Genomic DNA, 134,122 nt, shown 5'->3' with positions numbered 1-134,122 from the left:
AAGGAGAGAATACTGTCAGGTTGGAGACTACCAAGATGAAATATGAGATATTGGCCCTCCAACCTGCATCTGAACTCATTTGGGCAGTTGAAGAGGCTATAGGCAGACATTTCTGAGAAGGAATGGGAAGTGGAATTGAAATGGGTGGCCACTGGGAGATGCTAGCTGTTGTGGCGAATAGACTGAGGGTGCTAATCAATGTGCTCCCCCCCCCCATCTGCGTAGGCTCCCACTGGTGTAGGGGAGGCCACATTGTGAGCACCAGATACAATAAGTGACCCTGACGGACTCATTGGTGAAGTGCCACCTCACCTGGAGGGACTGTCTGGAGCTATGAATAGTGATGAGGGAGGTGGTGTAGAGGCAGGTATCACTGCAACCATGCTAAGTGCTATAAGTTCCAGGAGAAAGATCTATGCAGAAAGACAAGCGGACAAGGAAGATGCAGAGAGAGTGAGCCCTGCGTAAGGCTGGGGAAGAGGTAGAAGGAAAGATGTGTCTGTTGGTGGGACCCCATTGGAGATGGTGGGAGTTGCAGAGAATGATGTGCTGGACCTCAAGTGTAGTAATCTCTGGATTGCTGCTTGTGCCACATGCCATTGTGGGTTCAAATAGAAGTTATCCAACAATGCTGGGCAGATAATGTCTCCAAAAACACAGAGTCTATTCACAACTCAGACTCAGATGCAATTCCATCACTGTTTCCCCCCACCACCATTAACTAGAAACTCACCTGTACTAGCTGCATAGGTACGGCAAGTAGTGTAAAATTATATTGATTGGTTCAAACTTTATAGCTGCAAAATAGTAACAACTCTAAGCTTTGAGATTATAAATAATGAAGAAAGGGTTTGAATAAAAAACTAAACTGCAGACACATAGGTGTAGACATCATAAGTTATACATTCTGCCATCTTTATTTATTGAGATACAGCACGGAACTGGATGTGGTGGGTGAGACACGGGACACCTAGGGCAGAAGGTGTGCCAGGTATGTAGTAAATGGACACAATGAGATTGAGAAAGGGGAGAGAGGTGTCAGAGATGGACCAAGTAAATTTGAGTATGGGTTGGAAATTGGGTGCAAAGTTGATGAATTCAATGAGTAGCAATGTAGTCATTAATTTAGTGGAGAAAGAATTGGGAAGTGTTACTGGAGTATGCTTGGAACGGAGTTACATGTAGCCAATGAAAAGACAGGCAGAGCTGGGATCCATATGAGTCCCCATCTTTAGATTGGAGAATGGGGGGTGGGGGGAACTGAAAGAGAAAGTGTTGAGGATAAGTACTTCTCTTATCAGATTCCTTCTTCTTCAGTCCTTTACCTTTTCTATGTATCATCTAGATCTTCACATCATTCCTTTTCATCTCCCCGCACCCACCCACCTACCTTCTCCCTCACATTAACTCACCTATAATCTGCCAGCTTGTATCCCATTCCCTCTCTCTATCTTTTTATTCTGGCTTCTGCCCTCTTTATCTCCAGTCCTGATGAAGGGTCAATGCCCAGAGTGTTGACTGTTCATTTATTTCCATAGAGTTGCCTGATCTGCTAAGTTCCTCCAGCATTTTGTGTGTTGCAGTAATGCAGGGGGTAGTACTGCTGCACCATGGCTGGTTTGGATCCTTTCCTTGGCCGATGTCAATGTAGAGTTTATGTGCTCTTCCTCTGACTCTGTGGGTTTCATCCCACACCCCAAAGATGCAAAGCATGGCAATTTCATTAGCTACTGTAAAGTGCATAGGTGGATAAGTAAGTGAGAGAATAGGTTACAGTAAAGGGACTGTTGGGAATGCCCTGGAAGCCAGCGAAAACTTGATGGGTCAAATAGTCTTTTATATTTGTAAGAAATTATTATTACAATGTTGATTGATGCACATTTTTCACTCTGTATCACTGACAACAGAACAATTGCATAGCAGTTGTTGAGAACTTGGTTTTAAAGGGTCATGGTTTTGATGTCATGTATTGTAATAATAAATTGAATAAATTTTTGCAGATTTGCAACACTTTGATTTTTATTTTCTTGCATTTTCATGGTTCTGTCCAATATCAGTTCAAAAAGTTCGAAGTATATTTATTATTAAAGTAAAATTAAATTAAAGGCATCCATTAGTCTTGCGAGACCATGGATCTGCACCTGGAAAGTCTTCACTCTCCATGGCGCAGGCCTGGGCAAGGTTGTATGGAAGACCAGCAGTTGCCCATGCTGCAGGTCTCCCTTCTCCACAACACCAATGTTGTCCAAGGGAAGGGCATTAGGACCCATACAGCTTGGCACCAGTGTTGTTGCAGAGCAATGTGTGATTAAGTGCCTTGCTCAAGGACACAACACATTCCCTCGGCTGGGGTTCGAACTCACGACCTTTAGGTCGCTAGTCCAATGCCTTAACCACTTGGCCACATGCCCACTATTATTATTATTATTAAAGTATTTTTAAATTATACCATGTTGAGATTTATCTCCTTGCAGTCAAGGGCTGATTGAAATATTTCACATTTTTTTGCATGAATTGGATGAATTGAATAATAATTTTGGAATCAAAAAAACTACAACAAATTTTACCTTCTACCCTCACTATCCCTGTCATTCCCTATTTATCACTTGTGGATGTAATTTCACCTCACTGCTGCCTCATCTATTCTCTTGATTCCAGAGCTTTCTTACCTGTCAATTAGTTGATTCATGGTACTAATCTGACACGGTTTTAAGACTTCATTACCATATGTTTCACTTTGATATTGAACTGGGGATATAAAGTTAAAACACAGCTTTCTTGGCATTTCAATATCCCAGTGCCAAGTCCTCAAATTCTCAAACAAATCGTTCACATTGATGCAGCAATTAGTTCTGAGGCCCTAAGTCTGATCCTGACCTCCCTGCACCTGTGTAGATTTCCTCCCACATTCCATTGATGTGCTGGTAAGTTAATGGACTATTGTATAGGCAATTAGTGTAGGCAAATGGCAAAAAAACTCAAAAGGGAAGTTGTTGGGTTGTGAGTGTTACAGGCTACATGGAATTAAGACAAGAGGAGATGAGACTGATGGAATTGCTGGTACCAGCATGGTCTTGACGGTTCAATTACTTCCTTCCATGCATCATAATAAGTATGTAGAAACCAGGAGAGAAAAGTCTCAAATAATAAATTTCTGAATACTGATTAGATATGCTGGTGGTAAATGTTAACAGTTCCACAGCAAATTGCTGGTGTCTACCCTTGTAAGCTCAGGATGAAAGGTGGTGGGTGCATATCTGGACATAGAAGTCACTAGTGGCATCTGGGCTCTAGCAAAGGACCACAGGTATCCAGTAATGTTTGCAGATCTGCTGTGGGATCTAGTTCCACCGCATTTCACTGAAGATTTTATTGGCTAAGAATAAAGTAAGTTATGAATAAGCTAAGTTGCATTGTAATTATTTGTGTTTGCTACTAAGCTTTGGTTGAAGTTTTAAAACTATTGACTTCATTTTTAATATATTTTATGCTTCCTAATCTGAAAGCCATTCTGAAGTATTTCTGCATGGTGCACTGAGCTGCAGCTCGTTCGAGACCACGTTAGGGAACTGGAGTTGCAGCTGGATAATCTTCAGTTCGTATGGGAAAATAAGGAGGTGATAGATGGGAGCTACAGGGAGGTAGTTGCCCCCAAGTTGCAGGAGGCAGGTACCTGGGTGACTGTCAGGAGAGGGAAAGGGAATTGGCAGCCAGTGCAGAGTACCCCTGTGGCCATTCCCCTCAATACTACCACTTTGAATACTGTTGGGGGCATGGCCTACCAGGGAGAAGCCACAGTGACCAGGTCTCTGGCTCTGTGATCAGAAGGGTTGTGGGGTGGAGAAGAGGAGTGCAGTAGTGATAGGGGATTCCATAATTAGAGAAGCAGAAAGCAGATTCCGTGGACATGAAAGCGACACCCAGGATGGTGTGTTGCCTCCCAGATGATAGGGTCAGTGATGTCTCAAATCAGGTCCATGACATTCTAAAGGGGAGGGTGAACAGCCAGGTGTTGTGGTACGTATCTGTACCAATGACATAGGTAAGAAAAGGAAGGAGGTCCTGAAGGGAGAATATAGGAAGTTAGGCAGAAAGTTGAAAAGCAGGGCCTTCAGGTTAGTAATCTCTGGATTGTTCAGTGCAGGTAAGAACAGGATGATTTGGTAGATGAATATGTGGCTGAAAAATTGGAGCATGGAGGCATGGTTTCAGAGTTTTGGATCATTGGGATTTCTTTTGGGGAAGGTAAGACCTGTACAAAAAGGATGTACAAAAAAGAAATGCTGCAGTACTGTTTGCCAGACAGAAGCAGCTGAAACAGTTGGTGGTTGGGATGGCTAGTCCCCAGTGATCCTCTGGGCTCTCTTTACACACTTGCTGCTGTAAATGTCCAGAATAGAGCAAAGTTCACATCCGCAGGTTCGTTGGGCTGTCTGCACCACTCTCTGCAGTACCCTGCAATTGAAGGCAGTATAGTTCCTGTACCAGGCGGAGACACAACCAGTCAGGATGCTCCTGATTCTGCCCCTGTAGAAAGTTCTGAGGATCTGGGGACTCATGCCAAACTTCTTCAGCCATCTGAGATGAAAGAGGTGCTGTTGTGCGTTTTTCATCACACAGCCCGTATGTACAGTCCAGGTGAGATCCTCGGTGATGTGCATACCAAGGAACTTGAAACTACTCACCCTCTGAACTACAGTCCCATTGATGTCAATAGGCCTGTCTCTTAGAACTATGGGGGAGGGTTTAAACTAATTTGGCAGGGGAATGGAAACCAGAGTGATAGGTCTGAGAGTGGGGCAGTGTGCAGTGAGATTGTGAGGAAGGATAGGCAGATGATAGGGCAAAATTACAGTCAGTGGGATGAGTTCAAGGGGGCCGAAATCAAAACTGATGCTGAATACAGGAAGGAAAGAGTTATATTTGAATGCACGCAGTATACAGAATAAGGTAGATGATCTTCTAGCACAGTTAGATTGGCAAGTACGATGTGGGCATCTCTGAGTTGTGGCTGAAGGAAGATCATAGTCGGAAGCTTAACATAGAAACATAGAAAATAGGTGCAGGAGTAGGCCATTCGGCCCTTCGAGCCTGCACTGCCATTCAGTATGATCATGGCTGATCATCCAACTCAGAACCCTGTACCAGCCTTCCCTCCATACCCCCTGATCCCTTTAGCCACAAGGGCCATATCTAACTCCCTCTTAAATATAGCCAATAAACTGGCCTCAACTGTTTCCTGTGGCAGAGAATTCCACAGATTCACCACTCTCTGTGTGAAGAAGTTTTTCCTCATCTCGGTCCTAAAAGGGTTCCCCTGTATCCTCAGACTGTGACCCCTCGTCCTGGACTTCCCCAACATCGGGAACAATCTTTCTGCATCTAGCCTGTCCAATCCCTTTAGGATTTTATACGTTTCAATCAGATCCCCCCTCAATCTTCTAAATTTCAACGAATATAAGCCTAGTTCATCCGGTCTTTCATCATATGAAAGTCCTGCCATCCCAGGAATCAATCTGGTGAACCTTCTTTGTACTCCCTCTATGGAGTCTTTCCTCAGATTAGGGAACCAAAACTGCACACAATACTCCAAGTGTGGTCTCACCAAGGCCTTGTACAACTGCAGTAGTACCTCCCTGCTCCTGTACTCGAATCCTCTTGTTATAAATGCCAGCGTACTATTCGCCTTTTTCACTGCCTGCTGTACCTGCATGCCCACTTTCAATGACTGGTGTATAATGACACCCAGGTCTCATTGCACCTCCCCTTTTCCTAATCGGCCACCATTCAGATAATAATCTGTTTTCCTGTTTTTGCCACCAAAGTGGATAACTTCGCATTTATCCACATTAAATTGCATCTGCCATGAATTTGCCCACTCACCTAACCTATCCAAGTCACCCTGCATCCTCTCAGCATCCTCCTCACAGCTAACACTGCCGACCAGCTTCGTGTCATCCGCAAATCTGGAGATGCTGCATTTAATTCCCTCATCCAAGTCATTAGTATATATTGTAAACAACTGGGGTCCCAGCCCTGAGCCTTGCGGTACCCCACTAGTCACTGCCTGCCATTCTGAAAAGGTCCCATTTATTCCCACTCTTTGCTTCCTGTCTGCCAACCAATTCTCTATCCACATCAATACCTTACCCCCAGTACCGTGTGCTTTAAGTTTGCACACTAATCTCCTGTGTGGGGCCTTGTCAAAAGCCTTTTGAAAATCCAGATATACCACATACACTGCTTCTCCCCTATCCACTCTACTAGTTACATCCTCAAAAAATTCTATGAGATTCGTCAGACATGATTTTCCTTTCACAAATCCATGCTGACTTTGTCCGATGATTTCACCACTTTCTAAATGTGCTGTTATCACATCTTTGATAACTGACTCTAGCAGTTTCCCCACCACCGATGTTAGGCTAACCGGTCTATAGTTCCCTGGTTTCTCTCTCCCTCCTTTTTTGAAAAGTGGAGTTACATTAGCCACCCTCCAATGCTCAAGAACTGGTCCAGAATCTAAAGAGTTTTGAAAAATTATCACTAATGCCTCCACTATTTCTTGGGCTACTTCCTTAAGCACTCTGGGATGCAGACCATCTGGCCCTGGGGATTTATCTGCCTTTAATCCCTTCAATTTACCTAACACCACTTCCCTACTAACATGTATTTCCTTCAGTTCCTCCATCTCACTGGACCCTCTGTCCCCTACTATTTCCGGAAGATTATTTATGTCCTCCTTAGTGAAGACAGAACCAAAGTAATTATTCAATTGGTCTGCCATGTCCTTGCTCACCATAATCAATTCACCTGTTTCTGTCTGTAGGGGACCTACATTTGTCTTAACCAATCTTTTTCTTTTCACATATCTATAAAAGCTTTTACTGTCAGTTTTTATGTTCCCTGCCAGTTTTCTCTCATAATCTCTTTTCCCCTTCCTAATTATGCCCTTTGTCCTCCTCTGCTGAACTCTGAATTTCTCCCAGTCCTCAGGTGAGCCACTTTTTCTGGCTAATTTGTATGCTTCTTCTTTGGAATTGATACTATCCCTAATTTCCCTTGTCAGCCACGGGTGCACTACCTTCCTTGATTTATTCTTTTGCCAAACTGGGATGAACAATTGTTGTAGTTCATCCATGCGATCTTTAAATGCTTGCCATTGCATATCCACCGTCAACCCTTTAAGTGTCATTTGCCAGTCCATCTTAGCTAATTCACGTCTCATACCTTCAAAGTTACCCCTCTTTAAGTTCAGAACCTTTGTTTCTGAATTAACTATGTCACTCTCCATCTTAATGAAGAATTCCACCATATTATGGTCACTCTTACCCAAGGGGCCTCTCACAACAAGATTGCTAATTAACCCTTCCTCATTGCTCATACCCAGTCCAGAATAGCCTGCTCTCTAGTTGGTTCCTCGACATGTTGGTTCAAAAAACCATCCTGCATACATTCCAAGAAATCCTCTTCCTCAGCACCCTTACCAATTTGGTTCACCCAATCTACATGTAGATTGAAGTCACCCATTATAACTGCTGTTCCTTTATCGCACACATTTCTAATTTCCTGTTTAATACCATCCCCAACCTCACTACTACTGTTAGGTGGCCTGTACACAACTCCCACCAGTGTTTTCTGCCCCTTAGTGTTATGCAGCTCTACCCATATCGATTCCACATCTTCCCGGCTTATGTCCTTCCTTTCTATTGCGTTAATCCCCTCTCTAACCAGCAACGCCACCCCACCTCCTTTTCTTTCATGTCTATCCCTCCTGAATATTGAATATTCCTGAATGTTGAGCTCCCATCCTTGGTCACCCTGGAGCCACGTCTCTGTGATCCCAACTATATCATATTCATTAATAACAATCTGCACTTTTAATTCATCCACCTTGTTACGAATGCTCCTTGCATTGACACACAAAGCCTTCAGGCGCGCTTTTACAACTTTCTTAGCCCTTATACAATTATGTTGAAAAGTGGCCCTTTTTGATGCTTGCCCTGGATCTGTCGGCCTGCCACTTTTACTTTTCACCTTACTACTTTTTGCTTCTACCCTCATTTTACACCCCTCTGTCTCTCTGCACTGGTTCCCATCCCCCTGTTGTGAACATCAAAGGATACTCATTGTATCAAAAGGACAGGTAGGTAGCCAAAGGCGTTAGGGTGGCTCTGTTGGGGAAAAAAATGAAATCAGATCTTTAGAGAGAGGTGACATAGGATCAGAAGATATAGAATATATTATAGAATCCTTGTGGATAATTTAAGAAACTGCAAGGATAAGAAGACCCTGATAGGAGTTATTTACAGGTCTCCAAACAGCAGCCAAGATGTGGTCAAGTAATTACAGCAGGAGATAGAAAAAGCATGTCTAAAAGGAAATGTTACATCAATTATAGGGGATTTCAATGTGCAGATAGATTGGGAAAATCAGGTTGGTGCAGGATCCCAAGAGTGGGAATTTGTAGAATGTCTATGAGGTGGTTTTTTAGAGTAGCTTGTATTTAAGCCCACTAGGGGAACTGCAGCTTTGGATTGTGTCTTATGTAATAACCCAGATTTGAATGGGGAGTTTAAGGTAAAGGAACCCTAAGGGGAAAGTCATCGTAATATGATAGAATTCACCCTGCAATTTGAGAAGGAGAAGCTAAAATAGATGTATCAGTGTCACAATGTAGTAAAGGGAATTACAAAGGCATGAGAGAAGAGCTGGTCAAGGTTGATTGGAAATGGACACCAGCAGAGACGGCAGCAGAACAGCAAAGGCTGGTATTTCTACAGGAGCTTCAGAAGGCACGGGAAAGATACATTCCAAAGATGAAGAAGTATTCTAAAGTGAGGATGAGGCAACCATGGCTGACAAGGGAAATCAAGGACAGCATTAAAGCAAAAGAGAAGTCATAAAATATTGTAAAAATTAGTGCGAAGTTAGAGGATGGGGAAGCTTCTAAAAACGAACAGAAGGCAGCTAAAAAGCCATAAAGACAGATAAGATGAAATATTAAGGTAAGCTATCCAGTAATATAAAAGAGGATACACAAGTTTTTTCTGATATGAGGTGAGTTGAGAGTGATATCCCTTGATGTCAAGGCATCATTTGACTGAGTATGGCATCAAGGTGCCCAAGCTAAAATGGAGTCAATAGGAATTAAGGGAAAAATCTCTGCTGCTTGGAATCACACCTGACACAAAGGAAGATGGTTGTGGTGGTTGGAGATCAATCATCTCATCCTCAGGACATCACTGCAGGAGTTCCTCAGGGAAGCATCCTAGGACCAACCATCTTCAGCTGCTTCATCAGTGACCTTCCTTCCATCATAAGGTCAGAAGTGGGGATGTTCGCACCATTCGTGACTCCTCAGATAGTGAAGCGGTTCATACCTAAATGCAGCAGGACCTGTACAATATCCAGGCTTGGGCTGGCAAGTGGCAAGTAACATTTGAGACATGCAGGTGCCAGGCAATGACTATTTCCAACAAGAGAGGCTCTAACCATTGTCTCTTGACATTCAGTGGCATCACCATCACTGAATCCCCTACTATCAACATCCTGGGGGTTACCATTGACAGGAAACTGAAATGGTCTAGCCATATAGGACTGTGGCTACCAGAGCAGGTCAAAGGCTAGGCATCCTGCAGAGTATAACTCACCTCCTGACCCCCAGAACCTGTTCACCATCTACAAGGCTCAGGTCATGAATGCAATAGAATACTCACCATTCACCTGAATGAGTGCAGCTCTATCAACACTCATGAAGCTTGACACCATCCAGTACAAGGCAGCCCACTTGATTGGTACCCCTTACACAAGCATCCAATCCCTCCACCATCGATGAACAGTTGCAGCAGTGTGTACTATCTACAAGATGCACTGTAGCAACACACCAAAGTTCATAAGGCAGCACCTTCCAGACCCATGACCACTACCATCCAGAATGACGAGGACAGCAGATACCTGAGAACACCACCACTTGGAAATTCCACTTCAAGTCACTCACTATCCTGACTTGGAAACATATCACCATTCCTTCATTGTTGCTGGGTCAAGATCATGGAATTCCCTTCCTAACAGCACTATGGGTGTACCTACACCTCAGGGACTGCAGCGGTTCAAGAAGGCAGTTGTGGAGAGGAACATGAATTGTAGTGAATGCTGTGTAAATACTGCTGCATGGAAAGTTAATATTTGCCAGAAAATTAACAGATTGTACACCAGCATAAATTTGCAAAAGAAATGTAATTATCAAATTTTCAACTTCAAAATTTACAGAAAGAGAAGAAAATTAGATGGGCCCATTACAATTAAGCCAGTCTAAATGTGCACACTAACATTGGAGCTCATTTCTGGAGTAGTCAGGTGTATTGCTTTACTCATGCGCTGAACCCACTGTCTGCATGAAGACACCTGCCACAGTCCGAGTTTCCTTCAAAGACTGTCTCAAATGTACTGTGTCTCTCATGAGTACTGGCCCTTCCTCCTTGCAGCCATTCATCTGCACAAAACAATTCTTACAACAGGAACTCTCTTGAACAGCATTCTGTGGTATCTTCCCCCGTGACCTGCTCCTGCCAAAAAAAACTCCAAACCAGACTACTGTCCTTCAGAAATCTGCTCCTGCTCAGCACTCTTGGATGTTCCACTGGGCACAAAGTTATGACATGTACCAAGACAATCCCAAATGGCTGACACCACATTCCTAAGTTGGAAAACATAGCTCTTTTAATTTAGCCAAAGCCAAAACACTCATACTAGCAGGACACACTGATTTTACAGAAAACTGCTGAAATAAAAATACCTCAGAGCATAGCAGTAGAAATCTTACTTTACACATAAACTAAATTGATGTGCAAAATGAAAATGATTGTATGAGTCATAGATTCATCATGCTCTTTGACTTTAATTAAAATTAATTTGCAGTGGCCTGTAAACTCTGTACACCCTGCTGAATGGACCAGAAAGATGGCAGATGGTACGAGATAACATAATGCAAACAGGAAGCATGCATGTCAATCAGGAAGTCTATCATACGATGCAATTTCTATTTCTGTCAGATAAAACAAATGAACTGTGCCATCTTGTAAAAGATAATCTGTTCAAATATTTGATTTAAACATAAAAATTTTGACAATGCCACTCATTATATTATTATTTGTATTTGACACATTTTCAGGAAATACATAGGTTGGTTCTGAAAATGAAGTTTCATCACATATGTTAATTTTTGGTGCATTAACAAGTGCAATTTGGAGTTTTGCTTAATAGTAATGTGTACCTCAGTTACAAGTGTGAATCATTATCACATTGATAACTATCTATTGGTTGTATAAATATTACAGAAATAAAAAAGTGAAAGGCCTGTAAAAGCTTTATATTTTTAAAATTCATCTTCCTATATGAGTAAAACGCAGTTCAGGTTTCAAATGTCTTCCTTTTGTATGCAAGATCAACAAGTGTTGGAATAACTGAAATAAAGACAGTAAGTAATTCAGTAGGTCGGGTAACAACTTTGATGGAGAACTTGAAGTTAATATCTCAGGTTAAGTGGAGGGCTTATTCGAACACAAATCACTTTTGTCCTAGTTATGAAGGTACTCATTCAATGTTGCCAAAAATGGAATACCAGAATATTGACTACAACAATAGGGTGGTGATGATGATGATGATAGATGCTCAGGCCAGTCAGTGATCTGTGACTTGGAGAGCAACTTGGCAACGATTATGACCTTTCTATGCACCTGCTGCCTTCTACCTTCGATTACTTTACAGACTTGTTAATTTGCTGCAATACATGCTGTGGGTAGAACACAACACAGCTAATAGTGGAGGAAGTGAATGCTCAGCTTAACTATAGCTGTAGCAAATGGAGATTATTCAGTCTCATTCCTGAATACACCTTGTAGGTTGGAATCATTGTCAGGAGGTATGCAACCGGTTGCAAATTACCCAGCCTTTAGTGGTGAACACAGTATGCATGTGCCTTTCCCAGGTTGATTTCTGGTGATAGGTGAGCACCATAAGATAAAATATAGGAGTAAAAGTCGGCCATTTGGCCCATCAAGTCTGCTCTGCCATTTCATTATGACTGATCCATTTTCCCTCTCAGCCCCAATCTCCTGCCTTCTCCCTGTATCCTTTTATACCCTGACCAATCAATAATCTATCAACCTCTGCCTTAAATATACATAAAGACTTGGCCGTCCATAGCTGAATGTCGCAACGAATTCCATAGATTAATCAATCTCTAGCTAAAGAAATTCCTCATCTCCATTCTAAATATACATCCCTCTATTCTGAGTCTGTGTCCTCTAGTTTTAGGCTCTCCCGCCATAGAAAACATCATCTCCAAATCCACTCTATCAAGGCCTTTCAGCATTTGATAGGTTTCAATAAGGGGAACGTCGACTCAGACCATGAGAGGCCTGCATCGGGCATTTTCATGCCTTACAAGGTGCAGATTGGAAGTCTGTGTGGGGCGCCATTCCTCGCACAGACATTAGAGCAATCTGTGGTTAAGTGCCTTGCTCAAGGACACAAACACGCTGCCACAGCTGAGGCTCGAACTAGCAACTTTCAGGTCACTAGACGAACACCTTAACCACTTGGCCACGTGCCCAACAATAAGGTCACCCCTCATTCTTCTGAATTCCAGTGAATAGAGGCCCAGAGCCAACAAACACTCCTGATATGATGTCTTTCAATCCCAGAATCATTTTCATCAACTTCCTTTGAATTCTCTCCAATGTCAGCATATCTTTTGTTAGATAAGGGGCCCAAAACTGCTCACAATAAAAGTGAGGCCTCACCAGTGCTTTAAGAAGCCTCAACATTACGTCTTTGCTTCTATATTCTATTCCTTTCAAAATGAATGCTAACATCACATTTGCCTTCCTCACCACAGACTCAACCTGCAATTTAATCTTTAGGAAATCCTGCACTAGGACTCCCAAGTCCCTTTGCATCTCAAATTTTTGAATTTTCTCTCCACTTAGAAAGTCTGCCTTTTATTTATTTTACCGAAGTGCATGACCATATACTCCCTGACATTGTATTCTACCTGCCACATCTTTGCCCATTCTTCTAATCTAAGTCCTTCTATAGCCACTCTACTTCCTCAATACTACCTGCCCCTCTACCTATCCTTGTATTGTCTGCAAACTTGGCCTCAAATCCATCATCCAAGTCATTGTCATTCAATGCAAAAAGAAGCAATCCCAATGCAGACCCCTATGGAACACCACTAGTCACTGGTAGCCAACCAGAAAAGCCTCCCTTTATTGCCAGTCTTTGCCTCCTGCCAATCAGCCAATGTTTTATCCATGCTGGGATCTTTACCGTAATACCATGGGCTCTTAACTTGCCAAGCAGCCTCACATGTGGCACCTTGTCAGAGGCCTTCTGAAAATCCAAGTACACAACATCAACTGTTTCTCCTTTGTCTATCCTGCTAATTATTTCTTCAAAGAGTTCCAACAGATGTGTCAGGCAAGATGTTCCTTAAAGGAAACCACATGGATATTATGATTTGTGTATTTATTTATGGTAAAACCATCCATTCTGTGTCAGGGAGAGATAGTTAGATGCCTGCCTACTGTGGATGGACCTTGTCCAATGTTTATGTGGTGCAAATTTAAGTTGCTGTTTTTCAGCCTCAGTGTGGTAGTTGTTGAGGCCCTGATGTACACAGGTAAGTACTGCATAATTGTAGGGAATTAGGTAGAGCTGAATGCTATAGAATCACCAGCACAACAACCCACACCTGACCTTAAATGGAGGAAAGATCATTCATAAATCAGCTGAATTATTCCAGAAACCACAGCACTAAAGCCATTTGGCTCTTCTTGTATTTGAAGCACAAGTGGTAATAAGGAAATCTGTTGGAATGTTATTCTTCATTTCAAGGAGGTTGCTGTATAATCTAGTGTTGCGAGGCAGCTAAATATTCTACTCATGGCTCAGAACTCAGATTCAGTCCTGACTTTGAGTGATGTCCGTGTGGTGTTTGTATTTTCTCCCTGTCATCACAAGTTCCTCCCAGATTCTACAGCCACACAGGCCAGTAGGTTAACTGGCAACTAAATTGCCCTTGGTGTATAGGCAAAATGGTAGAATCTAGGGAGAATCAAAATAACATTAGCATAGGATTGGTATGGTAGGGTGGTTAAAAGTCCACATGGATTCAGTAGGCTGATGGGCCTGTTTGTGTGCTGTAGCGCTCAAAGTCTTACTCCATCCGTGCAAGGTACTGTGGAGACCACATTTACAGTGCTGTGAACAAATCTGGTCTTCCTATGCAAGGAAACAGTTGATTGCATTGACCCAAATACAAAGGCATGGAAAAGCCAAACAGGTCAAGACTCAAATCTTTAAGTGAAGTAGGATGGGATATGATTTTATTGAAGCAGATAATACAGAGCTAAACCAGATAAATACCAAGGGGACATTTCCTTTCATGGGAGAAATCAAAGAGGAGAGAAATATCCATTTAAGGCAAAGATGAACTTAGCAAATAAATTCTTCTCACACTTCAAGCTGGGTACAGGTACTTCACAGTTTATCCTTGCCACCAGGAGTCATGGGCACAAAATCTTTGGATATATGGCCCTTGTGGCTACGGGGGTCAGGGGGTATGGAGGGAAGGCTGGGGCGGTGTTCTGAGTTGGATGATCAGTCATGATCATAATAAATGGCGGTGCAGGCTCGAAGGGCCGAATGGCCTACTCCTGCACCTATTTTCTATGTTTCTATGTTTCTATTTAGAAGTTTCTAATCATGAGAATTAAGGGTTACAAAAGCAGGAAAGTGGATGAGGAATGTCAGATCAAGCAATGGCAGAACAAGATCAAGGAACTGAATAGTCTCTTCCAGTTCCTACTTATGATCTTATTTTAGAGAGAGCAGGAGAAAGCTGTGATTGACTCAACTGCATTTGTATTTAGTAATTTCAAATTTGTTGACCTGGCCTGGTTAATCCAAGGATTTCAGGGAAGTGGTTCTAATCCCACAGCAATTCCATGGAAATGCTATCAGAGGCCTTGAAAGAGTGAAGGAAGAGCCATCCCAATCTCTCTCGATTTCCACTACCTCGAAAAGCAAATATTTTCCTTACTTACTCCTCCAAACTTACATTTGTCAGAAGTTGAAGGTTCAATTGTCAAAATTTACAAACCTTAAACTGGTCAACACATTCTCCCTATGTTTTGTATTGTAACCAAGCTATTCACAGGGACAGAAAAAATTCTCAGCATCTTTATACAAATTTGAAAGAGATTCCTGTGAAATTGAAGCTCCTGTCTGTTCTCAGCATAAGTTATTTCTTCCCTATCATATCCCATTAATTAAGAATTCAGGATTTTTCACCTTTTTTTGTTCTTTCATAAAGATTTGTTTGGGCAGAAAACAAAATTCAACATGTAATGGTTTCATAATTAGGTAGTCTCTTCCAATAATTGACTTAATTTAAGACATTTATGAAAACCAGAAAAGGACTTTTAATTTCATATTGAAATGCTTGATAGAAATTGATGCCTGAATAGCCTCAAGTTCGAAGAATGAAATTGCAGCCAAAAAAAAACTACGTAAAGAATGTATTTCAGCCCACAAAAGCTGGATGCTCTTCTTTGTATGAAATGGTTTGAGCTTGGCTTTGGCAACAGAAGTCAGTGCAAGTTGATCTACAACTCAAGATAAACATATTCCACTCTGAAGGATGTTTTCAATGGGTTAGTGTTAAACAACTGTTGTTGTAATCCAACATTCAGTAGAAAAAACTTGATGTACCCATGAAGATTTTGGAATTTGAAGTGTTTTATTATACCACTCTGACATGGATGTGATGCACACCCACACTGCATGTGAGGAGATAGATTTTTGAAGATATAGGGTGTACATGTTGTACACTTGAGCACTGGTGCCCAGTATGTCACTTCTGCAAAAACTCAGTTGTTTACACACTAAATGAGCTCAGCTTAAACCCAGAAAATGGGAATTTTGGCCAGGGAAAGGTATTCAATGCATTTTACCACCACCTCTAAATATCACTGAGGTTCAAAATACCTGTCGGGATCTAGAAGTACCAAGAACATGCTCTAGTAATCACTCCCCAAAAAAAAAGGGATTTAAATGTGTGGTGTGCATGTAGTAGTACAAGCAAATATAGAAAGCTAATGAATCACAGTGCAAAAAAGTATTTAGCTTATCCCAAATCTATCCTCATCTTGTCTGAGAAAGATATTCCCAGGAAAGGTCATATGAAAATGATGATTGATCTGAGCACTTGTAGTGATGCCCAGTGTCTTGGCAGGGACCAACAGCAAATGCAAACTGGTTTTGAACATTGTATCCACAGTACCTCCACTTCCACACCAAGTCTTTAGAGGTTTGGAATTTAGTTCATACATGCCAATTTTCATTTTAGGAATTTTTTCCTCTATTAGTTGCCATACAATGGCTTCCTCCTAGAAATAAAAGTTGGTGTCCAACTTAATAAAATTACTGTTCCCTGTCCCCAAGTGCATGAAAGCCAAAGAAAATGTGAAAATAACTTCATCAATTGTGTCATAACAGGTTTCCCCCTCAACCCACATACAGAATTGATAAGTATTCATCCAGCTCGAGCTGTCCAGTTCGGAATGCTGGTCACAACACAGGAAGGCTATGATAGGGGAGAAATAACTTATGAACTTCATTTTGCATTGTAATCAGCTTCCAGGACAGTAGGTACTAAACCTTCCTCAACTGCCTGCCATTTTAGAATGGTCTTCTGGTAATCTCTAGACTAGTGAAATTTTAAAATAAGCAATTCCTACCCAAGTAGTACCTGGAGTGTTGTTGCTTCAGAAGTTGCTTTGTAGATCATGATTGAATTAACAACTCTCACAAGACAGCACAAACAATTAGACTCCCAACACAATCTCTAAAAGAGCCAAATTAAGAAAGCGCATTAAAGCAGTTCTTTGCCCTGGTGGTGATAAAAATCTACAGCCACACATTTACTTGATTTGTCCCCAGTTTGTTTGAAACATTCACTCTATAGTAGTGCTTCAAACTATAGATTGAACTGTACAAGGTTAGTTTCTAGGAGTAGCTACTTGAGCTCTGTACACATTAAGTGCCAGCTGGTGAAGTAGCATCTGACCCGGGCTTCAAGGCTAGTAGTTCCAAGTTAGATTACAGCTGGATCCTTGCACATTTTCCCTCTGTGCTGGGTTGAGCATCGGGCTAGCAATTCTGCCTCAAACACAGACAAAAATGCCAAAACAACGGCAAGGTTACCACCCGATGTGCCACAAGGCATGGAGAGGAACAACATTAAAAATTACAAAGTTAGGCCATATTTTGAAGCACAGGCCCACAAAATATGGTCAATGTTAGAAAGGTTTCAGTTCTCCACAAACAAATGTATGAGACTGTAGTAACTGCATGGTTCTTTAAGGTTGTAATAGCTGGTGGGGGGGGGGTGCAAAATCCCACCATCTATTAAGTGCTGCCAAGGGTGTGTCTCAAATAGCCTTTGACAACAAAGTCCAGCTCCTGCTCTTCACACATGACTTGGATACCAAGCCAGCAGATCTGTTTCTACTGACAGAAAGGACAAGGTGTGTCACTGGGGACCCAAAACCAGTCTGATGGGGCTTGTCAGCCATGTTTGGCAACATGTCAAGAAGGAAAACACTGATCTCAAACCTCTGCTGCCCTGTGACTGTATCCACTCATAGGAAAGGTGTGGTGAGTAGACCCAGAGGAAAAAAAAAATCCAGAGCTGGAATCCATAAAGCCGTCCCATGTTGAGTTCAACACTGACTAGTGACTCCTGCGATGCCACCATACCAAACTGCATCTGTCTGTTGCTCCTTTGCATTCATCAGCTGCACAGAGAGAAAACCTGCTACACAGGTCTCAAAGCTCTCCGCTTCTTTTTGGATTCCAGACCTAATCAGTTCCCCTCTACCACCACTCTGCTCCGTCTAGCGGAATTAGTCCTTACTCTTAATAATTTCTCCTTTGGCTCCTCCCACTTCCTCCAAACTAAAGGTGTAGCTATGGGCACCCATATGGGTCCTAGCTATGCCGGCCTTTTTGTTGGGTTTGTGGAACAATCTATGTTCTGTGCCTATTCTGGTATCTGTCCCCCACTTTTCCTTCGCTACATCGACGACTGCATTGGCGCTGCTTCCTGCACGCATGCAGAATTCGTTGACTTTATTAACTTTGCCTCCAACTTTCACCCTCCCTCAAGTTTACCTGGTCCATTTCAGTCACCTCCCTCCCCTTTCTAGATCTTTCTGTCTCTGTCTCTGGAGACAGCTTATCCAGTGATGTCTACTATAAGCCTACCGACTCTCACAGCTATCTGGACTATTCCTCTTCTCACCCTGTCTCTTGCAAAAACGCCATCCCCTTCTCGCAATTCCTCCGTCTCCGCCGCATCTGCTCTCAGGATGAGGCTTTTCATTCTAGGACGAGGGAGATGTCTTCATTTTTTAAAGAAAGGGGCTTCCCTTCCTCCACTATCAACTCTGTTCTCAAAGGCATCTCCCCCATTTCACGTACATCTGCTCTCACTCCATCCTCCCGCCACCCCACTAGGAATAGGGTTCCCCTGGTCCTCACCTACCACCCCACCAGCCTCCGGGTCCAACATATTATTCTCTGTAACTTCCGCCACCTCCAACAGGATCCCAACACTAAGCACATCTTTCCCTCCCCCCCCCCCTCTGCTTTCCGCAGGGATCGCTCCCTTCGCGACTCCCTTGTCCATTCGTCCCCCCCATCCCTCCCCACTGATCTCCCTCCTGGCACTTATCCGTGTAAGCGGAACAAGTGCTACACATGCCCTTACACTTCCTCCCTTACCACCATTCAGGGCCCCGAACAGTCCTTCCAGGTGAGGCGACACTTCATCTGTGAGTAGGCTGGGGTGATATACTGCGTCCAGTGCTCCCGATGTGGCCTTCTATATATTGGCGAGACCCGACGCAGACTGGGAGACTGCTTTGCTGAACACCTACGCTCCGTCCGCCAGAGAAGGCAGGATCTCCCAGTGGCCACACATTTTAATTCCACATCCCATTCCGATATGTCTATCCACGGCCTCCTCTACTGTAAAGATGAAGCCACACTCAGGTTGGAGGAACCACACCTTATATTCCGTCTGGGTAGCCTCCAACTTGATGGCATGAACATCGACTTCTCTAACTTCCGCTAATGCCCCACCTTCCCCTCGTACCCCATCTGTTATTTATTTTTATATACACATTCTTTCTCTCACTCTCCTTTTTCTCCCTCTGAATATACCCCTTGCCCATCCTCTGGGTTCCCCCCCCCCGTCTTTCTTCCCAGACCTCTTGTCCCATGATCCTCTCGTATCCCTTTTGCCAATCACCTGTCCAGCTCTTGGCTCCATCCCTCCCCCTCCTGTCTTCTCCTATCATTTTGGATCTCACCCTCCCCCTCCCACTTTCAAATCTCTTACTAGCTCTTCCTTCAGTTAGTCCTGACGAAGGGTCTCAGCCTGAAACGTCGACTGTACCTCTTCCTAGAGATGCTGCCTGGCCTGCTGCGTTCACCAGCAACTTTGATGTGTGTTGCTTGAATTTCCAGCATCTGCAGAATTCCTGTTGTTTACACAGGCAACAGCTTCCTCTCCATACCACACTGCCCTGGCTTGTAGGATACAACATTCACAGTCAACCCCAACCAAAGGAGGGCCTCAGTAACTCTACATTTTCTCTGAACAAACATTTTTCAAACTGTTCGATGGATAAAGGAGGACAACAATTTGTAGAATGCGTAAGGAAGATTTAATATTCATGGGAAGAATAACAATATAGATTTTTCACTTACTTGGGCCATCATAACAGACACGAACCAGGGTGAAATTATGGCATGGCACAGTCAAACTATACCGAAAACTCAATTATAAAATATATCCTTGAAATTATGCTGTGAGAATATTAATTTACAAACATTTAACATGGTTAAATAAAATTTCTCTATTCTGCCATTTTAAATTGGTTTAAGTCTATTTTAAATTATTTTTCCTCATTAAAATGGAGGACAAAGCGATTTCATAAATGTTTGTAGTTAAAGTTTACAAAGCAGAACATCAAGGTTGCTTTAAAAAGAATGGAGGGGATATTGTTCTTACAAGAGGTTCTCAGAATTACATGTCTTTAAATAAGGAAGCATTCAAGTAAGTAGTTGGCAAAACACATTCTTTACAACAATGCTGTTAAATGAGGCTGATCCTATACAACTTTCTCCAAAATTTAAGTGTACCAAACAACTTCACAAAATGACAAGCTTTTAAGAAAAATTAAAAGCCTTGGTCAGGCCCATGCAAGTGTCAAATCCATTAGCGCTTTTTTTTTAAACATTACCCGCTTTAAAAATTCTTGTAGACAATTGCACAAGCTCTTAGAATTATAAAATGCAATTGCATTTTATAGCATTTATGTAGGAGCTTCCTTAAAATAGTTTAAAAGGTTTAGTACACTTTTGAAAAAAATTAAATTTAAACAAGAATACAGAATAATACATATTTGCAAATGTAAGAGGCTGAAATTGTAGCTCCTTCACTAAATCTTTCTATAGTCCAAACAGAAAGAAAAGAATACATCCAATTGGAATTGAGGCCCATTCTGTTGAATGGAATAGGAAAAGCTTTGTGTTTTAACAATAGCTAGATGGCCCTATCTTTTGAGAATAGGGCCAGATTTTGTTTGGTAAAATTACAGGGGGGAGAAAAAAAAAAGAGCATATCTAAGTTTCACATTTTTAAATCAATATGCCTAAAGACAAATTATGCAACAGAAATCATGCCCAAAACAATTTGGATAATTAACAAAATAGTGAAGTTACTAACCAATTTCTTTTCACATTAGTGCGGGAGAATTTAAGTGCTACTAATGTCTTTGGTACTGCTGGTGCCAAAGTAACACCTACTATATTTCAAATTCTGATGCCCAAGGTATGGACCAGACAAGTAAATAATGCAAAAAGGTGAAAAGTCCAGCAATGTTGACAAAATGCCAACATTAGCATCCAGCAAAATCAAGGACAAACAAGTGTGAGAAGTTGGTTTGTGATATTTACCTTCTTCCCCCCAACTAAATACAGATGTTTTGTACATGACTGCTTTACTTTGCTGCAAACTGACATACTAGTTGTTACATCCAAATTATACAAGTACTCCTATTCATAACCTGCATAAAAATGTGCTACACATGTCCCAAAGCTTCAGCACAAAGTAAAAGATAAAAGATTGAGTCCTAATATTTGTAAGTTAGAAGGGCAAGTTCTTCAAATTGGGGTGGGGGGGTGGTGGAAGAAAAATTTCAAGTTAATTCACATGGTCACTTAAAATGTCAAAGTAACCTCTCTTACTGAAGAATAACATGTATAGGAATTACCAAGTACAGTGAAAGTGCATCTGTTGGACAATTCAAAAATTTATGGCGGCGTTCCGGACGTCGTCACCTTATTCATTTTTTTTTTTAAAAGCATGGAGGTGGCAGCACAGAGTTTTTCTTTGAAACTGAAGTCCACACACTCCCTCAGGATTTCACTTCAATGCTCAGTCTGTCGTCTGTTGGAGAGCAAGGAGCTCCTTCCGTGCATTGATCCTTGTGCACTTGGGACATTGTTCTGTTGTGAAGCACTCTTTATGAAAGCAGGCCTTACATACTGGTGTTTGGGAAGAAAACAAAGGAGAGTCTATCATTTTAAAAGGACACTATTTACACGAGATCCAAATTTAATATTACAAGAGGCTTGGAAGAGGAAATTCAATTTGCTTCAAAGCACAAGTACATTAAATATCAGACGAAAATAATAAACGCATTGTAATGCAGATTTTTTTGCAGGTCTTTCAAGTGATGGGAAGAGACTAAAAAAAAATTTACAGCTTAGTAAGGAGAAGGAGGGTCCAAGTTGGAAGACTTTGAGGAATACAAATTGTTTAAAAACAATTTTGTAAGAAGTCAGCTAAAAAGTGAATGGAAGAAGAAATAGTGGAGTAAAGGAAATTAGAGGCACAAAAGGAGCTGGCCAAAATTGGGAGAGAGAAAACACAGGCAGGGATGACAACAGAGCAGCAATGCCTGGAATTTCTGGAAAGAATTTGGAAGGCGCAGGATATACACAGTACATCTCACAGCAGAAGTATTCTAAAGGCAAGGTGACAACTGTGACTGATAAGAGAAGCAAACAACAGGAATTCTGCAGATGCTGGAAATTCAAGCAACACACATCAAAGTTGCTGGTGAACACAGCAGGCCAGGCAGCATCTGTAGGAAGAGGTACAGTCGACGTTTCAGGCCGAGACCCTTCGTCAAGACTAACTGAAGGAAGAGTGAGTAAGGGATTTGAAAGTTGGAGGGGGAAGGGGAGATCCAAAATGATAGGAGAAGACAGGAGGGGGAGGGATGGAGCCAAGAGCTGGACAGGTGATTGGCAAAGGGGATACGAGAGGATCATGGGACAGGAGGTCCAGGGAGAAAGACAAAGTGGGGGGGGGGGGGGAGAAGAGAACCCAGAGGATGGGCAAGGGTCAGAGGGACAGAGGGAGAAAAAGGAGAGTGAGAGAAAGAATGTGTTTTTTTTTAACTCTTCCTTCAGTTAGTCCTGATGAAGGATCTCGGTCTGAAATGTCGACTGTACCTCTTCCTAGAGATGCTGCCTGGCCTGCTGCGTTCACCTGCAACCTTGATGTGGGTTGCCTGATAAGAGAAGTCTGAACCAACATAAAGCCAAACAGAGGGCATGTAATAGAGCAAAATTTAGTTAGAGGATTGAGATGCTTTTAAAAACCAACAGAAAGCAACTAAAAAAATTAAGGAAGGTGGAATACAAAGGTAAGCTAGCCAATAATATTAAAGAGAATCCCAAAAGTTTCTTCAGATACGCAAGATGTAAAAGAGGCGAATGTAGATATCAGACGATATTGTTTCCGTTAAATAGGGGCTGTGGACAATTCTGATTTGATGGAGAATGGACGTGAAAGCACAGAGGAACATCTGGAGAAATTTCTGAAATGCCCATTCACTGCTGTTGTTACTAGTGGTTGTGAATCTTTCAGAGGAAAGGCCTCAAAATCCCCGGCCCTGCCTGTTTTTGGCGACCGAGAAGGAGGTCAAATCGTTCGGACAGAGATGGCGCTCAGTACTCGGTGTCGGAGAGCTGATCAGAGCTCGAAGTTTTTGGATGACTCAGAGTCGGATTGTGGTGGGCATGGCAGGGAGAGTTTTTCTTCCTTCTCCCGTCTGCGTGAGATGTGGGACATCTGAGAAACTTTGAACTTTACTGTGCTCACTGACTTCTTCATCAAGTTATGGCATTGTTACACTGTTTGCTATAATTATGTGGTTTTGTCAGTTTTCTCAGTCTTGGTTTGTCCTGTGTTTTGTGATATCACACCGGAGGAAATAATGCATCATTTCTTAATGCATGCATTACTAAATGCCAATAAAAGAGGACTACGTGTCTTCATAATCATAAACTGCTGGAAAATGATGCTGGAGAGGTAGTAATGTGGGACAAGGAAAAGGCAAAGGAACTGAATAAGTATTTTCTATCAGTCTTCAATGTGGAAGATACTATCTGTATGGTGTAAGTTCCAGGTGCTGGGTGTGAAGTTACCATTACTAGAGAGAAAGCTCTTGGGAAACTGAAAGGTCTGAAGGTATACAAGTCACCAGGACCAGATCGTATACACACCAAGGTTCCGAAAGAGGTGGCTGAAGAGATTGTGAAGGCATTAGTAATGATCTTTCAAGAATCGATTGTGGCATAGTTCTGGAGGAATGGAAAATGCAAATATCAATCCACGCTTCAAGGAGGGAGAGAAGCAGAAGAAAGGAAACTATAGGTCAGTTAGTCTAACCTCAGTGGTTGGGAAGATGTTAGAATTGATTGTTAAGGATATGGTTTCTGAGTACTTGGAGGCACATGATAAAATACCTGTTACACTACTTACAAGAGATTATGGATCTGTATTCCCAGATACCACACTCCTCAGTACCCTATTGCTCAGCGCAAGGCTGACCTTTGTTTGTCCTCCCAAATTGCCACACCTCACACTTGTCTGCATTACACTCCATCTGCCATTTTTCAGCAGGTCCGGATACCACTGCAAGCTTTGATAGTCTTACCACAATATCATCCGGATGATCGATATAGATGACAAACAATGGACACAGAGCTGATCCCTGCAGCATACCACTAGTTGTAGGCCTCCAGTCAGAGGCAACCACCTACTACCACTCGCTGCCTTCTCCCACAAGCCGATGTCTAATCCAATTTACTATCTCATCTCAAACGCCAATTGGCTGAACCTTCTTGAATAACCTCCCATGTGGGACCTTGTCAAAGATCTTCCTAAAGTCCATGTAGACAAAATTCCAATGCCTTGCCTTCATCAGCTTTCCTGGTAACTTCCTTGAAAATCTCTAAGACTGGTGTGTATGCAGTAGGTTATGTCTAACCAATGTTGACCATCCCTAATCAGTCCTTCTCTATCCAAACAGTTATTCTAAGGGACCAGATATACATCTTCCAATAACCTGCCCAATACGATACTCACCGGCTTATAACCTTCCGGCCTATTCTTGGAGCCCTTCTTAAACAAGGGAACAACAGTAACTATCCTCCAGTCCTCCGGCTTCTCACCCTTGGCCAAGGACATTTTAAATGTCTCTGCAAGGGATTTAAATATCTCCTTGCAATTTCTGCACTGGCCCCCACAGGGTCCATGGGAACACCTCATCAGGCCCTGGAGATTTAACCATCCCAAGTTGCGTCAAGCCAGCAAATATCTCCTCTGTCATGACCTCACTGCCATGAACTGTGTCCATGTCCCAAGTAAATAAAAATGCAAAGAAGAAAAAAATATCTATTTAAGACCTCCTTCATCTCTTTTGGCTCCATGCATAGATGATACTGGTCTTCCAGAGGAAGAATTTTGTCTCTTGCTATTCTTTTGCTCTTAATATTTATCTTTAGAAGCCTTCGAAATTTTCCTATCCTTATCTGCCAGAGCAACATCATACCTCCTTTTTAGCCCCCCGATTTCTTTAAGTGTTCTCTTGCATTTCTTGTACTCGAATAAATCATTTGCTCCTTCCTGCCTATACCTGCTATGCACCTCCTTTTTCTTAACCAAAGCCTCAATATCCTGCAAAAATCAAGTTTCCTAGAACTATAATCTTTGCCTTTTGTTCTGCCAGGAACATACAAACTCTACACTCTCAAAAACTGAAGGCCTCCCACTTACCAAGCTCACCTTTGCCAGAGAACAACCTGTCCCAATCCACACTTGCCAGATCCTTTCTGATATCATCAAAATTGACCTTTCTTCAATTTAGAATCTTAACCCAAGGACCACTAGATGTAAAGTGTTGCCCTTCACAACTTCTGTCTGCTGTCCCATCTCATTCCCCAATAGGAGATCTCATATCGCACTCTTTAGTTGGGGCCTCTATGTATTAAGGAAACTTTCTTGAACATTTAACAAACTCTTCCCCATACAGCTCTTCTACAGTGAGAGAGTCCCAGTCAGTATGTGGAAAGTTAAAATCATTTATCACAACCTTATGTTTCTTGCCACAGTCTGATCCTCTCTACAAATTTACTCCTCTAAATCTTACAGACTGTTGGTGGTCTATAATATGGTCATCCATGTGGTCGTCCCTTTCTTATTCCTCATTTCCACCCATATAGCCTCAGACAAGCTCTCCAGTCTGTCCTAGTCTGAACACGAGTGTGACATGGTCCCTGACTAGTAATGCCACTCCTCCCCTTTAATCCTTCCTGCTCTATCATGCCTAAAACAGGACTCTGAACAATTAAGCTGCCAGTCCTGCCCCTCCTGCAACCAAGACTCTCTAATGGCTACATTGTCATAATTCCATGTGTTGCACCATGCCTTATGCTCATCCATCTTTTCTACAATGACGCTTGCACTGAAATACACAATTCAGAATATCAGTCTCAACCTTTTGATCCGTGACTTTGTATGATGGCTTGACATCTTTCCCCAAAAACCACTCCACTACCTGTTCTTGCTCTCTGGTTCCCATCCCCCTGCAACACTAGTTTACCCCACCTCCTTCCACCATGCAGCACAGGCTAACCTTCCCAGAAGGATATTAGTACCCATCTAGTTAAGATGCAAACCATCTCATGTGTACAGCTCCCACCTTCCCTGGATGGAAGCCCAGTGAAGCCCTCTCTCCTGCAGTACAGGTGATATGATCTCCCCATTTCTGGCCTCACTAGCACGTAGCACAGGTAGCAATCCTGAGATCACAACCCTGGAGGTCCTGTCCTTTAACTTCGCACCCAAATCCCTGAACTCACTTTGCAGGTCCTCATCACCCTTCCTATCCATGTGGACCACAACCACTCCCATCTAGGAATGCTGTGGACTTGATTAGAGATGTCCCTGACTTTGACACCAAGGAGGCAACGTGCCATTTGGGTATTGCTGGAAGGACAACATGGATCAACATTTGATCCTTATCATTTTTCCAGCAAATGCAACTCCATAAGTAGTTTTCATCTGCTAGGAATCCACCATCAATACCAGTTACTACACTTTTTTTACTTTCAGTAACATTAATATCAGTAAGCAGAGTAAAATACCAAAATGAAAACAGTCCCAACATCAATTACTGGAGAGGCATAATCAGTCTTTCAGCATTCTAGTGAGGAAAGCAATTTATTAGAACTTTGACTGCAAGCCAAGATCACATGAAAGTTTACTTATGATATGTACATCAAAGCCAATAAATCCAAACCAGCACTCACCACAACATCGTTTGCATCGCTCTGCTTGAAAAGGGAAGAGAATTTCTCTACTCTTGCAAAACTCACAGATGAAACCTTTGGCCATGCATATCTGGAGAAAACAAACATGTGAAAGAAAGCAAACAGTTTGTTAAGGAAGTCCGTGTTAAATTTACTTCATCTATTGATGAACAGCGGTAAGATTAGGAGGCAAATGACACGTTTAAAATTTAGGAATGCTTACAATTCATTCTATAAATAGGTTGGCAAGTTTAATAACAGTTCCACTCTTTGCATTTAGCACTGGCATTATACATCTCAAACTCGAGATCCAAAACACCTCACGAGAGATAGTGTGATGTCATTCAAGAACCCAAGAGTGAGCATTGGAACAATTCACTTCAGTCACTTCAAAATTATGTTTGTTAAAAAGCTTACATTTTTGTGGGGTAGCAATAATATGCCAAATCTTATGTTTAAGATCAAATGCTCACTGATTTGTCTCTGCACATTTTGAATGTTCAATGTTGATGCATAAACACTTTCAAACAAATGAACGGAAATGCTTTCCAATTCTTCAGCTGAAATTTGTTGTTCCTCTCTCTGCTTATGGCACATCGGGCAGCAACCTTGCCATTTCTTTGGCACTTGTATTTATTTATTTTTTTAAAAACACAAGGCCAAGATGCTAGCTCGATGCTCAACCCAACAGAGATGGAAAGTGTGCAAGGAGCCAGCCGGATTTGAACCCTGGACCACTCGCCGAAGTCCAGTGCAGATGCCTCTACACCTGTGGCCAGCTTTCTGCAAAAGTATTCAAGCCAAATTATGGGGCATTTCCCTTATTTTAATTACTCCAAATAAAAGGCTTTCATTTATACAAACACCTCAGTTAATCTGAGGAAAAATCCAGTACTCATCATTCTTCTGTCTGTTTCTCCGATAGATAAAGTAAATTTGGTATGAACTTCCAAACAAGCAGAGCTACCAAATGACAGAATACAGATTTTCAAATAAGTGCAAGGGATCTTTACCATTTATTTAATCACCATACCTACCACCTTGATTCTGTAGAGCAGTTTTCACACCAATTTAATTACTTCTCTGGAGCAGAGTTGGCAATAAATAAACTAGTAAACACAAAATAATCTGTAGATGCTGGGATCAAAGCAACACTCACAATACACTGGAGGAACTCAGCAGGTTGGGCAGCATCTGTGAAAATGATGAGTCAACATTTCAGGCCAGAACCCTTCGTCAGGTTCTGGCCCGAAACGTTGACTCATCGTTTCCACGGATGCTGCCCGACCTGCTGAGTTCCTCCGGCATGTTGTGGGTGTTGAATAAATAAACTAGACTCAGTGATACCAACAAACTGGATAAGACTCAAAATTATAATTTTTAAAAAATCAAACTGATGAGATGACAGACCAGACAGGCTTACCTCACAACTTTCTACGTGAGAAAGGACAATTCTCAGAATATCTTTTAGGCCTGGAACCAGCAGGCCCCGTTTCACCATTACCAGATCATTCAACGAGTACAAATGCAGCTCCTCAGATAAATGGGACTTTAATTGCCAGAATTCAACCATCGCACTGTCAGAAAGGTCAAGACCAGGTGTCATCAGAATGATGATAAAATGCAGAAAATTAATTAGTAATGGCAAGACATTGATAGATTACAGACAGGAAGCTATTCTGGAAATCAATGCATTTACACAAGCTGTAGGACCACTGGAAAGTTAACTTCACAGATTCTGTCCTTGACATCCTTCGTATTGTAGGTAAACTATTTTTTTTTTAAAGCCTTTGATTTAGAAATAGCTTTATCCTCTTGAGCTTTTAGTGATTTACTGTGATGAGATGGAGACAAAAGACCTTTCTGCCTTTTACATTACGCAGTCATGCAGATCTACCTGCCTTGGTTCCATAACGCACCCTTACAATCAGGAACTAGGTGGGAGAGAGAAAAAGGGAGATCCACATTAAGAACACAATAGACAGCTTGATAGTAGTAATAATCTTGGAACTATAGTCAATAGCCTTAACAAAGAAAGGGAGAGATTAAGCAATAAGGTTTTCAGCAAGATGGACTGGCTAATGTGAAACAGACCACAAGGCCATAAGATATAGGAGCAGAATTAGGCCATTTGGCCCATCGAGTCTGTTCTGCCATTTTGTCATGGCTGATCCAATTTTCCTCTCGGCCCCAATCTCCTACTTTCGCTCTGTATCCCTTCATGCCCTGACCAATCAAGAATCTATCAACCTCCACCTTAAATATACGTGAAGACTTGGCCTCCACAGCTGCCTGTGGCAATACATTCCACAGTTTCACCACTGCTGAAAGAAATTTCTCCTCAACTCTGTTCTAAAGGACACCACTCTATTCTGAGTGTTCCCTGGTCTTAAGACTCCCCCGTCATAGGAAACATCCTCTCCACATCCACTCTATCAAGGCCTTTCACCATTTGATAGTTTCAGTGAGGTCACCCCTCATTCTTCTGAATTCTAGTGAATACAGGCCCAGAGACATCAAACGCTTTGTATATGACAAGGTATTCAATTGTGGAATTATTTTTGTGAGCTTCCTTTGAACCCTCTCCAATTTTAGTACATCTTATCCAAGATGAGAGGCCCCAAGCTTGTTCTAAGCCTCACCAGTGCTTTATAAAGTCTCAACATTAGTCCCGTTTTCGTAGTCTAGTACTTTTGAAATGAATGCTAACATTGCATTTGCCTTCCTCACCAAAGACTCAGCCTGCAAATTGACCTTTAGGGAATCCTGCACAAGGATTCCCAAGTCCCTTTTTTGTATTTTCTCTCCATTTCAAAACTAGTCAATTCTTTCATTCCTTCTACCAGAGTGCATAACCATACACTTCCCAACACTGTATTCCATCTGCTACTTCATTGGCCATTCTCCTAATCTGTCCAAGTCCTCTGTAGCCTCTCTACTTCCTCAACACTACCTACCCATCCACCCATCTTCATATCATCTGCAAATTTTGCATAACAGCCATCAATTCCATCATCTAAATCATTGATTTATAATGCAAAAAGAACTGGTCCCAACACAGACCCCTGTAAAACACTAGTCACCAGCAGCCAGCCAGAAAAGGCTCCTTCATTCCAGTTCTTTGCCTCCTGCCAATCAGCCACTGCTTTAACCCTGTTAGAATCTTCCCTGTAGTACCATGGTTCATAGCTTGTTAAGCAGTCTCATGTGTAGCATCTCAAAGGCCTTCTGAAAATCCCATGTACACAACATTAAGCAATTTTCCTTTCTCTCTCCTGCTTGTTATTTCTTCAAAGAATTACAACAGATTTGTCAGACAAGATTTTCCCTTGAGGACACCGTGCTGACTACGGCCTATTTTATCACGTACCTCCAAGTACCCTGAGACCTCATCCTTACTAATCAACCCTTACACCTTCCCAGCTACTGAGGTCAGACTAACTGCCTTATAGTTTCCTTTCTTCTATCACTCTCCCTTCTTGAAGGGTGGAGTGATATTTGAAAACAAAATTTCAAAACTCATCAACATTATTAAGATTCTTGCATGAGAAGCCCCTAAAGTTGCAAGTTATGAGAAGGCTTTCACTAGCATGCCTTCATGCTTGAAATTTCATTTTGTCAATAGTTTTGCATGGCAATAGCACCACAAAATTAGGTGTATTTATTTGTAGAGAAGTGCATAGAGGTTGAGGGATTGTAGGGTAATGTAATGCGTGGGCACATGGATAATTCACAGCCACTAACATCAATTTCTGGGATTCTGATGTAATGACGAAGTTTCTTTTAAACCGCCCAGTTGTTCTGTTTTTGGAAGACAATAAAGAAGTTGTTACAGTTTCCCTTAAACTTAAAACACCTCTGCCATTTTATTTGTGAAGACCTACAGGGTCCTTTAGAAACGTAGACAAATATTGGCTTCTTGCAGAAACAAAAACTTGTTTTAAAATCTACTCTGAATTTAGTCACTTGCCAATTTGCTGACCACTTAAAATGAATACATGTCCAAAATGAGTACACAAATCTCCCATAAACAGGTCATGATAACTATTGTTAATGACCACATCTAGTACTTTGTATGCTGGGTTTCAGTGTTTAAATAAAGCAAAACTCAATGCAGATTACTACTTCAGTGTTTAACTTAATCCAACATCTTGCTTTTAGATTTAACAGGACAGGAGTTCTGACAGCATCTGATGGTACTATTTTACATGGGGGAGTGTCATTTAAAACATTCAAGATAAACAGGTACCTTTTGGCCAGTCTACAGTTTCTCAGTAGAGTGTTGATACGAATCAACTGCTCTCGAAGTGCCTGATGAAAAAGAAGTGGTTTGTTTTACTGCACTGCCACCTAGTGATACAAATCATTCTCTGCAATTGAATCATTTCTATACAGTTACAATAGCAACCGAGATTCGACCCAGTTTCACCTCCCCAGTTCAATTCCTTCCTACCTACATCCATGACGCCATATGCTCTTGATCTTTTCAATGATTTCCCTGACCCGACATTTTTATTTTCCACTATGGATGTCCATCCCTATCCCCCACCAGGAAGGCCTCTAAGTTCTTTTTCTTTCTGAGCACCAGACCCAACTAACACCCCTCTAGTCCATCTGGTGGAAATTATACTCTCTCAATAATTTCTCCTTTGGCTCCTCCCACTTCATCCCAAACAAAAAAGCGAAGCCACGGGCACTCACACGTGTCCCAACTATGCCTGCCTTTTTGTCAGCTACATGGAACAGTCTATATTCCAAGCCTGCACTGGTGTTGCTCCCCAACTTTTCCTGCACTACACCGGTTGCATTGGTCATGCTTCCCGCACCCATGTTGAGCTCGTTGACTTCATCAACTTTGCCTCCAACTTCCACCCTGCCCTCAAATTTACCCGACTCCTCACTCCCCTTTCTCAATCTCTGTCTCCTTCTCTGGATGGAGTTTATTTGCTGATATCTATTATAAACCCACTGACTCTCTCAGCTACCTGGACTATACCTCTTCACACCCTGTTACTTGTATTTTTAAAAAAAATGCCACCCCCTTCTCTCAATTCCCCCATCTCCACCGCATCTGCTCCCAGGATGAGGTTTTTCATTCCTTAGCTAATGGGATGTCCTTCTTCAAAGAAAAGGGCTTCCTTTCCTCCACCAATGCTGCCCTCATCCGCATCTCTTCCATTTCGCGTACACCTGCCGCCACCCCACCAGGGGATAGGGCTCTTCTCGTCCTCACCAACACCCCACCAGCCTCCACGTCCAGCACACAATTCTCCATAACTTCCACCATCTCTGTGCTGATATGATGTGTAAGAACGTGATTGGAGAGAGTTCTGAGCATATGCGGGAATGATAGAAAGATCGAGAAACATAGTATTGTAAAGACGTTGTGGTTGTGGTTAAATAAACGTTCTATTTCTTCCAGAACATGCTTCTTTATTTGTAACCCACAAGTAAATTTTCTTGCAGAATCTGAGTTTAATGCATTAAAGCCAAGACCAGAGTTACATAAAACAAGTATAAAAGTGACTGGGTATTCAGGTGCAGACATTCCAGTTAAAGGAACATGTGTGGCAAAAGTATCACACAAAAATATTGTGCACACGCTTTCATTTGTGAGGATGCCAAAGAATGTACAGTCAATACTGGGTCTATCTGCCTGTGAGAGGCTCAATTTGGTGAAAGGAGTCTTAGCGACAGTGACAGAGGCAGAATGCAGTGACTTGAAAGAGTATGAGGACTTGTTCAAAGGGCTTGGTTGTCTTCCAGGAGAGGACATGATTAAAATTGACAACATAGTGCCACCTGTAGTACATCCATGTAGAAAAGTGCCTTTTGCATTATGTCATCAACTGAAAACACAGCTTGACAGAATGGAGCGGCCGGGAGTCATAAAAGTTTGATGAACCACTGAATGGGTCAATTCGCTGGTTATTATTGGTAAGAAAAATGGAAAACTGAGGATTCGTTTAGATCCAAGAGACTTGAATCGAGCCATTAAAAGAGAGCATCTCAAATTGCCTACTCGTGAAGAAATTATGTCACAGTTTGCTAATGCAAAGTACTTTAGTAGGTTAGATGCACCCCCTGGATTCTGGTAACTTAAACTAGATGAAGCGAGTTCAAAGCTGTGTACCTTTAACACTCCTTTTGCCAGATACTGTTTTCTTCGGCTTCCGTTTGGAATTACATCAGCTCCTGAAGTCCACCATAAAACTATTCACATGCTGTATGAGCACATGGAGGGCGTGGATACTTTCGTGGATGATATTATTGTTTGGGGATCATCTAAACAACAGCATGATGCTAGACTTAGTCAAGTCTTAGAGGCAACACGCAAGGAAAACCTGAATTTGAATAAAGACAAATGTCAGCCAGGAGTGACTGAACTTACCTTTGTGGGTGATATCATCAGCAAAGAGGGTGTGCGTCCTGATCCACTGAAGGTTTCTGCTATTGAGAACGTGCCAAGACCGCAATGTAAAAAGGATGTTCAAAGGTTTATGGGAATGGTCAACTACATGGGAAATTTCATACCCAATCTTTCGGAACAGCTTGCTCCATTGAGGCAGCTAACAGAAAAGAGAAATGAATGGAGCTGGAACCATGAACAGGAGAAGACATGGCTAAACCTCAAGAAGGTGCTCACCAAAGAACCTATGAAATTCTATGATGCTGAGAGACCCATCAAAATCTCATGTGATGCATCTCAAGCAGGCTTAGGGGCAGTATTACTCCAGAAACATGATCAGGAGTGGCTACCAGTGGCATAGGCATCTTGTTCATTATCCGATCCAGAAACAAGGTATGACCAAACTGAAAAAGGATTGCTCAGCATTATGTTTATTTGTGAGAGATTTCATCAGTTTGTGTCAGGGCAATCTATTGATGTTGAAACCGATCATAAGCCTTTGATTGCATTATTTAACAAACCTTCAAGCAACTGCCCTTTGCGAATTCAGCGAATGATGATCAAATTGCAAAGATATGCATTGAATGTGTCATACACACCTGGAAAATTCATGTACACGGCTGACACACTTTCCAGAGCTGTGGATTCAACAACAAAAGACATTCACAGGGATGCTGTTGATGTTCAGGCATTTGCTGATATGACCTGTTGTTCCCAAAAAGTTGGAACTGCTGCGTCTTGAGACAGAGAAGAACAAAATTCTCAGTCAGGTAATACAAGTGGCGATGGACAGAGGGCCAGATAATAAGCATGATTGTACTTTAGAAGTACAAGAATATTGGAACCACAGATCAGAACTTTCTGTTGTGGATGGGATATTGTACAAAGGTAGCAGGATTGTGATTCCTAAAAGTCTCCAAAAAGAAATGCTTGGGAAAATTCATGAAGGCCACCTAGGTATTGAAAAGTGTAAGAGAAGGGCGCGGGAAGTGATGTTTTGGTCCAGGATGAATCAAGAAATTGCAGAACTGGTGTTTTCTTGTCAAATATGCTTTAAGTACCAACCTAGCAACGCTAAGGAGCCACTGCATCCACATCATAGTCCTCAGAGATCTTATCAGAAGGTAGGCGTTGATCTTTTTGTAACTGACAACAAGGATTATCTATTAATAACAGATTACTACTCATTGTATCCGGAAGTGTGTGGTCTGAGCAGAACAACTGCAGAGAATGTAATTACATGCATGAAATCAATTTTTTTCCAGACATGGTGTACCTGATGACATTTTCACAGACAATGGTCCACAATTCAACGGTGAATGCATGAGACATTTCGCTCATGAATGGGGCTTTGTTCATACAACACCTAGTCCATTTTTCCCCTCAGTCCAATGGATTCATTGAGAAGTCAGTCGGAATTATCAAGAAACTGATGCACAAAGCAAAAGATAGTGGATGTGATTTTTATAAAACTTTGTTAGCCTATCACAGTACTCCACTTGAATGTAGATTTTCACCTATTCAGTTCTTGATGGGACACTGTTTGAGATCCAATCTGCCAATAGATGAGAGGGAGGTGAACAAGTGAAAAGATGGAAAGATGAACACAAAGCAAAGCAGAAAACAAACTTTGACAGATGTTCTTGTCCATTACCTGAACTTCACCAAGAAGATGAAGTAAGGATACAAGACAAAAGGAACACATGTACACAGAAAGCTACAGTACTTGAAGAAATACAACCCAGATCATACATGGTCCAAACAGAAGGAGTAGTGTTAAGAAGAAATCGCAAAGACCTTAAGAAAGAGCCAACTTCAGAGTTTCAGTTAACTGATGCAGACCAGACAAAACATGGAAATAACAACGAAACACAAGAACTGTATGAACCACTTAGAAGGTCTACTCGTGTTGGTAAACCCATAGAGAGACTGATAGAGACATGTTAAATTATGCATTTGCTCTGGTCAATGTTGCTGATTGTTAAGGAAAGAAAGATGTGGTGATATGACATGTAAGAATGTGATTGGAGAGAGTTCTGAGCATGCGCAGGAATGATAGAAAGATCGAGAAACATGGTATTGTAAAAACATTGTGGTTGTTGTTAAATAAAAGTTCTATTTCTTCCAGATCATGGTTCTTTATTAGTAACCCACAGCACATATGAATATAAAGAACACAACAACCTCCAGCTGGACCCCAACACCAAGCACATTTTTCACTCCCTCCCAGCACTTATCCTTGCAAGTGGAGCAAGTACTACCCTTGTCCCTACACCACCCCCCTCACTATCATTCAGGGCCCCAAACAGTTCCTTCAGCTTAGTAACACTTCATCTGCGAGTCTGTTGGGGTCACCTTCCGTGTCCGGTGCTCATAGTGTGGCCTTCTGTATAATCGGCGAGACCCAACACAGGTTGGGAGACCACTTCACCGAGCACCTACGCTCCGTCCGCCAGAAAAAGCAGGATCTTCCAGTGGCCACCCATTTTATTTCCACTTCCCGTTCCCATTCAGCCATGTCAGTCCATGGCCTCCTCTACTGTCATGATGAGGCCACACTCAGGTTGGAGGAGCAACACCTCATTTCATCTGGGCAACCTCCAACCTGATGGCATGAACATCAATTTCTTGAATTTCTGGTAAGGCTCCCCACCCATCTCCTTCACCATTCACACTTCCTTCTCTCACTTTACCTCCCCATCACCTCCCTCTGATACCCCTCCTCACCTTTTCTTTCTTCTGTCTGTCCTCTCCTATCAGATTCCCCCTTCTCCAGCCCTGTATCTCTTTCAATCAACTTCCCAGCTCTCTACTTCACCACCCGCCCCCCCCTTGGTTTCACCTATCACCATGTGTTTCTTCCTCCCTTCCCCCCCATTTTCTTACTGACTCAGCCTTTTTTCCTCCAGTCCTGATGAAGGGTCTCGGCCCGAAATGTCGACTGTTTACTCTTTTCCATAGATGGTGCCTGGCCTGCTGAGTTCCTCCAGAACTTTGTGTGTTACAGATGTGTGTTAAGGTGCACAATTACAAATTTTGTGAACTGTTTATATTAGTAATGGAGCAGTGTACCCAAATGTGGTATCGGTACCCTAATCTGCAAAAGGATGGATAGTCTCCAAGATCACAAATCAGCCTACTTTGGAAGAGCATCCTTTCCGAAACATCCAACCACACTTCAGAAGTGCCATCACACAGACTGAAGCAATGCAAACTATTTCCAGCTGCAGTAAGAAATGGGCATCAAATGCTGGCCTTGCTGGTGAAACACAAGCAATGCTGGTGAACGCAGCAGACCAGGCAGCATCTATCGGAAGAGGGACTGCACCTCCTCTTATAGATGCTGCCTGTCGACTGTACCTCTTCTTATAGATGCTGCCTGGCCTGCTGCGTTCACCAGCACTTTTTTTTTTTTTTTTTTTTTTTTTTTTTTTTTTATAATTATGTGTGTTGCTTGAATTTCCAGCATCCGCAGATTTCCTCTTGCTTGGTGGTGATGCCCGCATCGCAAGAATGAAAATTAAGTGACAAACAGTGCAAATTAACCCAATCACTCCCCCTTCTGTGCTCTATTCCTACCTTCACTTTACTCAGCTCCTTGACTTTGCTGTAAAGTGAGTTGTTGATATACAATATGTTGAACAGTGGATCATGCCATATGTTTTCCAACAGCTGCTTGGAGAAGTGACTGACAGGATGTTTGCTGAAATCCCATTTCATTAGGATTCGGCCAGGGATCATAGATTCTTCACTGTGGTGGCAGCATTCACAGAAATATTTCCCCAAATACTCACAGTAATGCAGCTTTTTGATGTATTCTACAGGGAAATAAAATATTTAGAAGAATTGTTCTGTTCCAATCTCCAAAATGTTCCTTTTTGCAATGTTATAATGGAACACCTGTTTAATGTCAAGCTGCAGTGAGAGCCTGCTCCTCACTCCCTTGTGTGGAATGCTTTGGATGGAGTCATGGTTTTATCACAGGATTCATTGTACACAAGGTGTAAAGCAGAGATAATGCCCCCACAAATATCATCAAGAACAGAATGGACACCAAGAGGAGCAGCTTTTGGCTCTACGAAGATGTGCGAACAGACACTAATTCAAAATACTGCCACTTGCCAGGGGTGAGGGGGAATGGCAAATTATTAACAATGATTTAGCTACTATCTTTTAATACCCATTAAACTGCAGATTTCCCTTCTCCTTTCTACCTTTTCAACCAAGATTAACTTGGTTAATAATCAATTCAGTAAGTAGTTAATATCCAAGTAACTCATGGAAGTTTGATAAAAATGAGCAATAATATATGATATTGTAAATAAGGTGAATAATGATTTCACAACTTCCTTCGATTAGCCTAGTTTTGGAACATGCTGTTGCCCAAGGCAGTGACTGTTTAATCTGTTTGATCGTAGTTTTTGTTTCCATGCCATTTCATTATTCCTCCCCACTCCCAAGACCCTTCCATTTGATGCTGCATTTCCAAACTGCACGGCTGGCAGGATATTTCCTCAAGGAAAATTGTATGTGTGTGTGCGTGTCTGTCTCTCTCCCCCTCCCTCTCCCCCTCATAAAATAGGAACACAAGGGGGGAGGGGTGGAAATAAATTGGAAGCCGCTTTGGCCAGTCCTCAAAAGTTGATCTCTAGATCCTGCCATCTGAAGCAATTTCAGCCCATTCCCTTGCACTTCTTCTCCAAATGGTCAAATCCTTCATGTCAGAAGCGAGAAGGAATATGCCAATCAACTTCCCTTTCCCTTCCTCAAATGAATGAAGAATTTGGCATAATTGCTATAAACCATTTGAGAGAGCAGAATGAGTGCATTACCACTTCACTCCCGATTACAGTGAAACCATTATTCTTTAACCCTTCCTGCACACTAGGCCAAAAGAATGCTGACCCTCATCTCAGGATTAGAATAAAAGGGGATGCTGTGAGGAGCCTTAATCAGACCCCAGGTGGGGAATTTTGCTCCATTCTGGACAGGATAGTGATCAGCAGCAAGTGCACAAATTCAGGAAGCAGTTAAAGGCTTAAAACGAGTTAATACAAATATACATTGCAACAAGAATTGGTTCCTTATGTTTAAAAGGGGGAAGTTTAAATGAACAGGGAACCATTTCATATTGTAGACAACTTTAAAACAACACAAGTGAAAAGTGCCTTTTGCAATGATATAAAAATCTGATGTTTGCAGCTCAAATTTGAGAATATGGAAGCATATGAACGATGGGTTACAAATCTTAATTTCGTAGAAGGATCGCAGATACCTCATCATTAAGCATTTTCAAGTAGAGTGTGCAATTTAGTGACAGTGAGGAAGGGGAAGGAAAGGAAGCTGGGACACAGACCTATGACCTGAACAAATTTGATCTCATAGAATCATGCTCAGATCTTGCTAACTCTGAGGTTATTATTGCACTACCACCTGCATTAGTGTTGCACCGTACACCAATTCTAACAAATTTAGCAAGTCATTAGAAGAATGCAAGTGACATATTTCCATGACAAAATGAATATTCAGGAAGGCAGGCATGACAAAGTTGAGCTGCAAGGGGTCAGGTGCACATTTTGCTACGTACTGGATTCAATTCGTGTCCCACAGCCAGCACACAGAAAATTCTGAGCAGCTACGACAACTTCTCTCCTGCAGGTGAAGAACAAGAATTGAAAGCACAACTCAGTTTAATAGAATTAAAGATTAACTTGATTTGAAAACACATTAAATGTCATCTCTCAGCTGTTCTCTGCTTAGCTAGTCTCACACTTCCATGCATACTCCAAGAATGAACAAAGCAACCATCTGGCACATCAGCCTCCTGTGGGAGGGAAGACGACACCATCACCCTCATCATCCGAAGTATGTCCGAGGACACAAAGGCTGGTGGGAGACAGGATAGAGGTGATCAAGGTTGTGTGTCAGAAGGCGAACTGAAAGTTGAAAGGAGAGGGCTAGAGAGTTCTCGGGAAGAGCAAATATTATCAGCCCGGCGAGCCAGAAAATAAGGTCAGTTAGTAAAACAGAAAAGCTAGAGGTTCATCTTTGCATTCAAAGATGTTCTGGAATAAGCAGCAGCTTTGATAGAGAAGGTGGCCGTTCCAAATGGCCAGGACACCTGCAGCATCTTTTGACACCAGGATCGAAGGAGTGAAAGAGACCTGTGCTGGTTGTGGGGGTTGGGGGTTAGTGTCGGGATAGGAAGAGCAACCGGGGCATGAGGTTGTTGCCTCAGGGATTAATAAAAATTGATTTCATGCTAAATGAGAGGTTAATAAAAGGGAATAGATGATGTGCACTCTACTCAAGCTCATAAATAAACACCTTTGGATCAGAAAGAAAGCATGGAAAAGATTCTTACTGTCATATGGATAAAGTCAAGGATTAAAATGAAGCAGGAACAGTACAAGTTAATCATTCTGAATGTTAGATATCAAAGAAATTTACAACCCAAAGCAGAAAAACTAAATAACAAGTATATTTCAGAAAACTTAAATTCATTTGATACTTCCTCCACTACTTAGGGACAATTACTGTGGGTTCAGAATATTTCAATGAACAAGCAACTTAAGAGCTAATCACTTAAAGTGGAATTCAGAAGGTTAAAAAATAAAAATCACAAGTAATCAAGCATATAATAGTATTCTTCCCACATCCTCCCTCCCCCCACCCCACACACACACAAATTACTAGCAAATCCAAGTTGACCAAACAACTTTAGAGTGTTGCTTTACTTTAAAGTGTGCGAACAATGCTAAATTACTTCTGCTGGAAAGTGACTGTACATACTTCTGGGGCGGGTGGATGAAGAACAAAATCTGGAATCGAGGAGGAGCCCAGTCAGCTGTGCCCCTCAGTCGGGAGCTCACTTTGAAGTCTGCAGTCAGATCCACGGATTCTTCAGCACCAGGAAGAGTGTCCTTCAGAGGGAGAAACTGGATGGAAAGGGAAACATTAGGTCAGTGACTAAACAGAAAGATGGAATCTGGTAGGTCAGCGTAAAACACAGACCAGAGTGGAGACTGCCCGCAGTATTAAACCACTTCCCAGCCATTCAGTGCCTATTGCAGATGCACTGTGCACACCATCAGCATTTAGTCTACTCAGTAACTGCAGCCTGCTGACATCAGCAATGATAAACAGCTGTTCATACATTTTAAAAATCAGCTACACGATCATGGTTTTGGTGCTACAGATAACTGGTCAATCTGCATCCAAATCTGGAGCAGGTTAGCCAAGTGGCCTGCTGGCATGATGTACCTTTTCTGTTCATTTCAAAAACGTGCCCCTGCAGGAAAGTTATCTGGATGCTGCCGCCAGCCATTCTTCCCAAGGTAGACTTGGCAAACCACATAGCAGAACAGCAGTGCTGGGAGAACTGATGAACATCCCAACAGAAGCTATACAAAATTTATTCCAACCAGTTACATGCTTATGTAGTTTATACATTTCCTCCCAAGACTGGACATTGAAAGGATCATTTTGGAGGAAGACCAAAGCTAGAGAAGGCCTTTTTGAAAAGGGGCATTATCCCTCATTCATTTCTATCCAGCCAGTCCAGTGATTATGTAACTGGTGACCTACTGCACTAAGCAGCTGGACAGGTATGTACTGCACTGACTTGAGAATATCTCCACAAACTCCCTCTGGTTACACTTTCAGCAATGGTTATTTAATAAAATCAGATCCCGCTCCCACATTGCCACTTGGGGATTTGCCCAGAAATATTTACAGGCAGCAAAGGAACTTTGAGGCCTCTGATTCATTAGGGAAGCAATTTCAGTGTCTATTGGACCAAGGTAGGTAATTACTGTACCCGGTAGAGGGGACAGACTGATGGTTAAGATTAGAGCCCAAAGGTTCTTCTGATATTTATCCACAGAGCTGCTTATATAAATGTAGGACCGAACAGATAAATGGACACGGCCTTTAACATTAGAAGGAAAGGTGTTGACCCTGGTTACAACTTCAGAGTAACAAATGTGTTCAAATCTGGCTTCAATTAGGTAAAGAGAATTTAGCCCAGTGCGATACCATACATCAGAACGGCCACATTTCAAAAGAAAAAAAAATTATGAACCATTCTTTAGCCTCTGTTAGTCCTAAAGAGCTGCACATCTGCCTGTAAATATTTCCTCTCCGAGTAGACCCTCAAGTGTTGAACTAGCTCTCCCCTCAGATCAACATCATATAGCTCATCTGATGGAATTGCTTTCAGGAACTTTATTTTTGTACAAACCAACTTCTACATTTCCTCCTTCACAACAACTATTGCAGAGTCACTCATGGCAGTGAAGTTAATTGGGCTTTTACCAAATAGATGTTTCAAGTTAAAGGTTTTGTATTCTCACACAAAAAAAAGGTGCCAAACAGATGCTGTTCAGGCAAGGCAACTTAACCAATCCTGAATAGGATGTTGCATTTCCTTCCCACCCACCAGCTTCCCAACCAAGGAACATAGCAACTACACACTTTATGCAGCACCATTCCCACTGCTTCAAATTGATGTCTGTCAGTTTCCTGAGGTAACCACACAGTCCGAAATGATTTAAACAGCCGCCGAGCCAAATATTCAGCAGATAGACAGTGTCTGAAAAATAAAAGTTAAAGCAGATTATTCAGTCCCTGCAGAAAAGTTAGAGGGGGATAAAGAAACACTTTTACAAGCTATCTGCTTGGCTCACTTACTAAACAAATATAGATTGAAGGGCATTTTTGAAATATTTTCTGAAAAACACACAGATGGAGGACCTCAGCAGGTCCAGCAACGAGAGAGTTTTTTTTTTGCAAGGTGAGCGGAAAAGTTAAGATGGCCGATTTGCATCACCGTTTGGAAGTAAAAGTTGCAAGAGGGCAAAATGCCCGAGGATCTCCAAGAAGCAGACATGTTGGAGCCTGCAACGAACATACTGTTGGAGGAGCTTGCCAGGTCTGGTGAGATTCATGGAGGGGAAATGATCAGCTGACATTCCAGTTCATGACCCCCTTCACCTGGACTATTTCTTTTTAAAAAAAAAGCGTGGGCGGAGGGAGTGCAGAAGTCTGAAGAAAGAGTCAACTCAATGTGTGAAATTAAATGGAGAATGAAGCCCCATTTAGAACAGGCACATTGCAAGATTTCCTCCTCCTCCACCAACAACAGCCCTCCCCCCCCCCCAAACAACATCTACAAATCATTCATCCACCCCACTAACAGCTTTTGGACTCATTTCATTTGCACATTGGGTTTAAAATACAAACTAACTTTTTGATTTTTCTTTTGTAAGCAACATTTTTTTTGTTCCTGGGAGAAAAACACCACAACTGGACTTCACAAGACATAGACAATTTATAAAATTGTATGAGTGTGGGGTTTTGCTCACACTTCAGCAGATTTCCCCCCTTGCTCAACAAACTGGTGCAAATTAAATATTGCTCATTCATGAAAATCAAAAGTCCGCAGTCCTTCTTTCCTCTGCTGCATGGACTCATCCTGAAGGGAAAAAGATGGTGGAAGCCACTATTTTTCTTTTAGATAAACATTCACTCTCCCAGTCATTTCTTTATCCAGCATTTAAAGATGCTGTGTCCCAAGGGAAAGCAAAATAAAACTAGACCACAAGTCAATAAGATATAGGAGCAGAATTAGGCCACTTGTCGCAGAGTCTGATCCGCCATTTCATCATGGCTGATCCATTTTTCCTCAGCCCCAATCTCCTGCTTTCTACCCATATCCCTTCATGCCCTGACTAATCAAGAATCTATTAACCTCTGCCTTAAATATACCCAATGACAGTCTCCACAGCCGCCTGTGGCAATGAATTCTACAGATCCACCACTCCCTGGCTAAAAAAATTACTCATCTCCATTCTAAAAGGTCACCCTCTATTCTGAGAATGTGTCCTCTGGCCTTGGACTCTCCCACCACATCCTCTCCACATCATCTCTGTCAAGGCCTTTCAGCATTCGATAGGTTTCAATGAGGTCACCCCTCGTTCTTCTCAATTCCACTGATGTACAAGCCACCGCCTCCTCAAACTCTACCCACCACCCCCTACCTGCACCACTACTGATGGCTGGTGGAGGTGCGTAGGATTTGTGTTATCGGTCAAGACTGTCAACCAGGGTCAACATCAGCAGACCACAGTAGTGTGTGGGGGTCAGGGCACAAAGTGACTACATACAGACTGCATTATGCAGTGACTGCAGCCTGAAGGAGAGTGTGCAAATCTTTGGAGGTTCTATTTTGCAAGTCGTACGTGTGCTTTCACTTGGTTTTGGCAATGGAAGTTGTGGCCCTGTTCCACCTAAAAGGAAAGCGTGGGTTCTAATTAACCGTGAACGGGATCTGGCTGCACAACTTTGGATTGTCTGTCACGGTTTAGGGAAACTTGGAATAAATTCAATCCTGACGAAGGCCCAAAACGTCGACTATGCTTCTTCCTGTGGATGCTGTCCGGCCTGCTGCGTTCCACCAGCATTTTGTGTGTGTAGCTTGAATTTCCGGCAACTGCATATTTCCTCGTGTCTGGAGTCACTCAGATCAAGATTGTTCTGCCTTCCAGACAACTATCCCCAAATCTGAAGGGATTGTTATCCAGCAACAAATTTCAGTAATTTCCAAGAAGCTGAAGAGGAAAAACCTGCCCTGCTCATATCCCTTAGGAATAGTGTAATGTCATGGATGACTCAGGGAGATACACAAATAACAACCCATTCTTCAGCACCTCAAACCCAATCACAGTTCATTAATTCTTCACCTTTCAATAATCTTATCCATTCAGTTTTCTGTAAACTACTTTCTGAAGTGCTCCAGGTCTCTTTTGTTGAAGGATGTGCTTTTCATCCCAATCTGCCAAGTCATTACTGCCTCATTAGCTGCTCCATTATAGTCAAAAGTAGAATGGGACAAAGGCAGCAAAAATATGAACGCTTTAACTCAGTCAAAAGAACTGCTGAAGACGCCAGGATAATCGTATCAACAGCTAGAATTTTGGGTGAATAATGGACCAAACCTGTACTTCCTCAACCAACAATTAAAAAAAAACAGAAAAAAGTCAAATTAGATTCAAATATGATGCAGGGAACCAGGAAAACAAAGCAGAGAGAATAAAATAATTATTTGCAAAGTGTTTTTCTTCCCCTTTCATGTTAGTGAATTGTTAATACAAGCTTATAGTTGTTGCACAGCAATCTGATGACCGGAGTGCACAGCCAGATGGTCAAATTCAAACCCCACTGGACAACTGTGAGATTTAATTCTTTTAATAATCCATGTTTAAACCCTAATCTTTAGTGACCTTAAAACTACCAGGCTATTATAAAATATCATTAGCTCATGAGGCCCCAATAACTCAAGTAACACTTTGCAGTCCCCATCACTGCACTTCTGTGAATGCGAAAATAAAAGGAGATGAGGCAGGCCTGTGAATGAGATGGGAATGAATCAAGAAATCCTTACCTTTCTGACTTCAAGGGACCATCAGAACCAATAACAAGGTCATCAAATTCTGCAAGTGTAAAGAAAGTCCAAGGAATGAGAATGACAAAACAAAACAGCATTGATTTCTCTCTATCTCCAAGTAGAAGAGCAATTATCCTGTGGGAGCTTTTATGGAGTTTGTACATACATAGAGAGAAATTGTCCCACTGACGGACAGATCAAGGGCCGGAGGAAACTAAATTTAGTTTGGGAAAAAGATAAAAAAAAGTGATGAAAGCTTCCTTGAAACCGTCTCCACCACTTTGGTACAAAATAAAGTAAAAAAGTAACACACAAAATGTTGGAAGAACTCAACAGGCCAGGCAGCATCTATGGAAAAGAGTAAATGGTCAATATTTTGGACCAAGATCCTTCATCAGGACCTGCAGAAGGGTCTCGGCCCAAAGCATCCACCGTTTACTCTTTTCTATAGATGCTGCCTGGCCTGCTAAGTTCCTCCAGCATTTAGTGTGTATTACCTTACATTTCCAGCATCTGCAGATTTTCTCTTGTTTGTGATTCAAAGGCAAAGTAGATAGGTACTTTGGAGGCTGTTTTGCAGGATTATTGGTCTAATGAGACTAACCATCTAGGAACTGGTACTGATATGAGGCATCAAATGTCTTCCTGTTCCATAGTTATAAATTATAATACATGTCCTGTACTGTTAACACCCAGATTAGCAGAAAATTTCAAGTAAAAAGGGGAAAAGGTGAATTCCTCTGGGAACTTGACAAGTCTGCTTATATTTTATTCCATGGGTTTCGATGCTGTAATTGACAGAGTTAGCAGTCTTCCACACAAAAAAAAACTCAATCCTCTGAAAACATTAACTACACTCCAGCATAAAGTCTCATCTGTGCATATGATTGAAGTCGAGATTTTCAAGACCAGTCTCATGAGGTTGCAATAAAAACCAGAAAGCCTCAAGGAACCAAAAGCAGGGCTAGTAATTATTCGACAAAGCTGCCAATGGTCACTTAAAAGACGTTTCCGGTGAAGTTAACTGAAAACTGAGACTGCCCTCAAACAACCAATCCCAGAAACTAGACTAATACCATTGTAACTTCATCATTATTTCAGTCTGATGTTACTGGTTATGCAAATGAAGGTATGGTAGCTGAGTTTGCTGATAAGAACTTGGGGCAGTTACAAAAGAGATAGCAGATAATTAGGACAGATAACAGTGTTATTGTTTATTATTGGGAGATTTGAATACAAGAGCACAGAGGTTATGCAGACCACCTGATGTACAGTAAATTGTTTCAATTCCTTCTTGAAGTTGTTAATACCTGGATGCAGTTTAGTTAAGGTTTACTAGCTTAATACCTAGAATGGATTTACTGCCTTAAAGTTGGACAGTGTGAAGGGGTGAGAAAGCTACATTCTCAGTAAGTGGAAATCCAAAGAACTGCAGATGCTGAAAGTGGGAAATAAAAGAGAAAACACTTAAAAACTCAGTCAGTGAGCCAGTACTTATGAAAAGGGAAGCAGTCAACTTTCAGGGTTGAACATACTCACTAGAGGTTGACCATGCAGCTGTGCATTTTCACTCAAGCTGAAGACCGCTTCGCAGACAAAGTGCACCACCCACAAAACCCTGGATATTTTGCAGGGATAAAAATCCACCACCAACCCCCTCCCCCCAAGAAATGGGGACTGTCAGTAAAGATTTTTTTTAAAAAATAATTCTATTCTGACACCTGTACCTATTATCACAAAATCATCATAATCATCGTCATCAGCACCAACAGCATCATCACCATTTTGACTGTCCTTGGAGTCAGCTTCAGATGAATCATCCAACCGTGTAGCAGAACTGCCTGTAAGATAAAGGCAGGCTAACAGAACCCAACCAACAAAGCAGCCATCAGGAAGCTAAACAAAATGATAAGGTTACTGCAGGCATTAGCATCTAACATAATGAGAAGGACTCAGTAACACACTTGTCAACAAATACTTCTATTATACGGTGTTGTCATTTTTTAAAAAAATGAATATATTCCAAGAATTCAAGACGCAGAAGCAGCTGACTATATAACAGGCTTCAAAGTAACTGGGAATCAAAGATGGAATTAAAGTCTCTGAGTAGAGTTCAAGATGGGCGCAATTAGAGAAGCCCTGAAATATCAAGGCACACTGGCTGCCCTATAAATTGGCTCGATAGAAAGGTACAAGAATGAACTGTTTGTGCCAAGTGCTCCAGTTTTCTCCACATCCAGGAGGTCTACCTGGTTGGCAAATAAGCTATTGCAAAGCATCCTTTAGCACAGCAAGCACCCAACGGAGAGGCGATGGGCACAGGAGAGAAATAATGCAGCAGGCCTGCGGGGAAACAACGTGACTAGAATTGAACTCATTTATGAATCCCGTATCCTTCTTTGTAGGGAGACCCTTTCATAATCCCACAAAAGTAATAGTCAAATGTCTTATGGCTTTGTGAACTTCAGCTGTGAATGCTGTTTGCTTGCTTTTATTGTTTGCACGATGCGTTTTTCCCCCTCTCTCTACACACTGGGTGTTCAACAGTCTTTCGTTTCAATGGGTTCTATTGGTTTCTCTGTTGTCTCCTTGCAGGCAACCACAAATCTCACAGCTGTATAAAGTATACATACTTTAATAAATGTACTTTATTTTGCTCAGCCCAAGCTCCAAATTTATTCTGCAGTTCCTAATCTTGAAATATTGCAATGCCTTCCAAAAAGTACAATATTCTGACTTTATATTAAGTCAAAAAATAGCATTTGATTTCTTTATCCTGATCACTTAAGATGCTATGCACGTTACACACTGATTTTTACCAAGTTATAACCAAAATGTTTTGATATTTAATAAAGATCATGAAGACAGTTCAAATACTTACATTCAAACCCACTGTCCACAGAGTTTACAGAGTCAGAATGTGATTCTTTCTTAATACAAGTCCTCAAAACTGATGTCTTAATAACATTACTGTTATCCTCTTCTCCCAGTTTGGCTTGCTGATACAAGATGTTGCATTTCACATTCTCTAATGTGGCAATAACCAAGTCTGCAACAATAAAGTATGTATTCTCCTACAAAACAGAAGCATTGACATATTGAATTCATGCAAGCCCAAGCTGCAATGATAATAAAAGAACACACATGCTTCGAAGTGAAGAATGCTGGAGAACAGAAGGGATTTCTGTTGCAGGGTGTGGGATCAAACAAAGTGCAATTGCTTTGCTACACTCCCAGCATGCCTGAACTTCAAACAAGCCAAAAGAGCTCCTTTAAACTCCTGGGTTCATTATGGCAAGGCTTATTCTACAAGGTGGTGATTCAGGAGTTATACAAGACCCCATCTGCTACTCTATAGTGTAAGATTTTGTTCTAGTGCAATCAGAAGTCTTAGTCAGAACCCTTATTCCAGAGAACAAAAGCTAAAAGGAAGCTTACACTTCTAATAGAGCTGAACCATGTTAGTACAGGACAAGGTGGTTGAAGTTTTCAAATAAATAAATAAATGTAGAATCAAAATCCCGGAACTCTTGCCAACAGTATTGTGGGTATACCTACACCAAAGGTCTTTGTCATTCAAAGCAGCAACTCACTGGGTAATTAAATGCTAGTAGAGCCTGCAAAACTCATTTCATATTCCTTGAATAAACAAAACAAAAAAATGCTATTTAAAAAAATTTAGCAGCATTAATCGTTGCACAATATTAGATTCCATTCACCAATTCTCAGTAAGTGGAGTAGCCCTGCATGCAGTAAAAGCAGCCAGCATTCAGTCATACAGTTGACAGATGGCAAGTAACCTTTGGGCCTCAAAAGTGCCGGACAATGATGATTTCCAACAAAAGAATCTAACTTTCCCAATGACATCACTATCCATCGGTTTCCCTACCATCAATATCACTGTTGACCAGAGGCTCATCTGGACAAACCACAAGCTGTATATCGAGCCTACAGATACATTTCAGAGTTTGGGTGTCCTATGGCAGAGACTTGTCACCTAACACCAAGGTCTTTCTACCATGCACAAGTCAGAAGCAACACGGAGTTTGTCTCTTACTGGTGACAATATAGGTAGAACTCAGCATGGTTTCCTTAAAGGAAATTCGTGCCTGACAAACCTATTACAATTTTTTGAGGAAATTACAAGTAGGCTAGACAAGGGAGATGCAGTGGATGTGTGGCAGTGTGAAATGTGAGGAGGATGTTATGAGGATGCAGGGTGATTTGGACAGGCTGGGTGAGTGGGCAGATGCAATTTAATGTGGATAAATGTGAGGTTATCCACTTTGGTGGCAAGAACAGGAAGGCAGATCATCTAAATTGAGTCAAGTTAGGAAAAGGGGAAGCACAACGAGATCTAGGTGTTCTTGTACATCAGTCACTGAAAGCAAGCATGCAGGTACAGCAGGCAGTGAAGAAAGCTAATGGCATGCTGGCCTTGATAACAAGGGGAATTGAGTATAAGAGCAAAGAGGTCCTTCTGCAGCTGTACAGGGCCCTGGTGAGACCACACCTGGAGTATTGTGTGCAGTTTTGGTCTCCAAATTTGAGGAAGAACATTCTTGCTATTGAGGGAATGCAGCATAGGTTCACAAGGTTAATTCCCGGGATGGCGGGACTATCACATGTCGAAAGATTGGAGCAACTGGGCATGTATACTCTGGAATTTAGAAGACTGAGAGGGAATCTTATTGAAACATATAAGATTATTAAGGGATTGGACACGCTGGAGGCAAGAAGCATGTTCCCACTGATGGGTGAGTCCAGAACTAAAGTCCACAGTTTAAGAATAAGGGGTAGGCCATTTAGAATGGAGTTGAGGAAAAACTTTTTCACCCAGAGAGTGGTGGATATATGGAATGCTCTGCCGCAGAAGGCTGTGGAGGCCAAGTCTCTGGATGCTTTCAATGAAGTGATGGATAGAGCTCTTAAAGATAGCGGAATCAAAGGTTATGGGGATAAGGCAGGAACTGGATACTGATTGTGGATGATCAGCCATGATCGCAGTGAATGGCGGTGCTGGCTCGAAGGGCCGAATGGCCTACTCCTGCACCTATTGTCTATTGTATATTTGGATTTTCAGAAGGCCTTTGACAAGGTGCCACACATGAGGCTACTTAACAAGATAAGAGCCCATGGAATCACAGAAAAGTTACATACGTGGATAGGGCATTGGCTGATTGGCAGGAAATAGAGAGTGGGAATAAAGGGATCCTATTCTGGTTGGCTGCCAGTTACCAGTGGTGTTCCACAGGGGTCCGCGTTGGGGCCGCTTCTTTTTACGTTGTACATCAACGATTTGGATTATGGAATAGATGGCTTTGTGGCTAAGTTTGCTGACGATACGAAGATAGGTGGAGGGGCCGGTAGTGCTGAGGAAACAGAGTCTGCAGAGAGACTTGGATAGATTGGAAGAATGGGCAGAGAAGTGGCAAATGAAATACAATGTTGGAAAGTGTATGGTTATGCACTTTGGCAGAAGAAATAAACGGGCAGACTATTATTTAAATGGGGAGAGAATTCAAAGTTCTGAGATGCAACGGGACTTGGGAGTCCTCGTGCAGGATACCCTTAAGGTTAACCTCCAGGTTGAGTCGGTGGTGAAGGCGGCGAATGCAATGTTGGCATTCATTTCTAGAGGAATAGAGTATAGGAGCAGGGATGTGATGTTGAGGCTCTATAAGGTGCTGGTGAGACCTCACTTGGAGTACTGTGGGCAGTTTTGGTCTCCTTATTTAAGAAAGGATGTGCTGACGTTGGAGAGGGTATAGAGAAGATTCACTAGAATGATTCCAGGAATGAGAGGGTTTACATATGAGGAACGTTTGTCTGCTCTTGGACTGTATTCCTTAGAGTTTAGAAGAATGAGGGGAGACCTCAGAAACATTTCGAATATTGAAAAGCATGGAATTGAAGTTGCCTGGTTCTGTAAAATAATGGAAGCCCTGATGAACTACAAAACTTGTGATTCCATTTGCTTTGAGTTTTTCAATCCACTTTCAAAAGATCTAAATATCCATACACTTAATTTTCAGGTTAAATATCTGTTTTAAGGTGGAGTTACATTACATGTAATCAAGTTCTGGAACTAACCAAGTCCCCACTTTCCCTCCCCAGATAATAATCAGTTCTCTTCAGATCATACCATTCACCTACACTCTATATCAAAAAGAATGCAGAGCACCCAGAGGAGAATATACAAATTCCAGACAGCACCAGGGATCAGGATTGGGGCCATGAATATCATGAGGCAGCAGTTCCGCCAGCTGCAACACTGGCTGGAGTAATGCTTATGCTTCTTTTTATCAGTTTCTTCAAGTAATTTTCCAGCCTCCTCCACAAAAAAAATCCCCAAACACTGGAGTACCAACTGATGGTTTACCTCAGTTAAACTTCCTCAGCAGATGGCCGCATTTACAAATGGATCAAAAATATTGAATACACACATTCTATAGTCAACTTTAAAACCATTTCATACTTTGGCAAAAAAAAAATGTTAGGCATAGTTGGGGACAAAATTGACATTTTTCTTGCACTAATCCCAAATGTAACCAACCAAATTTCATCAAAAAGGTTTGAAAAGTGAAGAAGAGTGATTAGTAAGTGGAATCTTCATGAAGATGAAAGATCTTACCCTTTCCTGAGCTTTGCTGGCACTGAAGCTTGGATTAGAGAGATAACTTGTGTACATAATTGTCTCTGGTCTGTTTCTCTGACAATTCCGTGCTTTGTCTGTGGAAGACAAGGCTTCATATGAGACTACAAAGTAGGAATTAGGAAAATGTAAGAAGAAATTAAGCTGTTTACTCCAAACAATGAGCACAGATTTTATCAATAGTATAATTTTAAACATTTGATTCCTGCTAAATTGTAAAAGTGAAATGTGGGAAGCACCCTCAGGTCAGGTCACATCTGCAAAATGAGAAACTGTTAGCATTTCTAATAACACAAACGAGGAAATCTGCAGATGCTGGAATTTCAAGCAACACACATAAAAGTTGCTGGTGAACGCAGCAGGCCAGGCAGCAACTTTTATGTGTGTAGCATTTCTAAATGTGTTATTGATCTGTAATAACCTTAACTCTGTTTCCCTTCTTGCTGATGCTGCTAGACCTGATGAACATCTTCAATTTTTAATTTCAGACTTCCTGCATTTGCAACTTTTTTTTCTTTGCTTTCCAGTACATCAATTGACATTTTACAGATGGCCTCCCAACTATGACTCACACTGCTAATAGCAAATTCATCACCCATTCATAAACTGCCAGCCTCTTGGTCTCTCCCGCCTCGTGTAGACTCTGAAAAGCTTCAATGACCACCCTCCTATTGTTGCTTGCAACAATAGGGACTTCAAACCTGGAGCTCAGATTGCAGTTGGTAACAATTCTCTCATTTCCTACTATAAACCTTCCCTAAAAGTTAGAGCTGCCTCAGGTTGCCTGAAAATTCAAGAAAGTGGCTTTGTTTAGCATCCCAGGAGTAACTAACTTCTGGGAATAAAAGACCGCACTGTGTTCCCTTGGTATTCAGCCGACAACAGCTGCCAGAAAGCCACCTAGAAACACAAGGCTTAGATGCAATAATTTGTTCAACGTTGGCAAGCCAGGATATTATTGCAACTGGTGCTCTAAAGAATTAACATTTTGCAGTTTGAATAGTAACACTGCCAGGACAACTGAAGACTTGACTTTCATAAATAGGCCCAGAATGTCAGGAAATCTTCAAGTGATTTATGAAGTCTGTGCTCATATTGACAACTACAATTGGGATACACAAAGATCAACAATCTATAGTCAGACAGTATCAAGTCACAATCTCCTGTGCAAAGCTAGGTTGGAACAAAATAACAATAGTTATTGGAAAATATACCACATACAATTATATTAAATCTACAGCACAGAAACTTAACTACTCCATGCCAGTCCTCACCATCCAACCTTAAGACACCTGTCTTCTTTCCGAACCACTTCTCCCCAAAATACATCAAGGAGCAGCCTAGTATGTGCGATTGGACACCATTTGCTATTTAGCCAGCCAATCTAGGGGCTTTTTAGATTGTCCAAGTTTTAGTGTCATCCCCATCAGCTCTAACCATCAACCTGATTCCATTCATACTCGTTACTTTACCCGGATAGTTGCTCCCATGAGGAGGTCGATTTCCAAGAGCAACCATCGATGGACTGCCATCAGTGAAGACTGTGCAATTGGCAGCTGTTGACTGTACAGAAAGGAGGAGTTTATTGAAGGCGTTGGAAATTACATGACTTGAGGTCAGCTCAGGTGATGCTGACAATGAATTGTTACTACACGAATAATCTTTGGACGTTGTCATTGGAATACCAACACTCTGCCGCTGTTCACCGTCTCTGCTCCAACTGTGCCAAAGCTTTTTTGCACTTGTAGACTGGAGTGAAGTCTGTGAAGAAAGCCTTGTACCAGGAGTACATTCTTCTGTAGATGGTTTGAAGCCATCATACGATTCCAACACAGATACCAGGATCTCTTTGATTGATGTTGCTTTGTTTGAGTATTGTCCTGAACTCAATGCAGACTGGCTCATGACCACTGGTCTGGAGTATTCATCTGAAACAAGAGACACAAGGGCAAGTTGAAATACTGGTAGCACTTTAAATTAATAACCTGTCTTAAAAAGGATAGATAAGTGCCAAGATCATCTCAAATTTATTCATTTGCTGTTTCCCAATACAAAAGCAATTTACAGATGTACAGTGGAGAGCTTTCTGACTGGCTGCATCACTGTCTAGTACAGGGGATTAATGTCACTGTCTAGTACAGGGGAGGGGATTAATACACAGGATTGAAGTTACAGAGAGTTGTAAAGTTAGTCAGCTCCATCATGACTACTAGCCTCTGTAGTATCCAAGACTTCAAGGAGTGGTGCTAGAAAAGTGGCTTCCATCAAGGACCCCCACCACGCAGGACATTCCCTCTTCACATTGTTACCATCAGGAAGGCATACACTCAGCAATTCAGGAACAGCTTCTTCCCCTCGGCCATCCGGTTCCTAAATAGACATTGAACCCATGAAAACTACCTCACTACTTTTTTTTTCCCCACTATTTAATATATGCATGTATACTTACAGTAATTCAGTTTTTTTCTATATTTATCATGTATTACATTGCACTGCTGCCACAAAATTAACAAATTTCATGACATATGCCAGTAATATTAAACCCAATTCTGATTTATACGGGAAATCCGCTCTCTTGGATTCAAACCCACTATATTTGTTCATGCCTGGAACCTTAAAATTAGTATCTGCTACAGAAAAGCTGCTAATGTTGGAATTAACACTGCCTTCTCAGCTTCCTACTCAGACCCCTGCTCCCCATTAAAAAGGAGGAACTGAAATTCAACATGAGCCCCTCATGTTGGAGTGGAGTGATGGATCAATAGGGAAAATTAACGTTCTTTTAAAAAGTCAGATAGAAATTTATAAATCTGCATATAGTTCTATTGGGCAGTTCCAGACTTGCTATCTCCGCCATCTCACTGCTATCAGACCGCCTCTCACTCATTATAGTACCTCATCAAGATTTCAGTAGCACTGGGTCACATGAATTCTATAGCCACAGATTACTTCCAGAATCTAATCCCATACTTGGTAAAATTAGGCTAAATGTGTTATCAAGTCAAAGAAAATGCAGTCTAATGGGTATAATGCAACTCACATTAAATTACCAGCTCAAGCAATATAGGTTCTCACAATCCAGGGTCATACCAGAAAGCAATGGTCATCGAAAGCCCCTTCTCTCCATTAGCAACTTCTTTACCCGTTACTGATTCTGGGTGGACAACTATGCTATTCCAATGTTTCAGCAAGGAATCAGCTCATTTGCTCTCCCCAGTGCCCACTGCTTCAGGTGGCTCAAAATCACCTTCTGAAGCTGGTCTTAAAGTATGTTTGTACTTCACCTCCTGTAGCAATGTCCTACAGTTTCATTTCATCCTTTTTTAAATCACCAACTGAAAAATTTGCACTCTTCCCTAAAACTGTAGCCCTCTCTTCCAGGATTCAACCCTACTGCACTTTTAAATACTTTCTCAAAGCCCACTTCACACCAAGCTCATAATAATTTCTAACGTCTATATAGAGAAAATCTCTTTTCCTGCACCACCTTCGCCCTCCACACCCTAAAGTGGTTTTCCCAACATAGGAAACCACATAGTGAGCACCAAATACAGTGAACTAGACTAGAAGAGTCAGGTTTAATATCACTAACACATGTGAAATTTATTGTCTTTGCAATTGCTGTACAATGCAATACATAAACAAAAAACAGAATTAAAGTATATATTAAATAGTTAAGTAAGTAGTGCAAAAATGAAGTTATGAGGTAGTGTTCATGGGTTCAATGTCCATTCAGAAATCGGATAGCAGAGGGGAATAAGCTGTTCTTGAGTCATTACACATGTGCCTTCAGGTTCCTGTACCTCCTTCCCGATGGAAGCAACAGAACAGAACAGAACATGCGCTGGGTAATGATGCTGCCTTTTTGAAGCATCCACAAGTCAATCACCACTTTATCTGAAAGGAGTGGTTGGGTTTGGGATGATGACAAGGGGTGAAAGGACAGTCATTGCACTCCCCACATTTGCAAGGCAAGTGGCTGATGAAGATGGAAGTGGAGATCATGGAGAAGCTGTTGAGGAAAGAATCTATTTAAAATACCGATAAGGAAAGACAAAGACATCTTTGATAGCAGCAAGTTGAAGGAAGGAGATTCTGGAATATTGTGCATTAAGCATATAATATAACCATATAACAATTACAGCCCAGAAACAGGCCATCTTGGCCCTTCTAGTCCATGCCGAACTCTTACTCTCACCTAGTCCCACCGACCTGCACTCAGACAATAACCCTCCATTCTTTTCCTGTCCATATATCTGTCCAGTTTTACTTTAAATGACAACATCGATCCTGCCTCAACCACTTCTGCTCGAAGCTCGTTCCACACATCTACCACTCTCTGAGTAAAGAAGTTCCCCCTCATGTTACCCCTAAACTTTTGCCCTTTAACTCTCAACTTATGTCCTCTTGTTTGAATATCCCCTACTCTCAATGGAAAAAGCCTATCCACGTCAACTCTATCCATCCCCCTCATAATTTTAAATATCTCTATCAAGCCCCCCTCAACCTTCTACACTCCAAAGAATAAAGATCCAATTTATTCAACCTTTCTCTGTAACTTAGGTGATGAAACCCAGGTAACATTCTAGTAAATCTTCTCTGTACTCTATTTTGTTAACATCTTTCCTATAATTCAGTAACCAAAACTGTACACAATACTCCAAATTTAGTCTTACCAATGCCTTGTACAATTTCAACATTACATCCCAAGTCCTATACTCAATGCTCTGATTTATAAAGGCCAGCGTACCAAAACCTTTCTTCACCACCCTATCCACATGAGATTCCACCTTCAGGGAACTATGCACCATTATTCCTAGGTCCCTCTGTTCTACTGCATTCTTCAATGCCCTACCATTTACCATGTATGTCCTATTTTGGTTAGTCCTACCAAAATGTAGTACGTCATATTTATCAGCATTAAACTCCATCTGCCATCTTTCAGCCCACTCTTCTAACTGGCCTAAATCTCTCTGCAAGCTTTGAAAACCTACTTCATTATCCACAACTCCACCTATCTTAGTATCATCTGCATACTTACTCATCCAATTTACCACCCCATCATCCAGATCATTAATGTATATAACAAACAACATTGGACCCAGTACAGATCCCGGAGGCAGACCACTAGTCACCGGCCTCCAATCTGACAAACAATTACCCACCACTACTCTCTGACATCTCCCATCCAGCCACTGCTGAATCCATTTTACTACTTCAATATTAATACCTAATGATTGAACCTTCCTAACTAACCTTCCATGTGGAACCTTGTCAAAAGCCTTACTGAAGTCCATATAGGCAATATCCACCACTTTACCCTCGTTAACTTTCCTAGTAACCTCTTCAAAAAATTCAATAAGATTTGTCAAACATGACTTTCCACGCACAAATCCATATTGACTGTTCCTTATCAGACCCTGTCTATCCAGATAATTATATATACCATCTCTAAGAATACTTTCCATTAATTTACCCACCACTGACATCAAACTCACAGGCCGACAATTGCTAGGTTTACTCTTAGAACCCTTTTTAAACATGAGCAATACGCCAATCCTCCAGCACCACCTCTGTTTCTAATGACATTTGAAATATTTCTGTCAGAGCCCCTGCTATTTCTACACTAACTTCCTTCAAGGTCCCAGGGAATATCCTGTCAGGACCCAGAGTTTTATCCAATTGATATTCCTTAAAAGCTCCAGTACTTGCTCTTCTTTAATCATCATAGTTTCCATAACTTCCCTATCTGTTTCCCTTACCTTACACAATCCAATATCCTTCTCCTTAGTGAATACCAAAGAAAAAGAAATTGTTTTAAATCTCCCCAATCTCATTTGGCTCCACACATAGCTGTCCACCCTGATTCTCTAAGGGACCAATTTCATCCCTCACTATCCTTTTGCTATTTATATAACCTTTGGATTTATTTTCACCTTACTTGCCAAAGCAACCTCATATCTTCTTTTAGCTTTTCTAATTTCTTTCTTAAGATTTCTTTTACATTCTTTATATTCCTCGAGCACCTCATTTACTCCATGCTACCTATGTTTATTGTAGGTATCTCTCTTTTTCCGAACCAAGTTTCCAATATCCCTTGAAAACCATGGCTCTCTCAAACTTTTAACCTTTCCTTTCAACCTAACAGGAACAAAGATTCTGTACCCTCAAAATTTCACCTTTAAATGACCTCCTTTTCTCTATTACATCCTTCCCATAAAACAAATTGTCCCAATCCACTCCTTCTAAATCCTTTCACATCTCCTTAAAGTTAGCCTTTCTCCAATCAAAAATCTCAACCCTGGGTCCAGACCTATCCTTCACCATAATTATACTGAAACTAATGGCATTGTGATCACTGGACCCGAAGTGCTCCCCAACACATACCTCCGTCACCTGCCCTATCTCATTCCCTAACAGGAGATCCAACACTGCCCCTTCTCTAGTTGGTACCTCTATGCATTGCTGCAAAAAACTATCCTGCACACATTTTACAAACTCCAAACCATCCAGCCCTTTTACAGTATGGGCTTCCCAGTCTGTGTGTGGAAAATTAAAATCTCCCACAATCATAAGTTTGTGCTTACTACAAATATCTGCTATCTCCTTACAAATTTGCTCCTCCAATTCTCACTCCCATTAGATGGTCTATGATACAACCCTAAGTGTTACTACACCTTTCCCGTTCCTCAATTCCACCCAAATAGCCTCCCTAGACGAGCCCTCTAATCTATCCTGCCAGAGCACCGTTGTAATATTTTCTCGGACAATGCAACACCTCCCCCTCTTGTCCCTCTGATTTGATCACACCTGAAGCAATGAAATCCAGGAATATTTAGTTGCCAATCACACCCTCCTGCAACCATGTTTCACTAATAGCTACAATATCATACTTCAATCCATGCTCTAAGCTCATCCACCTTTCTTACAATGCTCCCAGCATTAAAATAAATGCATTTAAGAAATTTTCCACCTTTTACTCTCTGTTTATCACTAAAGGTGGGGGAGGGGAGAGAGAAACACAAGGTGACAGGTGAAACCTCATCTTACATTTCTCTCTTTCCTTTGCCATCTTTTTCAATCTACTCATCTTTTATCTCCAGTCCTGCCGAAGGGTCTCAGCCCGAAACATTGACCGTATTTCCCCCACCCTTATTGATGCTGCCTGGCCTGCCGAGTTCCTCCAGCATTTTGTGTGTGCCGCTTAGATCAATAGGTTAATGCATATGGGTTTGTAGGCAAATTCTCCTGTGATTAGGCTAGGGTTATAATCGGGGGCGGGGGGGCGGGTATTGCTGAGCAGCACAACTCAGAGTCAGAAGGGCCAATTCCACACTGTTGTCTCCTGGGTATGACTCTAAACTGCAACCAGTGATGAGGCTCTGATTGGGGACTTCCAGAGCTTTGGGGAAAGTGGAGTTACCCCTTAGTCATTCATTGCTCCCAGGGCTGCTCTGACTCAGAACAGTAGCACCTGCAAGGGTTCCTGCTCAGGATACAAGCAAAGGCCAACGGCAGATCCAGCTGGTTCAGTAACTGAACTTATGATGGAGAAGGCAGATGAGCTACGACCTCAAATGTCAACGGCTATAGTGCAGGCGGATGAACATTTGGGAAGAGAAATGGCAATTTCTTTAGTTCGCCCAACGGTAGGCAATTGCAAACCACCGTTGTTAGATACTAGGTTTCCTAGAATCTATTTGCTAAGAAAATCATGGCCAAACTCACAAAATGTATTGCACAACAACAGTGCCAAGAGGATCTTCAAGGCAATTCTGAAGATGCTTCACTCGGTAGGGTTGATTCTGGTCAGCAGGGGATCCCCGACCATCATCAAGCTACTGCTCATAAAATTCAAGTAACACAAAAGAAAATTATTGCCACTTGGAAGGCAAGAACCCTATATCAAGCAGGAAGATTGGACAATATGATAAATGAAATTGAAAGACTAAAGATTAACATCATAGGAATTAGTGAAGTTCATTGGATAGGTGCTGGAACATGTCAGAATAGAAATAAAACACCAGTTTATTCTTGTGGAACATCCCGTACTAATGGAGTAGGAATTCTTATAGATGAAATCATGGCAAAAAGTGTTTTAGGACATTGGGCAATGTCAGAAAGAGTGTCCCTTGTTAGATTCAGAGGACAACCATATGATTTAGCAATTATACGGGTATATGCACCAACAACAGATGGAACAAATGAAGATATAGATAAATTCTATGAAGAGCTTGAACAAGCAAAGAATGGATGCAAATCTCAGGATACGGATATTGTTATTGTCATGGGAGATCCTAATGCTAAAGTAGGACAAGGTGCTAATGGAAATACCATAGGAAAATTTGGACTAGGGAAGAGAAATGAAAGAGGTGAGAAATGGGTAGAATGGTGCAAGATGAATAATACAGTAATTATGAATACCTACTTTAAAAACCATCCAAGACACTTGTGGACCTGGAAAAGTCCAGGTGATAGCACCAGAAATCAAATTAACTTTATTACTATGAACCAAAGATTTAGAAACCCAGTCACTCAATGCAAAACATATCCAGATGCAGACTGTAATAGTGACCATCACCCAGTAGTATGTCATGTAAAAGTAAAACTTAAAAAACTAAAGAAGCAAAAATCTGAACAATCCCTTGACTACTTGCAACTAATTAAAGAAAACTGAAGACAAAAATTTACAATTGAAGTAAGAAATAGATTTCAAAGTCTAGAAATGGAATCTGTTGAAGATGATAGCAATCATGTAGAAATGAAATTTAACTCTCTAAAGGATGCCTTGGTAGAATCAAAGTCAGTGATTCCTAAAAAAAGAAAAAAAGCACAAAGAATAAATGGATGACAGATGAAATCAAAAATCTAATGGAAGAAAGGAGACAGAAGAAAGCAAATCCTATAGAACACAAGTCCTTAGATAAAAAAGTTAAAAGTTTATGTCCAAAAGCCGAAGAAGAATGGTTAAACCAGGAATGTGAGCAACAAGAAAGAATCCCTATTACTGATCCAAAAAGGTTACATCAACAAATCAAGAATATCACTGGTAAAAAGCTCCTCTGTTCTTCAGGTGGATGTTTGAAAGCAAAGGACAGTACCATTATCATGGAAAAAGATGAGATTATGAACAGATGGACTGAGTATATTCAGGAATTGTTTGAAGAAGATTGAGGCAAAGAAAAAACAGAAATTAAGAAAAACATTGAAGGTCCAAGTATTTTAAAATCTGAAGTTCGTAATGCAATAAATAAGATGAAGGAAAGGAAAGGAAGCAGGTCCTGATGAACTATTAATAGAACAAATTATCACCCTTGAAGATTATGGAATTGAAAAACTTACTGATTTAATCAATGACATTTATGAGACTGGAATACCAGAAGAGATGGGGGGAAAAAAAAGTATTTATCACTCTTCCTAAGAAACATGGAGCAATAGAATGTGAATTACATAGGACCATAAGTTTAATGAGTCATATCACCAAGATACTTCTAAGAATTTTGATGACAAGAGCTAAAAGCAAGATACAAGCTGAAATAGGTAAAGAACAAAGTGGTTTTGTGAAAGACAAAGGTACAAGAAACACAATATTGATGTTAAGGATACTATCAGAATGAGTTATGCAAGTGCAAAAAGATTTGTTTGTTTGTTTTATCAACTACACAAAAGCACTGATAAAGTGAAGCACAATAATTTATTTGAAATATTACAGGAAACTCTAGATCTAGATTCGAAAGAATCAGAAATCTGTACTGGGAACAAACTGCCGTTGTAAGAATAGATGGAGAAGTGAGTCAGTTTACGAAAATCAAGAGAGGCGTTAGACAAGGGTGTGTTTTCTCCCCTGATTTGTTTCATGTGTACAGTGAAACAATATTACAAAAAGTAAGAGACATCTTGGGAATCAAAGTTGGCGGTGAAAACATCAATAATTTTAGATATGCAGATGACACTGTGTTAATTGCAAGTACGGAGGAAGAACTACAAAACTTAATTGATATAATTGTTGAAGAAAGTGCAAAAATGGGTCTATCTATCAATTGCAAAAAGACAAAATGTATGGTGATATCCAAAAAGGAGAATCCCCTACTTTAACTCATGTTTTGGTCTTGTATCAAGATAGATAATTTTTGGAAAGATGTCTTTAAAACTTTATCAAAGGTCTTTAATTTGGACCTACAACCAAACTTATTTACAGCAATTTTTGGGATCATTCCAACAGAAGCAGGATATATTCCTGTTTCCGCTCAACGGATGATAGCTTTTACAACTTTATCGGCTAGGAGAGCCATTTTGCTTAAATGGAAGGATTCTAATCCACCTACTTTTTTTTAAAATTGGCTTTTCTCCATTATGTCCTGTCTAAGTTTAGAGAAAATAAGAAGTCGGACATTTGATACATCCTTTAAATTTGAAGAAACCTGGCGACCTTTTATTCAATATTTTCATATTGTTTGATTTATTGCTCTTCCAGTTACTCTCTCAAAACTTTGAACTTGATCAGAAAGTTTCTCTTTCTTCTTGTTTTTACTCTCAGTATGGGCTGCCCAGCCTCTTTTTATTTTCCACCTTTTGTTTTCATTTATAGAGAATAGTGGGGTTCTTCTTTAAAAATATATAAAAAATTATAAAAGTTTTTTTATCTTTTCTTTTTATGAAATAAGAGAATTGATTATTTTATTTTTATTATATATTATTAGATTAATACTATGTATGATCCTGATAGTGTTTATTTTACTTTATTATGTATTGTTATCGATATAGATATTTGAGATAATTCTCTTGTTTGTACTTTTTAAATTAATAAAAAGATTGATAAAGAAAGAAGAAAGGAGAATCCTTTCTGCAGGCTGAGAATAAATGGGGAAGACATAAAACAAGTACAGAACTTTTGCTACTTAGGAAGCTGGGTGACATCAAAAGAAGAATAGGGATGGCGAAAGACACCTTTACGAGAATGAAGAGTATACTGACCAATACTAAACTAGGCATGACAACCCGCCTCAGAACACTGAAATGTTATGTTTATCCAATTATGTTATATGGCTCAAAATGTTGGACAATATCTAGTAACATGAGGAAATGAATTGTAGCAGCAGAGATGTGGTTTTTAAAGGAGGATTCAAAGAATGTCATGGATGAAATGAATATCTAACGAGGATGTCATGAGCAGAGCAAACACAAAAACAGAAATAATGTATGAGATCATGAAAAGGCAACATAACTTCATTGGGCATGTGATTAGGAAAGAGGAGTTAGAATGCACTGTAATTATGGGAAAGATTGAAGGGAAGAAAGCAAGAGGAAGACAAAGACAAATGATGATGGAGACAGCAGCCAGAGAACTGGAAATGAATACCAATGAATTGATCCAGTTGACCCAAAACAGGAGTTTGTGGGCCATGGCAGTCAAAGCTCAAACTGGGCATGGCACCTGATGATGATGATGATGATCTCACTAAATGAACAAAGAAAACACCATAGAATCAATGAAAAACTATACACAAAGACTGATAAGCAATGTGCAAAAAAAAATAAATAATATTGAGAACAGGTTGTAGAGTCCATAGATAGTGGATCAGTTCAGTGTGAGGGAGTGAAGTTACCCACATTGTTTCAGGAGCCTGAAGGGTTGAATGTTAATAACTGTTCCTGAACCTGGTGGTGTGGGACCCAAGGCTCTTGTACCCCTTTCCCATCTTCATTTTCTCTCAGCACACGCACAAGATTCAACCATTTCGGATGAGGAACCTTACCAGTGTGATCAGAGCTGGCTAGTTCTGAAGAAAAAAATCAGCAGTTTGTAACATTCCTGTTTATTTCCTGCCTCTCCCCAGCCCTCAGCCTTCTGGGTACGGCCAACATTCTCTCATTTCATACTTATAATGGCCATGTTCTCCATTTTGGTTCCTGTATTTGGTTTTCTTGTCTCCTCAATCTTTAATTCACCGGAACAGCTGCAATTAACATGCCACACTTCTTCAGACAGCACCAACACATTGTCAGTCAAGCTCTCAAAATCTCTACCCCATCACAGACTTTTCTTCTTCATCTCTCTCCTTTGCAATTTAAGACTTGTTCGAGCTCTAAACACTTTTCTTCATTTTCCCTTTCCACCTCCACAGCTGCAAGTCCAATCTGCTGAGCATTTCTGGCATCTATGCCTTTTCATGTAAAAGTTTTACCATTTTACCAGGAGAATGTTGATATTTCCTTTCCCACAAATATCTAATGAAATACTTGAAAGATATCTCCACATACCAATTCTTGACACTTTTCACTTTGTAGCAAGACAGTCACTAGTCTCATAGGGCTCCTACAGGTTATTATATACAGTACTGCAAACTCCAGACAATTAGGGGCGATTAGTCAAATGGTGAGCCTGATTCAGTCAACACCAAGTGAACCCATGTTTCTGCATTTGTCTAAGTAAAAGGAGTTCTGTGTGGAGCAGCCAGACTCAATACAGTGATCAATTAAACAAATAATACAGAAAATACCTATTTCCTAAAATAAAAACAACCTTCTGGCTAGGATCAAGTGTTAATACACACAAGAAGCCAAGTAGACTTAGTACTGAAGAGCATTGCCAATCAGTTACAAGAACTTTCAATCAGTTAAGTACTCCACCCCAATATCACTCTGACATCCTACATGTGCAGAGATGCTGTAGAGAACAACAGCTGAATTTCTGACTAGCTATATTCCAGTCCTTCTAACATTAATATTTTGTCTGCTTATAGCCCTATCAGTACTTCTTTTTCAATGTATTCCCACTACTAGTATAAGTTTTTAAAAACCTCAGCAATTTGGTTTGCACCCAGTTACAGACATTCTCTTTCTCTCTCCTTCCTCCCACCCATCACCTCTTTACAACTTCAGCCTCTAACTTCTCCAGTTCTAATGAAGGGTCTAACTCCATTTCTCTTTTTGCTGACTATCTCTGACAGACATGGTGCTTTTCAGCAACCTTGTTCAGGTTTAGTACATGTTTGACACCACAGTAACAGAATATAATAACTGGCTCATTAAAACAAGATCTAGACAGATTAGATAGGAAGTAGTCTCTACAAAATACAAACAAGAGAAAATCTGCAGATGCTGGAAATCTGAGCAACACACACAAAATGCTGGAGGAACTCAGCAGGTCAGGCAGCATCTACGAGAAAAGAAGGATTTCACCCAGAATAATTGACTGTACTCTTTTCCTAGATGCTGCCTGGCCTTCTGAGTTCCTATCGCATCTTGTGTGTGTTTCTACAAAATACACTTCAATTTGTCATTCCACTAGATTGCTAAAAAGATTAAAACAATTACCTGCTAATACTGACGAGCCCAGCAACTGGGGCAAAGGACACAGGGTTTTCAGATGGAACCCTGAAATAGAGATATTCTCTGCCTCAGCTGCAGGAGATAGATTATTCTCTCTTCCCAGCTGTTAAGAATACAGAGAACAAATTCAGATTTACACAAAATGCAAATTATCCACTAGTAATTAAATCAATGAAGCTCTAACGAGGTCTGGATTAGGGAAAGGAGCACTTCAACCAAACAATTTGATTGGTGTAAAACTAAGTGGAAAGAGGTTTTAATCAATCATATGATCATGACCGAACCTCCTTTAAAGGAACACCATTAACAGTCAATAACGATTTGATAAGTATTTTGTTCATTTAGTTCAGATTACCGAAATGTGTTTCTCCCAATCCCTTGGTTGAAGTAACTTTACAACTCTTATGGTTCTTCCCATTTCCAGATTTTCCAAACCTCATGTCAACAAAGACATTGCCCCTTTAAGATTGTTTAGGTTAGACATTTTAAATCAATTATCCTCTCCAATTTACTATTCCAATCAGCATTCTTCACTGAAAATTAAAGAGGTATGTTTAACTTTACTTCTCTGCAGAGATTGACCTTATACTGTGTAGATTCTGTATCTTTCTTTAAAGTTGTGAATAAACTATTTATATTAAATTCTAATTTCAAGATGGATATACTGCTGTGGCAGTAAAACATATCTGTTAACAATAACCAACTTTCAACTGAAGAAAAGTTGAAGCAGTATTATATTAGTTTCAGTATTTCATTATCCATCAGAATGTCTGGTCTATAGGATTTTCTGTTTTAATTTCAAAGTAATCCTTTGAGTTATTGTAATATGATCACTAAAACTATTGCTTGCTTATATTTTTTTTTCAGGCTTTTCACCCAGCATGTCCCCAAAGCTGAGCCATTTCTGTTCAAAAGGCTGGACAATGAAACAGTTACCTACCCACTCATCACGAGAACAAATGGATTTTTATTATTTGTCAAAGCCACAGATAATCTCAACCAGCAAAACACCAACCCAGTCGATTCAGTGTTCAATCTCAATCTCAATCCATTTGAGACCAATTACTCACATTCAACAGGCTCTCACCACCAGTGGATTGCCACTGGTAAAATCTGTAACTTTTTCCAAATATCAATTTTGCACATAATCTCACAGACAAAGATAAGGAACTGGCATCCTCACCTTCAAATCAGAAACACACAACATCAAAACAGGCCCTTCCATCCATCAAGTCCGCCTTGATCATTAATGACCCATTTACACTATCTCTACATAAATCCCTATATTTTATTCTCCCCACATTTACATCAATTACCCCCAGAGGGCAATTGTCTACACATGAGAGGCAATTAAACTACCATCCTGCGAGTCTTTGGGAGGAAAGTGGAGCACCCAGAGGAAACCCATGTGTTTAGAGGGAGAATGCGTAAACACAGATAACAGGATTGAACCTGATGCTGTGAGGCAGCAGGCTGTGCTGCCCTATGTTAGACCCGCAGTAGCAGAAAGAAGAACTGGTAGCATAACAACTTCCGATTTTCCAGAGTGGTTGCTCAACACCTGATGACTTGGATAAGTTTTAACCAAGAGACTGCCAGTGTAGAAGTGAAATAGGTGCCATAATACCAGCTTCCCAAAGTATTCTAAAGATTGTCCTTTTCTATGAACAAAGAACATTCTGCTCAACCAGAATTCTCCTCCCAGTCTATAAAAGGAAGACTTCAGCTGAAGTTCAGATTGGATAGAGAGTTTGGTGCAAATTACTTGGGAGTCCTTGTGCAGAACACCCTAAAGGTTAACTTGCAGGTTGAGTTAGTGGTGAGGAAGACAAATGCCATGTTAGCATTCATTTCAAGATGTCTTGAATACAGGAGCAAGGATGTGATGCTGAGGATTTATAAGACACTGGTGAGGCCTCACCTTGGGTATTGTGAACACACCTTGGGCCTCTCATCTTGGAAAAGATGTGCTGGCATTGGCGAGGGTCCAGAGGAGGTTCACAAGGATGATTTCAGGAATGAAAGGATTATCATACAAGGAACGTTTGATGGCTCTGGGTCTGTACTCGCTGGAATTTAGAAGGATGAAGAGGGATCTCATTGAAACCTTTCGAATGTTGAAAGGGCTAGAGAGAGTGGGTGTGGAAAGGATGCTTCCCAAGATGGGAGGGTCTAGGACAAGAGAGCACAGCCTCAGGATAGAGAGGCGTCCATTCAAAATAGAGATGCGGAGAAATTTCTTCAGCCAGAGGATGGTGAATTTGTGGAATTTGTTGCCATGTGCAGCTGTGGAGGCCAGGTTGTTGAGTGTATTTAAGGCGGAGATTGATAGGTTCTTGATTGGACATGGCATCAAAGGTTACAGGGAGAAGGCCAGGAACTGGGGCTGAGGAGGAGAAAAAAAATCAGCCATGATGGAATGGCGGAGCAGACTCAATGGGCCAAATGACCTAATTCTGCTCCTATGTCTTGTGGTCTTATGGACTAGAGAACATCAACATTTCGTAAAATAAACCTTTGTCAACCCATTCACAGACAAGAGAAAATCTGCAGATGCTGGAAATCCAAGCAACACACACAAAATGCTAGAGAAACTCAGCAGACCAGGGAGCATCAATGGAAAAAAGTTCAGTCAATGTTTCAGGCTGAAACCCTTCAGAAGGACTGGAGAAAAAAAGATGAGTGGAGTTAAAAAGTGTGGGGAGGGTAGGGAGAAACACAAGGTGAGAGGTGAAACCGGGAGGGGGAGGGGTGAAGTAAAGAGTTGGGAAGTTGATTGGTGAAAGAGACACAGGGCTGAAGAAGGAGGAATCTGATAGGAGAGGACAGAAGGCCATGGAAGAAAGAAAAGAGGGAGGTGATGGCCAGGCAAGGAGATAAGGCAAGAGAGGGAAAAGGGGATGGGGAATGGAGGGAGGTCATTACTGGAAGTTTGAGAAATCGATGTTCATGCCATCAGGTTGGAGGCTACCCAGACAGAATATCAGGTGGATATTCATGGATAGACATACCTGAATGGGAATGGGAAGTGGAATTAAAATGGGGGGCCACTGGGAGATCTCACTTTTTCTGGTAGGTGCTCAGTGAAGTGGTCTCCCAATCTACGTCAGGTCTCACCGATATACAGGAGGCCACATTGGGAGCACGGGACCCAGTATATGACCCCCAACTGACTCACAGGTGGAGTGTCGTCTCACCTGGAAGGACTGTTTGGGTCCCTGAATGGTAGTGAGGGAGGAGGTGTAAGGGCAGGAGTGCCACTTGTTCTGCTTGCAAGAACCCATCACCACTCTTGACCTCTCCATAGAGAGCACTGTGCGCAGTTCTAATTGCCACACTCTAGAAAGCTTGTGATTACGCTGCTGTATGTGCAAAGGAGATTCACTGAGATGTTGCTTGGGTTGGAGGACCTTAGCTATGAGGGGAAGTTGGGTAGGTTGGGCTTGTTTTATCTGAAGCAAAGGAGCTGAGGAATGATGTGATAGAAGCACAGTTACGATAGACATTATTCCCAAATGCAATCATTCATTTGTCAAAGCCTCAGGTTCTGGTATCTTAAAACCAAAAATGCTCTTCAGTCCTCTCTCCACCTGTAAGGTACTTGTTAAAAGTTAACTCTTCATTCCAGTTTTTGTGCATTTCTTCATAATCACCTGAAGTTGTTTGATCCCTCGTGTGAAGCTCTGGATAAATGTTGCTATGCTACAGACGGTTTAAACTTGTTGTTGTTTATCATTCACAACACTTATCAGTTAGAGAGCTGGCTGAGAAAAGATTCGTTAAAGGAATAAATCTGATCACTAATTTTCTGAAATTTTTCTTCAAAAATGTGAATGTATCCACCTGACACTGTACTGAAGCTTCAGTACTGATTACATTCTCAACATGGGGCTTGGCCTTTAACCCAGAGCACAAATACCATTAACCCAACAAGGCCGACACTTGCACCAATAAATTGTCTTATTTACGTCTGGAGTTTGATGACAAGAGAGAATCCCAGGTTTCATATTGGTGATATCCCTATTGGCAACAACATGACTTTGTTAATTCTTGGATGGAATGGACATAATCCCAGATGGTCAAGTCCAACTAAGAATGACATTTGACTTCTTACATCACCATAGACTTATAGGTCTAGTTTTTCTCAACAGTTATAAATGTGCAACAGCATCTGCAAAAGGAAGGGACAGTCCTTTGCAATGAAAATGGAACATGATGTCTTCAAAAACCAGACCCAAAACTCATGTTCTCAAATCACAACTGCATCAAAGTGTCTTGTATGCTCCTGAGAGCTGATAAAGGATTCATGTCCTTTTTAATACGAAGTCCTTATAGATTACTCTTTCCCTGCAGTCTGTTCTTGAACTTAGTCCCAAAAATAAATAAATCCTCAATATTTGTAAGAAAATGACATAAGAAGTGAAATGTGCAATTGTAGATTATAATTTACTGTACAGTTCTCTGTACAATACACTTTACATAGTGCTTGAAAAGGAAGAATATGCTGGACGATATGCAGGCTGGTGTAAATACTACACCCACCTTATTGATATATCCTTCAGTTCCACTCTTTCTTATAAGCTTATCTATAAAAGCCATCATTCCTTGGAAATTGTCTCAACATTTTCACTGTTCATTACATTAAGTTTCTCCAAACTTTGTTGCTGAGTTTATAGCTCAGTTCCTAGGCTCATTTATAGATGAAACCATTTCAAAGCTCTCCATGTTCAGGAGGGAAGTTGGGAGAGCATATACCAGTCCTCACTGAAGGGTCAACAATGGAAAGAAAGAGCAGTGTCAAGTTCCTGGGTATCAACATCTCAGAAGATCTACTCTGGGCCCAACACATCGAAGAATTACAGGGAAGACACCAGTAGCTCTACTTCATTAGGAGTTTGAGGAGATTTGGTATGTCAACAAACACTCTCACAAATTTCTATAGATACTGTATTCTGGGGAGCGTTCAGAATGGTTGCATCACAGTCTGGTATGAAGCTCCAATGCGCAGGGTCACAAGAGACTGCAAAGGTTTATAGACTTAGTCAGCTCCATTGCAAGCACACCCCTCGCCACCATCGATGACATCTTCAAAAGGTGCTGCCTCAAGATGGCAGCGTCCATCATTAAGGATCCTCACCATCCGGGACACGCCCACCCTTTTCGTTACTACCGTCAAGGAGGTACACGAGCCTGAAGGCCCACACTCAGTGATTCAGGTACAACATTTCCCCCTCCGTCATCAGGTGTCTGAACAGACTCTGAACCCTTGAACACTACCTCGAGTCTTCTCCTTCCCACCCTCCCCCCACCTTCTTTACAGGGCCTCTGCCCCGTCCCACCCTCCCCCCACCTTCTTTACAGGGCCTCTGTCCCGTCCCACCCTCCCCCACCTTCTTTACAGGGCCTCTGCCCCGTCCCACCCTCCCCCCACCTTCTTTACAGGGCCTCTGCCCCGTCCCACCCTCCCCCCACCTTCTTTACAGGGCCTCTGCCCCGTCCCTCTTCAGTCCTGACGAAGGGTTCCGGCCTGAAACGTCGACTGATCGTTTCCACAGATGCTGCCTGACCTGCTGAGTTCCTCCAGCGTGTTGTGAGTATTCTTTTTTTCACTTTTTCTATTTTTGTAACTTTTCTATTTTTATGTCTGTGCACTGTAGTGCTGCCACAAAACAACATTACATGTCAGTGATAAAAATCTGATTCTGAGTCCAGAGTTGGTTTAAATGAGTTTAGCTAATACATTTTCCAGAAGAAAATATCCCAGGCAAATGACATTCTGTTGTTAAACAGGGTAGAACTCTTAAAATGTTACCTTTGTTGATAGTCTAGGCACCTCCTCATCTTCAAGCAGGTATTCTGTGGAAATACAGTATAATTAATTCATTTTTAGAAATATGGTTGTTCATTAAATGGTTCACATTTATGAGCATGACAATTTATTAAATAGAACTCTACCACTATTAGCAATAGCTGTCAGCATAGCTGGCAAACACAACTGTAAATTCACAGTGTGTGGTGTGGTTATGGTGGCAAAACAGGGAGAGTTTGCCTATTACATCAGAACATAAAAATAAGAGGCTCCTCAGGTCTACTCCACTAGTCAATAAGATCATGGCTGATCTGATCTCAGCCTCAGCTCCAATTTCCTTCCTGGACTCTCTTCAAGCCAAAACAATATCTCTCTTGAAACATAGTCAACATTACCAAGGGTGGAGAATTTGAAATATTGAGAATCAAGTGTATTATCACTCATCTAGATGATGTAAAGTTTGTTGTTTTGTGGTGGCAGTTCAGGGCAAAGGAATACAATTACTATAACTTACAAAGAGAGTGCAAACTATGTTAATATCAAAGATCATGGACCAGAAATCTGATAGCAGAGGAGAAGCAGCTGTTTCTGAATCTTTGCGTGCGCCTCTTTAAACTCTTATACCTTCTTTCCAATGGTAGCAATGACAAGATGGCACGTCCTGGATAGTGACGGTCAGTAGTGACAATGCCCCCTTCTTGAGTTACCAACTCCCGCTGAGAGAATTTCCTCCTCATTGCTGCTTTAAATAGTCCCCTTCATATTCTAAAGTTACGCCCCCATTCTAGAATTCCCCATTGGGGAAACCTCTTCCTCAAATTTCACAAGAAATCAACTTTAGAGGAAGGAATTGCGAGATTGTACGATCAGACATGAATGAGTAAAACGAAGTTTTGGTGGATGATGCTGGCAGGGCAGCATCAGTTAACCCTGTGTCAACTAACTGGCTGGAATACTCAAGGACATCTTCAATCTCCCATTGCTGCGGTCTGAGATTCCCGCTTGGTTCAAAAGGGCATCAATTATACTGGTCCCTAAGAAGAGCAGGGTAAGTTACCTCAGTGACTAGCGCCCAAAAGCACTGATATGTACTGTGGATAAGTGCTTTGGGAGGGTGGTGATGGCTAGGTTTAACTCCTGCCTGATCAAGGACCCGGACCTACCCCGAGACAGGTCTAAAATGAATGCAATCTCACCAGCTCCCCACTTGGCTTCGGACCATTTGCACAACAGTGATATCTACATTAGAGTGCTGTTTACTGATTACAGCTCAGTGCTCAACACCTTCATCCTCTCAGTATTAACCAGCAAGCTTCAAGACATGGCCTCTGTTCTCCCTATGTAACTTGATACTTAACTTCCTCATCCTCACTGACACGGACCCATTTCACTGAGGTCTCACACACACACACACACACACACACACACACACACACACACACACACACACAATGCTGGAGGAACTCAACAGGCCAGGCAGCATCTATGAAAATAAACAGTCGACGTTTCAGGACCCCTGGCAGCTCGTTCCACGCTCTCACCACCCTCTGAGTGGAATGATGGCGGGTGCCAGACAGGGTGGTTTGAGTAACTCAGAAACTGCTGATCTCCAGGGATTTTCACGCCACAACAGTCTTCAGAGTTACAGAGAATGGTGCAAAAAATAAAAAGCATCCGGTGAGCGGCAATTCTTTGGGTGAAAACACCTTGTAAATGTGAGAGGGAGGTCAGAGGAGAATGGCCAGACTGTTTGGAGCTGACAGAAAGGAGATAGTAACTCAAGTAATTACTCATTGCAACGGTGACGTGCAGAAGAGCATCTCTGAATGTACATTATGTCGAAACTTGGAGTAGGTGGGCTACAGTAGCAGAAGATCATGAACATACACTCAGTGACCATCGAATGTATCTGTAAAAGCCCTTGAATTCTCTTTCACCTTGCCTGCAGGTGTAATATCATGCATTCTTTTAGCCCTTCTGGTTTGCCTCTTAGGTTTTTTTTTTGCATTTCTTATACTCCTCAAGTGTCTCATTTGTTCCTTGCTGCCTATACCTTATTCTTCTACTTAACTAGGACCTCAATATCCCTCAGAAACAAAGATTCACCAAACTTATTAGCCTTGCCTTTTATTCGAATAGGAACATAAGACCATAAGACATAGAAACAAAATAAAGCCATTCAGCCCATCAAGTTTTCTCTGCCATGCTATCATTGCTAATTTATTATCCCTCTCAACTCCATTCATCTTATCTTTTCTCCATAATCTTTGATGCCTTTACTAATCAAGAACCTATCAATCTCTACTTTAAATGTACCCAATGACTTAGCCTCCACTGCTGTCTATGGCAATGAATTCCACAGATTCACCACCCTCTGGCTAAAGAAATACCTGCTCAACTCTTTCTATTCACAGCCTGAGTAAAGAAAGATATTCTTCTATTCTCAGGCTGTGCCCTTTCATCCCAGACTCCCCACTATAGGAAACATCCTCTCCACATCCACTCTATCTAGGCCTTTCAATATTCGATGGGTCTCAATACGATCCCTCCTCATTCTTCTAAACTTCAGTGAGAATAGACCCAGAGCCATTAAACACTCCTCATATGTTAACCCTTTCATTCACAGGATCAGTCTCGTGAACCTCCTCTGGATCCACTCCAGTGCCAGCACATCCTTTCTTAGATAAGCGGCCCAAATCAGCAAACAACATTACATGTGTGGTCTGATTAATGTCTTATGAAGTCTCAACAGAGAAGTCTCTTGCTCTTACGTTCTTGTCCTCTTGAAATTAATGCTAACATTGCATTTGCCTTCCTCACCACTGACTCAACCTGCAAGTTGGCCTTTATGGATCTTGCACAATGATCCCCAAATCCCTTGGCGTCTCTGATTTTTGAATTTTCTCCCCGTTTAGAAAATAGTCTGCATGTTTGTCCCTTCTACCAAAGTGCATGACCATGGAACATAGAACATCAGGAGCAGCGGGTTAGCTGCCGTGGGTCGTGCGTCCAGAGGGCTGCGCCTTTCTGGGGCCGACTCTCCGGGCGCAGAGCTCAGAAAAAGTGCTGTAATGGGCTTTAAACATCATAAATCAGCAAGTTGTTTGTTATGTCTCCCCTCTCGCTGTGAAACGGGGACACCCCTTTTTCACCTTTAAGGAGAGAGAGAGCCTGTGGTTTGATGAATTACCAGGTGAATGAGTAGTCTTTGGGGTGCAGCAAGTCTGTGTCTTTATTGATGTACATGTTCGGCACAGCATTGTGGGCCGTAGGTTTTCTATGTTTCTATGATGCTTTGCTGCACGCACGAGTGCTCGGTGGAGGGCACTGATGCTTTTTTGCTGTGGGGGTGGGTTGGGGGGGTTCATTGCTTTGCTGCTGCTTGTGCGTGGGAGGGAGGAGCTGGGAGGGGACTTTGGGGTTCTAACATTCAACTGTTATTCATTCTTTGGGGCACTCCTCTGCTTTCATGGATGGTTGTGAAGAAAAAGAATTTCAGAATGTTCTTTGTATACATCTCTCTGACATTAAATGTACTGATTGAATCTATTGAACTCCTGTGTGGTTACCTTCCCTCAGCGAAGAAAGGTGGAAAGCCAAAGAGAGAAAAAGCCAAGACTTATCTTAACCCTTCTGAGCCTTTCGGGAAAAGATGACATGCAAAGTGTGAAGAGGCATTTCAAATACTTAAAGTGTTACTGACTAAAGCAATTGTGTCTGCCTTTGCAAACCTTCGATTGCCATGTGTATTGCACACAGACACTAGCCGTGAAGGTTAGGTGGTGTTTGAAGGTGAAGAGCTGAGACCTGTTGCTTTCATTAGCTGGAGTTTGTTGCCATCTGAACGAGACTAACCAGCTTACAAATCGGAGTTTCTAGCATCGAAATGGGCAGTAGCAGACAAACTCGATGACTACCTATGTGGAGCCAAATTCAAGGTGAGAACTGACAACAACCCGCCAACTTATATTCTGACGTCTGCAAAACCGGATAGCACAGGTGGCTGGCGATGTCTGCCCATGATTTCAACCTTAAATATAGGCCAGGAAGTCAGAACATTGAAGCCAATGCCCTTATCACAACACTCTTATGAGATGCTGGTGGGAGGACATCCCTGCCTCAGGTGTTAAAGCAATGTGCCAGTTTACCGTAGTTGGAAAATTAGAGCAAAGACTACGGCCTGATAGAGCTGTCGATCATTTGGAGCTTCTAGCCATGCCGTTCCAGAAGCATAATGCAACCTCACCATGCTGAACGTGAAGCCGTCGCCTGCCCTGAGCCCTTTTGAATTGTCAGTAGAACAGCAAGATGACCCTTGTATAGGTGAAATCTATTTGGCCATTTCTAAGAGAGAAATTTCAGAAGTTGTGAAGACAAAACACCCTACTATATCCCTACTGATGAGGGAATGGGACAAACTGGAGTTAAGGAACAAAGTTTTATACACAGATACATCTCCTCCAAACAGAACTTGATGTTCCCATTTGATTTTGCCTGAGAAGTACAGGATGATTATACTGAGGTCAGTTCATGATGACTTGGGTCATGTGGGATTTTGGCAAGAGTTATTGATTAGACAGAGATCATTTCTATTGGCCATGAATGAAGTCTGAAGTTGAAGATTACTGTAAGTCTTGCATTCATTGTATTCAGAAGAAGGCACAACCAAAAAGAGTTGCTCCCTTGTCTCATCTACAAAACACGGGACCGCTTGATTTAGAGTGTACGGATTTTCTCTCTATAGAACCCAATTCAAGTAACACTGCAAGTGCCTTAGTCATCACTGATCAGACACCAGACAGATATGCTCAAGACTTTCCCATAAAGAATCAGAAAGCATCCACAGTTGCCAAGGTGCTGTGGGAGAAATACTTTACTCATTATGACCTCCCGAGAAGGATGCACAGTGATCAGGGAAGGGGTTTTGAGAGCTGTCTCATACATGAATTACTGAGTATGCTTGGAGTTGAGAAGTCAAGGACCGTGCCATATCATCGTCAAGGCAATCCTTAGCCTGAGGGATTCAACAGGACATTGTTGGACATGCTAGGAACTCTTGGTGTCAGGGAAAAGAGCAAGTGGACTCAGCATATTCAACGTTTGGCACATGGATATAACTGTATTCAGAAGGAAGCCACTGACTACCTACCATACCATTTAATATTCCGACGCAAAGCAAGGTTAACTGTGGACCTTTGTTTTGGAAACTTTAGTGAGGACTTGCCACAGAATACTTATCTCAGACATATGTCCAACATGACGAAAGATCTGCAAAAGGCTTATGAACTCGCAGTGGCTTCAGCTAGAAAACACAACTAAGAAAATAAGTGATACAAACAAAAGATTAAATTTCTCAACTAATACTTGGAGGTAGAGTTCTAATAAGAAACTTAGGACTTCAGAGGAAGCATAAGTTGGCTGACCACTGGATTTCTACACCTTATGTCGTGGAGAGTCAGATGTCAAGCTTGCCATTTTTTCAGTTGAAAGCAGAAGATGGAAATGGTCCTATAAAAGTTCTCCATCAGAAATATCTTTTACCTCTAGGGTAGGGAGTACATATTGACCCAAAGTCTGATGTAGAACCTACACTTGGTAAAAGGACTCTGCAAATGAGAGTTTTAAAAAACAAGCTGAAGATAAGCCAGACAATAGTGTGGTTTCAGTGGAACCAAACCAATCCATTGAATACGGCACCATACTGACTCAGAAGATGAGGAAATTGGAATGTGATATGACTTGCCTTATGCAAACCCCCCAAGAGCAGCTGATGAAGAGATGTCAGAGCCTTTCAGTCTGGTCCTGGTATAGTGGGGAAGACAAACAGAAATGATACTAGATACTGAAAGGGAACTGGACTCAAATATAATTGAAGGTGAAGCAGAATTTAGTCAGAGGGAAGGAGGAACTGAGTGCAGGAAGGAATAGGATGAGACATTTCAAAGTAAACACGAAAAGTCACAAGGAAAGATTGAAACTGAAAGAAGTGAAACTGAGATAAGATCTCGGAGTCAGGAAACCTCCTGATAGGCTGGCATATGTTGCATCCGGAAATCGGAGTGTTGTTTCAGTTCCAATGGTGAAATATGTTACTTCCATTTACAAATGGATTGGAGGTCCTGTACTCATGCAATTCATTTGAATGCTATAAGACTGGGTATTAGGGTTTGAATTATCAATAATGGATTTGGTAAATTCCAAAAGTTTGCAAAGTCATGAGGACTTCCTATTTTGACAGGGGGAGGATGTAACACACTGACTTAGACCATGCTTTATTGTATTAATACAGTTATGCTGCTGGGCATTTTATTTTCATTTCCTCAAAATGCAATGTTTTCCTTTAATTACATTGTACAATCGGGTATTTCTTTTTTTCTCTGTTTCAAATAAACCTATTTCCCCTTAAAGGAACATTCAAATTTTTCTGTTTTGTATTGACCTGAATTATATTTACCCTAAATGTGTTTATTAATTAGAAATGGCCTTCTCATCGTTATTCCCCATACATTGTTGCTGTTAGCTTGTATTCACAGTAATAGATAACTCATTACGAGCCTTCAGTGAGAGGGTTACACACATTTAACATGGAAAGAATCAGCTCCAACACCAACTCCACTAGTCATCAGCAGCCAACCGGAAAAGGCTTCTTATATTCCCACTCCTTGGATCCTGCTAGTCAGCCAGTCTTCCATCCATACTAATTCCATGGTCTCTTATCTTGTTAAGCAGCCTCATGCATGGTCCTTTGTCAAGGACCTTCTGAAAATCCAAGTAAACAACATCCACTCCTTTCTCTATTGTGCCTGTTACTTCCTCAAAGAATTCCAACAGTTTTGTATGGCAAAATTTTCCATGAAACCATAAGACAAAGAAGCAGAAGTCGGCCATTCGGCCCATCAAGTCTGCTCCGCCATTTTATCATGAGCTGATCCATTCTCCTATTTAGTCCCACTCCCCCCGCCTTCTCACCATAACCTTTGATGCCCTGGCTACTCAGATACCTATCAATCTCTGCCTTAAATACACCCAATGACTTGGCCTCCACTGCTGCCTATGGCAACAAATTCCATAGATTCACCACCCTCTGGCTAAAAAAATTTCTTCGCATTTCTGTTCTGAATGGGCACCCTTCAATCCTTAAGTCATGCCCTCTCGTACTAGTCTCCCCCATCATGGGAAACAACTTTGCCACATCCACTCTGTCCATGCCTTTCAACATTCGAAATGTTTCTATGAGGTCTCCCCTCATTCTTCTAACCTCCAAGGAATACAGTCCAAGAGCAGACAAACGTTCCTCATATGTTAACCGTCTCATTCCCGGAATCATTTTAGTGAATCTTCTCTGTACCCTCTCCAACGTCAGCATATCCTTTCTTAAATAAGGATATCAAAACTGCCCATAGTACTCCAAGTGTGGACTCACCAGCCCCTTATAGAGCCTCAACATCACATCCCTGCTCCTATACTCTATTCCTCTAGAAATGAATGCCAACATTGCATTCGCCTTCTTCACTACTGACTCAACCTGGAGGTTAACTTTAAGGGTATCCTGTACAACGACTCCCAAGTCCCGTTGCATCTCCAAACTTTGAATTCTTTCCCAATTTAAATAGTAGTCTGCATGTTTATTTTTTCTGCCAAAGTGCATAACCATACACTTTCCAACATTGTACTTCATTTCCCACTTCTCTGCCCATTCTTCCAATCTATCCAAGTCTCTCTGTAGACTCTCCGTTTCCTCAGCACTACCGGCCCCTCCACCTATCTTCGTATGGTCAACAAACTTAGCCACAAAGCCATCTATTCCATAATCCAAATCGTTGATGTACAATGTAAAAAGAAGCGGCCCCAATACTGATCCCTGTGGAACACCACTGGTAACCGGCAGCCAACCAGAATAGGATCCCTTTATTCCCACTCTCTGCTTCCTGCCAATCAGCCGACACTCTATCCACGTATGTAACTTTCCCGTAATTCCATGGGCTCTTATCTTGTTAAGTAGCCTCATGTGTGGCACCTTGTCAAAGGCCTTCTGAAAATCCAAATATACAACATCCACTGCATCTCCCTTGTCTAGCCTACTTGTAATTTCCTCAAAAAATTGTAATAGGTTTGTCAGGCAGGATTTTCCCTTAAGGAAACTATGCTGACTTCAGTCTATTTTATCATGTGCTCCAAGTACCCCAAAACCTCATCCTTAACAATGAATTCTAATATTTTCCCATCTACTGAAGTCAGGCTAACTGGCTTATAATTTCTTGTTTTTTCCCTCCTTCCCTTCTTAAAGAATGGAGTGGTATTTACAATTTTCCAGTTCTCTGGAACCATTCCAGAATCTCTTCAGCTACCTCTTTCAGACCCTGGGGTGTAGTCCACCTGGTCCAGGTGACTTACCTACCTTCACACCTTTCAGCTTCCCAAGTACCTTCTCCTTAGCAATAGCATCAACACTCACTTCTGCCTCCTGTCACTCTCAAATTTCTGGTGTACTGCTGGTGTCTTCCACATTGAAGACTGATGCAAAATACTTATTAAGTTTGTCCACCATTTTTTAGTTCCCCCCCCATACAAACTCTATACTCTCAGAATTTCACTTCTGAAGCTCTCCTACTTAGCAAACATCCCTTTGCCAGAAACAATCTATCCCAATCCACACTTACCATATCCTTTTTAATGCCATCAAAATTGGCCTTTCTTCAACCCCTTGTTCAATCCCTTCCGACCTATGTTCGTGACACTTCTCACGCTCTTAAACTTTTCGATGATTTTAAGTTCCCAGGACCCCACCGCTTTATTTTCACCATGGATGTCCAGTCCTGATATACTTCCATCCCCCATCAGGAAGGTCTCAAAGCTCTACGCTTCTTTTTGGATTCCAGACCTAATCAGTTCCCCTCTACCACCACTCTGCTCCGTCTAGCGGAATTAGTCCTTACTCTTAATAATTTCTCCTTTGGCTCCTCCCACTTCCTCCAAACTAAAGGTGTAGCTATGGGCACCCATATGGGTCCTAGCTATGCCTGCCTTTTTGTTGGGTTTGTGGAACAATCTATGTTCCATGCCTATTCTGGTATCTGTCCCCCACTTTTCCTTCGCTACATCGACGACTGCATTGGCACTGCTTCCTGAACGCATGCAGAACTCGTTGACTTTATTAACTTTGCCTCCAACTTTCACCCTGCCCTCAAGTTTACCTGATCCATTTCCGACACCTCCCTCCCCTTTCTAGATCTTTCTGTCTCTGTCTCTGGAGACAGCTTATCCACTGATGTCAACTGTAAGCCTACTGACTCTCACAGCTATCTGGATTATTCCTCTTCTCACCCTGTCTCTTGCAAAAACGCCATCCCCTTCTCGCAATTCCTCCATCTCCGTCGCATCTGCTCTCAGGATGAGGCTTTTCATTCTAGGACGAGGGAGATGTCTTCCTTTTTTAAAGAAAGGGGCTTCCCTTCCTCCACTATCAACTCTGCTCTTAAACGCATCTCCCCCATTTCACGTACATCTGCTCTCACTCCATCCTCCCGCCACCCCACTAGGAATAGGGTTCCCCTGGTCCTCACCTACCACCCCACCAGCCTCCGGGTCCAACATATTATTCTCCGTAACTTCCGCCACCTCCAACGGGATCCCACAACTAAGCACATCTTTCCCTCCGCTCCCTCTCTGCATTCCGCAGGGATCGCTCCTTACACAACTCCCTTGTCCATTCGTCCCCCCCCCATCCCTCCCCACTGATCTCCCTCCTGGCACTTATCCGTGTAAGCAGAACAAGTGCTACACATGCCCTTACACTTCCTCCCTTACCACCATTCAGGGCCCCAAACAGTCCTTCCAGGTGAGGCAACACTTCACCTGTGAGTCGACTGGGGTGATTTACTGCGTCCGGTGCTCCCGATGTGGCCTTTTATATATTGGCGAGACCCGACGCAGATTGGGAGACCGCTTTGCTGAACATCTACGCTCTGTCCGCCAGAGAAAGCAGGATCTCCCAGTGGCCACACATTTTAATTCCACATCCCATTCCCATTCTGACATGTTTATCCACGGCCTCCTCTACTGTAAAGATGAAGCCACACTCAGGTTGGAGGAACAACACCTTATATTCCGTTTGGGTAGCCTCCAACCTGATGGCATGAACATCGACTTCTCTAACTTCCGCTAAGGCCCCACTTCCCCCTCGTACCCCATCTGTTACTTATTTTTATACACACATTCTTTCTGTCACTCTCCTTTTTCTCCCTCTGTCCCTCTGAATATACCTCTTGCCCATCCTCTGGGTCCCCCTCCCCTTGTCTTTCTTCCCAGACCTCCTGTCCCATGATCCTCTCGTATCCCCCTTTGCCAATCACCTGTCCAGCTCTTGGCTCCATCCCTCCCCCTCCTGTCTTCTCCTATCATTTTGGATCTCCCCCTCCCCCTCCAACTTTCAAATCTCTTACTCACTCTTCCTTCAGTTAGTCCTGACGAAGGGTCTCGGCCTGAAACGTCGACTGCACCTCTTCCTAGAGATGCTGCCTGGCCTGCTGCGTTCACCAGCAACTTTGATGTGTGTTGCTTGAATTTCCAGCATCTGCAGAATTCCTGTTGTTGGCCTTTCTCCAATCTACAATCTCAACTCAAGACCAGTCCTATCCTGCTCCATAATTATCTGAAACTAATGGAATTTTGATTATTAGATCCAAAGTCTTCATCTATGCTCACTTCTGTCACCTGTCCTGCTTATTGCCTAACAGGACATCTAGTATCACACTGTCTGTAGTCGGGACCTCTAGTTATTGATTAAGAAAACTTAACTGAACACGTATGACAAACTCTATCTCATCCAGTCCCAGTCAATATGTGGAAAGTTAATTTCAACTACTATCACAAACTTATTATTCTTCCCTGAAATGTCTCTACAAGTTTGCTCCTCTAAATTGCACTGAATATTGGGTGGTCCATAATATAATCCCACCAATGTAGTCATCCCTTTCTTCTCCTCAGTCCCACCCATATAGCCACAGTAGATGAGTCCTCCAACCTATCCTGTTTGAGCACTGCTGTGACATTTGCCCTGATAAGTAATGCCACCACTCCCCCTCTATCCGTCTAAAACAACAGAACCCTGGAACATTGAGTTGCCCCTCCTGCAATCAAGTCTCACTGTGGCTACAGTATCATAATCCTACATGCGGATCTGTGGCTCTAAGCTCATCTGCCTTACCTACAATGCTCCTTACATTGAAATAGACACAACTCAAAACATTCTTCTCATCATGGTCAACCTTTCAGTCCCTGTCTTTGTGTGTGGGCTTAACAACAACTTCCCCACAAACACTCCCTTACCTTCCCTGGAACTCTGGTCCCCAGCCCCCTCCAGCTCCAGCATAAACCCCCAACCCCTGAAGCAGCACCTGTAAACCTTCCCATAAGTGTGTTGGCCGCCCCTCCCACTCTAGTTCAGATGCAAACCATCCCACCTGTACAGGTACCTCCTTCCTTGGTAGAGAGCCCAATGCTACAAAAATCTGAAACACTCCCTCCTGCGCCATCTCCTTAACCAGATTATTATCTTCCTAGCACTATTTTCCTCACTAGCACGTGGCACATATATCAATCCTGAGGTCACATCCGTGAAGGTCCTGTCACTTAAGTTAGCAGGTAACTCCCTGACCTTGCTTTTCAGGATCTCACCACACTTCCTGCCTTCATCATTGATACTGACATGTATCATAACCCCTGGCTCTCACCCTCCCCTCTTAAGAATGCTATAGTCTTGATTCAAAGTGTTCCTGACCATGGCACCAAGGAGGCAACATACCATGCAGGAATCTTGTTCTCAGCCACAGAACCTTCTGTCTGTTCCCCTAACCAATGAATCTCCAAATACTACTGCTCACCTCTGACCCCTTCCTTTCAAGAGCCACAGCGCCAGACCTGTCCAAAGACTTAGTGCCAAAGGCCTGACCGCTGTGGTATTCCTCTGCTAGGTCATTCCCAACAACAGCATCAAAGCTCATACTTGTTATTGAGGGACCAGCCACAGGGGTGCACTGCACTGGCTGCCTGTCCCCTTTCTCTCTCCTGTGTCCATCAGACCGTAAGAGATAGGAGCAGAAGTAGGCCACTTGGCCCATCGAGTCTGCTCCACCATTACTTCATAGCTGACTTATTATCCTTCGTGACCCTATTCTCCTGCCTCTACCCTGTAATCTTTGACACCCTTATTAATCAAGAACCGATCACCTTCCGCTTTAAATGTACTCAATGACTTGGCCTCCACAGCCATCTGTGGCAGTGAATTCCACAGACTCATCACCCTCTGGCTAAAGAAGTTCTTTCTTCTTTTTGTTCTAAACGGATGTCCCTCTATTCTGAGACCGTGCCCTCTGATCCAAGACTTACCCACTATAGGAAACTTCCTCTCCACATCCACATTGTCTAGACCTTTCAATATTCAGTAAGTTTCAATGAGATTCCCCCCTCAGTCTTCTAAATTCCAGCGAATACAGGCACAGAGCCATCAAATGCTCCTCATTTGGAAAGTGGTGAAATCATCGGACAAAGTCAGCATGGATTTGTGAAAGGAAAATCATGTCTGACGAATCTCATAGAATTTTTTGAGGATGTAACTAGTAGAGTGGATAGGGGAGAACCAGTGGATGTGGTATATTTGGATTTTCAGAAGGCTTTTGACAAGGTCCCACACAGGAGATTAGTGTGCAAACTTAAAGCACACGGTATTGGGGGTAAGGTATTGGTGTGGGTGGAGAGTTGGTTAGCAGACAGGAAGCAAAGAGTGGGAATAAACGGGACCTTTTCAGAATGGCAGGCAGTGACTAGTGGGGTACCGCAAGGCTCAGTGCTGGGACCCCAGTTGTTTACAATATATATTAATGACTTGGATGAGGGAATTAAATGCAGCATCTCCAAGTTTGCGGATGACACGAAGCTGGGTGGCAGTGTTAGCTGTGAGGAGGATGCTAAGAGGATACAGGGTGACTTGGATAGGTTGGGTGAGTGGGCAAATTCATGGCAGATGCAATTTAATGTGGATAAATGTGAAGTTATCCACTTTGGTAGCAAAAATAGGAAGACAGATTATTATCTGAATGGTGGCCGATTAGGAAAAGGGGAGGTGCAACGAGACCTGGGTGTCATTATACACCAGTCATTGAAAGTGGGCATGCAGGTACAGCAGGCAGTGAAAAAGGCGAATGGTATGCTGGCATTTATAGCGAGAGGATTCGAGTACAGGAGCAGGGAGGTACTACTGCAGTTGTACAAGGCCTTGGTGAGACCACACCTGGAGTATTGTGTGCAGTTTTGGTCCCCTAATCTGAGGAAAGACATCCTTGCCATGGAGGGAGTACAAAGAAGGTTCACCAGATTGATTCCTGGGATGGCAGGACTTTCATATGAAGAAAGACTGGATGAACTGGGCTTGTACTCGTTGGAATTTAGAAGATTGAGGGGGGATCTGATTGAAACGTATAAAATCCTAAAGGGATTGGACAGGCTAGATGCAGGAAGATTGTTCCCGATGTTGGGGAAGTCCAGAACAAGGGGTCACAGTTTGAGGATAAAGGGGAAGCCTTTTAGGACCGAGATTAGGAAAAACTTCTTCACTCAGAGAGTGGTGAATCTGTGGAATTCTCTGCCACAGGAAGCAGTTGAGGCCAGTACATTGGCTATATTTAAGAGGGAGTTAGATATAGCCCTTGTGGCTACGGGGATCAGGGGGTATGGAGGGAAGGCTGGGGCGGGGTTCTGAGTTGGATGATCAGCCATGATCATAATAAATGGCGGTGCAGGCTCAAAGGGCCGAATGGCCTACTCCTGCACCTATTTTCTATGTTTCTATGTTTCTATACATTAACCTTTTCAGTCCCAGAATCATTCTTGTGAACCTCCTCTGTACCCTCTCCAATGCCAGCTCATCTTCTCTCAGATAAGAGGCTCAGTGAACTCCGTGTGGTCTGACCAGTGCTTCGTAAGTTCTCAGGATCACATCCTTGCTCTATACTCCTGCCGCTTTCTGTAGGGGGTTTGTACATATCTCCCCGTGACTGCATGGGTTTCCTGCAGATGCTACGGTTTCCATCCACAGTCCAATCGAGTACTGGTTGGAACATTAACTGGTCATTGTAAATTCTCCTGTATCAGGCTAAGGTTAAATCAGGTGTTGCTGGGTGGTACAGTTGGGAAGGCCAGAAGGGGTTATTCTGAACTGTATCCCAATAAATAAATAAATACCATTTACTAGTCCTCCAAAATGATTACTATCATTACATTTGCCTTTTTTAACCACCGATTCATCCTGTGAGTTAGCCTTTAGGAAATCCTGCACAAGAACTCCCAAGTTCCTTTGCACCTCTGATTTTCAAATTGTCTCTCCATTTAGAAAATAGTCTACACCTTTGTTCCTCCCACTAAGGTGCATGACTGTACACTTCCCTACACTATATTTCATCTGCCATTTGTTTGCCCATTCTCCCAATCCAAGTCCTTCTGCAGACTTCCTGCTTCCTTAAAACTACCTGTCCCTCCACCTGTCTTCGTGCTGTCCACAAAGTTGGCCACAAAGCCATCAATTCTGTCATACAAATCGTTAACATATAACATGAAAAGAAGCAGTCCCAACAGAGATCCTTGTAGAACACGATTTGTCACCAGTAGCTGACCAGAAAAAGCCACCTTTATGCAGATTCCTTGCCTCCTGCCAATCATCCAATTTTCTATCCATGCTAGTGTCTTTCCTGTAACACCATGGTTTCTGACCTTGTTAAGCAGTCTCATCTATGGCACCTTGTCAAAGGCCTTCTTGTACACAACATCAACCGATTCTCCTTTGTCTACTCTGCTTGTTATTTCCCCAAAGAATTCCAACAGATCTGTCAGGCAAGATTTTCCCTTGAGGAAACCACGCTGATGTTGACATACTTTATCATGTCCACCTGAGTACCCCGAAACCTCATTCTTAACAATAGACTCCGACATCTTCCTAACCAGTGAAGTCAGACTAACCAGCCTATAATTTATTTTCTTCTGTCTCCCTCACTTAAAGAGTGGAGAGACATTTGCAATTTTCAGTTCTCCAGAACCATTCCACAATCTAGTGATTCATGAAAAATCCTTACTAATGCCCCCACAATCTCTTCAGCTACCTGTTCAGAACCCTGGGGTGTAGTCCATTTGGTCCAGGGGATTTATCTTCCTCAGTCCCTTCAGCGCCCCAAGTACCTTTTCCTTAGGGCAAATACACTCACATCTGCCCCCTAGCACTCTCAAACTTCTGGCATACCGCTGGCATCTTCCACAGTGAAGACTGACACAAAATATTTATTAAATTCATCACCCATTTCTTTGTCACCCATTACTATCTCTCAAGCATCATTTCCAAGTGGTCAATGTCAACTCTTGCCTCTCTTTTATTATTTATATATCTGAAAAAACTTCTGTTGGTTTTTAAAAGCTTCCCAATCCTCTAACTTCCTATTAACTCACTTTTATACTGTCTTTGACTTCCCTTGTCAGCCACAGTTGCCTCATCCTCCCTTTAGAATACTACTTAATCTTTGGGATGCATCTTCCCTTCGCCTTCCAAATTGCTCCCAGAAACTCCAGCCATTGCTGTTCTGCCATCATCCCTGCTTGTGCCTCCTTCCAATCAACTTTGGCCAGCTCCTCTCTCATGCCTCTGCAATTCCCTTTACTCCACTGTAATACTGATACATCTGACTTTCTCTTCTCCCTCTCAAACTATAGGTGAATTCTATCACATTATGATCACTGCCTCCCTAATCAAGTCGGGTTCATTGCACAACACAACTTAAGGCAAATTAGGGTGGTTAAATCCCCAGGGGCCCTGCAAGTGCAGAATTTGCTGGGACCCTAGCAGAGATATTTAAATTATCCTTAGCGACCGGTGAGGTGCCAGGGAATTGGAAGATAGTTAAGAAAGGCTGTAAACATAAACCAGGAAATTATACACCAGTGAGTCCGACATCAGATATATAAGTATTTGGATAGACATGGACTGATTCGGGATAGTCAGCATGGTTTTGTGTGTGGTAGGTCATGTCTAACCAATCTTATAGAGTTTTCGAGGAAGTTAGCAGGAAAGTGGATGAGGGCAAGGCAGTGGATATTGTCTACATAGACCTTAGTAAGAGATTTCATAAGGTCCCATATGGGATGTTGGTCAACAAGGTTCAGTCGCTCAGCATTCAGGATGAGGTAGTAAATTGGATTAGACATTTGCCTTGTGGGAGAAGCCAGAGGGTGGTAGTAGATGGTTGCCTCTCTGACTGGAAGCCTGTGACTAGTGGAGTGCCGCAGGGATCGGTGTTGAGTCTGTTGTTGTTTATCATCCAGATCATTGATATTGATGATAATGTGGTTAACTGAATCAGCAAATTTGCAGATGACACCAAGACTGAGGGTGTAGTGGACAGTGAGGAAGACTATCATGACTTGCAGTGGGATCTGGACCAGCTGAAAAATGGCAGATGGAATTTAATGCAGACATGTGTGAGGTTTTGCACTTCAGTAGGGTCTTACGCTGTGGGTGGCAGGGCACTGAGAAGTGTGGTAGAACAAAGGATCTGGGAATACAGGTCCATAATTCATTGAAAGTGACGTCACAGGTTGATGGGGTTGTAAAGAAAGCTTTTGGCACATTGTTCTTTCATAAATCTAAGTGTTGAGTACAGGAGATTGGATGTTCTGTTAAAATTCTATAAGACGTTTGTGAGGCCTAATTTGGAGTATTGTGAGCATTTTTGGTCACCTACCTACAGGGAGATGTAAATAAGGTTGAAAGAGTACAGAGAAAATTTACAAGGATGTTGCCAGGTCTGGAGGATCAGCGGTATAAGGAAAGATTGAATAGGTTTGGACTTTACTCCCTAGAATATAGGAGGGGATATTTGATAGAGGTATACAAAATTACGAGGGGTATAGATAGGGTAAATGCAAACAGGCTTTTCCTACTGAGGCTGGGTGGGACTACAACCAGAGGTCATGGGTTAAGGGTGAAACATTTAAGGAGAACATGAGGGGAAATTTCTTCACTCAGAGGGTCATGAGAGTGTGGAATGAGCTGCCAGCACAACTGGTGCATGTAAACTTGATTTCAACATTTAAGAGAAGTTTGGTTGGATAAGTGGATGGTAGGGGTATGGAAGGCTTTGGTCCCGGTCAATGGGAGATGGCAGGTTAAAAGGTTTGGCACAGACTAGATGGGCTGAAGGGCCTGTTTCAGTGCTGTACTTCTCTATGACTCTAACATCCAATCCAGAATTGCCTTTCCCCAAGTGGGCCCAACCACCTAGTTGGTGTATTCTACAAGTCCCCTCTCTTGGGATCATGCATCAACCTGATTTTTTCAATCTGCTTGCATATTGAAATAACATCGGATTGCGAGGTTGACGTTTGGCAGCCTCTTGCCTTGTTTAGCCATCAGCTTCGCCCCTGCAAGCACAAGTACAGCTCATTTGAATGCAAGTTTCTCAGCCTGTACTTGGCTGTGCGGCATTTTCGTTTTCTCCTAGAGGGCCGTCCATTTACGACTTTTGTGAATTATAAGCCCCTTACATTCGCCATGTTTAAGGTCTCTGAACCTTGGTCTGCTCGACAGCAGTGCCATCTTTCTTTTATTTCAGAGTTCACCACGGACATCCAGCATGTTGCAGGGAAGCGTAACCTTGTGGCTGACTGCCTTACACAGCCTGTCACTGGTGTTGTCTATTTGGGTATGCACTACATTCAGATGGCAACAGGCCAGGTTTCGGACCCAAGCACGCAGCCACTGCATTTGGCGGACACAGGGTTGAAATTGGTGGGTATTGCTTTGGGTGACAGTGGCGTTTCACTACTGTGTGATGTTATGTACCCCGAGGGTTCATATTTTCTGTGGACTGTCACTTTAAAACGCCGGGAGAATGAGACTGACTTTTGGACACTGAGGTGTGTGTGTGTGAGAGAGAGAGATTGATTATTTGATGGACAATCGATGTTATGGTTTTTCTGCAGCTTGTTTTGAATATACAAGGACATTCAGACACACACAGTTACAGTCAAGATGGATTCAGTCAATGGAAGACACCAGTGAGTCAGTCGCTGGTTTAAACTTTCAGTAGCCCAAAAGGGGTGAGTTGAGATCAATCCTGAGTATTGATAAATGACTCTCATAAGTTTTCTGCAACTAGAACAAGTTTGCAGGAAGAGAAAAGAGGAGAGATAGGTTTGAAACAGAAGAAACCTAGTGACAAAGAGATGGCTGTTTGGACTCTCTAAGTAGCCCATGAGGGTGAGTTTGTTTCCATTCGACTACAAAAGTGTGATTGTCACTTGGTTAATCCACAGGAGTGGGTTCTCTGGTGAGGGAATTCTTTTGTGATTACCATGTGTGCAAATACCCTTTGTCTGGGTGTGGTAGTTCACTGAAGAAAGGCACCCCTGTGGTAAATCACTGTTGGGGTTATTTGGTATGTCGTGGAACTGGATAAGTGGCTATCACGTTGTGTGTTTGAGGTAACCTTGAGGAATCTACCGGTGTGTCGACCTTGCCTGGGTGGTATTTCCCTTGAAGAGGGTCCCCTTTGTGATAAGCTACTGTTGGTGATAATCCACACGTGGATTCTGTTGGAGTATCCTGTGGCCACCACTTTGAGATGTCCCGTAGCAGAATTCGGGTGTGGTACTACTTGTGTTGAAGGGATATTCGTTGAAGATCACTGTCGGTGATATTTTGTGTGTGGAGTGGAACAACTTCGGAGATAAAACCTACTACTATTGTTATCTTGTATTGCTGCCGTGGAATCTGTGGTATATCGACGTAATTGCCTTCTCACAACATCTGCCTTTGGATTACAAACATTTCGCATTAACCAACCTGTGCATCTGAACTGAACTTTTTTTTTACATACCATCGTAAGACTGTATCAATTACCACCTAAGCTTGAAGCAGTTTAGGTTTATATTTCCCCACCTATATATGCATAAACTTTGCTAACCTGTTCAATTTATATATTACAGATTTATATTACTGTATTGCGTAGTTACTAATAAAAATAGTGTTAGTAAACAGCAAAACAGACTCCAGGTGTGTTCGATTTCTGCTGGTTCTTTTAACCCGTCACGGGGTACATAACAGTGATGTGTTAACAGGGCGAGCCAGGCCAGCTGTTCCAGCGAGCTGGCGGCGGCGGGTTTTCGACGCGATCTCACCCGGGCTGGAGGGCATGGCAGGAGCTGGTTACAGAAAAGTTTCTGTGGCACAGGCTTAAGAAGGATGTCGGAGACTGGGCTAGTGCTTGTTTGGTTTGCCAATGCACAAAGTAACATCGACCCCCAAGGCTCCTTTGGCTCCTTTCACAGTCCTGAAGCGGTGTTTTGATCACATGAATATGGATCTAGTTGACCCGTTTCCCTCTCCCGCAGGTTTACTCACTTCCTCACCATCATTGATAGGACCACATGTTGGCCGGAGGCAGTGCCACGTCATTCATTTCAGCTGCGGAGGCAGCACGAGCATTCGTTTATCTCTTCAGACTGAGTGGCGCAGTTTACGTCTGAGCTTTGGTGTGCAGCTACCCGTGATGTGGGGGTCAAATTGCACCGGACCACGGCTTATCACCCTCAGGCCAACGGTCTGTGTGAGCGGTTCCACTGTTCAATGAAGCCACTCTCTGTGCACACCTCAGTGACGCTTGTTGGGTGGACAGACTACTGTGGGTCATGTTGGGCCTGAGGTCGGACACTAAGGTGGACCTTCAGTCCTCTTCTGTGGAGCCCATTTTTTGGGCAACCCCTGTGGCTGCCGGGAGAGTTTCTCCCAACATCCATGGTCCTATTGTCCGCTTCACAGCGGCAGTCTGCCTTTACGGGGAGCGCCAAAACGTTTGCCCCGGTGCCCATGAGGTAGCGTAGCCTGCTGCGATTGCACCTGCTGTCGGGTCTGCGGGAGGCAAAATATGTGATTGTGCATCACGACGGACATTGGGATCCCCCGCGGCCGCCTCACGACGGCCCGTTCCGCGTGTTGGGAGCGGGGGTTAAGTTTTTTTTACGCTGAACTGTGGAGGTATCTGTGGATCATCCCAAGCCTGCCCATTTGGACCTGGACTCTCCAGTGCAAGTGGCGCAGCCCCCGTGGAGGGGCCGGCCTCCCACCCTCCAGACCTCCTGACATTGACTGTTCTTCCCGCTCGGGAAGGCAGAGGTAGGTTCCGCCGAGCTTTGCAGGCCCCTGCTTGTTTGACTTGGTCTGCTATGGTGAATTCTGGGTGGGGGATGGGGCGGGGGGGCAGGGTGTGTAGGGACTCCTTAATTTCATTAGGCAGAATTCACCCAGACTGTTAAGGGTTAAGTTCACCGTGTGTGTGTTACGTGTTGCATTGTACCTTATTACATTATGGGGGCAAAGTTTTCTCATAAGTGTATGAAGTCGCCATTTGTTTACAGTGGGAATAAAGTGGACGTTAGAAGTAATTACACTCGTGTTGATTTTTGTTGACACTCCTAGAACTCCCTCTACCAGATCCTCAGCCACTCATTCATCTGCCCCATCATCCTATTCCTGTCCTGATTAGTATGTGGCATCGGGAGTAATCCAGAGATTACCACCTTGGTGGTTCTGCTCTTCAGAGTTTCCCCAGTTCCCTATATTCACTGTGCAGGACCTCTTCCCATTTCTAGCTCTGTCATCGGTGCCAATGTGCACTGCGATCTCTGGCTGCTCACCCTCCCCCTTGAGAACCTTCTGCAGCCGCTCTGAGGCATCCTGGACTCTGGCACCTCAGAAGCAACACAGCTTCCTGGTTTCTCTTTCGTGGCCAAAAAATCTCCTGTCCATTCCACCTAACTATTGAGTCTCCTATCAGCACCTCTCTGCCTAACTTTACCCTTTCCTACTGAGCCCCAGAGCTGGTCTGGCTATTGCTGCTGTGTCCTGTTAGGTCATCCCCCTCAGCAGTATCCAAAGGAGTATACATATTGCTGAGTAGAAAGGCCACGGGGAACCCTGCACCTTAGGTGTAACTACCTCCCTCAGTTGCCTGTCAATTTGCCTCCTTCGGCCTCTCAAATGATCTGGAGTTCTTCCAGCTCCAGCTCCGGGTCCTTGCATGGTCTGTAACAAACTGCAGCTGGATGCACTGCTTGCAGGAGTAGTTATCAAGGAGACTGGAGGTCTCCGTGTCTTCCCTCATCCTGCAAGAGGAGCATTCCACTGCTCTGCCCGGCCTTCCCATTGCTCTAACTGTGCGATGAGAAGGAAAGGAGGAAGCTAGAGTATCTGGCCACGCTTTTGTGAGCTTGTAGGGAGTAAATTAGGGGACTGAGATTCAAGATTGTTTGATGTCATTCCCTGTACGCAAGTGTAAGGAGAACGAAATAATTGTTACTCCAGATTTGAAGCAGCACAAAAAAAACACAAAAGATAAAGAGCACAATAATAGTAATTTGAAAACACACAATGAATATAAATACGTAAGAGCTTGGTCCTCTGGAAGATCAGAATGGCAATCTATGCATGGAGCCAAAGTGACGGAGGAGATCTTAAATGGATGTTTTGCGTCTGTATTTACACGGTCTATCGAAGTGAGTCAGTGAGGTTATGGACCCTATACAGAGGAGGAGATGTTTGCTGTCTTGAGGCAAATTAGAGTGGAGCCTGACAAGGTGTCCCCCTGGATCCTGTGGGAGAAAAGTGCAGAAGTTGCCGGGTCCTTACGGGGACATTTATATCATGAGGTACCGGAGGAATGGAGAATAGCTATTGCTGTTCCACAGTTTAAATACGGCTCTAAAAATAAACCAGCGAATTATAAACTGGTGAGCCTGACATCAGTAGTGGGAAAGTTATTGGAAGGTATTCTAAGGGACTGGATATATGAGTATTTGGATAGACATGGCCTGATTAGGGATAGTCAGCATGGTTTTGTGCCTGGTAGGTCATGTCCACCAATCTTATAGAGTTTTTTGAGGAAGTTACCAGGTAAGTGAATGAGGCCAAGAACTTTAGCAAAACTTTTCACAAGGTCGGCATGGGAGGTTGGTCAGGATCAGTTGCTCGACATTCAAGATATGGTAGCAAAGTGGATTGGACATTGGCTTTATGAGAAAAGCTGAAGATCAGTAGCAGAGGCTTGCCTCCGACTGGAGTGTCACAGGGTTTGGTGCCGGGTCCCATTGTTGTTTGTCATCTATCTCAGTGATCTGGATGATAATGTTTCGAAGTGTATTTATTATCAAAGAATGTTTAAATTATAGAACGAGATTTGTTTGGCCTAGATAGGCCAAAGGGCCTGTTTCTGTGCTGTATCTTGCTATGACTCTATAGCATAAATACATAGATTGATTGTGTGTCCATAAAGTGACACTTAGCTGTACATAAAGTGACTGACAGGAAATAATAAAGTAGTGGTGAGGTTAGTGGGTGGAGGTGCCACTCAGTTAGCCACTCCCACATGGGAGGAGTTAACATACTGTACAAGTGTCATCAATAAAGTTCAGCTGCATGCTAGCTTCCAGGAGTGCTCTGCACTCTCCCTGAATATTGAACACAACTTGGTGTCAGAAGTGGTTTATCATCGGTGAATTCAAGCTACAGATCAAAGGAGATCCCCAGGAAGAAAGAATTTACAGTAAGAATGTCCTTGTTCATATATGTCTATGGAAAATATCCACTTTATCAGCCTACACTGAGACCTGGCCGTGAGAACTAGGCAACACCTTCAGGTTTCACCCAAAAGTGTAATCATCTGTAGGCCACTAGCTTGGGAAAGTGTACAGAGACATAGACACAGCAGAGAACTCAGTCAAATTCTCAGGGAGAGGAAAAAATGTAACAGTCCAATTAAATAAAATACTAAACAAACAAACAGGAAAATAATGCAAATACCTGCAGCACCCAGGTATTAAAGCCCCTCCGAGACATTTGCTTTTTCTAAACCAGGGGACTTTCGGAGGTGGCTCCAATGCTTTGAGAGATTTAGGGTTGCAAGCAATTGCCCTCAGACTTAAGCATCAAGTAAGTACACTGATATACTGCATGGGGGACAAAGCAGATGATATCATGAGTGGATTAGAACTGACAGATGCTCAGGTAAAGGAGTACAAAACAGTGCAGGACAAATTCACAGGAAAGCACAGTGTGATTATAAGAGGAAATAAGGTGCGGTCAGAAAGGCTACAGAAAGCAGTGACAGAAGAGTTCAGCTCAAACAAAACAGACAAATGAAAACAAAGAGCAGGTCAAGTGTTCAACTGCAGGAGATCTGGCAAATCTCTATTCCATGTCAAAGAGTTCAGTCCAGCAAAAGAATTAAAATGCCTCCAGTGCAATAGAGTTGGTTATTATAAAAGGCAGTGTCACTCAAAAACCATGAAAGAAGACCATGATCCAGACAAAGAGAGCTTTCCTTGGGTCTCTAGATTCAAATAGACAAGGCTGGTGTACTATGGTTCAGTTGCAAAGTGAGGCAGAGACGTTCAAAATGGACACCGGGACAGATGTCACAGTCATCCCCAAATGTCTGTTCACAAAACTGGTGAAGAAAACAGGCATTACGCTACACCCAACAAAAAGACTGCTCATGGGGTCAGGGAAACACGAGCTCAGTGTGGCAGGAATGTTTAATACTTCCATCCATAAAAATGAGGAGCAGTGAAAAGAGGTTGTCTCTGGTGTTCAGAATCTCTTCTCAACACTACTGGGATGGCATGCCATTGAAAAGCTAAACCTTGTTGCAAGGATGGATTCACTAAAGAAGGTTCAGTGGCAGGAGAAATACTCGGAGTTGTTCACAGGCCTGGAGGAGAATGAAAGAAGAGTACTATCTAAACGTGGCATGGAGTGAGGTCCTACTCTCTGACCACAGCGAGGCGTGTACCAGTCCCATTGATAAACAAAGTCAAAGCTGAACTTGAGAGAATGGGGGTGGTTGACACTATAACTGGAGTGAATGGACCAACTGAATGGTGTGTGGGCATTGTTCCTGTTCCCAAACCAGGTGGCACAATGAGGATTTACGATGATCTAACAAAATTGAATAATGCAGTGAGGCAGGAGAAGTTTATTCTGGGTGGAGCAAACTTCTTCACCAAACTAGATGCAAACTCAGGGTTCTGGCAGATCTGTTTCGGTTTCGAGTGACAGAAGCTCACAACATTTATCACACCATATGGACACTCCGCCTTCAAGAGACTCCCTTTTGCCGTCTCATCAGTCTCTGAACTCTTTCAGATGAGGATGAAGCAAATTTTGGAGGGACTGGAAGGAGAAATCTGCCACGTACTCGTCTTTGGAGGCTCAAGTGAGGACTATGACAACAGAGTGGAAGATATCTTGGAGAAACTGAAACAGGCTGGCATCTCCCTGAACAAAAGAAAATGTGAATTTGTAAAGTTGGAGATGAAGTTCTTAGGCCACCAGCTGTCCTCAGAGAGAGTGCAACCAGATTCAGACAGTCTGGCAGGATTTCAGAACACGGAACAACCTACGAATGTATCAGAGATCAGCAGTTTCCTTGGTGCGGTAAACCAGCTGGAATGTTAATTCCAGATTTGGCAGAGGAAACAAAGCCACTATGTGACCTCGTCTCTCAGTGAAACATTTGGACCTGGGATGCACCACAGGAGAAGTTATTCTTATCACTTAAAACAGAGATCGTCCCCCTCCCAACATTGGCATTCTTTGATCCAAACAAAGCAACCAAGGTCTCAGCAAGCACCTCTTCCTTTGGTCTAGGGGGAGTACTCATGCAACACTGCATTGGTGTTGGAAACCAGTGGCATTTGTTTCAAGAACACTGACTCCTACTGAACAGCTTTAAGCCCAAATCAAAGAGGAGATGTCGGCTTTTGTGTGGGCCTGTGAATGTTCCAGCTACCACTTGATAGGCACTAAATTCCTACTTGAAACAGACACCAAGCCACGTGTCAGCCTCCTCAGCTCGAAACACTTGGATGACTTAACTCCATGTCTGCAAAGATTCAGAATGAGGCTTTATGTGATACTGTTACGATATGGAACTTGTCCCTGGGAAATCTTTCACAGCAGCTGACACACTTTCGAGGATGCCATGCAAAAGTGAATGGACGGAAGCTGACTCCGCCCTCATGGAAGATACCAACATCTACTTAGCTCAGGAACATGAAAGCTTTCCTGCATCACAGAATTAACGACGAAATTCACTCTGATTTGAAAAAGGACCAAATCTCCAGCAATATACCATGAGCATGGATGGCCGGCTGTTCCAAAAGGAGCTCATGAACTCAGATTTTATTGGCTAGAAAGAGACACACTCACCATCCTTGATGGTTTGCTGCTAAAGGGCTATGATCTTGTCATTCCTACCTCTGTGCACACCCAAATCATCAGTCAAATCCACCAAGGACATCAAGGCATCGAAGAATGTCACCTCAGAGCAAGGCAATTAGTGTGGTGGCCTGGTCTGAGCACACAGCTGGATTGTGTAAAACACTGTGAAGCATACAGAAAACTTCACAAAACTCATGCTGAACCTTTCTATCCCACAGAATTCCCAGATTTTCCATATCAGCTGGCAGGCACAGACATTTCTGAGCTGAAAAAAGACAAATATCTTCTCACTGTGGATTACTACTCATAGAGTGTTTAGCTGTTCAAGCTGTCCTCTCCATCCTCGGCAGCAGTTCTATTGCACCTGAAAGCTGTATTCACTCACCAAGGAATACCAGAGACACTTGTGTCAAACAATAGTCCACAAATGAGCTGCTCAAAATTCTAAACCTTTGCTTGGGACTCTGAGTTCAAACACCAGACAAGCAGTCCACAGGACCCACAGGCAAATGGAGAAGTGAAAAGAGCAGTGTGAACTATTAAGAGTCACCCACTGAAGGCAAAAGACCCTTACACAGCACTGCTAGCGTATCGCTCCACACCTCTTGCAAATGGCTGCAGTCCATCAGGGCTGTCAATGGGTCAGAGACTGAGAACAGGCCTCCATGTTCTTCCTTCCCTTCTCCAACTTCACTTACTGAACTTAGAAAAATGAGAAATTTTGAGACAACACAGCATGGGAAAATGTAGAGCGTGCATGATCTTAGACACAGAGCAAAATCTTTGTCAGGAGTGGTGAAGCTGGTTGGGTTTCAGACCATTTCACCAAAGGAACAATAGTCCAGCAGCAAGCACCACAATTGTTTGTGACCAGATCATCACCAGGTGAAATCAGGTGGACAGGCGTGCGCTCGTGCGCCTTCAAAGTCCATGAAATGTAGAGAAAGAAATAGCATGGCCCGATCCTTACAATGAGGACCACTTACCTGAGGTGGACACACCTGTTCGAGAATCTCCACCCGCTCCAAGTTTTCCAGGAACCTGTACCAGAATGGGCCGTTTATCTGTCGCACCACAGAGATACATTTTCGTAACTTAGGGCAAGTAATAAGCAGAATAATCCTCTCAGCTTGCCAGAGAGTGAGAGACCATTAAAAACAAAGAGAAAGACAGTAATAATGTTGGCATTTCTTTTTTATGTTTATGTAAGGAGTATTAGTTATGTGGTATGGTAAAGTGAATGGAATCACTCAGTTTCAGTAACTATAATCTCAATGCAGTTCTATGGACACGTGGCCAAGTAGTTAAGGTGTTCATCTAGTTTTTTGAAGGTCACTAGTTCGAGCCTCAGCTGTGGCAGCATGTTTGTCTCCTTGAGCAAGGCACTTAACCACACATTGCTCTAGTGTCTGTGTGAGGAGTGGCGCCCCACACAGACTTCCAATCTGCGCCTTGTAAGGCATGAAAATGCCCAACGCAGGCCTCTCATGGTCTGAGTCGACGTTCCCTCCCTTCTCCTCTATGAACAAGTGCATACCTAGTTTTTCTTTTTTGAAAGATGCTGTGATGGTTAATGGGTTGCTCTTACGTCACCCAGTTAGCCAGTGCCATGTGAGAGGAGTTCACAAGTGGGGTTATCAGTAAAATTGAGTTGGATATCCTGCAATGCTGGTGTCCTGGTGTGCTCTCGGCATATTGAACACAACAGGCAGGAGATACTTAGTTCTAGAGGTGTAGAGTTCTTTGGTACAGGGGTGATGGTGGCTGATTTGAAGCATGTGGAGACAACAGCCTGAGTGAGTGAAGTGTTGAAGAGGACTGTGCATAAGTCAGTGAGTTTGTGTACACACTCCAGAGGACACAGCCTGGGATATTATCCGGCCTAGCCACCTTAAGGGGATTGACTCAGAAGAGTCCTTCCCACGTCTGCTGCTGTTACGGACAGTGGTTGCTCACCTGGGAGGGGCGTAGCCTGCATGACCAGCGTTGTGTTACATGCCTCAATATGTGCAGCACAGTTGTTTAAAACATCAGGGAGCGAGGTGTCACTGGTACAATCGACACCGTTTTTCCTTGCCTAGTCAGTATTTCCCTTGATGCCCAGACACCTACACCGATGTTGAAGATAACCATGGTGAAGATGTTGCAAAGAGAGGTGTTGGATCCGAGGACTAGTATATCCAGGAAGGGTAGGGTCCTTAGCAGTCAATACTGAATTCAACCATTTCAGATGACTGTAGTTCCTATCTGTATCAGTACTACCCAGTTCTGATGAAAATTTGTTCACCTGTAAAGAAACTCAGATTTTCTCCCTCCATAGATGTTTCCTGATCTTCTAGGTATTTCTTTGGGTTCACATTTCCAATAGCTGAAGTTCTCTGTCTCCTATAGTTTGAACATTGCTTTTATTTTCTCCTCTATTCTCATTCACCTCTTCCAATATGGCTAGCTGTGATTAACCAGCTGTAACCTTCATTCAGCTGCCATCACCGCTGCAAGTGCTGTTCAGTCTCTTTTTGTTCCACACGATCACAGTTATTCCCTTTCACAGATGGCCACGAGCTACTGCAGATGCTGGAAATCCAGAGCAATACACACCATGTACTGGAGGAGCTCAGCAGGTCAGGCAGCATCTATGGATAGGAATGAACAAAGTTTTGGCACAAAATATCAGCAGCTTATTCCCATCCATAGATGCTGCCTGACCTGCTGAGCTCCTCCAGCACATGGTGTGTATTGCCCTTTCACAGATATTCCTGATCACAGATATTTCTCTCCCCTTCTTTGCAACTTAAAATATATCCCATTTCTATGTTCTGACAAATGGTCTGTTTCGCCTTCTGCAGATTCTCCTAGACCTGCTGACCAGAGTCATACATCTTTCCAGTAGCTAGGAGACCTAAACTGTGCATGATACTCCAAATTAGGCCTCACCAATGTCTCATATATCTTCAACATAACATCCCATCTTCTGTACTCCATACACTGATTTATGAAGGCCAATGTGCCAAAAGCTTTCTTTATGACCCTATCTACCTGTGATGCCACTTTCAAGGAATTACCTGTATACCCAGATCCCTTTGTTCTACCACACTCGTCAATGTTCTACTGTTCACTGTGTAAGACCTACCCTGGTTGATTCTACTGAAGTGTAAAACCTCGCACTTGTCTGCATTAAATTCCACCTGTCATTTTTCAGCCATTTTTCCATCTGGTCCAGAACCCACTATAAGCTCTGATAGTCTTCCTCGCTGTCCACTACACCCCCAATCTTGATGTCATGCACAAATTTGCGGATGCAGTTAATCACGTTATCTACCAGATCATCGATATAGATGACGAACAACAAGGGACCCAGCATTGATCCCTGCTGGACACCACTAGCCACAGGCCTACAGTTAGAGAGGCAACCATCTACTACCGCTCTCTGGTTTGTCCCACAAAGCCAATGTCTAATCCAATTTACTACCTCATCTTGAATGCTGAGCAGCTGAACCTTCTCGACAAATCTCCCATGTGAAACTTTGACAGATACCTTGCTAAAGTCCATGTAGACAACATCCACTGCCTTGCCTCTTGAAAAACCATATGATTGGTTGGACATGACCTACTATGCACAAAACCATGCTGACTATCCTTAATCAGTCCATGTCTATCCAAATACTCATCTATCTGGTCTCTCAGAATACCTGCCAATAACTTTCCCATAATAGATATTAGACTAACCAAACTATAATTTCCTGGTTTCTGTTTAGAGCCTTTTTTAAACAGCAAAAAACCATTGGTTATCATCCAGTCCTCTGTTACTTCACCTGGCATTAAGGATGGTTTAAGTATCTCTGCTAAGGTCCCTGCAATTTCTTCTGCAGGGTCCAAGGGAACACCTTGTCAAGCACTGGGGATTTATCCACCCTGATTTGCCTCAAGGCAGCAAACACCTCCTCCTCTGTAACCTGTATAGGGTTCATGAAGTTGATGCCATTTTGCCCCACTTCTATAGACACTGTGTCCATCTCCTGAGTAAGTGCAGATGAAAAAATCATTTAAGATCTCCCCCATCTCTTTTGGTTCCACACATTGCTCCGTTCTGATCTTCCAGAGGACCAATTTTGTCCCTTGCCATCTTTTTGCTCTTATAACATATCTGTAGAATCCCTTAGGATTCTCCTTCACCTTGACTGCTAGGACAACCTCAAGCCTTGTTTTAGCTCTCCTGATTTCTTTCTTAATTGTTCTCTTGCATTTCTTATACTCAATAAGCACTTTATTTGTTCCTACCTGCCTATACCTGCCATGCACCTCCTTTTTTTCTTGGCCAGGGCCTCAATATCTCCTGAAAACCAAGGTTCCCTAAACCTGCTATCTTTACTTTTTATTCTGACAGGCACATGTACGCTCAAAATATTAATTTTGAAGGCCTCCCACTTACCAATCACACCATTTCCAGAAAACAGCCTGTCCCAATCCACACTTGCCAGATCCTTTCTGATCCTATCAAAATTGGCCTTTCTCCAATTTTGAATCTCAATCCACTGACCAGACCTATCTTTTTCCATATTTACTTTGAAACTAATGGCATTATGATCACTAGGTGTAAAGTGTTCCCCTAAACAAATTTCTTTCACCTTCCCTGTCTCATTCCTTAATAGCAGATCAAGTTTCACACACTCTCTCATTGGAACTTCTATGTACTATTTAAGAAAGCTTTCCTGAACACATTTGACAAACTCTATCCCATCTAGTCCTTTTACAGTATGGAAGTTCCAGTTAATATGTGGAACGTTAAAATCACCTACTATAACAACCTTATGTTTCTTGCAACAGTCTGCGATCCCTATAAATATATTCCTCTAAATCCCGCAGACTGTTGGGAGGTCTATGATATAGCCCCAGTAACATGGTCATACCTTTCTTATTCCTCAGTTTCACCCATAAAGCCTAACCAGATGAGCTCTCTAGACTGTCCTGACTGAGGGGGGCACTGCTGTGACATTTTCCCTGACTAGTAAGGCCACACCTTCTCCTTTAATCTGTCGCATCTAAAACAGAATCCCAGAATATTGAGCTGCCAGTCCTGCCCCTCCCACAACCATGTCTCACTAATGACTACAGCGTCATAATTCCAGGTGTTGATCCGTGCCCTGAGCTCATCTGCCTTTCCTACAATATTTCTTGGATTGAAATATACACAGCTCAGGACATTAGTTGCACCATATTCAACCTTTTGAATCCTCACTTCGTCTGAGGTCTTACCAACATCTGCCTGCACAACCTCTCCACTATCTGTTCTGGCACTCTGGTTCCCACAGCCTGGAACTCTAGTTTAAACCCCACAGTACAGCATTAACAAACCTTCCCGCTAGGATATTGAACCCCCTCCAGTTCAGGTGAAAATGTCTCTTCTGTATAGGTCCCACCTTTCTTGGAAGAGAACCCAATTATTCAAAAATCTGACACCTTCCTTTCTACACCATATCCTTAGCCACTTGTTAAACTGTATCATCTTCTTATTTCTGGCCTCACTAGTATGTGGGATGGGTAACAATCCTGAGATCACAACCCTGGAAGTCCTGCCCTTTAACTTAGCACCGAACTCCCTGAACTTACTTTGCAGAACCTCGTCATTCTTAAGTGTCATTGGTACCTACATGGACCATGACTTCTGGCAGCTCACCCTCCCACTTAAGAATGCTGAGCACTCAATCCAAGATGTCCTGGACCCTGTCCCAGGAGGCAACATACCATCTGGGAATCTTGTTCTCATCCATAGATCCTCCTTACGGTACTGCCAATGAATGAATTCCCTATCACCACAGCGTGCCTTTTCACCCCTTCCCTTCTAAGTCATGGAGCCAGAGATCTGACCGCTGTGATTCATCCCTGCAACAGTATCCAAAGCGACATACCTGTTGTTGAGGAGATGGCCACAGAGGTTCCTTAGCCCCTTTCCCCTTCCCGACTGTCACCCAGTTTCCTGTGTCCTGCACTTTGGGTGTAACTACCTCTCTATCTGTCCTATCTGTCACCCCCTCAGCCTCCGAATAATCCGGAGTTCATCCAGTTCCAGCTCCAACTCCTTAGCGTGGGGTGTTAGAAGCTGCAGCTGGATGCACATCTCGGAAGTGAAGTTGTCAGGGATACTGGGGGTCTCCCTTCCTCCCCATATGCCTCAAGAGGAGCATTTCACTATCCTGCCTGGCATTCCTACTGGGCAAATATAAGGAAGGAAAGCAATAAATAAACTGGGGGGGAAATCTACCCACAGCTTTTTCACCTTCTCTCACTCAAGCCTCAAAATCTCTGCTCTAACACTGTTCACTCCAACGATGGCCGCCCCACTTGCCCCTACCTTATTTTAATTTGTTCTTGCCAATCAAACCCGATCACTGATAGGCCACAGCTCAAAAAACCAAACCACCCCAAATCGATGCCTTACATACTCACTGGATGAGGAGGAAGGCTTTTGATTTCAGGATGTTACAGGAATAGTAAAGTGCAATTTAAAATGCAGAAGTATAAGGTAATGCAACAAGGCAAGGGAAGAAACAAGAGGATATTGAGTAATGTGGAGGAACAGAGAGACCTTGGAGCTATTCTTACCTACACAGATCATTAAAGATAAAGGATAACAAGGTGGTTAAAAAGGCATATGGGATACTTTCCTTCATTAACCAAGAAAAACTATAAGAGCAGGGAGCTTATGCTGTAATTGTGACAATGATAATTGGACCACAGCTTGAGTATCTCATTAAAAATATGATTGCACTGATGATGATGCAATGGAGGTTTATGATATTGCTGAGAACAGAAAATTGCAGTTATGAGGAAAGGCTGGAAATATTTTTTGAAAAAAAAGGAGCTGCTTCAAAAGAGCAACAATCATACCAGTGCCCAAGAAGAGCAGGATGAGTAGCTTTATAGACTATTGGCCAGTAGCTCTCACATCTACTGTGATAAGGTGCTTCGAGAGGCTGGTCATGGCTAGAATCAACTCCTGCCTGAGCAAAGACTTAGACCCCCTGCAATTTGCCTATTGCCACAATAGGTCTATGGTGGACACAAACTCATTGGCTCTCCATGCAGCCTTGGGTTACCTGAACATACAAATACCTATGTCAGGAAGCTGTTTATTGACTACAACTCAGCCTTTAACACCATCATTCCTACTGTTTTGAACAAAAAGCTTGAAAACCCGGACCTCTGTACCTCCCTCTGTAACTGGGTCCTCACTGGAAGACCACAGTCTGTGTGGATCAGAAATAACATCTCCACTTCACTGATAATCAACACTGGTACAGCTCAAGGATGTGTGCTTAGCCCACTGCTCTACTCTCTCTACACCCATGATGGTGTGCCTAGGCACAGCTCAAATGCCATTTATAAATTTGTTGATGACACAATTATTGTTGGCAGAATTTCAGATGATGATAGGAAGGCATACAGGAGCGAAATAGATCAGCTGGTTGAGAGGTGTCGCCGCAATAACTTTGCACTCAGCGTCAGCAAGACCAAAGAATTGATTGGGGATTTCAAAAAGGGCAAGGTGAAGCAACACACACCGGTCCTCATTGAGGGATCAGAAGTAGAAAGCCTGAGCAATTTCAGGTTCCTTGGTGATAACGTCACTGAGGATCTATTCTGGGCCGGTATATTGATACAGTTACAAAGAAGGCATGACAGCAGCCATATTTCATTAGGATTTTGAGGTGATTTGGTATGTCAGTAAAGATTCTTGTAAATTTCTACAGATGTACCATGGGGAGCATTCTAACTAGTTGTATCACTGTCTGGTGTGGGCAGGGCATGGGGCACTGCGCAGGATCAAAATAAGCAGCAGCAAGTTGTAAACGTATGGGTACTAGCCTCTGTAGTATCCAGGACATCTTCAAGGTGCAATGCCCCAGAAGGGAAGGAATGGTAGGGTGATAAGGAAAGATCTTTTCACCCAAAATTTTCTATCATTCTGTAATTTTAATCAATGATTTAATTGAAGAATTGGATAATCCAGCACACTTGGGACTCAGAGAACTGGCTGATTTTCCAGACTATTGGATGTGATTAACCTATTTAGAGATACAATGTGGAATCGGCCCTTCCAGCTGATCAAGCCACGCTGCCAAAACCCTCAAATTAACCTCAGCCTAATCATGGGATAATTTGCAATAATTGATTAACCTCCTAAGCAGTACATCATTGGACTGTGGGAGGAAACCAGAGCATCCGGAGAAATCCCACGCTTTCCGCAGAGAGGACGTACAAACTCCTTACAGAGCACGCTGGGGTTAAACTCTGAACACCGACACCCCGAGCTGCAACAGTGCCATGCTAATTACCACGTTACTGTGGCACCCATGGTAGAGTAACGATTTCTACGCGTAGCTCAACACTTTCTATTAATCCACTTTCTTTAGATGCTACACAGTGTTGCAATAAGTTGTCCAGTGATCCTTTTGCTTAAAGGGAACATGGAAGCAGGATCCTGGTGAGTGGAAGGGGAGTGTGGTAACTGGAGCTCCAGTGACTTAGAAAGGAGTGAAGCAAACATGTTAGATGCCGAACATAAGATTTTCCAAACCACTGGATAGAGAATTAACAGAGCTTAGCTGTAGGCTGAGTATAGATTTGAGGCTGTGAGTCACTGTCAAGGAAGGCCAAACTCAGGTTGGAAGAGCAACACCTCATCTTCTACCTGGGTAACCTCTAACCTGATGGCATGAACACTGATTTCTCTAGCTTCCAGTAATTTCTTCCCACTCCCGTTATTTCTTTTACCATTCCCCATTCTGGTTTCCCTCTCACCTCTTTTCTTCTCTTCACCTGCATATCTCCCACCTCCTCCCTCTGGTGCCCGTCCTCCTTTCTTCCATGGTCCATTGTCCTCTCCTATTAGATTCCTACTTCTTCAGCCCTTTACTTCTTCCACCTATCACCTTCCAGCTTTCTAGTTTATTTCCCCCCCAACACCTGTCACCTGCCAGCTTGGTACTCCTTCCCCCTCCTCCCACCTTTTTACTCTGGCTTCTTCCCCCTTCTTTTCCAGTCTTGACGAAGGGTCTCAGCCCAAAACATCAAGTTTATTCTCCTCTCTAGATGCAGCCCAACTTGTTGAGTTCCTCCAGCATTTTGTATGTGTTGCTCAAGAGATCTGAAGAAACTGCAAAGGACGGCAGATACCTAGAACAAGCAGCTTTGGTGGTTTCTCTTCCAGATGACTTACAGAGCTTATCTCAGAGTGCCAAATACCTCAAGTTCCCTTTTCACTTCTCGCTCTTACTGATCCTATATTAATTTGTTAAGTCTGCCTGCTATGAAGAGATTGGTCTTATTTTTGCTGCCATCTTGAGGAATAAGTGCTAAAATCAGGACACCAAGCTCTGTTCATAGTCAGAACCCACAAGGAAGGAAGCAAATGAAGAAACTGTCAATCCCATCACACTCTGGCCCTCCTGTACACCTCTCACCCCATCAATGCTGAAACATGCCAAGAAAGAGACTGAGAACACAGGCAAAGCTCAGCATTATCCTGGAAATTTCCTTCTCTCCAAGAAATAATCAGTTGTTGTCTTTCCAAAGAGCCGTGGGTGCACCATATGCCTGGAGGTAGCAGATCTCTCACAGGCCTTAGGAGGTGGCCTTCTACTCCCACCCACTTCCCTCCATTCCTCCCCTACATCTCTATCGAATGTGCTTTAGCCTCTATGGCCTCAACGTCAAAGCCTCTTATCTTTCACAATTGCTATGGCACACATCCCAATCCCACTGGAAATGTCTTCCCTCAGTGACTTCTCTCTTTCACCAGGAGATGTCTTATAGATGAAACCAGCTGCAGCATTTCTCTGCTACTGACATCCCTATCTCCCTCTCAAGCATCTATATCCAATTCCTTCAGCATTTAACAGACCTCAGCCCCCTCTATACATTACGTTCCTCTAAAGATAAATTGCCCTTGATACTCTTTGGAGCACAGTTAAACTATTCTACGTGGATGAAGATTTGGATATTCCTCTGCCACTAATTCCAATTCAAATCAGTATTGCAACTTTCTAGAAATCTCTAGGCATCCTACATGCAATGATCTGACCATTTTCCGAGAGTCCATGCTCAATTGACTCTATTGCTTCTGGGAAGAGCTATGGATATAAAATAGGCTACAATCAAAGGAAAAATTATTAAACGATTATCCATCATTTAAACAATTCTGTTTATTAATTATTGCAGAGGTTAAATGTCTGTTTAACTAGATTACGCTATTAGGCAAAAGTCACGTGATGAAGTTCTAGAAATAACTGGGGTTGAGTAGCCAAGGTCATAACCAAAGGAAGCCCAATTGCAGCATGACCCGGGCATCATTCAAGAATGGCCCTAATTGGTGCCAGGTAACATTCACAGCACAGAAATACCAGACAATGACCATCTCCAATAGAGAGAGTCTAATCACCCAGGCTTCACATTCAGTGATAGTGACTTTGCGAAACTCCACCTCATCAACAGCCTGAGGCCATCAACGATCAGCAACTCAACTCAACTCAACCAGATAAATAAACACCGTCGCTACAAGAGGCTGGGTATTCTGCAGGGAGTAAAAGCATGACACTCTGAGGCCTTTCAACAGAAGGCACAATTTAGAATTGTGATGGAGTATCTTTATTTGCCTGGAGTGCAGCTCCACAAATTCCCAAGATGCTTAATATCAAACTGGACAAAACAGCCTGTTGATTCGGGATTCCACAGACCGCATTAAACATTACCTCCACCACCAGCTCGCCGTGCTGAGCTGAGGGTTCATCTACAACTCATGTTCTAAGTATTATTTATTTACTTTTCTTCATTTAGTATTGGCACGCTTTGTCCTCTTTTGCACATTGGAGATTTGTTGTTCTTTATTACATATGGTTTTTCATAAACTCTATTGTATTTATTTATTTTCCTGTAAATACCTGCAAATAATTAATCTTGATTGACATGGTGACATATACATGCTTTGATAATAAATTTATTTTCAACTTTGAAAAACCAATGTCATTAATCACCCAGGCTACTTCAAGTGCACCTCCTATCCTGAGCCGTCCACCACCAAGAGGACTAGGTCACCACCACCTTCAAATTCTCAATCAAGTCACTCACCATCTTGACTTGGAATTATATTGCAAGTTCCTTTGTAGTCACCAGGTCAAAATCATGGAATCCTTTACCTCACAGCACTTGTAAGCGAGCCATTACCAGAAGAACAACAGTAGTTCAACAGTATCCGAGACAATGAGAGATGACCAATCAGAAATTCTGATGAGAATCAGAAATTCACTTGCACGTTTTTCAGTTTGATGTACTGCATTTGATTCTCATGATGTGGCCTTCTCCACACTGTAGATTCGATGATCCCTGCATCTACACAAAGCCCAGCATAAGCAAAGGAAACAGCATCTTATCTTCCACCTGAGCAGACAGCTGTGTTTGAGACTCAACACTGAATCCAGTGATTTCAGGTAACCAGCTTTTCCTCTGTGCTTCAGAAGTGGAAGCTATCCTGATAAGGAAGTCCAGCCAATGATTCATTAACAAAGGAAAAGAAAGCTCTGGTTTATTTGGCTACTGCAGTCTAATCACAATGAGAGGTAGAGTATGTCAGAAGACAGCATTAAGAGTAATTTAAGTGAAAAATTGTGCAGACAATGTTTGGCTGCAATTACTATGGCAGCTGCATTACTTTGCAGGGGGAGAGGGTTACAAGTGATGTTGAGGAAAGTGTATGATATACAGTATTATATTTATGCTTAGATATAGTTAAAACAAAAGACAACAAAGTCTAAGCCTGGGAATTTTCTCTCAAGATGTTTGTACTTTGTTTTCCTCCTCAAGATACTCCTCTTGAGCCAAAGTCTGATTTTCTAATCCAGTATCTCCCTATATGACCCAATGTTGATTAAGCTCCTGTGAAGCATTTTATTATGCATACTAAACAATGCTTTCCACTGTAGCTCAGTGTGCTTGACAGTAAAACCAAATACTGTGCACCCAGCAAAACATTAGTATAAATTGTCAGCGTTGTCGCTGGCAAACAGTTCTTACCGTTTCACCAATGACCACTACCCAAGAACTATGTTTTTAAAATTTTGAACAAAGGTTTGCTGACAAGACATATCAATCCATCATACAAGTTTATTTTCCAAATCCCCAAAAAGATACAAACATCTGCCGAGTGTACTTCAGCTAGTTTGTGTACTGCTTGTTATGAAAGCAAGCCGCTTAACTAAGGGCATAAAACTAGTCTGTAAGTAACTGGCAAGTATCAAATGCATATTATTTAAGACAGAACTTACTGTCAACATAACAGTAAGTTAAAGGCATTCAGATTATCTAAATCAGAGATTCCCAACTCAGGGTCCATGGACTCCTTGCCTTGGTCCATGGCATAAAAAGGTTGGGAAACCCTGATCTAAAAGCATCAGCAGCTCCTGGTGAAGAGCAAGATGTGAAAGTTGTCATTCACTGGGTTTATTAATATTAGGAGACATACTGATGAAGTGTTACGTCATTGAGAGGGTTAGAAAATCAGTAATTTCATGTTTAGCTAACTTTACAATTCATCACTCTATATAGGCATGCATTGTAAATAGTTATTTGTATAATTTTATATCTTATTTAATAGCTAATTGTTAGGTTAGTTTACTGTGTATCGACCATTCATGTTAATAAGTTAGTTGTCTTTTAAGGAAGATATTGATTGTGTAAATGCCTTTAAGATCTATGTGTCTGGTATATGTAACATTTGATATTCTGTTATATTAATCTCAGAATCAGGTTTATTATCACCGGCCTGTGACGTGAAATTTGTTAACTTAGCAGCAGCAGTTCAATACGATATATAATATAGAAGAGAAAAAAAAATAATGAATAAATCAATCAATCAAAGTATACGTATATTGAACAGATTAAAAAATGTGCAATAAACAGAAATAATGTAAATTTTTTAAAAAGTGAGGTAGTGTTCAAGGTTTCAATGTCCATTTAGGAATCGGGTGGCAGAGGGGAAGAAGCTGTTCCTGAATCGCTGAGTGTGTGCCTTCAGGTTTCTGTACCTCTTACCTGATAGTAACAGTGAGAAAAGGGCATGTCCTGGGTGCTGAAGGACCTTAATAATGGACGCTGCCTTTCTGAGACACCGCTCCCTAAAGATGTCCTGGGTACTTTGTAGGCTAGTACCCAAGATGGAGCTGACTAGATTTACAACCTTCTGCAGCTTCTTTCGGTCCTGTGCAGTAGCCCCTCCATACCAGACAGTGAAGCAGCCTGTCAGAATGCTCTCCACGGTACATCTATAGAAGTTTTTGAGTGTATTTGTTGACATGCCAAATCTCTTCAAACTCCTAATGAAGTATAGCTACTGTCTTGCCTTCTTTATAACTGCATCAATATGTTGGAACCAAGTTAGATCCTCAGAGATCTTGATGCCCAGGACCTTGAAGCTGCTCACTCTCTCTGCTTCTGATCCCTCTATGAGGATTGGTATGTGTTCCTTCGTCTTACCCTTCCTGAAGTCCACAATCAGCTCTTTCATCTTACTGACATTAAGTGCCAGGTTGTTGCTGTGACACCACTCCACTAGTTGGCATATCTCACTCCTGTACACCCTCTCGTCACCACCTGAGATCCTACTAACAACGGTTGTATCAACAGCAAATTTATAGATGGTATTTGAGCTGTGCCTAGCCTACCCACACAGTCATGGGTATAGAGAGAGTAGAGCAGTGGACTAAGCACACACCCCTGAGGTGCGCCAGAGTTGATCGTCAGCGAGGAGGATATGTTATCACCAATCTGCACAGATTGTGGTCTTCCGATTAGGAACTCGAGGATCAAATTGCAGAGAGAGGTACAGAGGCCCAGGTTCTGCAACTTTTCAATCAGGATTGTGGGAATGATGGTATTAAATGCTGAGCTATAGTCGATGAATGGCATCCTGACGTAGGTGTTTGTGTTGTCCAGGTGGCCTAAAGCCATGTGGAGAGCCATTGAGATTGCATCTGCTGTTGACCTATTGTGGCAGTAGGCAAATTGCAATGGATTCAGGTCCTTGCTGAGGCAGGAGTTCAGTCTAGTCACGACTAACCTCTCAAAGCATTTCATCACTGTCAATGTGAGTGCTACTGGGCGATAGTCATCAAGGCAGCTTACATTATTCTTCTCAGGCACTGGTATAATTGTTGCCTTTTTTAAGCAAGTGGGAACTTCCACCCATAGCAGTGAGAGGTTGAAAATGTGCTTGAATACACAGCCAGTTGGTCGCACAGGTTTTCAGAGCCTTACCAGGTACTCCATCGGGACCTTCCGCCTTGCGAGGGTTCACCCTCTTTAAAAACAGCCTAACATCCACTTCTGAGACAGATATCACAGGGTCATCAGGTGCAGCAGAGATCCTCACAGCTGTAGTTATACTCTCCCTTTCAAAGCATATATAGAAGGCACTGAGTTCATCTGGTAGTGAAGCATCGCTGCCATTCATGCTATTGAGTTTCGCCTGGTAGAAAGTAATTTCTTGCAAACCCTGCCAGAGTTGCCGTGCATCCGATGTCACCTCCACTTTCATTCGAAATTGTCTCTTCACCCTTGAAATAGCCTTCCGCAAATCATACCTAGTTTTCTGGTACAGGCCTGGATCGTCAGGCTTGAATGCCACAGATCTGGCCTTCGGCAGACGAGGTACATCCTGGTTCATCCACGGCACGGTAGACATTCTTGATGGTGATGTAGCAATGGTCCAGTGTGTTGTTTCCTCGGGTATTGCAAGTGATCTGTTGATGGTAATTGCTTAGTGATTTTTTTCAGATTGTCCTGGTTAAAATCTCCCAAGACAATGTTGAAGGTGTTAGAGTGTGCTGATTCGTGCATGTTGATCCCATTGCTCAGATTATCTGAAACCCGATTGACATTGGCCTGAGGTGGAATGTAAACTGCTACCAAAATGACCCCTGGGAATTCCCATGGTAGGTAAAAAGGACGGCATAACTGCTAGATATTCCAGGTCTGGAGAGCAGAATTGGGACAGCACTGATATACAGTATTTGTGCACCGAGAAGAGTTGATCATGAGGCATACTCCTCCACCTCTGCTTTTGAGAGACTCTATAGATGTGTCCTGATGGTGTATAGTAAACTCGTCGATCTGAATCACTGCATCCGGAATGGAAGGGGTTAACCAGGATACCGTGAAACAAAGGACACACGTGGTCCTAATGTCCCTCTGATTCAGCACCCTAGCTCCGAGATCATCGATTTTATTCACCAGAGACTGCACATTTGCCAGCAAGATAGTCAGTACAGGGAGTTTAAAACCCCTATATTAATATAGATTATATATAATCTATATTAATCGTTAGCTGGGTACCAATAAGAGATGCTTGGTTTGAGCATCTATTCTTTTACTTGTATTTTGAAGAGAAACACGCTAACATTCCCATAATCCAGTACCCTTAGTACTTAGCAGATTTTACAGATGATCAGACATTATTCCTACTAATACCAAATATATCTTCACTTTTCTTACCTGTTACATAATAAGGTAATGAAATGCCTCATGAACCTGGACAGGAAATGTACCAAACCCCAGCTGCATAATTACCCATGTCCCTGAGCCCTGCTAGCTCTGATCCCAAGCTCAGCTCTGAACCATGGTCTGGGCTTTGACCCCAACCACACTCCTGAGCCCTGCCTCTGGCTGTACACTTACTTTTAAAATTCACATTCTGGACTGACAGCCAGACAAGCTGCCAAGCCATCAAGATTTCTGAACAATTATATGCCGGATTATCAACATTTTGCTCTAGTAAAATAAATGACAGATATAAGGTTTAAATGTGCTTCTTTAAGCAATTTTTATGAATAGGAAGTGTGTTTTGCACATGTAAAAGAAATACCGGTGAAGAAACATCCCTTTCTTTATGACCCTGATTGTAAAGAGCACCATGTGTACAAAGCAAATTAAGGAAGTATGAGTCTTACAAAGGAAATGTGACCTTTATGGGCAACATGCACACAATGCCGGAGGAACATATCAGGCCAGGCATCATCTATGGAAAACAGACATTTCCGGCCCGAGTTATTTCATCAGGACCAGAAAAAGTAATGAAGAGTCAGAGAGCTTGGTTTTACAGCAAGCTTTTGTAGGCTATGGTTTGCACTGTCAAGCTGTCAAGCTAATGTAGAAAGTTTCCATAAACAGCAATAATTTTATTTTCAGGGAATTTGGTGGAGGGATAAAAAAAATTACCAGAAATCCTTCAAAATAAAGATATACAATTTTTAAAAAATATTATTTTGACAGGCAAGAAAATGGTCAAAAAGGAAAGCATTTGAAAAAGAAATAAACAAAGGAGGAAAAATAGCTTCAAGCAGCAGGTTAAATTTACAAAATTCAACAATATTTTCTTTACTCTTCTGGACTTCACTTGCCTGGACGACAATATCCGCATAATTTATGCAAATCTTAATGCATCTGAGGATGCGGTAAAATGAAAGAAGAGCAAGCAATGTCGTTTACTTCCCCAACAATTCCTGTACGCTTACTTACCAGTCGGATTTCCTCATTTGTAATTGTCTGCCTACCCATTAAACAATCAAGCTTTCTTTCAGAAGATGTTACCAATTGTGTACCCTCTTAAATGGAGCTTTCCTGAGATTAATTATGTCAGTTATAAATTATCCACTTGTATCCAGCAAGGTATTAAATGATCAAGAAAGTAATAATGAATTACTCTCAAGCAGACCTGAAGGACTCCAGTATGTCAATGCAAGCACAAAGTAGTCAAAGGCTCTTTTAACTAAAGAATCTCAGGAATAAGAGGGCATGGATAGCAAATTTGCTGCAAGGAGAATCTGTGTGGTCTCTTGTTTGTGGAGTCACCAGTAGTAGATGAAAGGGGGTGACAACATGTGGATAATACCTCGGAAACTAGAAGAGTTGAGGTAAAGTAAGCTATGATGAGTTGAAAGGACAAAACTGTTGTGTACTTAATATTTTGATAATACTTGAGTAATCTTGTAAATATGTTGATTAAGCATTCTTGTTTGTTTAAATGATTCATTATGGGTTATATGTATAAATATGTGAATTGCAAATATCTTGACGCTACCACATAATATGTGTGCGCCTCACTTAAAGTAAACACAAAGTTAGACACACATTTCAGACTCCCGTGGCCTCCTTTGAATTAATTTAATGTTATGAAGTTACAAAAGATAACAGTGGCGACGAGGTATTTTTAAAACGAACCCAAGACTGTTTCCGACCTGCTTAAGTCACAAAACATAAAGCGCAGCAAAATGTCCGAGTAGAAGAACAGCACACCAGAGCATGTGCAGAGACAGTTGAGTTTAAAAAAAAAGCAGTAATTGGAAGAATTAATGGGTACATAAAGAATGAGTATCAGTTGATATTAATCATAAAAAAACAGAAATGGCTGGCAACATTGGAAAGATTGACAAGTTTGATTACACAACAGATAACTGAATTTTATATACTGAGAAAATGGAACAATATTTTGCATCAAATAAAATAGCCAATGAGAAAGAAATAGCAATTTTGTTGAGTGCATTGGGCTTAGAGGATTACAGTTGGCTTGGAAGTTTAACTGCTCCAACCAAACCAGCAAAAATTATCTTTGCTGATATTGAAAAAAGTAATGCAGGAACACTTAGAACTAAAGCCATTGTGGATTGCAGAGTGCTTTAGGTTTCATAAACAGAATCAAAAGGAAAGGGCATCCATTTCAATGTACGTGGCTGGAATTGAAGAGATTGAGCATTGTAGTTCGATAATGCGTGAATGATGCACTGAGAAATTATTTCGTTTGTGGAATCTTACAAGAAAACATTCAAAAATGGCTCCTAACTGAAGCACAGCTTACATTTAGAAGAGCAGTTGAATCACTGTTTCAATAGAAACCGCAGACAGAGACGCAATTGAGTTGCAGTCAGGAATGAAAATGACCGTGAACAAAATTGCAATGTCAAAACAGAAACCAGCCTGGCCAAACAAATTGTGTTACTGTTGTGACGGGGCCCATATGCACCAAACAAATCAGATTTAGAGGTGAAACTCGCAAAAAATGCAACAAAATGGGACAAATACAAAGACCATGTTGGAGAGGCAAAAATAAATGGACTGCGCAGGGAAGATAAAAAAACAAAACATCTCAAGTTGCAGCTTTCAAAAATCTGTATACTATTGGTGAAAAATCTGATCTCGATAAGAATGATACAGGACTGTGTAGAAACACACACAAAATGCTGGAGGAACTCAGCAGGCCAGGCAGCATCTATGGAAAAGAGTACAGTCGACTTTTCAGGCTGAGACCCTTCAGCATGACTGGAGAAAAATAATATGAGTAGTCAGAGCTGGAAGGTGGAGGGAGAGGAGAACAAAACACAAGGTGATAGGTGAAACTGGGGTGGGAGAGAGAGATGCAGGAAAGAGTTGGGAAGTTGATTGGTGAAAGAGATACGGGGCTGGAGAAAGGGTAATCTAATAGGGGAGGACAGAAGGCCATGGAAGAAAGAAAAAGGGGGAGGAGCACCAGAGGGAGGCAATAGGCAGGCAAGGAGATAAGGTGAGAGAGGGAAAAGGGGATGGGGAATAGGGAAGGGGGGGCCATTTCTGGAGATGCGAGAAATCAATGTTCATGCCATCAGGTTGGAGGCTACTCAGGCAGAACATAAGGTGTTGCTCCTCCAACCTGAGTGTGGCCTCATTGTAGCAGTAGAGGAGGCCATGGATGCAGATGTCAGAATGGGAATGGGAAGTGGAATTAAAATGGATGGCCACTGGGAGATCCAGCTTTTTCTGGTGTATGGAGCATAGGTGCTTGCCGAAGCGGTCTCCCACTTCATTGGGTCTCACTAATATATAAGAGGCCACACTGGGAGCTTGTTCCGCCTGCAAGGATAAGTACCAGGAGGGAGATCAGTGGGGAGGGACGAACGGACAAGGGAGTCGCATAGGGAGCGATCCCTGCGGAAAACAGAAAATGTTGGTGGGGGGAGAGGGAAAGATGTGCTTGGTGGTGGGATCCTGTTGGAGATGGCAGAAGTTACGGAGAATTATGTGCTGGACATGCTGGCTGTTGAGGTGGTGGGTGAGGAACAAGTGCTACACCTGCACCCTCACTACCACTCAGGGCCCTGAGCAGACCTTCCAGCTGAGGCAACACTTCACCTGGGGTCATACACTGTACCCGGTGCTCCAGGTGTGACCTCCTGTATATCGGTGAGACCCGACATAGAATGGGAGACCACTTCGCCGAGTACCTACGCTCCATGTGCCAGAAAAAGTGTTGCCTTCCACCCATTTCAATTCCACTTTCCATTCCCATTCCGACATGTGCATCCATGACCTCCTCTACTGTCGCGACGAGGCCACACTCTAGTTGGAGGAGCAACATCTTATAGTCCGTCTAGGTAGCCTCCAACCTGATGGCATGAACTTTGATTTCTCGAACTTCTGGCAATGTCCTCACCCTTTCTCAATTCCCCATCCCCTATTCCCTCTCTCACCTCATCTCCTTGCCCCACCCCCCCCCATTGCCTTCCTCTGGGGCAACTCCCTCTTCCTTTCAACTGTGGTCTCTGTCCTCTCCTATTAGATTCCCCCTTCTCCAGCCCTGTATCTCTTTCACCAATTAACTTTCCAGCTCTTTACTTCACCCCCCCCCACTCCGATCACCCTGTGTTTCTTACTTCCCTTTCCCCCCTTCTTACTCTGACTCCACTTTTTATTCTCTCCATTCCTGTCGAAGGGTTTCGCCCCAAAACGTCAACTGTACTATTTTCCATAGACGCTGCCTGGCCTGCTGAGTTCCTCCAGCAGTTTGTGCGTGCTGCTTGGACTTGCTGCATCTGTTTGTGACAGGACTGCATAGAATTACACAGAACATAGAAATCTGCAGCACATTACAGGCCCTTCGGCCCACGATGTTGTGCCGACCATGCAACCTACTCTAAAAACTGCCTAGAATTTCCTCAGCGCATAGCCCTCTATTTTTCCAAGCTCCATGTATCTATCTAAGAGGCTCTTAAAAGATCCTATTGTATCTGCTTCCACTACTGCCACCGGCAGCCCATTCCACACACCCACCGCTCTCTGAGTGAAAAACTTACCCCTGACATCCCCTCGGCACCTATTTCCAAGCACCTTCAAACTATGCCCTCTCATGTTAGCCATTTCAGCCCTGGGAAAAAGTCTCTGACTATCCATAAGATCAATGCCTCTCATCATCTTGTACACCTCTATCAGGTCACCTCCCATCCTCCGTCACTCCAAGGAGAAAAGGCCAAGTTCACTCAACCTATTCTCATACGCCCTCCAATCCAGGGAACATCCTTGTAAATCTCCTCTGCACTCTGTCTATAGTATCCACTGAGATTTACAATGTGAAAGCTGACAATGACTTACACCAGAAGTGCATGTTAAATTAATTAAAATGGAATTGGACACTGGCTCATCTGTTTCAATCATTCCACAAGGTGCGTTTGAACGGCATTTAAAAGATACTAAACTGAAGACTGCAGATATCCATCTCAGAACTTCTACTGGAGAAAAGAGAACTCCTGTGGGAGTGACATTTGTAACAGTGAAATACAACAACCAATATGACATATCGGGCTTGTACATGGTAAAAGCAGGAGGGCCAGCACTGTAAGGCCATCATTGGCTGAGACAACTACAACTTGATTGGAGATCCATCCACCGTTTGCGTGCCACGTCCCCTACAACAGAGTCAACTGAAAGCAAATTAGCAAAGGTTCTGGATGATGCCACAGCAGTTTTCAAGGATGGCATTGGAAAACTCAAACATATCAAAGATAAAATAGTGCTAAATGAAAATGCCACACCTAACTTTTACAAAGCCCATCCAGTTTCTTTTTACCATCTGTGATAAAGTAGCCAGTGATCTAGATCACATGAGGCTGAAGGAATTCTTTCCAAGGATGAGTGGAGCCTGTGGGCAACACAAGTGGTCCCAGTAGCCAAGAAGAATAGATCTGTTAGGATTTGTGGCGATTTTAAAGTCACCATCAACCTAGTACTGAAAGTAGATAAAAACCCTCTGCCCAGAATAGAGGATATTCTTGCAAAACTTTCTGGAGGGAAACACTTCAGCAAAGTGGGCAGCTGAGGCCCACCTACAGACAGAGATGGAAGAGGGGCCCAACGTGTTTCTCACCATAAACACTTACAAAGGGCTTTATTGGATAATAGGCTTATTTTTGGAGTACCATCTGCACCTGCACTCTGCCAGAAAGCTATGGACCAGGTATTGCAAAGCTGCCCAGGCACTCAGTGTTACCTGGATGACATCATTGTTACTAGTAAGGATGACAAGGAACCTCTCCAAAATCTCAAGAAACTGTTAAAAAGATTAGAAGATTCTGGGCTCAGAACACAAAACAACAAGTGTGAATTCTTTAAACCAAGCATCACTTACTGTGGTCACAGTATTGATGCACAAGGATTACACAAGAGTGCTTAGAAAATGCAAGCAGTGGTGGATTCCCCCCAAGGCCAAGGTTCATGCCACAGCTGTCGTCCTTGTTAGGATTTGTCAATTACTATAGCAGGTTCTTGCCAAACCTGGCTACTGTGCTCCACTCCTTAAACTCATTACTGCAGATCGGCGAGAAACGAAAATGGACACAGCAGTGTGAGGTGCCTTTCAAGAAGGTGAAGGAAGTGGTAACATCAGACATTGTACTCACATATTATAATCTACATTGTCCAGTGAAACACGCCTTGTGGCATAGCTGCAGACGTGTTACATATTGTGAGTGATGGAAGTGAACGCCCCATAGCGTTTGCATCACGTTTACTTAGCGCTGCAGAGAAAAGATATGCACAGATTGACAGAGAGACCTGTGCCCGGTTTGGGGTGTAAAACATTTCAACCAATACTTGTATGGGAGAGCATCCATTATCAATCCAGAAAAGTGTGTTCCGCTAACAGCAGCAGCATGAACACAGAGAGGGGCTCTGTTCCTTGGAGGACACAGTTACAAGATTAAATTCAAGAGAACGACTAATCCTGGAATTGCTGATTGATTGTTCCATTTATCTTTGGAAAAGGAATTACTAGAAAAAAATTACAAAAAAAAAAAGACACTCCTCTTGACGTATTCTCCCTAATGCAAATCAAGAGTCTCCCTGTTAAGGCAGAGATGATCCGAAGGGAAACCAGAAAAGACCCCACACTGTCTCAGATCTAGTTGGCCACCCAAAATGGCTGAAATGGGCAGCAGAAACTCCAGCTGAACTTGTCCTTGACTAGGGGTTGAGAGTTGTTGTCACTATTTGAGCTAAGAGGTAAAATGTTGCAGAGCTGGGCATGGTCAAAATGAAAACATTGGCTCAAAGTTTTGTCTGGTGGCCTTAGATAGATCAGCAGATCGAGCAGCCTGCCATGCACTGTTTGGGATGCCAACACATCCAGAAGATGCCAAGAGCAGTGCCTCTCCACCCCTGGGAATAGCCTGCATTGCCCTGGCAAAGGATTCATGTAGATGTTGCTGGACCATTCATGGGCACATATTTCTTGGTACTAGTAGAGACTACAGTCTTGCACACTGCTGATGTGTTGAGAAGCCTCTTTGCAAGGACTGATATTTTCAAACACTTAGTCAGTGACAATGGGCCACAGGTTGTTGGAGAACAGTTTCAGTCATTCCTAAAAATGAATGGAATAACTACTACTACTACTACGTCGACTCAGGCCTAGGGGGCCGGCATCGGGCACGATGACGGACTCTCCACTTCTCCCTCTCCCTCATCAGTGTGTTCAGTTCATCTACATTAGCTGCACCACTGTCTTCTAGGAGCATGTTGACCATAGTCTTGGGATGGTGCCCAGGGTTCATCCTCCCGTGCTTGGGCTCCCATATGATGACTAGGCTGGCAGGTAGCTCGGGGTGGCGTAGACAGTGCCCCACTAGTTGCAGTCTTCTCGTCTCGATTTTAGTGGTGATTTTAGTAGGTTGTTACAGAGCTCGATGTTCATCATGTGCTGTTGCCAACTCACGTCAAGAGCCGTCCGGAGCATTTGTGTATAGCAACCATCCAGAGACTTTCGCATAGTCCTGGTGAGTATCCACGTCTCGCATCCATACGTGAGAATGGAATAAGACATATTACATCTGCACCATACCACCCAGCTTGGTGGAAAGGTTTGTCCAGTGTCTAAAGAATGCACTACGAGCAATGTCAGCGGAACACACAGCACTGACACTGAATTGGAAACTTGCCAATTTCCTCACCTGCATATTGCAATGCAGCACACTCCACAACCAACAACTCACCAGCTCTGCTGTTCCTGGTTTATAGCTAAGCAGGGCGGACTGCTGTGTGCTTAATATGTTGGTAATATTTGAATAATATTGTAAATATGTTGATGAAGCATTCTTGTTCATTTAAATAATTCATTACGAGTTATATGTATAAATATGAGAATTGCAAACATCATCACACTGCCACATGTTACAAGCACACCTCGCTTAAAGTAAACACAAAATTAGACTCACATTTCGGTCTCCCGTGTCTTCCTTTGAATTAGTTCCATGTTTTAAAGTTAAAAAACAACAAAAACTAAAAGGAATGGGCAAAACATAGCCAACGGCCTGGAGGAGAGAGGAGGGAGACAGCTTGGGTGGTCTGAACTGGAGAAAGAGAAGTTGTTGAGCTTTGTTAGGTTGAAAAGGAGCCCCACCATTCCAAATTGTTTCAGAGGCAAAAACAACTTTCATTTATCTGTTGCAAAAGGAGTGGTGATTTATTCCGGACATATTTGAAAGTAGGCAAGATACAGTCTTAAGCAAGGCGGGGAGGAACACTTGTGGATGTCAAAACACAATTGAGCTGAAGTTGAATTGTTAACCCATGATGCCCAGAGGAAGAGCCTTTGAAGACTTAACAATAAATGTTATTAAAAGTCATTCAGAAGAAGGGTAATAAGGAAACCTATTATGTAAGAAGTGCTGAAGAAGCTTTAAGGAAAGAGTATTGTGAATGTTCTGACCAAGCTTGGCGATGCAATGCTGTACCAATACAATGGTACAGTCTCGGTTCCAGCAGAAATGTGATGATTGACTGGCAGACTTCACACTGAACGAAGGGTTTCGGCCCGAAACGTCGACTGTACCTCTTCCTAGAGATGCTGCCTGGACTGCTATGTTCACCAGCAACTTTTATGTGAGTTCTACGTTCTTTATCACTTCTAGGCAGTCAGTGACAGCACCTGTAGTTTGCCTCATTTGAATTATGTCTTAAAAGCAGAGCAGCAAATGGTTAACAGGGAGGAATGCACTTCCAATTCTTTCAACCTGCCTAACCTGAGGTGAGAACTTGGAATGAGCTGTCATTGGAGGCGATACTACTATCTTTGCAAAGTGCTTGGGCAAGTACTCGGGTTTGAAAGGAACCATGAGGTTGGATACAGGCCAAGAAGATTAGCATTGACAGACGTCAGTCAGCATGAAGAAGGGCCTGTCTCTGTGCTGGACATTTCTATGATCCGCAACCACCAATCACAATCGTAGACAGAGAACCAGGATCAACCAGACACATAAAGAGTGTCTATCAAGTCCCTTACATGGCACAGAATGGGGTATAAATCTGATTGGTTCACACTGGTGTTTATATTCCATTTGAACCTCTTCCCATCTTTCTCTTCTAAGTCTTGTCTGTGGTTTTCTCCCACAGGCACTCCCTTTTAAAGACCCCTGAAAGACTTGTGAGCTAAGTGTTAGATTTTCTGATCATGCCAAGGGAATCCATTTGCTATCATGAATGGGAATTTTTAAAAAAGCATTTTCTATACTCACCCACAGGCCCCTGCATATCACCAGTACTCCAGCGTGCTGCCTCCACGTGCAAGCTGGTCACGGCACCACATCAAGGAGCACTGCCTGGATGAGAGAAAGTAAAGCAAGCGGCAATGATTCAGCAAAACTTTTAGAGTAAATAGATCAACTAAATCCAGATTGAACGTGTTCAGAGTTATCACAGAGTGTTCACAAGCTATCCTGGTGTGATTGGCAAGTTTTTCACACAGAGGGTGCAGCTTATCTGGAATTAGCTTCACTGCAGGTGAAGAGGTAGATACAATTAGTGTGCTTAAAAGGCATTTGGCAGGTACTTCAGAAACAGTATAAAAATTCACTGGCAAATGTCATGAAATTTGCGACTTTGTGGCAGCAGTACAATGCGATACATAATAATAGAAAAAAGACTGTGAATTACAGTAGTATATATATACTAAATAGATAAATTAAGTAAGTAGTGCAAAATTAGTAATAAAAAAAAGTGAGGTAGTTAATGAGTAGAGTTTGGTCATTCTGTTTCCATTGTACCATGAGGAGTTCACCCACCTCGATTCACTGGCTGCCGAAGCCGTCACTTCCGACTTCAGGCCGATTTATACTTGTGCGTACCAGCTTATGCCATAACCTACACAAGTGGCCTACACGTGTTGTGAGCATTTAGACTTGTGCGTTGGTGTGTTTGCGTCGCTCTGCAATTCGGGCATGTACACGCATGCGCACACACCTGCCCGTGCAAGGCTTCATGGTCATGGTAGTCTTTCTCGGGGTAAACAAGTTTAAAGCAAGCGTCTTTTATCGTAAAAGTGAAATGTGTCCTCCATAATTTCGGAGGTCTGTAAAGCTTTTTGGAGTTCCTTCCCTGCCCTTCAGCCGCCCAATGGGAAGCTTTTGCAACGTAGGAGGAAATGCGATGCTACCAACCGGACCAATCACAGTTGTTGTGGTCTGCATTGCCGCAACGCGTAGTTACATTTTGGGAGAGGTGCACATCAGGCTATGGCGTAGGGATCCGCCTAGGCACTGCATAGGGTTCATGGCTACACCGTACCTACGGCGTCAATTTGATGCACAGATATAAATCAACCTTTAGTTATTTCTACCTTCCTTACCACTTTCCAGTCAGTTCTGAATTGGCCGCCATTATTCAACTCTATGTAAAGATTACATCATTCAAAATTCTAGGCATCCGTTAGTCTTGTGAGACCAAGGATTTGCACCTTGGAAGGTTTCCAGGGCGCAGGCCTGGGCAAGGTTGTATGGAAGGCCATTCAAAAACCTACATCCTAATTCTCATCATCACTCCCTGCGCTCACCGGTTTATTTGGGTTCTTGGATAAGCAACACCTTGCTGCCCTGTTTTTTAAACTTCTGTAATGGCCTCATTCCTCTTATATAAACCTTTCCAGACCTAGAAACCTCCAGGATACCTGTAGTCCTTTAATTCCAGATTCTTGCTTCAGCTACTCAACCCCTATGGTCTGAAATTCTCAGAGTACGTTTGTTTCCTTCTCTAACTATCATTTAAAACTCCTTAAAAGTTACCTCAGTATCCAGGCTTCTTTCTTTCTTTTTCAATCTTTTTATTAGTTTCAACATCAAACACATTACAAAAAGTAAGTACATAGTAATTGAGATTAGTTAATTAATAATAATTATTAAAGTTTACAGTCAGGTAACACATAGTTAGAAACATCCCAAAATCACACAGATTAGCAAAATATATAAGGAGTATACATAAAATATAAAATATCATTTTAAAAAAACAGAAAAAAGAAAAAAAATCCCCTAAAAAAAACTAATCTACCCAAACTAAAGAAAGCTAAGGAAAAAAAAGAAAAGAAGGGGCTATTCTGATACCTCAGGTAGAACCAATAGTGTTGCCACTTCTGCTCCTCTCCCCATATATTGAAATCACAAAATAGATTTGGCAAGGGTTCCAGGCTTCTGTACTGTCATCTCATGTGCTTCAAAAAGTTCAATGGCTTTCCTCTTCATGGGTGGGGTATAAATGAAAGCTGGTGTTACCATACTATTAATCTCTTCTCTGGGTGAGATAACCAAAGTCATGGATGAACCCAGGTCCATACAAGAAAATCAGGTTTGACATGTGGAGGGTTACTTCAAAGTGAAGAAACAATTCTGTGCGAGGTTGGAGGCGACATCAGATACTATACACATCAAATCTGGCAGGGCCTGCAAGTCATTACCTCCTGCAAAGCGAAACTCAATAGCGTAAGTGGCAGCGATGCTTCACTATCAGATGAGCTCAGTGCCTTCTATGCCCCCTTTGGAAGGCAGAATATAACTACAGCTGTGAACTCCAAGCAGCACCCGGTGACCCTGTGATCTCTGTCTCGGGGTATATTGTCAGGCTGTCTTTCAGGAGGGTGAACCCTCACAAGGCAGCAGGCCCCAAAGGAGTACCTGGTAAGGCTCCGAAAACTTGTGCCAACCAAATGGCAGGAGTATTCAAGGACATTTTCAACCTCTCACTGCTACGGTCAGAAGTTCCCACTTGCTTCAAAAGGGCAACAATCATACCAGTGATTAAGGAAAATAGTGTAAGCTGCCTTAATGACTATGGACTAGTAGCACTCACATCAACAGTGATGAAATGCTTTGAGAGGTTGGTCATGGCTAGAATCAGCTCCTGCCTCAGCAAGGACCTGGACCCACTGCATTTTGCCTATCGCTACAATAGATCTACGGCAGACACAATCTCAAAGGCTTTTCACACAGCCTTAGATCACCTGAACAATACAAACACCTACGTCAGGATGCTGTTCATTGACTATAGCTCTGCATTTAACACCTTCATTCCCACAGTTCTGATCAATAAGTTACAGAACCTGGGCCTCTGTATCTCGCTCTGTAATTGGATCCTCAAATGCCTAACCTGAAGACCACAATCTGTGCGGATTGGTGTTAATATCTCCTCCTCGCTGATGATCAACCATGGCACTCCTCAGGGATGTGTGCTTAGCCCACTGCTCTACTCTCTCTAGACTCATTACTGTGTAGCTAGACATAGCTCAAATGCCATCTATAAATTTGCTGATGATGCAACCATTGTTGTCAGAATCTCAGACAGAGACGAGAGGGTGTACAGGAGCAAGATGTACCAGCTAGTTGAGTGGTGTCACAGCAACAACCTTGCAATGTTAGTAAGACCAAAAAGCTGATTGTGGACTTCAGGAAGTGCAAGATGAGGGAACATGAAATAATCCTCATAGAGGGATCAGAAGTGGAGAGAGTGAGCAATTCCAATTTCCTGGGTGTCAAGATCTCTGAGGACCTAACCTGGTCCCAACGTATTGATGCAGCTATAAAGAAGGCAAGACAGCAGCTATATTTTGAGTGTTTTAGGTTTTGAGGAGATTTGATTTGTCACCTAAAACTCTTGAAAACATCTACAGATGTACTGTGGAGAGCATTCTGACTGGCCTATTGCACAGGATCGAAAGAAGCTACAGAAAGTTGTAAAATTAGTCAGCTCCATCATGGGTACTAGCCTCTGTAATATCCAAGATCTTCAAGGAGCGATGTCTCAGAAAGGCGGCATCCATTATTAAGGATCCCAATCACCCAGGACGTGCTCTCTTCTCATTGTTACCATTTGGAAGGAGGTACACACTCAACGACTCAGGAACAGCTTCTTCCCCTCTGCCATCCGAGTCCTAAATGGACATTGAACCCCTGTACATCACCTCATTACTTTTTTCATTTCTGTTTTTCCATTATTTTTAATCTAACTATTTAATATACCTACATACTTAGAATCAGAATCTGTAATCATTTACTGATTTTGTTCTATATAATGTATTACATTGAACTGCTGCTGCTAAGTTAACAAATTTCACGACACATGCCGGTGATAATAAACCTGATTCTGATTCTGTCTAGGAACCTGTGCGGTTCTTAATTGACACGATGGGAACACCACTGACAATGTCATCAAATATAGTCCATCCAAAACTAAGGAGGTGCATCTGGAGTCACATTTAGACCCAGAATAGGATAAGACTTCTTAACAGAGAGGCCACAGTCAGTCTGTGTGGACAGTCGGGTCTCTCGTCCCATTTTGCTGAGCACCGGCACTCTCCAAGGCTGTGTGCTCAGCCCGCTGCTGTTCACACCACTGACACGTGACTGTCACAGGATTCAGCTCAAACCGAGTCATCAAGTTTCCCTTATCAAGAATGATGACAAGACAGAGTACAGAGAGGAAGTGATGCGGCTGGTGGACTGGTGTGAGAAGAAAAACCTAAGCCTGAAAGTGGAGAAGACCAAGGAAATCATTGTGGATTTCAGGAAGGTGCAGACGAAAAATCTCCCTCTGTGAATACTTGGCTCCTCCATAGAAGAGTCAAGTGCACCAAGTTTCTGGGAATTCACATCACAGATGACCTCACCTGGACCCTTAATATCAGCTCCCTGAACAAGAAGGCAAAGCAATGCCTCCACTTCCTAAAAAGATTGAAGCAAGCAAGGTCTCCTTCCCCCCACCACCACCATCTTAACTGCGTTTTACAGGAGCACCATTGAGAAAGTCCTGACAAGTTGCACCTCCATCTGGTATGGGAGCAGTTGAGCATCAGACCGTAAGTCTCTACAAAGGACTATGAGAACAGCTGAGAGGATCATAGGGATCTCCCTACCGTCCATTGGGGACATTTATCAGGAGCGCTGCATACGCAGAGCCCTTAGTGTTATTAAGTATCCCACCCATCCATCCAGCATCCTCTTTGACTTTCTACCATCAGGCAGGAGACTCTGATGCATAAAAACAAGAACAGTCAGGATGGGAAACATTTTCTTCCCCCAGGCCATTAGGCTTCTGAACTCCCTACCGCATCATATTCAAAGTGTCACTGGTTTTTCTGTTCCGTACCTTACAATATTTAATATTAATGCACTTTAGTTTGTTACTGATGTGTGTTTCATCTGTAGCTTTTATCCTTGCCTTCATAAGTTACTGGGCATTATGTGTACTACTGTGCTTTACGCCCTGGTTTGGAGAAACATTGTCTCATTTCTGCATACATTATATGGTTATATACATTATATACATGTATAAACTTGACTTGACTTGAGAGACTGGACATTATGAAGCCAAAAGAGATGAAGAAGATCTTAAATGTATTTTTGCATCTGTATTTGCTTGGGAGACGGACACAGTGTCTACAGGAGAGAGGCAAAGCACCAGCAAGGTCATGGACTGTGTCTGGATTACAATAGGGCACTGGAGAGTGCAGTAGAAGAGAGGTTTCTGGAAATATGGATTCATAAGTCCTTGAAAGTAGCATCATAGGTAAATAGAGTTCTAAAGAGAGCTGGAAAAATGGGCGTGGACTACCATGTCTCAATGCCATGACCCAGAAGGAGTCGTACCCACTGCCCTGGATTGATGATCCTGCCCTGGACTGTATCGAGGGTTCAACCTGGTTCAGCTCTCTCGATGTCCACAGTGGCTACTGGCAGGTCGAACTGGCCCCAGAGGCCTGGCCCAAGATGGCCTTCACCATTGGTCAAGGCCACTTCTGTGTAATGCTGATTGGCCTGTGTAACACCCCAGCCACCTTCGAGAGACTAACGGAGAGGGTTCTGGCTCACACCTCACAGAGTCGCTGTGCCATCTATTCAGACGACCTTCTGGTGCACGCAGCCATTGTCAATGATGCCTGTGGAAGTTGGAAGGGGTCCGCCACCATCCGCCAGGCGAACCTGCGCCTCAGCCCTGCAAAATGCTGCCTGCTGGGCCACAGACGGAGTTGGTGATTGTGGAAGGAGTGTTGACGGATGCTGAGAGGGTGGTGGCAGTTAGGGAGTGGCCCACCACCCCACGATGTCTCTGAGCTTCGCAGCTTTCTGGAGCCGGCATCACACTACCGTCAGTTTATTAAGGAGTTCGCCACCATCACCAGTCCCCTGCACCGGCTCACCGAGAGTGGGAGACCCTTCGCCCGGACTGGCAATTGAACTGCCGCCTTGGATCAGCTCCGAGCTGCGCTCACCCAGACCCCAGAGCAGGCCTACCCCGATCCAGCACGCCCCTTCATTGTTGACACAGACACCAGCAACATGGGGCTCAGTGCAGTGCTGTCGCAGGAGGGGGGCCGAGGAGAACGCGCTGTGGCGTATTTCAGCCGCACCCTGAGCCGCCCTGAACGGAACTATTGTGTCATCCACCTGGAACTCTTGGCCATGGTCCAGGCCCTCCGACACTTCCGCCCCTACATGGTGGAATCTTCAAGTTCATTTATTGTTACAGTTTAGCTTGGGTTACACTGTAATTCGTTTGCGTGTTTGTGAGTCACCCTGACTGTAACCGGGTGTGTGATAATCACCTCCCCTGTCCGTATGAGACTGAAAGGTTCTCTCCCTGGGTCATGGCACACGGTCCGTTTTCATGCTTATTGCAATAAAAACGGCATTTGAGCTAAACCAGCTTTTCTCATCTGTCATCATGAACCGAATTCTCGCCACAATATGAATATAATTTCCCCAAATGCCCTCAAGGATATGAACTCATGTCGCCCAATCAGTGATTTGTTGCCAGTCTATTAGCACAAGTGCTGGAGATAAGTTTTTTGAGAATCTGCAGTACGTGCCTCTGACAATTACAGTATCTGTACTGCCAAAAGGCAGTCACACAGCCCGAACGTATCTGCTACTAATCATCCCTCACTGGTGCTTGTTTCCTCTAGGTTACTGACAAAGATGTCCTGCATCCTTGGGTAGGCCTGGGACCTCCCCATTCCCAAGCAGCACTACTGGATGGGTTGGGGCATCCCATCCAGGGTGGGTTGGAGATTCCTTTGTGCTGTGGTACAGTCAGCACAAGTGAAAAAAGGTGGTAGAGCAGGGGTTTATGCCATGGATCAATACGATTACACAAGGGGTCCAGTGACCTGAGTTCGGGAACCCCTGGTGATAGCGGCAGGTTAAATATCCTAGAAGCAATATCCTTGCTCAACGTAGTGCCCTGGGATCTTTTACATCTAACTGAGAAAGCCAACAGTGATTTGGATTATCATCTCAGCTGAAAAATAGCATAATTGACAGCACAGTGTTCCCTCGTTGCTAACAGTACCGCAATCCCATGACCAAAAAAAAGCATACCAGCACCTTTTCTTCCTCAGGAGGACAAATAAAATCAGTGTGACCCTGTTGAGGGTTCTAGCATTCCCTATGGTGGGTCTGATTACAGCTTGCTGTGCCAACTGCTCTACCAAAGACCACAAGTACCTGCGGAGAGTTGTGGGTACAGCTCTGCACATCATGAAACCCAGCTCTCTTCCACAGACTTTGTCTACACTTCTTGGTCCCTCAGTAAAGCAGCCAATATAATCAAGGACCACTCCCACTCCAGACATTCTCTCTTTCTCACCCCCCTCATCAGAAGATACAAAAGCCTGAAAGCATGTACCAGAGTACCAACAGGCTCAAGGACAGCTTCTGTCCACTGTGGTAAGACTACTAAACAGGCCTCTAGTCTGATAAGATGGACACTCGGCTTCACAATCTAGCCGTCAATGGGATTGCTCCCTATTCACTCCACTTCCTCTGTAACCATAACACTCCATTCTGCATTCTGTTCTTGCTTCTCCCTCGTACTACCTCCATTCACTTACCTCCTAGCACAGTCCATATTTTCTCCTTTAGTGTCGATAGAGTGAAGCAGAGTGAATTGGGAAACAGTGGGTTGGGTTTATGCATTGGTGGGTGGAGTTTTCAGTTAAACCTGTATTTCCTGAAGCTCAGTTCCCCATTATGTGCAGTGGATAAATTGAATATTCATGTTTGCTTGTGCCATAGAAGCTCCTTCACAATTTCACAGTTAGAACCTTTGATCTCGAGACACGGTCGCATTTTCAGCATCACCAGATTTTCTCTTGTTTCAGAAACACATGCATATTATTTCAGGAAACAGGAGAAATTCTGCAGATGCTGGAAAATCAGAGCAATACATTTCCTTTTAAAATTTTAAGAAAACAATTTACGTATTTAGGAGTAACAATTACTAAGAATTATAAAGATTTATTTAAGGAAAATTTTTTAACTTTAATGAATTATGTTAAAAAAACACTTTCTAATTGGTCGCCTCTCTCTTTATCTCTGATTGGCTGACTTAATTCTATTAAAATGAATATCTTACCTAAATTTATATATCTTTTTCAAGCTGTGCCTGTTTTTATTCCTAAATCTTATTTTGGCTCTTTGGATTCAATTCTTTCTTCCTATTTATGGAAGAATAAAAAACCTCGAATAAATAAAGCCCACCTTCAAAAAACCAAACAGAATGGAGGCTTTGCCTTACCCAATTTTAGGTTATATTATTGGACAGTTAATATACGAAATATTACGTTCTGGATATATTACATTAACCATGAGAATTGCCCTATGGGTTTCTTTGGAAGTCAACTCTGTTGTGAAATTTTCCATTATTCCTTTACTTGGATCCTCGCTTCCTTTGTCTTTAAATAAACTAACTGACAATGTGGTGGTCAAACATACTTTGAGGATTTGGTTACAGTTTAGAAAACATTTTGGTTTATTGAGATTCTCCCTCTTGAGTCCCATCTTTTCTAATTGTTTTCTTAAACCATCTTTTAAATAATGGGATAGATTGGGTATTAAACGATTTCAGGATTTGTTTGATGGAGGGAATCTCTTTTCTCTTGTGCAACTTTCAACTAAGTTTAACCTTCCAATACCCACTTCTTTCTATACTTACAGATCAGAGATTTTTCAAGATCTCAGTTACATACATTTCCTACAAGTCCAGATAAGAATATAATAGATACAATTTTTAATCTGAAACCCTTTGACAATGGTTCAATATCTTAGATTTATGGTCTGCTGTTGGGACTGAAAAGGCCTCTTTAGATAAAATTAAAGGAGACTGGGAAAAGGATTTACAGATTTTCATATCTGAAGAGAGCTGGAAGATTATTTTTAAATTGATTAATTCTTCATCATTATGTGCTTGTCATTCTTTATTACGATTCAAAGTGGTACATGGAGTTCATATGTCTAAAGACAAGCACTCCCATTTCTACACAGATATTTCCCTTTATGGTGATAGATGTACTAATGGAGTGGCCACACTAATTCATATGTTTTGGACATGTCCAAGCCTTGAAAAATTTTGGAAAGATGTATTTCAAACTTTTTCTGTACTTTTCAATGTTAGTTTTAAGCCCAACCCCTTGACTGCCATGTTTGGTATTGTTGAAGACAGGGCTACAAAACTGAAGCCATCTGATTTGCGGGTTTCGGCCTTTATGTCTCTTATGGCCAGGAGGGTGATCTTGATCAAGTGGAAGGAGGCTGCCCCACCCACTCATGCTCAATGGCTATCTGAAGTTATGTTGTGCCTTGATCCAGAGAAGATCTAGGAATTCTCTGTTCAATTTCTGATTCTAAACATGATTTTCTCATGTTGTGGGGACCCTTTCTGAGTTATTTTCATGAACTTTGAACTGTTATTGAAGTATGGATCTGAGCCATTATTATTATTATATTATATGGTAAGGTATTTTTTTCTTCTTTTTTACCAACCAGCTCATTTTGGTAGTGGGGGTAGATTTTTTAAAATAAAATATAATTATTTTATTGTATTTCATTTCATAATTCAAACTTTTTTTCTACATGATTGATTTGGAATATGGGATACTATGATCATATTACTGTGATTTAAATGTAATGTAATTCATATGACATACTTGTTCCCTTATGAATTTTGTATTTGTATTCATGTAATTTATATAATACTAATAAAAATATTGAAAGAGAAAAAATAGTGCACTATCATTTATTTCAGATCAAAGCTCAAATTAAATTTATTATCAAATTACAAATATGTCACTATATAGAACCTTGAGATTCTTTTTTTTGCAGTCACACTCAATAAATTCATAGAATAATAGCTATATTATTGGCAATTGTAGGGGTGATTGAAGGGATGACTTGCAGCAGACTGAAAAGCTTGAGCATGTAGATATTAAGGAAGAGGATATGTTGGAGCTTTTAAAAAGCATTATGTTGGATAAGTCACCGGGACCGGACAAGATGTACCCTGGGGTACTGTGGGAAGCAAGGGAGGAGATTGATGAGCCTCTGGCGATGATCTTTGCGAGATCATCAGGATTTTTATGAGCCTGATTGAGTTTTTTGAAGATGTGACTAAACGCAATGATGAAGGTAGAGCTGTAGATGTAGTGTATATGGATTTCAGCAAAGCATTTGATAAGGTATCCCATGCAAGGCTAATTGAGATAGTAAGGAGGCATGGGATCCAAGGGGACATTACTTTGTGGATCCAGAACTGGCTTGCCCACAGAAGGCAAAGAGTGGTTGTAGATGGGTCATATTCTGCATGGAGGTCGGTGACCAGTGGTGTGTCTCAGGGTTCTGTTCTGGGACCTCTTCTCTTCGTGTTTTTATAAATGACCTGGATAAGGAAGTGGAGGGATGGGTTCATAAATTTGCTGATGACACAAAGGTTGGGGGTGTTGGGGATAGTGTGGAGGGCTGTCAGAGGTTACAGCAGGACATTGATAGGAAGCAAACTGGGCTGAGAAGTGGCAGATGAAGTTCAACCCAGATAAGTGTGAGGTGGTTCATTTAGGTAGGTCAAATATGATGGCAGAATATAGTATTAATGGTAAGACTCTTGGCAGTGTGGAGGATCAGAGAGATCTTGGGGTCTGAGTCCATAGGACACTCAAAGCTGCTAAGCATGTTGACTCTGTGGTTAAGAAGGCATACGGTGCATTGGCCTTCATCAATCGTGGGATTGAGTTTAACATCCAAGAGGTAATGTTGCAGCTATATAGGACCTTGGTCAGACCCCACTTGGAGTACTGTGCTCAATTCTGGTCACCTCACTACGGGAAGGATGTGGAAACTGTAGAAAAGGTGCAGGGGAGATTTACAAGGATGTTGCCTGGATTAGGGAGCATGCCTTATGAGAATAGGTTGAGTGAACTCGGCCTTTTCTCCTTGAAGCAATGGAGGATGAGAGGTGACCTGATAGAGGTGTACAAGGCAATGAGAGGCATTGATCGTGTGGATAGTCAGAGGCTTTTTCCTAGGGCTGAAATGGCTAACAGGAGAGGGCACAGTTTTAAGTTGCTTGGAAGTAGGTTCAGAGGAGGTCAGGGGTAAGTTTTTTATGCAGAGAGTGGTGAGCGTGTGGAATGGGCTGCCAGCAGCGGTGGTGGAGGCAGAAACGATAGGGTGCTTTATGAGACTCCTGGATAGGTACATGGAGCTTAGTAAAATAGAGGGCTATAGGTAAGCCTAGGTAGTTGTAAGGCAAGGGACATGTTCAGCACAGCTTTGTGGGCCGAAGGGCCTGTATTGTGCTGTTGGTTTTCTATGCTTCTATATTTCTATAACAGAATCAATGAAAGACTTTTAAAAACTTCGCCGCTCAACTAGTGTACAAAAGATAACAAACTGTGCAAATAGAAAAAGAAATAATAATAGATATATAGTACTAAATATCGAGAACATGAGATGAAGAGTCCTTGAAAGTGAGTCTGTAGGTTGTGGGAACATTTCAATGATGGAGCAAGTGAAGTTGGGTGAAGTTATCTCCTTTGGTTCAAGAGCCTGATGATTGAGGGATAATAATGTTCCTGAACCTGTGAGTCCTCAGACTCTTGTACTTTCTTCCCAATAGCAGCAGCAGAAAGAGGAGATCCCTGATGATGGATGCTGCTTTCCTGCAATAACACTTCATGTTGATTGGCTCAATGGTGGGGAGGGCTTTGCCCATGACGGACTGGGCCGTATACATTACATTTGTAGGACTTTCCATTCAAGGGCTTCGGTGTTTCCATACCAGGCTGTGACGCAGCCAGTCAGTATACTCTGCATTACACATCTATAGAAGTTTGTCAAAGTTTTGGCTGTCATGCTGAATCTCCACAAACTCCTAAGGAAGTGGAGGTACTGTCGTGCTTTCTTCATAATTGCACTTACATGCTGGGCCTAAGACAGGTCCTCCGAAGTAATAACACTGAGGAATTTAGAGCTGCTGACCCTCTCCACCTCTGACCCCTGATGAGATCTGGCTCATGGTCCTCCGGTTTCCTCCGCCTGAAGTCAATAGTCAGCTCCTTGGTCTTGCTGACATTGAGTGAGAGGTTGTTGTTATGGCACCACTCAGCCAGATTTTCAGTCTCCCTCCCACATGCTGATTCATCACCACCTTTGATTCGGCCTGTGACAGTGGTGTCATCATCAAACTTACATATGGCATTGGAGCTGTGCTTAGCCACACAGTCATAAGTGTAAGGTGAGTAGAGCAGGGGGCTAAAAAACACGGCCTTGTGGTGCACCTGTGCTGATGGAGATCGTGGAGGAGATGATGTCAATCCGACCTGACTGGAGACTGCAAGTGAGGAAATTAAGGATCCAGTTGCACAAGGAGGTACTGAGGCCAAGATCTTGGAGCTTATTCATTAGTTTTGAGGGGATGATGGTATTGAGTGCTGAATTGCAGTCAATAAAGTAGTACTGTAGTCTTTGCTGTCCAGATGTTCCAGGGTTGAGTGAAGAGCTAATGAGATGGCATCTGCTGTGGACCTGTTGCTCCAATAGGCAAATTGGAATGAATCTAAGTCACTTCTCAGGCAGGAGTTGATATGTTTCATCACCAACCTCTCAAAACACTTCTTCACAGTGGATCTAAGTGCTACTGGGCAATAGTCCACATTCTTCTCAGGGATTAAACCTGACCTCTTTCTGCTTTTTCCAGTGTATCCCATGGTACTCCCTCAAAGAAGGTAGGGGAGGCAGATGGAGGGGGAGGGAAGAATGATATCCCTGGTGTCCCAGACAATATTTATCCTTCATTTTGGTATTATGATTTGGTAGCCCATGTTGAAACTAAGATGCTGATAACTCTGTTGTCATTACAACTGTAAATTCTGGGCTTTTTTTTTAAAGTTGGGTTGTTCTTGTGTCATTTTTTCCCAATTTCTATCAATGTGAACTTAATGTGATCCTTTACGGAAAATCAGAAACAAATTCTGAAAGGTTTTGATAAATCATGAAAAATGGTTCTACTGTTAGGAGAGTTGGTAATCAAAGATAAATCGAGACCATAAGACCATAAGATAGAGAAGCAGAAGTAGGCCATTCAGCCCATCGAGCCTGCTCCACCATTCAATCATGGGCTGATCCTATTCTTCCAGTTACCCTCACTCCCCTGCCTTCTCCCATTGATGCTCTGGCTAATCGAAAACTTATTTATCTCTACCTTAAATACACCCAATGACTTGGCCTCCACAGCTCTGTTTCCTCAACACTACCCGCTCCTCCACCTATCTTTGTATCATCGGCAAATTTAGCCACAAATCCGTTAATCCCATAGTCCAAATCATTGACATACATTGTAAAGAGCAGCAGTCCCAACACCGACCCCTGTGGAACTCCACTGGTAACCGGCAGCCAGCCAGAATAGAATCCTTTTATTCCCAC

The 134,122-nt window shown here is 42.5% G+C and overlaps 1 protein-coding gene across 4 annotated transcripts; it reads right to left on the bottom strand.

Moving 5' to 3' along the window:
- Positions 1-19,791: 19,791 nt before the first annotated feature.
- rubcnl (rubicon like autophagy enhancer) lies at positions 19,792-128,318 on the bottom strand. Of its 4 annotated transcripts, none has more exons than XM_072262337.1 (17): positions 128,260-128,318; positions 120,626-120,709; positions 70,460-70,503; positions 64,633-64,750; positions 52,788-53,243; positions 51,295-51,392; positions 47,542-47,734; positions 46,388-46,501; positions 44,658-44,706; positions 41,690-41,807; positions 40,007-40,152; positions 38,802-38,866; positions 36,794-37,032; positions 31,055-31,116; positions 28,229-28,382; positions 26,806-26,896; positions 19,792-21,684 (listed from the first exon to the last, which is right to left on the bottom strand). In XM_072262337.1, exons 2-17 carry the CDS (start codon positions 120,639-120,641, stop codon positions 21,575-21,577), a joined length of 2,073 nt encoding a protein of 690 aa, XP_072118438.1. In that variant the 5' UTR covers positions 120,642-120,709; positions 128,260-128,318; the 3' UTR covers positions 19,792-21,574. The 4 variants fall into 4 exon arrangements, with proteins under 4 accessions (XP_072118438.1, XP_072118440.1, XP_072118437.1 ...); XM_072262339.1 differs by lacking the exons at positions 120,626-120,709; positions 128,260-128,318 and adding an exon at positions 97,725-98,396 and having other exon boundaries at positions 52,788-52,878; positions 53,005-53,243; XM_072262336.1 differs by lacking the exons at positions 120,626-120,709; positions 128,260-128,318 and adding an exon at positions 97,725-98,396.
- Positions 128,319-134,122: the final 5,804 nt, after the last annotated feature.

The sequence above is a fragment of the Mobula birostris genome, chromosome 6, assembly GCF_030028105.1.
Source record: "Mobula birostris isolate sMobBir1 chromosome 6, sMobBir1.hap1, whole genome shotgun sequence".
Lineage (NCBI taxonomy): Eukaryota > Metazoa > Chordata > Chondrichthyes > Myliobatiformes > Myliobatidae > Mobula > Mobula birostris.
Note: the sequence above shows the minus strand (reverse complement) of the source record. Positions and strands in the feature narration are given on the sequence as shown.

Bases quoted from the DNA above. Each gene is read 5' to 3' on its own strand.
- rubcnl (XM_072262336.1), bottom strand. From the start codon at position 97,746: ATGCAGGCTACGCCCCTCCCAG. The intron at 38,867-40,006 runs GTATGTACAGTC...CTTCACCTGCAG, and splicing joins TTCATCCACCCGCCCCAGAA to GAGAGAAGTTGTCGTAGCTG. The intron at 31,117-36,793 runs GTAGGAATAGAG...CTTTTTCATCAG, and splicing joins AGGAGCTGAGTAAAGTGAAG to GCACTTCGAGAGCAGTTGAT.